This window comes from Tachyglossus aculeatus, chromosome 19, assembly GCF_015852505.1.
Source record: "Tachyglossus aculeatus isolate mTacAcu1 chromosome 19, mTacAcu1.pri, whole genome shotgun sequence".
Lineage (NCBI taxonomy): Eukaryota > Metazoa > Chordata > Mammalia > Monotremata > Tachyglossidae > Tachyglossus > Tachyglossus aculeatus.
Genome location: NC_052084.1, coordinates 9,682,666 through 9,826,844, shown reverse-complemented (window position 1 = coordinate 9,826,844; position 144,179 = coordinate 9,682,666). Strand labels below are relative to the sequence as shown.

At 43.1% G+C, this 144,179-nt stretch overlaps 2 protein-coding genes across 3 annotated transcripts; both read left to right on the top strand.

Moving 5' to 3' along the window:
• The first annotated feature begins 4,633 nt into the window (after positions 1 to 4,633).
• On the top strand, positions 4,634 to 25,357 carry RRP15 (ribosomal RNA processing 15 homolog). Its single transcript, XM_038761358.1, has 5 exons — positions 4,634 to 4,736; positions 6,881 to 7,140; positions 7,736 to 7,833; positions 8,675 to 8,876; positions 24,878 to 25,357. Exons 2-5 carry the CDS (start codon positions 7,021 to 7,023, stop codon positions 25,013 to 25,015), a joined length of 558 nt encoding a protein of 185 aa, XP_038617286.1. The 5' UTR covers positions 4,634 to 4,736; positions 6,881 to 7,020; the 3' UTR covers positions 25,016 to 25,357.
• A 22,264-nt stretch (positions 25,358 to 47,621) lies between these two features.
• TGFB2 (transforming growth factor beta 2) lies at positions 47,622 to 118,607 on the top strand. Of its 2 annotated transcripts, XM_038761056.1 has the most exons (8): positions 47,622 to 49,202; positions 61,982 to 62,095; positions 94,221 to 94,384; positions 109,490 to 109,622; positions 109,740 to 109,850; positions 112,039 to 112,216; positions 113,656 to 113,809; positions 115,827 to 118,607. In XM_038761056.1, the coding sequence occupies exons 1-8, from the start codon at positions 48,857 to 48,859 to the stop codon at positions 115,983 to 115,985; spliced, it is 1,359 nt and encodes a 452-aa protein (XP_038616984.1). In that variant the 5' UTR covers positions 47,622 to 48,856; the 3' UTR covers positions 115,986 to 118,607. The 2 variants fall into 2 exon arrangements, with proteins under 2 accessions (XP_038616984.1, XP_038616983.1); XM_038761055.1 differs by lacking the exon at positions 61,982 to 62,095.
• The last annotated feature ends 25,572 nt before the right edge of the window (positions 118,608 to 144,179 follow it).

Below are 144,179 nucleotides of genomic sequence, written 5' to 3'. Positions count from 1 at the left end.
GTAAGCGCTCAATAAATACAATTGATGATGATGATGATGATGGGCTGATGGGGCAGTTGCTTGCACCCTTCAAGGGCTGAGGTGCTGCCAGCGGAATAACACAGGTGGTTGGCTCCGAGTTGGGGGACCTTGCAGCTCTTTCCGCATGCGCTCTCTCTCTCTAACAATAATAATGGCATTTTTTTAAGCGCTTACTATGTGCAGAGCACTGTTCTAAGCGCTGGGGGGGGGGAATACAAGGTGATCAAGTTGTCCCACGTGGGGCTCACAGTCTTAGTCCTCATTTTACAGATGAGGTAACTGAGGCTCCTGGAGGAGGTGAGCTCTCAGTAGGGCCTTGAAGGGAGGAAGAGAGACCTTCCTCAGATGACCTGGGTTCTAATCCTGGCTCTACCACTTGCCTTCTGTGTGACCTTGGGCAAGTCACTTCTCCGTGTTGCAGTTCTCTCTTCTGCAGAAGTTAAGTGACTTGCCCAAGGTCACGCAGCAGACATGTGGCGGAGCCGGGATTCGAACCCATGACCTCTGACTCCAAAGCCCATGCTGTTTCCACGCTGCTCTCTCTCTCTCTCTCTCTCTCTCTCTCTCTCTCCCCCTCCCTCCCCTCCACCTTCCACCCACAGCCCTGGTTTCCATCCAATCATCAATCGCCAGGGTCGCAGACGGTGATGAACAGACAGCAAATTTTATCATATCAATCAATCAATCGTATTTATTGAGCGCTTACTGTACGCAGAGCACTGTACTAAGCGCTCGGGAAGTACAAGTTGGCAACATATAGAGGCAGTCCCTACCCAACAGTGTGCTCACAGTCTAGAAGACTGGGCCACGCCTCGTCTGCAGCCTCCATGGCCAGGGGGAGATGCCCGAGGGAGGGCAGGGGTGGGGTGACGGGACCACCCCCTTCCTTTCTGCTCAAGTGGGCAGTGCCTGCTGCAGCAGCTGCTTCTTGGCGGGGGTGAGGCGACTGGGGAACTGGATGTCAAAGAAAATGTACGGGTCTCCTCTCTTGGCGGGGTCCATCGCCAGGGGCATCCCCTCCCCTGGGACCAGCTTGACATACTTGGGGTGCACGATATAATTGATAGGAATGGTGAGCAATCGGTCATCCAAGGTTTTCACCTCCACCGTGCAGCCAACCAGAGCCTTCCCCAAATCATTATTTAATTAATCAATCAATCAATCGTATTTATTGAGCGCTTACTGTGTGCAGAGCACTGGACTAAGCGCTTGGGAAGTACAAGTTGGCAACATATAGAGACGGTCCCTACCCAACAGTGGGCTCACAGTCTTAAAAGGGGGAGACAGAGGACAAAACCAAACATACTAAGAAAATAAATAGAATAGATATGTACAAGTAAAATAAATAAATAGAGTAATAAATATGTACAAATATATATACATGTATACAGGTGCTGTGGGGAAGGGAAGGAGGTAAGATGGGGGGAATGGAGAGGGGGACGAGGGGGAGAGGAAGGAAGGGGCTCAGTCTGGGAAGGCCTCCTGGAGGAGGTGAGCTCTCGGTAGGGCCTTGAAGGGAGGAAGAGAGACCTTCCTCAGATGACCTGGGTTCTAATCCTGGCTCTACCACTTGCCTTCTGTGTGACCTTGGGCAAGTCACTTCTCTGTGTTGCAGTTCTCTCTTCGGCAAAATGAGGGTTCCCTATTTGCTCTCCCTTGTTTATCGAGAGCTTACTGTATGCAAAGCCCTGTAGGAAGAGCTTGGGAGAGTACAGCACAACAGAGTTGGTATATACGTTACTTGCCCATGACAAGCTTATAGTGTAGAAGGGGAGACAGATTTCAAGATAAATAAATAAGTTTCCTCCCTTTCCTCCCTTCTTCCCTTCGAGGCCCTACTGAGAGCTCACCTCCTCCAGGAGGCCTTCCCAGACTGAGCCCCCTCCTTCTTCTCCCCATCCCCCCCGCCTTACCTCCTTCCCCTCCCCACAGCACCTGTATATATGTATATATGTTTGTACATATTTATTACACTATTTTATTTGTACATGTTTATTCTGTTTATTTTATTTTGTTGTTATGTTTTGTTCTCTGTCTCCCCCTTCTAGACTGTGAGCCCACTGTTGTGTAGGGACCGTCTCTATATGTCGCCAACTTGTACTTCCCAAGCGCTTAGTACAGCGCTCTGCACACAGTAGGCGCTCACTAAATACGACGGACTGAATGAACGAATAATCAGTGCTATCATTATTATTATATGTCGCCAACTTGGACTTCCCAAGCGCTTAGTATAGTGCTCTGCATTAATGCCCTCCCTCTGCCCATCCGCCAAGCTAGCTCTCTTCCTCCCTTCAAGGCCCTGCTGAGAGCTCACCTCCTCCAGGAGGCCTTCCCACACTGAGCCCCTTCCTTCCTCTCCCCCTCGTCCCCCTCTCCACCCCCCCATCTTACCTCCTTCCCTTCCCCACACCACCTGTATATATGTATATATGTTTGTACATATTTATTACTCTATTTATTTATTTTACTTGTACATAGCTATTCTATTTATTTTGTTAGTATGTTTGGTTTTGTCCTCTGTCTCCCCCTTTTAGACTGTGAGCCCACTGTTGGGTAGGGACTGTCTCTAGATGTTGCCAACTTGTACTTCCCAAGCGCTTAGTACAGTGCTCTGCACACAGTAAGCGCTCAATAAATACAATTGATGATGATGATGATGATTCATTCGTATTTACTGAGCGCTCACTGTGTGCAGAGCACTGAACTAAGCGCTTGGGAACAGGAAGCGCTCCATCAATACGACTGAATGAATGAATGAACGAATCAGGATGGACGATTGAATGAATGAACGAATCAGGACGGACGATTGAATGAATGAACGAATCAGGATGGACGATTGAATGAATGAACGAATCAGGATGGACGATTGAATGAATGAATGAATCAGAACGGACGATTGAATGAATGAACGAATCAGGAGGGACGATTGAATGAATGAACGAATCGGGACAGACGATTGAATGAATGAACGAATCGGGACGGACGATTGAATGAATGAACGAATCGGGACGGACGATTGAATGAATGAACGAATCGGGACGGACGATTAAATGAATGAACGAATCAGGACAGACAATGGAATGAATGAATGAATCGGGACGGACGATTGAATGAATGAATGAATCAGAACGAACGATTGAATGAATGAACGAATCGGGACGGACGATTGAATGAATGAACGAATCAGGACGGACGATTGAATGAATGAACGAATCGGGATGGACGATTGAATGAATGAACGAATCAGGACAGACGATAGAATGAATGAATGAATCAGGACGGACGATTGAATGAATGAATGAATCAGAACGAACAATTGAATGAATGAACGAATCAGAACGAACGATTGAATGAATGAACGAATCAGGACGGACGATTGAATGAATGAACGAATCAGGACGGACGATTGAATGAATGAATGAATCAGGACGGACGATTGAATGAATGAACGAATCGGGACGGACGATTGAATGAATGAATGAATGAATCAGAACGAACGATGAACGAACCAGGACGAATGATTGAATGAATGAATGAATGAATGAATGAATGAATGAATGAATCAGAACGAACGATTGAATGAATGAATGAATCAGGACGAACGATTGAATGAATGAACGAATCAGGACGGACGATTGAATGAATGAATGAATCAGAACGAACGATTGAATGAATGAACGAATCGGGATGGACGATTGAATGAATGAACGAATCAGGACGGACGATTGAATGAATGAACGAATCGGGACGGACGATTGAATGAATGAACGAATCGGGACGGACGATTGAATGAATGAACGAATCGGGACGGACGATTGAATGAATGAACGAATCGGGACGGACGATTGAATGAATGAACGAATCGGGACGGACGATTGAATGAATGAACGAATCGGGACGGACGATTAAATGAATGAACGAATCAGGACAGACAATGGAATGAATGAACGAATCGGGACGGACGATTGAATGAATGAACGAATCAGGACGGACGATTGAATGAATGAACGAATCAGGACGGACGATGGAATGAATGAATGAATCAGGACGGACGATTGAATGAATGAATGAATCAGAACGAACGATTGAATGAATGAACGAATCAGAACGAACGATTGAATGAATGAACGAATCAGGACGGACGATTGAATGAATGAACGAATCGGGACGGACGATTGAATGAATGAATGAATCAGAACGAACGATGAACGAATCAGGACGAACGATTGAATGAATGAATGAATGAATGAATGAATGAATCAGAACGAACGATTGAATGAATGAATGAATCAGGACGCACGATTGAATGAATGAACGAATCAGGACGAACGATTGAATGAATGAATGAATCAGGACGAACGATTGAATGAATGAATGAATGAATGAATCAGAACGAACGATGAACGAATCAGGACGAACGATTGAATGAATGAATGAATGAATCAGAACGAACGAACGCACGTACGTACGCACGTACGTACGCACGTCCCGCCCTCGGCTCCTCTCCCTGCGCGCGCGCGCGCGCCCGCCCTCCCGCCCACCGGATCCGGAAGTGGCGCGCGCCGGGCACTTCCGGTGCAAGATGGCGGCGGCCGGGGAGGCCTCACGTGGGCGTCGGGGGAAGAAGCTGAGGCGTGAGGCGAGGAAAGGAGCGAGAAGGAAGGCGGAGGAGGAGGAGGAGGAGGAGGAAGAAGAGGAAGAAGAGAAGGGCTGCGGTGACGTCTGGGGGCTCGAGCGGCGGGAGGGACGAGAAACGGCGGGGAATAATAATAATAATAATGATGGCATTTATTCAGCGCTTACTCTGTGCAAAGCCCTGTTCTAAGCGCTGGGGAGGTTACAAGACGATCAGGTTGTCCCCCGGGGGGCTCACAGTCTTCATCCCCATTTGACAGATGAGGGAACTGAGGCCCGGAGAAGTGACTTGCCCAAAGTCACCCAGCTGACAAGTGGCGGAGCCGGGATTTGAACCCACGACCTCTGACCCCAAAGCCCGGGCTCTTCCCACTGAGCCACGCTGCTTCCCCGGTGCAAGGGGAAGCCCGTACGGAGGCGGAGCCGCCTCGAAAATAACAATGATAACGATGATAATAGTAATCACTGTCTCTATTAGGCGCTTACTACGTGCAAAGCCCTGTTCTAAGCGTTGGGGAGGTTACAAGGCGATCAGGCTGCCCCACGTGGGGCTCACAGTCTTCATCCCCGTTTTACAGATGAGGTCACTGAGGCCCGGAGAATAATATCAATCAATCAATTAATGGTATTTATTGAGCGCTTACTATGTGCAGAGCACTGTACTGGGCGCTTGGGAAGTACAAGTTGGCAACATCTAGAGACGGTCCCTACCCAACAGCGGGCTCACAGTCTAGAAGGGGGAGACAGACAACAAAACCAAACATACTAACAAAATAAAATAAATAGAATAGATAGGTACAAGTAAAGTAAATAAATAAATAGAGTAATAAATATGTACAAACATATATACATATATAATAATAATGATGGTATTAGGCACTTACTGTGTGCAAAGCACTGTTCTAAGCGCTGGGGAGGTTACAAGGTGATCAGGTTGCCCCCCGTGGGGCTCACAGTCTTCATCCCCGTTTTACAGATGAGGTCACTGAGGCCCAGAGAATTTTAATAATAATGATGATGGTATTTGTTAAGCGCTTACCATGTGCAAAACACTGTTCTAAGCGCTGGGGAGGTTACAAGGTGATCAGGTTGTCCCACGTGGGGCACACAGTCTTAATCCCCATTTTACAGATGAGGGAACTGAGGCACAGAGAAGTTAAGCGACTTGCCCAAAGTCACACAGCTGACAATTGGCGGAGCCAGGGTTTGAACCCATGACCTCTGACTCCAAAGCCCGGGCTCTTTCCACTAAGACACGCTGCTTCTCTTAGTAATAGTAATCATGGTATTTGTTAAGCGCTTACTCTGTGCCAAGCACTGTTCTAAATGCTGGGGGAGATGCAAGGTCATCAGGTTGTCCCCCGTGGGGCTCACAGGCTTCAGCGTGGCTCAGTGGAAAGAGCCCGGGTTTAGGAGTCCGGGGTCATGGGTTCAAATCCCGGCTCTGCCAGTTATCAGCTGTGTGACTTTGGGGATGTCACTTCACTTTTCTAGGCCTCAGTTACCTCGTCTGTAAAATGGGGATGAAGACTTTGAGCTCCCCGTGGGACAACCTGATCACCTTGTTTCCGGGTGGGGCCCAGTACCTCCAAACAGTCATTCTACCCCTGGGTAGGTCTCGAAGGCTGAATCCCAGCAACTGGTGCAGTAGTTGTCTTCCCTTCTAGACTGTAAGGTCATTGTGGGCAGGGTACTTGACTGCTGCAATGTGCTCTCCCAAGTGCTTTACACATAGTAAGTGCTCAACAAATATCATTGACTGATGGATAGTTAAGTCAGAGTGACGAGCACGTGGACCAGAGCGGTGACCGTTCGGATGGAGTGGAAGGGATGGATCCTGGAAATGTGGCGGGAGAAAACATCAGGAGACGGCGATAAACCGAATTCGAGAATTAAACATCAGGATACGGCGATAAACCGAATTCAAGAATTAAAAGTGAGGGAGGATTCCAGGATAGGGCCAAGTTTGCAGGCTTAAGAGACAGGGGAGAATAGTGGTGTTGTCAAATGGGATGGGAAAGGTAGGTGACAGAGAGATTTGGGAGGGAAGGCGAGGCGTTTGGTATCGGACACACTGAGCCGGAGGTGTTGGTGGGACATCTAGGTAGCGTCTCAGCCGGGAAACTCTGTTTCCCGAGATATCCTCTCTTTATATCCCATCCCTGACTCTTTACATAGGGAATTGCTTGACTTTTGACACCGTTTTTCTTTTATGGCTCTGCAGGAAGTTTGGCCCTTGGAGATGATCGCTGTTCCTCGGAAGGTGTGGAAGATGGCAGCACAAATGACCCCCCAGGCTGTGAGGAGGAAAACGGTGACGCGACTGAGTCTGGTGCCGGAACCGGTACAGGCTGGGCAGAAGCCATGGCGAAAATCCTCGGCAAAAGAACGCCGCAAAGTAGACCCACCATTCTGGTCAAGAGTAAAGAGCTGGAGAAGGAAAAAAAGAAGGAAAAACAAGAGAGGCTGGAGAAAAGAAAGCAGGTGGCTCATCTAATACTGTTGTATGAGATTAGCGGCCCATTTTCTATCGGTACCAAGTTCTTCCTTGTCGGGCTTTTCGGGGTTGAAGGTGTCATTATTGAGGAGCCAGCTCCATATTCAAGCGTGTCTTTTAGTTTGGGAACACATAAACACCTAGGTAGATTTAATTCTTGTGATATCTTTATACGGTCAAATTTGGAAGACTCGACAATTCTCATGAAGGAAGGAGAGCGGTCCGGAGTCATCCTGTTGACCGGGGGGTGGGTCGTCAGCAGTCGCTGTTAGTCCTGAACCTTGATCAGACAGATGGTTGATGCAGTGATATATGGTCCCCCTCTCCCTTCCCACGGCTGGACACATTACCTTGGCAACACCCCAAGCCCCCGCTGGCCCAGAAAGCCGAAAACTGACAGTAACTCACTTGTGTCGCTCTCTTGACACACCAGAGAGGCACTGTGAACCGAACCCAGAAAACCTCTGCAACAGACCGAGCCAGGGTGATTTATTGCCCCTGTCCTTTTATAGACTATCGTATCAAAGTATGCCACGCTTTCAAAATTTCTGATGTTCTTTCGCATAACAATATTTATAACAGCTTGATAAGAAGCGGGAGTGGGAAATGATGTGCAGAGTGAAGCCAGATGTTGTCCAGGACAAAGAAAAAGAAAGAAATCTGCAGAGAATCGCGACGAGGTAAGAAAGTGCTTTTGCATGTTTAAAAATAGGCGTAAAAGTTTGGGAAGGTATTCTGTGCCCAATCAGATTCAACTCTTAAAGAAGTGACTACTAGCAACCAAGTGATTTACGCATAAATCTGGATGTTTGCCTTGGGTTGAACCAAGATGTTCAGAAATCTTGGAAAAGCTGAAGAGCTTAGACAAGACTGGCATTCAAAGTGTATGCTTAGCATGACCTGTGCTTCAGCTCACCCTCTTGTTTATACTTTAAAAAAATGGTCATAGGTTGCTCACGTAAATTGGCTTTCCAAAGAATTGCTGGTCATCTTACTATTTTGTGTTGTACACGGATCACCATTACTTCTCCCATGACTGACCCATGGCGCTTCTTAATTTTGGTTTTCCCCCTCTAGACTTTAAGCTCCTTGTGGGTAGGGGACATGCCTCCCAAATCGGTTATATTGTACTCTCCTAAGCACTTAGTACAGTGCTCTGCACACAGTAAGTGCTCAATAATTATGTTTGATTGATTGTCTCCTATTTGATTTACTTCACACTTTATTCTGATTCAGGCATCGTTTCTGGTGTTTGTGGGTGAGCTGTGGGTAGCCTGAGATAAAAATGATGCTTCTCCCAAATCTGGTCCCTAAGCATCATTCCATAAGGCAAAGCGTAACCAATGTCCTGCGTTTGTTGCTCAGAGCTTAAGCCCTACACACTGAGAATCAGTGATTTATACTAAGACTTACCTCAAATGGCCGGTTCTCTTGCAGTTTTCACATACTCCTTCATTTTCTGGTTATTTTTCCATTTTCTTGTTTAAGGAAATGCAAACGTATTTGTCTTTTCTACCCTAGGGGCGTGGTTCAGTTATTTAACGCAGTTCGGAAGCACCAAAAGAACGTGGACGACAAAATGAAAGAAGCTGGAGGGTCCATGCGGAAGCGGGCAAAGTTGATGTCATCTGTTTCAAAAAAAGATTTTATTAGTGTCCTCAGGGGGATAGAAGGCAGTAAAAATGAAGACAGTGCTTCTGGGAAGACCTCACAAGCCAAACAGGTAAGATTTGGGTCGCCTAGCAAATGCATTCTGCTTACTTGTCTGGCATTCTTTCAAGAGAGACAGTAAATACACGGTAGGTCTTTAGATTTCCGATGCTCGTAGCTACCAGGTGTATCTTGAATGCTTCGCTCACATTAGGACTGATGTCTGAAAGGCAGCATAGCGCAAACACGGGGAAAAAGTCATTAGACCCCCTGCTATTGGTAAGCTAAATGACAGCGGTGTATTCGTCGTCATTGAGTAGACAGTATCTGCCGGTAATCCCCAACACTACCTCTCACCAAGTAAGAGGATCTAACATCGATCATCGATCATGTCATCGTGCGACAGAGGGACCTTTCCAGTTTCTTGCGTCTGTTTTGCGCTTATTATGTGTTAAGGACGTGTACATTTACTGCAGTTTATTAATAGAGCTGAATGCTAGACTGGCCACCATTTAATACACTCCAGTGGTTATCAGAAATGCACCTACCTCAGTAGATTCTAAACCGCTGAGATGGGCCAGTGCTAAAGTCCTAAAGATCTGCAAGGAGTTCTTTAATCATCTGGTTTTAGGAGTTTTCCATTGTGTATCCAGTATATCTCCTGCTTCTTCATGAGAGGCTGCTATTTGCGTTTTTTAATGGTTTGCCTGGAAAAAACAATGGATACCCTCATGGTCTCTGAAGGTAGACCAAGAGGGAGGTCGAATTTTGTCCCGATCAACTCCAGGAGTCCCCCTTTAAGAACATAAAGATCAAGTGGTTCCTACGCATGCTGCAATCTCAGAAGGTGCCCTCTACAAAATGCACATTTGTATGTGTATTTAAACTTTGACGTGCTCGGTTTTGGGTGGATCAATTCTCTTGGCACTAATCCCGTGTAGTTAGCTAAGTGCACACCAGTGCCAACGTGAAATGCTTTAATCAGGAAACAACAGTTTCTGTCATATGTTTTTTGTTTGTGTTTTGGGGAAGCGTGCTGCAACACTTTGTGGCACGACGAGCATTTAGGGATTTCATGTAAATGTAGTGTAGAAGTATCCTTAAAAAAATCTTTGGTTAAATTAGCGTTCTCCTTAATGCTGACATGCATTTCTTAAGGTCTTGTGTGTCCATCCTTCAAAATTCAAAGGACAAAAATTGTATGTTTATCTAATAGTGGTGCCTACTGGTGCTGTTATTTTCAAGTGTCTGTCTGCGGTAATTGTAAACATGGTTTGGGGTTTTATAATTTTCATGTAAAAAGTCACAAAAGGGAGATTTGCCACTGAGCGCTTACTCCAGGATTTTTTTTTTTTTTTTAGTAATCACTTGACAATGGAAGAGACTAGAAAAATGCATTTTCACATATATTTTTGAATTATTTTAGTGTCAAAATAACTTTTAAAATAACTCCTTGCTTAGGATGTGTGCCTTCTATAACGTGTGCTTTGCTACTTTTTGACCTGGATCCATTTTTTATTTAATCATGTCATTGATTCTTGCTATATTCCTTTCATTGAGGAAAATAATATAGAATTTGCCACCAGAGTATTGCGATTCAAGCCAGTGTCACTTCTTTAAAGATCATCTGTTTCCAGTTTTGACCTTATGATCTTTTTTTCCTTACAAATGTTTTGATTTCACTGGGTAGTAACAGTGAACTTCTTAAATACTGTATTTACATAGAACTGGTGTTAGTTTTCCCAGGAAGCGATCCAACTCTTCCCCTGCCTCCCAGCAATTTTTCCTAAGATAATCAATCAGTCAGTATCATTTTATTGAGCCCTTACCATGAGCACCATTTGAGCACTTGCATGAGTATAGTAAAGTTGGTAGACATGGTCCTGGTTTTCATTATTTTTATTTGAAGACCTATCAAAATGCTACAGTATCGCACCATTTTATGAGTTGGTCAGAATGTCATGTGGGAAAGGGAGTGGTTTGTGAATGGTAATGAGAGGGCATGATGCCCTTCCCCCTTTTCTGATGTTGGTACTAATGCATTCATTCAATCGTATTTATTGAGCACTTGGAAAGTACAATTCAGCAACAAAGAGAGACCATCCCTGCCCACATATTACTATATCAGGTGCTATCACCTCCCTTATCACCCACCGACTAGAAACCATCATTCACTTGAGCTTCCTTTGAATTTTTCTGGCAGTGCTGCATTATGCCACCTGCCTTGGGAAGACCCCTCCTTAGTGTGAAATCCTTTGCCACCACGGATAATATCCTATTTTAGTTAAAACCTCCTACTGCACGGTGTTCTGCATACAGTAGGTGGTATCCGTTAAATATATTTAACTGACTGGTTTAAATGTTTGGGCCCTTCTCTCCCCCTCCCTAGTAGCCAGCCCCAACAACTATGTAATCCTCTTTTCTTACATTCATTTAGTGTCATGGGGAAAGTGAGGATGCCCGAAGATAGCACTCATTTTCAGGTCCACTTTGTCTTCAGTTATCTGATTCCGGACCTTTATGTGTGTGTGTGTGTGTGGGGGGGGGGTCCTAGATATAAGCATTCAATCACTGATATTTATTGAACACTTACTGGGTGTAAAACATTGTAATAAATGTTGGGGAAAATACTGTACAGTAGAGTAGCTAGACATGATCCTTTTCCTCAAGGAGCCTACAGACTGTAGGTGGAGACAGGCATTAAAATAAGTTCCACATAGGGAAAATGAGTAAAAGGATATATATGTAAGTTTCAGGGGGCTGGAACGAGAATCAGAGTGCTTAAATGTTAAGCATGTCTTGGTCTAAAGGACTTCTAACTGGGCCTCATTCCTAGGAACAAATTCCGTGGCCACCTGGAACTGAAGAAGCCAAATGTTACCCCAGTAGAGGCTCTTGGCCCAAACCATAAACCGTAAATTGTATTGTACCTCATTTCTTGGACAATGCAGGGTTGTCACGTAATTGTTTTGTGAGTCACGGTTAGCTGCTTGCAACCTCTCTGACTCCCAGATAGCTCCCAGCCAGCAATTGATGGGACAGCTTGAGTAGAAGGAGTAAACTCTCTCAGAAATATTTTGTAATATTTGTAATGTTTTGTAAAGGCCTTCAAAGGAAAAGGTATCCACACGCACGGAGTGGGCACCTGCCCCTAGATGCCAGGAAACTTGATTCTTTTGCTTATCCTGCTTCTCTGTAATAATAATAATAATGGCATTTATTAAGCGCTTACTCTGTGCAAAGCACTGTTCTAAGCGCTGGGGAGGTTACAAGGTGATCAGGTTGTCCCACAGGGGGCTCACAGTCTTAATCGCCATTTTACAGATGAGGGAACTGAGGCACAGAGAAGTTAAGTGATTTGCCCAAAGTCACACAGCTGACAATTGGTGGAGTTGGGATTTGAACCCATGACCTCTGACTCCAAAGCCCGGGCTCTTTCCACTGAGCCACGCTGCTTCTCTGTAGAAACGAAGCGGCTTTGACCCTGCGTGCCTCCTCCTTGTTTTTCTTGCTTCTCTATTCGTGTCTCGGCAAGTAAGTGGCATGGATTGTTAGATGCCTTTTATTTATTTGCAAGCTGATTTACTGTGTTTTTTTGTAGGGACCCAGATCAGTTTAGCTGTTTACTTCATTCTTATTCTGTTGCCAAAGGAGTCTTTCTATTCTTTCACATCTATTTTGTGTCTAAGCTTTGGGATATATGTTTGCACATCATGCATCTGCTTCTGGTTTATTCCGGTTTACTTTTTTTAATCCCGTAACTGCAAAATAAGGAGCTGCTGTTAAATGTTTGCTTGTTCCATCTGAAACTGTAGCCCTTTTGCAAGCGTCCTGAGCCCAGATGGGAATAATTACTTTCCTGCACGGGTGCCAGAAGCTTTGCCTTTCATATAGCTTGCTGTTTATCCAGGTATTTCTTAGTCCTTCCTTGCCCGTTGATGTGAAGACCATTAGTGTCCTCGGTGTTTTGCTTTTCTCTTTTTTATTTTTCTGGATCCTGAACGCTCACTACCAGACAGTCTTTCTTAGAGACGGAAGAATGCAGTTCCATAAAAATGTACCGACTTGTTTGGGTCGATGACTATTAAGAGACGGCATGCTATCAGTAGCAAGAAAGGTGGGGCATGAAAGTGTTTTAGCACTTCCAAATTAAAAGACATCTGTTGGAGCCTCAGCTTCCACATTGTGCCCGGCTTTATGATCATTCACTTAAGCAACTCTGCTTCAGTTTCTCCATCTTTAATTTAGACTGAGATGATGGGGGGCACACAGTAAGCGCTCAATAAATACGATTGAATGAATGGGGGTGATTATTGTTTTGTTTTTGGTTTTTTAGGTAGTCAGTTCTTCCATGACGTAAGTTGTGGCCTCAAAGAACTTTGTCATATAGTACAGTAGAGGTCTTGTTTACTGTCCCGGGTGTTTCTTTGGGCCACCTTGTAGTTTGCACTGTAGCCAGAGAGGCATTGTGAAAAATACATCCCCCAAATCATTAGTACTGTTTTATCCAAATCAGCTGATGAAAACACACATAATTAGAGAACCAACTAAGCTGGGTTGTCAGTGCAAAGAAACAAAACATGGTTGACGCAGTTCAGAAAAGTTCCACGTCGGCTTTTGGAGTATCTGGGGCTTTTTTCAGTTCCACCTCCCAATCTTTCAAAACCTTTCCCTCATGGTAATCTGAATCCCGTTAACTCCCTATAATAGCTGTGGGTCTGTTTCACTGCGTCTTTAAAAGCTTGTATTTGTCGTTCCCACTGCAGTCCACCATTCAGTGGCTGTCCTGGGTGCTGTTTTGTTTGGTTTGGGCCGGGGGACGAGTGTTCTGTCATTCCCATCTGCCCTCAGCTTCTTCAATAGTATTGTAGTGCTTCCAGTTCAGTTGACATTCCTCAGCTTGATTGCAATCAGGAGACTCCTTAGTCTTCTCCATCCAGCAGAGCCATTTTAGTGATGGAAGGGGTAATACATTCCATCCTGCCTCATCAACAAAATTGACAGCATCGTCTTGAATCATTGATTAATTTATGATTCATAAAGAGAGGTGAGGAAGATGTAAATTAAGCGTGGCAGCAGTTTTTCAGGAGTAGCAATTAGAAAGTTGTGGTTGACACCTAGCAAGGAAATTTGAATTGCATTTTGCAAACAGGTTAAAATAAGATGCTGTGATTTTCAGCCTTTCAGGGCAAAAAAATACACTTTCAGACTGATCCTAAGCTAGGCCAGGATCCCAAAGAGAAGTCGTCTGAGCAAGGTTCCCTCAGATCTCTCACTTTATATTTGTAAATATTTTTATTAAAAGTTTGTCTAAGTATGCATCATTTAGTACAGATCCCTTTGTGAGCAGTTTGATTTTGCTGACCGAGGTGGTTTTACATTTTTTATTTCAGACACATCATTCCTTTTGGAATTATTAATTATTTAGCTCCAGATGGATAATCTAATGTTGTTTAATCACCAGTCCAAGAGGCACTCTGGTTTCCATGCAGAGGGAAAGCGAAAATTGCTACATTGCCCAGTGCACAGGCTGATTTTAAGGATCTGTATTATGAAAAGAGGGTTGAAGACTAGTGCGTGCCCAAGTCATTTTTCGTATTTGAAGAGGGCACCCGTGATGGTGAAGTTTACTTACGTTTGGTTGTGTGACTGAAAAATCAATCGATGCTATTTATCGAACGCTTATTGTGTGCAGAGCACTGTACTGAGCAGATAGGAGAGTTCAGTACAGCAGAATTAGTAGACACTTCTCTTCCCACTAGGAGCTTACAAGCTAAAGCTGTGTACCTGAGTGCTGAGGGTGGAGTGAATATCAAATGGCTGAGGAGTTCAGATCCATCTGCAAAGGTGATGCAGAAAGGAGAGGGAGTAAGGGAAATGAGGGCTTAATTAGGGAACACCTCTTGAAGGAGATGTGGTTTTAATAAGGCTTTGAAGATGTGGAGAACAGTGGTCTGTCAGATAAGAAGTTGTGAGGGAGTTCCAAGCCATCTGGTCTGACTTTTTTTTTGGTAATGAAATTTAAATGCTCATTTGGTGCCAGATCCCATACTAAGTGCTGGAGTAGATACAAGCTAATAAGATTGGACACAGTCCCTGACCCACATGGGGCTCACAGTCTTAATCTCCATTTTACAGACGGGGTAACTGAAGCGCAGAGGAGTTTAGTGATTTGACCATGGTCACATAGCAAACAAGTGGTGAAGCCAGGATTAGAGAACAGTTCCTTCAGTGTCCCAGGCCTGTGCTCTATCCACTAGGTCATGCTGCTATTTACTAGGCTACACCACATCTACAATGTGTCGACTGTAGTTGTCAGTCGGTGACATCATTCAATCAGTCAGTGGTATGTATTGTTTATTTATTTATCGCTGCCCACCAGGAGCCTCCTGTCTAGAGGTGTGGGGTTTTCAACTGGGATCCCATACTCCCTCATGTTTTGCTTGTTGTATCCTGAAACATCCCCTTGGTTCCCTTAGTTTTTAGTGAGCTCTTTACAGCCCTACCATACAGTAGCTCTTGGAGAATTTTGCCGTGACCATCTGTCTTCACGAGTAGTGCAGTGAAGTTGTGCTTGGGTGGTCATAGCTTAGATGCTAGTACATTCTCTTTATTTCAGGACTTTCATTATTTGTCACCCTGCATTCTCACTTGATGTTGAGTGTAAACAGAAAGTGATGCTGATGGAACTGCTCAAGATTCTCACAGATGTAATAAATATTGGCCAGGACAATGGACCTTATGTAGTCCTTCAGTATAGTCTGAAGCCAGATGTCACATTACCTCTAGACTTCTACAGGAGAAACATTCCATTTTTCCTTGCCTATGGAACTGAATTCTGTGATAGCATTTAGTTGCTAAAGAAGGTTTTTGGTTATGTGGTAGACCTTAAGACTTATGCTTGCCTAACACTGACTGATTGTGCAGCAGTTTGTAATCATCTGTGCATTGTTTTGGCAGTCTTCCTTGCATAGCAACACTTGAATAACTGTCTCTAGGAATTTCAATGATGCACTTAGCTTTTTGCATTGGAAGAGTTTCCTGGGGAAGTGGAAACATGTCCTTACACCCAGAGCTTAGAACAATGGTTAACACACGGTAAGCATCTAACACCATAATTTTTTTTGGTATTAAACGCTTACCATGTGTCAAACACTGTTCTAAGCCCTGGGGTAGGTACAAACCAATTAGATGGAGCACAGTCCCTGTCTCACGTGAGGTTCACGGACTGAAGTAGGAGGGAGAATAGGTAATAGGTAAATCCAAGTAAACTTGTTCCAAAGCCCATCATTGCATCCTCTGACGTGGATATGTAGAATAACTTGAATGGGACTGCGACTTCTACGCAAGCCTTGCTTTCCCCTGTTGGTGATGGAGAACGTATGAGACGGGACACCAGAGCCCTGACCCAGCTATGCTGTTGTGGAGCAATCCCAGAAGCTTGCTGAACTTCTCAGAGAAATCAAACTTACTAGGCATCTCTACTCGTGTTTGTCCTCAAGTGCCTGGTACAGTTCTTGGTCCGTAGTAGGTGCTTGATAGCTGCTGCTATCGAAACACTGAAACTGAACCCAATCGGGTGGATTGAGAATGTGAATTTAGTTCTAGGCCAGAAAACGAAAAAAGACTTTCCCCTCCAAATCACATAAAACGCCCAAGAAAGAAGACAACAGTGAAGCAGTGGCTGGATAACTAAAATGGGATTGAGGTGGGCCAAATAGCAGTTTTCAACTTCACCACGTGCAGTGAAAAGCACAAGAAAGGTGTGAGATTTAACTAGTGTCTGTCCATACAAAGAGCTTGTCCAGGCGTTATGCATCTGCTATTCAAACATATTTTGCGCAGGTGAAAAAAACAAAGCAAAATTATCTTCATATTTCATGAATTCTGTCTGGAGCTTCAGCTGCCACCTCATCTTTGTAGCTGTGGCTGGCAGAGCTCATTGTCTCCAAAGTAATGGCTAAGGAGACCACTGAGAGGCATGCATTTGAACAATTTGCGGTCTCCAGCGTTTGATCTTTTTGCAAAAATAAAGTCATCCAAAATGTCTAATCCTATTAAAGTTTCTTTATTGGACTTGAGGTCTGTGGTCTCCAAAGCTATTTTAATTGGAAATTTAATTTAAGACTTTAAAAATAGGTGTTTTGGTGTTGGCTGAGGTTTTCATTGCCCAAGGTGTCATGTAGGTCTTAGTTGAAGCTTGCCCAGTTAATTTGACTCTTTGTGTCTTTAAAGGTCTCTTTGTGTGGTTAGTAGAGGGTGGTGTAGCAGCTTTGTTCTTTCACTGTTTGAAGATCTCTTAGAGCCTAAGTAATTCCAAAGTGCCTTTTTTATTGCCATTGCCATTCTTCTGTTACTTTAAAAATCCTGCTTTTACATTCCTTAAATTCTAAGCCTTTGTTATAGGTCTCAGTCCATCAAGCACATTTCTTTTGTACACAGAACCAGCTTCCAAACTGTGATCCTGCACTAGTAATTGATATTTACTTTTTCCTGTCAACTGTAAGACCTGGTTAATTTGTATCAGATCATCAAGTTGGTAGAGTAAGGAAATATGGAGAGGAGATAGTTACATATTACCTTAAGCCTTTCAGTAGACTGTCAATTTATAGATTGAGATTCATTTATTCCATGTATCTTGTTGGTAATCTATGTTCAGAGAAGATTTGGGGCTGAAAATGTGACTGAAAAGCATGGTAGGTAACCAGCAGTTCATTCCTCTAGCTAGGGAGGGCAGTTTCTCTTGGAGAGCCACGCTGACCCAATTTGATAAACCCATTGAGAGTTCAAGCACATGAACAACTCCTGCCTGCCTCGTGGGATAGGACAGGTGGTTTGGGAGAGGGGGTGGTTGAAGAAACAAAAGCAATTGTTCTTCTGTTCATTCATTCATTCAATTGTATTTATTGAGCGCTTATTGTGTGCAGAGCACTGTACTAAGCCCTTGGGAAGTACAAGTTGACAACATACAGAGACGGTCCCTACCCAACAACGGGCTCACAGTCTGCCAAAGATGCACTCGTAACCCCAGTGTGTGCCTCAGCGGCCCACGAGATTGGTGAGTACATCTGCAGCAGTCATGGAGGTAGTCTTGGATTGCCGTTGGTAAACGGGTAGCCACTTCCCCCAGCCAACTGGCACTGCAGATTGCCCCTCCACCCCCAGGGAATTGAGGAAGGTCCACTATTCAAAAATCATAAAGAGACAATTGACCCGCAAGACATCCTTATTTAAGTGGCACTCGGTGAGATGCCGTATTAAGTAAATCAAAGAAATATAGTTCCTTGGCATCCACGGAAATGCTTTGTAGCCATTTCAAAGCATCAGTTGTAGCGAAAAATGAAAATGCAGCACAGTTTTTCAGAAAGATTCCCGTTGCCATTGGAACTCGTTTTTGGCAGTGACACAAAGTTTTCTTGTACTGGGCAGAAATCTCAGAAAGCTGCCAAATATGATTTCCCATTTTTCAGCAGAACAAAAACTTTTCAAGGAGAGTCATCCAGGGAAGGCATGAGAAGGAACTGGGCACCGCAGTACACCCACTCCATTCAAGTTTCTTTAACCTGACGTGTGAACACTTTAAAATCCCGAGATTTGATATAGGGATAAAAAACCAAGTACTCCCTCTGTTTTTCATGAATGTCTTAAAAGGCTTCCCTTCTTATAATCGAGGATTTCAGTCATGTTCTTCTTCAAATGCCGTCGAGTTGTTTCCGATCCGTAGTCATGTTAGGAAGGTTTAAAATTGTTTATAATGTCTTTTAAGCCTTGTGATTGCCTTCTAAGTGTTTTGGACACTACTGAGTTTTTGTTGAGTTGGGTGTATTTAAAAATCTTCAAATTCCTTAGTTACTCATCCACTATTTCTTACATCAAAGTAGCCAGTGGAGGAACGGGGATTCCTTGCAGAGGTCATTGGGTGACCGACTGCCCTGCTTAGGTCTTATTTACTGACCGGGAAGCATCGCTGTCCCTAAATTGCCCCTTCACGTGGCAGTTCATCTCTTTACTCTCACTTGAGAGTCCTAACAAGAATGCCTGGAATTTTAACTCTGTAAACAATTCAGCGTAATGTTTGTTTGCTAGAATGCCTAAGTAGATTCCGGCAGGGACAAAGAACGACTCCCTTATTAGAAAGGAGAATGAATGTGACTGCAAACAGAGCCTCTGGTGGGAACAGGACAGGGACCACCTCAACAAAGGAAAAGTATCGTCTCAGTGTAACAAAATTTAGCCCCCTGCCAGCCTGCCAACGTTCGAGTGATGGATGTAACGTGACTTTCTGGTGTGGAGGTTTGAGAGGTGCAGAATATTCACTTTCAAGGCAAGAGAGACGTGGGAAGATCAGTGAGACCTTTTCTGAAACAGCCCTAAAAACTGTTTACTGTTGGCTTCTAGAAAACAGTGGCAACAGAAAGCCCAAACTGGCAATTGGAAGTGGTAGTTCTTTTTTAGCATGGGACACAAAGCAGAGGTAGAAGTGTGAAGTGAAGACAAAAGAATGACAAAGTATTGGAAATACGGTTTCAAGTAATGCTGGTTTTATGCTAATCAGTTTTAAGTCGCGCTTGCGGCGTATAAGGGTGCACAAACTGTTAGTTACACCTCATCTTCTGGAATAAAGGTAATGACAGAAAAAGAAAGTTATGGAAGAAGAATTGAAAATAGTAAATTTTTAGATTGCTTCCCAAGAGTATTAACCTTAAAACCGTAAGCAGATCCACTTCTGCTTCTCCATTGGTGCTTACAGTATCCTGCACTTCAATTAGAGGTTTGCATCACTGCATTTGTAATATAAAATAGTTTCTTTGGTTGAGTTTCTTTACAAGGAATCCACCCTTTTAGCTCTCTTACTAATAATCCAACTGGATATACAATTATGGGAAACTGTATGAAAAATATAAGTAGAAAAAACCGGTCTGGGGCCACTGCTCAGCTAATGAGGTGGAGGGGAAAGATCAAAGTGAACCTCCTCCTCTCCTGCCTGATTAGGAATCGGTAGATGGGACTAACAGAGGCCAGAAATATTTAGAGGGGCATCATTCAGAAAAAGAAAACTGACCAAACTGTCTTCAGGAGAGCCCCAGAAAATGTTCGTTGGCCCTCCTGAAGGGTGAATTCTTCCTAACACATTACTCTTTCTTTGAAATCCCCCAAGTATGTTGCCACCTTGAAAACCAGTCATATGAGTGTCGCCATCATTCTGAAGGTGGAAAACTTTGTTTTATTTCCCTGATGCAGTTTTAAAAACAGAATGTAAGGGAGTTGTCACACATATCCCTCCCTGGGAGTTGGGGGATTTATAGAACGGTCTTCTGTTCTCATGTCAAACTTCGGCAGAAGAGAAACCGCTTAATAAAAAAATCTCAGAGCAGCAGGACTATTAACGTGAATTTACTTAACAAGTGCTGAGATGCAGGTTATTTCATTTAAATGAAACCAGATTATAGCCTAAAAATGGAAAGCATGAGCATTCTTGCGTACAAAAATTGTAATGAAATAAAGTCCACTGAATCACTAGTTCTGGAAATTGATTTAATGTTTGGTTTTTATTTTTGCTAAACAGAAAGTAGGTTAGGCGTTGATATTTGTTTAATCTAAGGCATAAAAAATTAACTCTAAATCCCTATTTTGGAAGTTCTGCCTTTTTTGTAAACCTTTTCTCTAGGAAGTGGAAGGAAAATTGTTTTTGGGTGTAGAATTGATAACATTATTTCTTGAAGGGCTTTCTCCATTCTTCAAATTGACATATACTGCCTCTGTGTGATCATGATCAAATATTTGTATAAATGCAAAACAGATTTTTGGGGGGGGTTGGAAAGAAGAGATCTTTTGCTGTGTTACAGCATCTGGTTTTCTTCGAGATTCTGCATTTACCCAGTTTTCAGTTGCTGTAGGCACAAATTGTCATGTGAGTTGCCTGAGGTTGTTGAATCAGTGCATCTGGCAGGTAGGCTCACAAAATTAAAAAATAAAAGCAGGCCACCAAATTTTCCTCTGTCCTACTCAGAATTGCTGGTAGAGCAGCCTTGCATTTTATGCCCATGAGATTGAGAAGCTGAAGTGCAGTATGAGTAGACCATATTGTTGATTACAAGCACTGCTTAGTAATGCATAAGATATTAGGAAGCAACCTGGACTACTCTGGGAAAAGCCAACTGCCAGACAAATTAAATCTCTCACTATAATAGACCTAGTAGACGAGAGTAAACAAGGCAAAAGCAGCAGATAGGGTTTTCCTAAATATTACTAAGACTTCTGATTTAGCCCAAGTGACCTCTCCATTGTTGGGCAGCTTAACTACGGTCTTGGTTAGATGGCTGTCTAGCAGGTGTGTCGTCGACTTGGGTCACACCAAAACCTCTCAAGGCAGGAAGCGTGGGACATGAGTAATGAATCATGTTCCGTAGGAATCCTGGGACTGGCCCTGTCTGATATCTTTACTGCTTCTGCAGATACAGCATGAATCAGTGCTTACTTACCAAGACGTCTGCAGATTCTAAACTGTCTGGAGTCGCTAACGTGTCAGAATAGAGTTCAAAGCAACAAAGATACTGGCAAATCGGTACTGTAAAATCAGGTTGAAGAAACTCCTTTTGTCTGAAAAAATAAGCCAAATATAAATTGGGGGAAGACTCTGTATTTGTATGCCCAGTCCTCCTATTATGCAAAGATAACATGCTCACTAGCCTGTGTAAGGGAAAACTCCTGCCTTTACCCCTTCCAATTTCTCCCGATACCATTTGTATCCAAACTCTGCATCGAGCTAACTGCATCAGATAACTCTCCCATCTCCATCTTACCCTCTACAGACCTGGCCTGACAATCCCAAGACAGCAATCATCATCAATCGTATTTATTGAGCGCTTACTGTGTGCAGAGCACTGTACTAAGCGCTTGGGAAGTACAAGTTGGCAACATATAGAGACAGTCCCTACCCAACAGTGGGCTCACAGTCTAAAAGTGTAGTTTTAGTTCCCGGAATACTGGAACGCATCTTTAATAGATGAACATCTCTCCAGTGCTTAGGCTCAGTTCTGGGGGTATCCCAACTTAGATTGATATTTTTCCAGATTCCAAACAAAATGGTCAGAATATCCATACAAGGCCAGCTAACAGATGCCAAGTTCCCAGGCACGACGATGGATAATTCAAACACAGTCAAAGGAGATGTAGTATTGTGATTGAACACCTAGTTAATGAATGCTGAATGATTAAGCAAGGGATTTTTAAGAGATGTAGACATCAGATGAGCTACAAAGATCACCCACTGTCAATTGATGAAGTTCTCTTCCATTGCTTAGTAGAATGCTCATCACAAAGTGGGTACTCAGTTGAGACTGACTGGATCATGGTGGGGTGTATTTTGGGTTTTTGTTTCGTTTTGTTTTTGGCCCAGAGAAAAATGTTTATTGCTCTCTGAATCACTTTACAACCCTCAGTCTCTTCCATGTAAATGTGTAATTCCTCATGGAATATGACTTAATTTTTAGTAAGCCATATGAGGACTGACCTCTACCAACTTGATGTAGCCGAGGGTTGAAACACTCTAATTCCTGCCCTCTGCCTTCTCTTTTGGGTTCGTTCATTTCTAGAATGCAGTCTTCTGAGCTGTATGCTCCCTCTCTTAGACTGTAAGCTCCCTGTGGGCATGGAACTTGTCTACCAACCCCATTATATTATACTCTCCCAAGTGCTTGGTATAATGCTTTGCACGCAGTAAATGCTCAGTAAATAAGATTGATTGATTACTTCCGGCCCTGGGTGTACTTCTCTGTTGGAGGCCTTCCAGAAAGTAGGGGACCATCTCAGGGTTTGCAGTCGATGTGCTAAGCCATGCAGTTAAATTAAAGCTGTTTTTTGGCCCCAGCACATTTCTATCTGACAAACGGGGTCCAACAAGACTAAGGACAACTGCCTCCTAGGTTAGACTGGAGCATTTTGGTTGGCAGGTCAGTCACCTTTATTCTTTGTACATAAAACCACACCATGCCATTTTTTATCTGAAATCGACTTCAGACTGGTTAGATTCAGCCCCCCTCCCTGGTGGCTTTTAGTTGTGTTTTGGAAGGTTTCGGGAGAAGCAGTGTAGTGGGTAGAGAATGAATCTGGGAATCAACAGGACCTGGGTTCTCAGCCCGGCTCCACCACCTGTCTGCTGTGTGACCTTGGGCAAGTCACTTTACCTTTTCTGTGCCTCAGTTACCTCAGCCGTAAAATGGGGATTAAGAGGGTATTGTGATGTACTTTCCCAAGTGCTTAATACAGTGCTGTGGACACAGTAAGCGCTCAGTAAATACAGTTGAATGAATGAATGAGTCCCTTGTGGTTCAGTAATAATAATAAGGGCATTTGTTAAGTGCTTACTATGTGCAAAGCACTGTTCAAGGAACTGTGTCCGACCTGACTAACTTGTTTCTACCCCGGTGCTTAGAGCAGTGCTCGGCACATAGTAAGCATTTAACCAGTACCGCAGTGAGGACTTCCCAAGCGCTTAGTACAGTGCTCTGCACACAGTAAGCGCTCCATAAATACGATTGATTGATCCCCATCCCCCCCGCCTCGCCTCCTTCCCCTCCCCGCAGCACCTGTATAGATGTATGTATGTTTGTACAGATTTATTACTCTATTTTACTTGTACATATCTATTCTATTTTATTTTGTTGGTATGTTTGGTTTTGTTCTCCGTCTCCCCCTTTTAGACCGTGAGCCCACTGTTGGGTAGGGACTGTCTCTATATGTTGCCAACTTGTACTTCCCCAGCGCTTAGTACAGCGCTCTGCACACAGTAAGCGCTCAATAAATACGATTGATGATGATGATGATGATGATCATTACACTTAGGACAATCTCAATTGTCATCTAACCTAACTGGCTTTTTGTTTTGGTGATCTCAGTTTTCAGTAGCGATGGCTTCGCTGCGATTTAGACCGTTTGTATTGCTTGACGTGAACCACAAGGTGGTAGCAGGGGACCATGGGAAGAAGACATCCACAGCCTGGTGGTCCCGTAACTGTACTAGCCATCCAATGCCGCAAACTAACCAAAATTTGTTCTCACTCCTCCTTATGTTATTGAGTAGCCTGATATAAATGACGTCCACCTTTGTCTGTTGTCAAATAAGGTTCACTATGATCCTGGCACTGACTTGAATTATGTTAGTATTTGTTTTTGTCCCACATTCATTCAGTCGTATTTATTGAGCGCTTACTGTGTGCAGGGCACTGTACTAAGCGCTCGGGAAGTACAAGTTGGCAACATATAGAGGCGGTCCCTACCCAGCAGCGGGCTCAGTCTGGAAAGGGGCCAACAGCGGGCTCACAGTCTAGAAAGGGGAGACAGACAACAGAACAAAACATATCAACAAAATAAATAGAATAAGTATGTACAAGCAAAATAAATAAATAAATACATAAACATGCCTTAGGACTAGCTCAAGTAGTAAAGAAATCACTTCCCAGAAGGCAGTTTCATTTTCAGATGCAAAGTATGCAAAATTTTAAATTGGGCGGTGCTTTTAGCAAGGCCATTTTTGTTTTCAAATAACGTGGCACAATTTTTTCTACTGAGGTAGGGCCCAAGATTTAAAAAATGATACGATGAGTTTACTCATCGTATCATGAGTTTACATGAGTTTACTCATTATACGATGAGTGTCAATCAATGTCGTATTTATTGAGCGCTTACTGTGTGCAGAGCACTGCACTAAGCGCTTGGGAAGTACAAGTTGGCAACGTATAGAGACAGTCCCTACCCAACAGTGGGCTCACAGTCTAAAAGGATTTTAATGTCCAGGATTAAGTTTTGTAATCAATGCAAAATAATTATTTGGGTTTATATTATTTTTTAAATGATTTGTCTTTTTAGTATAGAGTTTATTCTTTGGGGTGTGTCTAGTCACGGGGAGAGTAGAAAATTGACTTACAGTTTGTCTGGGTTTCATTTCTATTGTTAAATTGAGTTAGTGGAACTTGTTTTTGAGCTTTGTTTTTGGATTTTTTTGTGTTTCTTAAAAAAAAGAAAAGCTTTATTAAGTTAGATTCTGACCTCAAGTTCTTTGTGGGTGTTTTTCAGGCCAAAGGGAAATCAGAAGAAGGCCCAGGTTGGAACATACTGCGTGATGACTTCATGATGGGAGCATCTATGAAAGACTGGGATAAAGAAAGTGATAAAGAGGACAATGCAGAACCTGGCTCTCAACGTACAAGATAATGAAAGTGACTCTGACAGCTGAAAATGCAAAGAAAAAAGAATTTGATTTAATTTATCTAATTTGTTTGCAAAAACTCTTGAACACATTGCATTCTGGGGATTACAGAAGTACTTAGCCCTCCCACCCCTTTTTTTTTTTTACTTTTTGGAGAAAGCGAAAGAATCTTCCTTCACTTACCCAATTCTGAATTTTCCTTTTAACGTATTAAATAACAACATTCTGAAATATTTTCCAAAACATGTAATTTTCTACATATTCCCAAACTATTTTGTACAGTTTAAACAGAGGTGTTTGTCCCACTGAACGTTCATTTGCCGTGATCATTAAAAGATTTCATTTTAGCCACGGATATCGATGTGCAGGCTTCCCTTGCCAAATGCTGGGGATAGGATCTGGAAATTTGCTCCGCTTGAGGAGATTAAAGGTCTGTGGGACAAATGGGGTTAGTGACTCTGGCTACAGTCACACCGATAAGATTCAAGAATGTCTAACACAGTCCGAAATAAGCCTTGGAAGACAGCACGCAACGTAAGTATGAGTAATAGTGTGGAAACCTCATTTTTATGTTAATTCTGGTGGTTATCAAGGACAGCTCTAGACAAATTTTAATATATCCCCAGTTCTATCAGAATGTGTGTTTTCGTTACACAGTACAGCTGGAGCGATGTTAGGAAATTAGAGAGTTCGTCTGAGAGCCCGAGCCCGTGTACAGAATGCGAGGTCGAAAGAATGTTTATATGTGTGCACAGGGTGTCAGTCACAGTGAGTGCCATATGGTGGGTTTCCCTGAAGGGCAGGGTTTGGTGAGACTGCACCTCTGGGTTTTAAGAGAACTGCAAATTGTTTTCCTCAGTGATGCCATTGATGGTGAAGTTTACCAAAGGGTGGCCAAAAGGCCAGCGGGGTATCAGTAGTCCCTTTGTAATTAACACAGTGTCTGTTTTTGTTTTTGCTTCATTAACCCATCCTCTCAAAGCTTCTGCCACAACAGCTACGCCTTTCTTATTGGCAGTTTGTGTGCCCAGCAGGTCTGTCTGCCGGGTTGTTTCTCAGCTTGGACACCACGCTATCCTGCACCCAAAAGTGTTCTTTCCGTCCACAAGCTTGGGTCACCCCATTTCAGTTCATCATCCAGCAGCCTTTTAGGTATTCATTCCATTTTCATCTATTCTGTAAGCATAGCTTGAGTTCCAAGTAGATTGACTGCAGTGCAAGACTTATGTTTTTTCTCATGTGGTATTGTCACTTGATATTGAGTATGGCCCCTAAATGACCATGGTGGAACTTCTCAAGGAATAAAATGAGGTGTTTATGGGGAGACCGCATCTCCCAACCATTTGGCAGATTGGCTAGCACTTCAACCCAGTTAGACCTTCATTTGGTCTGACATCATGTTGTTGCCACTCAGTTTCCTGAAGGGTATGCCGGCCTTTTTCAATCTTCATTTTTAAGCCTGTTAACTTTCCTTGTTCCTCTTCATAAATTGCTCACTAACTCTTCATCTTAAGAAGGCCACGCTTTAAAGCCAAACTGTGAAAAGTCATGAAAGCTGGAGAAAAATAAACAGCATGATGATGTTATCCTACTGATAAGAAGCTCCATCAGGGGTGTGTAAAATGCCATCCATCTATCTGAGCCTTAAGGTGGGATTGCCAGAGGGATATGTCAAAGTGGATGCAGCTTGTAATGTCAGATGACTGATGCACTACCTTGAAAATCTATGGTTTTCAGAACTCTGTACCCTTAGGAGTCAAAATGGTTTAGTAAATAGCAGGCATCCTCAAAACCATGGGTGGTAAAGGAAAGCAGGATTTCTAGATCCAAGTTGCTCTTTGATATGATATTAGCAATTATTGATGGAGAAGACTGTCAAGGAGAGATGGATTTTCAATGTTTATTTTGAATGAGAATCCTCTGAAATGTCTAGTGTTTTACATCTTCGATAGTCTAATAAAAATGTACACGTAGGAAACTAGTATTCTACCTTTGGGTGAGAAGTGAGTTTATTGGAGGTAATCATGAAAACCGAGTTTAGGAAAAAGATGAGTTTGTTCATACCTTTTCAGGTTTTTACGGACTCAGAATTACCCTAAATGAAGCTGATAGAGAATTAAAAAAAAGGATTCTGTTCTAGGTTGTGTGGTGGGTGTATTCAGTTAACAATAAATAGTATTTTATTGAGCACTTACTAAATGGGCACAGCACTGTACCGAGCACTTGGGAGAATACAGTACAATGGAGTTGGTAGACACATTCCCTGCCTACAAGAAACTTACAGTATAATACTTTGGTTAGCATTTGCTATTTCTAAGTCATCTTTTTTGAGCACGTTAAAATTCGGAGTGGACTGGAGGGCAGAAATTCTTTTATTCCCATCTACTGTGCTTTTCTCCAGATTGTCCCTGAGCAACAAGGAGCTGGCTGCCTGGATTTTCCCCTTATTCCAGGGAACTAGTCCTGTCTTGCCTAAGTAGAATTATAATATGGCATCATAGTCCAACATGGCACCTAGTTTGAATAAAATTACTTAGAGAAGCTTAAAAAAAATTCATCTCATGACTCAATAGTTTTGAAACAGCGATTCTTAAACAAAACATTTTCTAGTACCTACCAAATGCAAACTGAAGAACTGTATTTTTGGAAACGGCCACATTTCAAGTTTCAACAGCAACTCTAGGTCTGTAAAGTTACGGAATTTTGAATTTAATCTTACCCTTAGAAGTCACCTTGAGTTTTGCATCATGGGAATAGGATTGAGACCCAATATGACAAAAAAAAATGGCATGTGAAATATCTGATTTGGGAAGAAACATCAAAAATTGTCAGACAAGTGGTCATGCATTAAATTTACAATTTACCTACAAGACTCTGAAATGATAGGGGTATTAAGAGAAGAATCAGTTGAGTCAAAGATTGTCTGGGGTTTGTGTTTTAATGAATGTGGTGAAAGAATTAACTTGTCATTTGGTAATAAAGCAAAAGTAATTTTATACTTCAAGAAATTTAGTTTTGATAGAAAATAATACACAGTGTCTTATGAGGTCCTCGTAGGCTACATGAAGTGGCTACTTTAAGAACTAACCACTCTTGACATTTGAATTCAGCATGTAGAAGAAAGGAGATCAAGCAAAGAAACTATGAAAGTGGTAGGGTTTAGGTATGGGCAGTATTTTATAAAATATACATTAGACATTCTCACCAACCCAAGAATTCTGAGTATATGGTACTCAATTTCTAACATTAATCACATGACAAGAATTATTTATCTTAGCCTCGCCTTTCCTGTAATAAATGGTTCAATCAGTTTTGATATGCTAACTGCATTACAAGCAATGCATTTTCCCTTATTCTTTGCTAGGAACTAGACAAATTGTGAATATTGCGGTGGAACTAGATTATTTTCATATTTGATAGTGATGAGGTCTTGATCTCAAAATAGTAATTGTGATCTTCATGGTAGTTTTTTTAAATCGGTTTGCTTGATGATGAATTATTCTCAACGTGAATATGAAGATGGGCTTTACTGCAAGGAGGGAAAGGGTCTTTTTAAAATGCCCACATTTCTTGGGACAACCTGACACAAGAAGTTAAGATGCTAAATATTTTCTTTCAATTAAAATTAAATTATATTACTGGGAAAGCTGGCGAGTAAGGGGGATGGTTGCCTGATAGCAGGAGTGAAGAGCAGAGGTCCAGATGGAATCAAAGGGGGCAATCAGAGGAAACAAGACTAATGAGGTTGCTCACAAATTGGTAAAAGTTGGTGACTCAAATCCCAGGTGACATACCCAATTAATGGCATATCCAGTTAACTCATTTAGTGATGATTGTGTGTGTAGTTATTGACTGGAAAATTTTTTTCTAATAGATTGGCTGTAGTCTCTTAAACTCGTTTTCATGATAGTTTTAGGATTAGTTAACTGTTCAGTAATTTATATCCATGAGAGGGTAAGCAGTGTGATACGTTAAAAGTTTGGGAGTTTGGAAATAGGTTAAGCATTCCCCTTTAGTTCCCACCCGTCTGTCTGTCTCTCCCTCTCCTCTCTCCCTTTCACTCTTCCTCCCCCACTCTTTTTCCATAAAATAAAAGGTGAGAAAATTATTTGTCCTTCAACTTGAGGGGTGTGTTACTTGTTCAGGGTAAGCTAAAAGGGTGAAAACATTCCTTAATTGTATCATTGTCTATGGAAAATTAAATTCAGTGTTGTGGTTGAAGCTGCATTTTTCAGGACTGCATCTCCAAATTATAGAGAGTACATCACTAATTATCTGCCAAAGTTCATAATATGAGGAAATGTTATCTTTAGGATATTGCAGCGTGGCTCAGTGGAAAGAGCACGGGCTTAGGAATCAGAGGTCATGGATTCAAATCCCGGCTCTGCCGCTTCTCAGCTGTGTGTCTTTGGGCAAGTCACAACTTCTCTGTGCCTCAGTTACCTCATCTGTAAAATGGGGATTAAGATTGTGAGCCTCACATGGGACAACCTGATCACCTTGTTTCCTCCCCAGCACTTAGAATGGTGCTTTGCACATAGTAAGCGCTTAACAAATACCAAAGTTATTATTATTACAGGAGTCCTGCATGCTCTGTTGCCTTTCCAAAATGCTGATACGTTGTTTTGCATTCTCTGCTACTGTTTGTTCTTTATTTGTGGTTTTTATTTTCCTTCCGTAATTGAAATATGTCCATATGTTTTAAAATGCAATTTTGTACTTTTAATAAGTAACAGAATGGCCTAGTGGAAAGAGCATGGGCTGGGACCTGGGTTCTAATCCCAGCTCTGCCACATATCTGCTGTGTAAAAAGCCACTTCTCTGTTTCTCAGTTACATCATCTGTAAAATGGTGATTAAGTCTGTCCCCCTTGTCGGACCTGAACTATGCCCAATCTGATTAGCTTGGAACCATCCCAGGGCTTAGTACATACAGTGTCTGCCACTCTTAATACCATAAAAAACAAACAAAAAAAGAATGGACTTCAGAATAATGTATTGATAAATGGATTATTTACTTTATCTTATTATGAATTAATATATTTACTACTATAATGTTGAACATCTGCTCATAGATTGTAACTTGAACAATTGTCTTTTCATAGATGATGCTACTGAAGTTGATGTTTGTGGTTGTGGCTGCAAAGACCAGTGTACCTCAGTGATCTCTTGCACATTTAACCTCTTAAAAATAGTTCCTTGCTGCACTGATGTATTTCTATTTGTAGGTCCTGTTGTTTTCAAGACTCCCCCTTGCTTGGTACCTCTTATGTTCCTGAATCCTCTGTTCAGGGAGAACTCCTCTGGTTGCTGTCCACCAAGCAGGTCAGTCTTTCTGCTTCGGGAAGCCCCCCAAAGTCCACTGTTCTCAAATTGTTTGAGATTCCCTCTGAGTTGTCCATTCAGCAGCAGCTCGGGAGTCCTGCTGCCATCCCATTTCTTTAAATGTTAGAGTAGCTCAAAGGTGTGGGTGATACCGTTCAAGAAGCTGCCTGGATCTTGACGAGGTCCAGATCTTACTGCTGTAGAGGAAATTGCATACCTGACAGCAGGATAGAAGTTCCGTTTGATATTAAGGAGTGTTCCATTGTTGCCAAATTCTTGTCAGCTTCCTAAATTGAGTTGTGATTATGTTGTCTACTTCCTTGTCTGTCTGTGCATCATTAGGGAGTGTACATCCCTGGTACCTGAATTTGGTGACAGCGTTAAATTTTGTAGGTTATAGTAATTATAATCAGTCTGATTATTAGTAGAGTCTTATTACTGTAATCAATCTGATTATTATTAGATGCCCAAAATGGCTTATTGGAAAAACCATCGGCTTGGGAGTCAGAGGACCTGAGTTCTTGTCCTAGCTCTGCCATCTGTCTGCCCTGTGGCCTTGGGCAAGTCACTTAACTTCTCTGTGCCTCAGCTACCTCCTGTGTAAAACGAGGATTAAGACTTTGAGCCCCATGTGGGACCGGGGCTACATCCAATCTGGTTATCTTGCATCTACCCCACCACTTAATACAGTCCCTAACACATAGTAAGTGCGTAATAAACGCTATAATTGCGTGATACCAGCCTTGCTTCTCCCCAGAAGCAGAGGGCGAGTGAAGCCGTTGTAAAATGGAACATCTATTAAGAGTGCGGTAGGGAATGTGTCTGTTTATTGTTATAGCGTACTCTCCCGAGTGCTTAATACAGTGCTTTGCACACTGTGAGTGCTCAATAAATATGATTGAATGAATAAATGCCTTCTTGGTCTCCAAAGTTCATTTTAAAACAATGTGACAATCAGAAGATGTTTCCTATTAGTCACGTACAATTTATTTCTAATGCAACATAGCAAATTCATTTTGCAATAAGTTGATATTTAATGTTTTTTGCAATGCATGAAATTTGTAGTCAGTATTTATGGGAAAGCACTGTCTCCCCCACGTAAGTAAATTGCAAGCCTTGTTTTTTGGGCTCGTAATGAAGAATAATATTTGGGTAATTGCCTAATCAGGAAATCCTGAGTTATTTTTCGGACCCTACTTTGGACTTTAAGAAGCCCACCTCATGGTTAGAAACTTTGAGAGTTACACACTTGCTGATTTTTCAAGCGGGCCTAGCATTTACATCAATGTGGTTTTTCTGGATAATCTAAATACTTGAGGTCTTCTCACAATCTGTATTAGAACATGAATGCATTATGGTTATACAGATTATATTTCAGGAACTGAGCTGAGTTAAGGATTCAAGATATCAATCGATAATATTAATTGAGAGTTTATTATGTACGGAGCACTGTACTAAGTGCTTGGGAGAGTTCAGTACAGCAGAATTAGCAGATATGCTTCCTACCCATAACGACCTTACGTCTAGAGGGAAGTTTACAGTTTCATGTCTCCATGTTATAATTGCTATTTAATAACGGCTCTTGTTTTCAACAACCCCTTCGACATCTCTACTGAGTGCTACATTAGGAGCTGCAATTCCATTAATCCTCCCCAATGCGGTAGTTAAATAGCACAAAATGCGGACCATACTAAGAGGCACTAATGTAAAAGATATTCAAACCCAGGATTCCAAGCCTACCTCCTAAACCACGACATTCCCGTGAATTGGACTAGCTCCAGACAGTATCATTGTTAAGGAGGACTTCCAAGCAGCTGGCTTGGTTGCAAGACTCTGGATTCGGCCCAGCGATGCCGCCCTGTTGCGATACACACTCCTATCTTTCCGGATCACAAAGGCAGGTTTCAGCATGGGGCAAGAAAACACAAAATGAAGAGCACAATGAACATTATTAGCATACCCAACTTAAAGTGATGAGGTGCTAACCACTTCTGTCTAAATAACATTCTAACCCCTGAATCATTGCCCTGCATTTCTTATGGAACTGGTTCAGAAACATCAAAGCAAGATCCCCAACTTTGTATAGGGTTAGGATAAACCCAGGATCTGAATGGAGAGCCAGTTGATTGCTATATCTTTGAGTGTGGGTGGTCTTTGCAGATGTTAATCCATCCTTGAGCAACTGCCCTTTTTGCTTCTGCACAAGCAGACTTCAGCCTTCAGTAAATCCATCACCTAGCAGAATGAAAATAAGTGAAGCATCGACATCAACTCTCAAAGCCGTAGTGGGGCAGCCAGGCACTCCACAGTCTGAAACTCTGGAGTATTTAAAAGCAGGACAGTGAGAACCTTCCTAAATGAGAAAAACCCAACATTTACCCTGAGTTACATGAATAGCAGTTATAAAGTCTCATACCGTCTTAGCGTTCAGTGATCTTCCCCCTAAGCCATGATCTGCCATCAAAATGAATAGTTGCTACAACATGATTTGGGGGCAGCGCGAGGGTTTTCAAGAAGGCAGCGAATGCTGGGAGGCAGCATGGCCTGGTGGAATAATGGTGATATGGAATAACCGTGCCTGCTGTGGAAAGAGCATGGGCCTGGGAGGGGACCTGGGTTCTAATCCTGACTCTGCCACTTGCTTGCCTGAGGGACCATCCTACTTTAGAAAAACACAGCTCTTATTCTGAATTTAGGATGGGCGAGTGCAAAATAATAATAATTATAATAATGATGGCATTTATTAAGCGCTTACTATGTGCAAAGCACTGTTCTAAGCGCTGGAGAGGTTACAAGGTGACCTATTCACGGAAAAATCTATTCACGGCATTTTTAGAGATGGGTAAATTGAGATGGAGATGGAGCCAGACCAAGTGATCATCTCTAAATCGTGGTAAATTTGTGGGAGAAGCAAAAGCAGACCTTGAGTCTCAATATCTCTTCTAGGTATATCCCGACACGTACTATTTCCAATTATAAGCCTGTCCTTCCTCCTCCTCCCACTATCTTAAAGTAATTTAAGTATCCATCTAGCCCATAGGATTGTCCCGAGGGCAGTGACTGTGTGTCTTGCTTCTGTTTTACCCTCCCAAGTGCTTCATCCAATAGATGTTCAATAAATATCATGGATTGTTTGAGAGATGATCTCAAGCTGAGTTTCCAGATGCACCCCAGACTCTGAGAAAAAGTAGTCTCAGAATTAGAATTAATTTTAAAAAATGAAAAAATTAAAACGTGTTCAGTCTCTTATATTTGGAGAAACATTAACTCTTGTTCTTTGATACAACTTGCAAACTAGGTACTTGTGAGCAAAACAATTTGAAAATTCCTGGTAAAGCTTTGCCAATCCATGTTTTTAACTGGTTTGTGCATGGTATACCATATTTACTTGTATAATTACCCCAATGTGAATTTTAAGGAGAAAGTATAAGGTTAGTTTTTGTATCACATAATTGTAATAATGATAGCTACATGCACAGGTGGAGAAGTAGAAGAGGAAAGGTGAGAACTCACAACTGTTCAAAGATACAGTGGGGAGGTAATTATATGAATGCCCCCTTATCTTCCCCTTCCTTCTCTCTTCTTTTCCTTCTCCTATTTTTTCTTCTCCTTTTTTCTCCTCCTCTCCTTATTGCTAGACTTAACTCTTAGAATGACCCATGTGATAGTCCCACCCCTATTTCAATGTTAGAAAAAGTACGCAAAACGTGTGTTGTGGGGGGAGAAGGGTATGTGAGTAAAGGTGGTAGTAATCCATTGTAAGCAAATTGGGAATTTAGGCATAAAAAAGTTTTCTCTTCATGGAGAACTTCTACTTTTGAGCCCAACCGCCTTTATACCACAGTACTCTTAGTAGAAAAAAGTGATGGTGTGGGATTAACCTGTTCTTTTAAAGATGAAAAAAAACCAGAAAGAAAGCAGCCTGTGTGTATTCCTTGAGGGCAGTGTTCACTATGTGCCAAGCCTTTAGATTGATACAGAAAGATCAGTTCCTGTCCCACATGAGGCTCACAGTCTAATAAGGAGGTGAACGGGCGCTTTATTCCCATTTTACGGATCAGGAAACTAAGGCACAGAGCTGGATAAATTGAGATTTAGCAAAAGCAAGTGATCATTTCTAAATCATTGTAAATTAGCAGTGGACCTTTCACTTTATCTGCTGATCTATTGTATCATCCTAGTATGGTGCTCTGCACTCAATAAGCTCTCAGTAAGTACCATTGATAGATGGCACACAATAGGTACTCACTAAACTAGATTGACAGTAATCAATCAATCAGTGGTATTTATTGAGCGCTTACTGTGTGCAGAGCACTGTACTAAGCGCTTGGGAAGTACAAGTTGGCAACATATAGAGACAGTCCCTACCCAACAGTGGGCTCACAGTCAAGAAGGACTCAAACCAGTCTAAAACAGCATAGGCAGAGATTTTAGGATGGATACAGTGTAAAATACAAATTCTTGGAAACTCTGAATCCTTCCTTGTGAACAACCCTAGAATATAACTTGGAAATGTTAGCCTCTAGCGCCATTCTTGTTTTAGCTGAAGTGTGCTTCCTGGAGAAGCAAGTAGGTCATTGTCTTCGCCAATTATAAAGGCGTCTTTTTTCCTGTGCAGCTGTAACATGGGGCTTAAAGTATTATGTTACTTTAAGCCCATGTTGGAGGCTGCTGTCACTTAGTTTTTTTCACAAACAGCCCTCTTCTTGAAAATCCACCACAAATCCTGTCTGAACCTGTGATACAATTAAAGCAGTTCAGTTTAATTTCCTAAACGTTTCCAAATAGTGGGGTTGCTGAAACCACTGCCGTGTTGTCCATTTGTCCACTTACTGATGCATGACCAGTTTTTATTTCACTTCTGTTCATACTAAAATAAAACAAATGCCAGTAATCTTACTGTAGTACGTTAAAACCTCCAAAGTTGGGTTCCAATGAAATGAGGGGCTAAATTTCTCACCATTGAAGAAGAGTTTGTGTAATGTGACCATATTTCTTCCTTGTATCTTAACCGAATGACACATGCTGATAAATGTTAATTTGCCTCCTCTATAACCCAAGGATAATACTGCTACTAATAATAGCATTTATTAAATGTTCACTATGTTCCAAGCCTTTGGATTGATGCTGAATGATCAGGTCCTGTCCCACATGAGGCTCACAGTCTAATAGGGAGGTGAATGGGCGCTTTATTCCCATTTTATAGATGAGAAAACTGAGGCACAGAGCTGGCTAAATTGAGATATACCAAAACCAAGTCATCATTTCTAAATCATTGTAAATTAGCAGTAGACCTTTCACTTTGTCTTCTGTGACTCTCCCTCTATGTTTCCCTCTCTACTTTGTCTCTGCAGATGGTTTATGAATTGCAAATTCCACAAATGTTTCCTTGAATTTCTTTTGCGAAAAGGTAGCTTCTACTTTTCCACTGTGTAGTAAAGTTGGGAGTTTAGAATGCCCATAGCAGAACAGTAGCCAACAGTATAACGGGGAAAAGTCTGGCAATATTGTAGAAGTTCAGTGAACTTTTCAAAATGAATCTGAGTGAAGGACAGCTATAAAAAAAAGTCCATTGATATCCAGGTTAGATTTTTTTTAAAAAAATCATGCCTTATGGGTTGATACCTTCAGGAAATAAGCATCTGAAAATGGCTGCATCTTTTTATAAAGGCTCTATACTTTGGGGAGTGAAACCATGATATATATTACATCCTACCAGTCAGAGTGACCGGACATCCTTCATTAGTTGGGAAAGTCATACATTCTTGAGTTCTGTCCCACCACTGGAAAGGTGTCTGACTCTTAGCAACCTATTTTCAGCCAGGGTGCAGCTGCTCAGCTTCCTCCTCCTCCTCTTCTTCTTTGGCAAAAGTAGCAATAGTCATGGAACCCCCAGATTCTCCAGTTAATATATAGTATATGTTTGTCTCCCCCGCTAGAGTGTAAACTCCTTGTGTGCAGGGGATGTGCCACTTTGTTAATCCCTACTTTCCAAGTGCAAACAACAGTGCACCACACCCTCAATAAATGCTGAATTTACTACTACTATTAGTGCCCTCTCTCCCTCTGTCTCCATTTCTTTCCTTTTTATCTTTGTCCCTAGCTCTGTTCCTCTCCCTGCCCCGACCTGCCTAGGATGACCAGAAACCTGGTTATTTTACATTCAACAGAAAATTGCAAAAAATTATAGGATTATAAATTGCTCAGTGATTAAGGCTTTTCGTTTGATTTAAAGATATTGTGCTTCTAAAAGGTTAAGCCTAAATAGCTAGTTTTATTTGTTTTATTTATTACTACATCAATATTTCTCAATATCAAGTCAGGCCTGGTTTACACAGATAATCATCTATGTAATCCAGTCCATAAAAACATTTTCCTCTTGAAATATCTGGTGAAAAATCACCTCCCCATTAAAGGTGTAGCATTCAAATCCAAAAATTTGGGGTCTTTGAATGTCTTAGTTAAGAGTTGGGATTTTAAGCTTCTTGAGAGGACTGTCTCTGTTCAGTGTAATGTCAGATACAAGGCTGTGCATTTGTGAGGCTTCAGTAGTTGTTAATTGTTGGTACAACAATTTGCATACCCTATCTTGGAAATCACAGTAAAAGTCACGGTCAAAAAGCGTGAAGTGTCCTTTTTTTCAACCATTTCTTTATTTTACATAGCTAGTCACTCTAATGGCTCGATCAGCAGTTTCTAGGAAGATTGCTGCTCTTGTATTTAGCAAAAGTTTTAAACAATCTAAAGTAAAAAACCCTCAAATTGTAGAAATCCCAACCACATCATTTTTGCGTTACCAGGAAACGCGAGCCCTTCCAATTTAGCCACATAACTTCCCAGGTGCCCTGGTTTTGTGAAACAGTTACTGTTTATTAAAAAGGAAAGATCAACATTTGAAAAGACAGCATTATGGGAAGCTGAGAGCCCAAAATGACAAACAGAAACGTTCTGTTCTTTTTCCATCCCGACAGTGAAAGCGGAAGGTGAAACGCTCACTTTTGCTTTTCAGATTCTTGGTCTATTGCTCATTTTCTAAAACTTAAAGCTACCCTGTCCTGAGTGATCATGGAAAAGTCAACAAGCTCAGGGCTGCTATCTAGAGCCCTTCATTTTGTTCCCAGCATTATCCACACTTTGCAGTGAGCCTGGATTAAGTCACTTAAGGGCCCAATCCCTCTGCCTTCTCCCTCTTCCTTTAATCCACCTTTTGCTCTCCACCCCTCTCTGTGTATGAAGTCCACATTCATTGAATTTCTTGGCCTAGTAATCTGCTGAGAGGATGCTGTTAGACCTTTCATCTCTCTGTCAGTGTAAATTTGCATCCATGTTAAACGCCAAAAAATTGCAATTTAAAATGGGGCCGCCATTACTTAAGCACGGCAAAGACTAGCTAAACACAGAGGCACCCTGTGTCTGAGTTGGCCTTTTTTCAAACGGTTTAAAGTTTCTTGAGATCTCCAGATGAGACATTACCTGCAGATCTCCACTGTTATTTGTGTATATGTGAACATCATAAAGAAGTTAATGTTTTCAGGGCCTAAAATGATAATCCATTTCTATCTCTCTTGTACTCGGCCTAAGGTATTTATTGGGATGAGAGAGTGGTCTCATTCATTACTGCAGATCATCATCATGTGACTGCTGTAATCCTAAAAGCAGCCTTTTTTTTTCTAACCTAAATTAAGTAATGAGGATTGGGAGGTTTTTTTAGTTGGAATCAACATGCCCAGTTTTTTTATTATCCTGTACATTTGGGGGCAGACAAAAAGCATTACAAAAATGATATAGTTCCCAGTTGAAATATAAGGTGGTTACTGCATTAATGGAACATATATGAAATATAGGGCAGTTGAGATAAATTAAACATTATTCCTGAAAATAAGAGGTATAACAAAAAGATAGTTACATAGGATATAAATCTTGTATTCACTTCTGAAAATATAATTCCCTTTTTCTACTTCTTTGGCCTCTCACCTCTGTCTTTCTTAGTTCCTTGTTTTTCTCTACTCCAGTATTTCCTTTATCCTTTTCCCCCGCTTCAAGATCTACTTTCACTAAGCATATCGATTCATTTTAAGGGAAGAAATTAAGGATCAAGTACCAGTGAAGTATAAATCACCACTGCGATGAATAAATTCAACTCTTCCTTTTCCTCAAATATCCTGGGTTGCGGCTGGCTGTGGAAATTTCACAGTGCAGCAACAACAATAAAGGAAAACCAAGTAGACATGTAGTATACATTTTATTTACTAAGCTGGCTTTGACATAAATAAATCAATCAGTAGTATTTATTGAGTGCTTACCGTTTGCAGGGCCCTGTGCTAAGCACTTGGGAAAGTACAGTGTAACAGAATTGGTAGATAGGTTCCCTGCCCACAGTGAGTTTACATAGACCATTTACGGAATTAATATCTTATTGAAACATAGCTCATCTCGCATCTCTCAAAGCCATGCAATGACTTCCCATTTTCCTCCTGTCCCTGACCCTCTCTAATGCTGTTCCACCAGTTTGAAATGCCTTCCCTGATAAATTCAAGAGACTACAGCAATCCCCAGCTTCAAAATCCTCATAAAATCCCTCTTCTTCCAACAAGCCTTCCCCAATTAACTCACATTAACCCCTCAATCACCTCTGGGACTTGCCTAGTTATTTATTCCCTTCCTCAGCACTCGAGTATACCTGATCAATTGTGCAATGAATATTTTTCTGATTACCCTATTCCTGAAAAGGAAGTTGGGCTCTTATCTACAAAAGTACATACTCAGTGGACTTTTGGTTTTAAAAAAATAAATTTCCCAGAGGAATGTTTTGAGTATCATGTAGATCCTAAATATTTGAATTATTCAGAAAACCTTATTAACAGGAATACCCTTAAGACTTTGAACCTATTTTGATTGTGCTGTGTTTTACTGTTTCAACGTTGCTTATGTATCTGTCTCCAGTCCCTTCTCCCCACTTAAACTTCTGGTTGTGAGCCCCGCAAGGGGCAGGGACTGTATCTAATAGCGACCTGTGTATTCTCACCCAGTATTTAGAGCAGTATTCTACACACAGAAATGCTTGAGAAATGCTATTACCCTTTCTACTAGGATGGCATTGTTTTCCACAGTAAAAAGTGATGGACTCCATTGAACTGAAATCATTCTTATGCATTCATTGAGCCACCAATGGGATACCAGTCTACCAGCCATTTGTTGAGAAGTTTAATCAGTAGAGCAAATCAATCCAATCTTCCCTTATTCTTGAAAACACAGTGGAATACTGAGATCTCTCTAGATGAAGTTGTTCTTTCAACTGAATTAGGAAGGGCCTCAGCTCATCAAGCTCTTTCTTCTGAGGGCAATAAGGGTAAAGCTTGAGGATGGCAATGAGCAGTTGTTGTTTTGACATTAAACATTTGTTTAGCCTCTTGTAGGAATTCCCAAAGCTTTAAGTGAATGGTGCCATTTACTGAGAAGAAAAGGGTCAGCTGATTGAAACAGCTGCACTATCCAATTCTCCCAGCCTGAAAGACTTACTTTAATATCACAAGAGACCTCTGAGCTCTAATGATGAAACAGAGGGGACCCACTGACCCATTTTAGTGAACTACTGAAGAAATGGGGGAGATCTAAAGGGAGTTTTTTTACTCTAAATCATTGTCACAAAGTCACAAGTGATCTCCGTCTTGCCAAATCTAACGGCCTCCACTCCATCCTGATCCTCCTCGACTTCTCAGCTGCCTTCAACACTGTCGACCACCCCCTTCTCCTGAAAACATTATTCTGGCCTCGGCTTCACTGCCACTCCCCTCTCCTGGTTATCCTATCTCTCCGGCCACTTAGTCTCTTTCGTGGTCGTCTCCTCTGCCTCCCACCCTCTCACTGTAGGTGTCCCTCAAGGTTCAGTTCTAGTCTCCACCTATTCCCCCTCCCTTTGCTCACATGGCTTCAACTACCATGCTCCACGGATGACTCCCAAATCTACAACTCCAGCCCTGATCTCTCTCCCTCTCTGAAGTGTCGCATTTCTTCCTGCCTTCAAGACATCTCTAATTGGATGCTTTGCCATCACCTCAAATTTAACATGTCCAAAACAGAACTCCTAATCTTCCCACCCAAACCCTGTCCTTCCCGAGACTTTCCCATCACTGTAGAGAGCACCACCACCCTTCCTGTCTCACAAGCCCGTAACTTAGGCATTATCCTTGACTCTTTCAATCAAACCACCTAATTCAATGTCACTAAATCCTGTCAGTTCGACTTTCACAACATGGCTAAAATCTGCCCTTTCCTCTCCACCCAAACTGCTACTGCATTAATTCAGGCACTTATTCTATCCCGCCTTGATTACTGTATCTGCCTCCTCGCTGACCTCCCTGCTTCCTGGCTTTCCCCACTCCGGTCCGAACTTCACTCTGGCTTTCCCCACTCCAGTCTAAACTTCACTCTGGTGCCTGGATTGTTTTTCTACAAAAGCATTCAGTCCATGTTTCTCTACTCCTCAAGAAGTTCCAGGGGCTGCCCATCCACATCCTCATCAAACAGAAGCTCCGTACCAGTGACTTTAAAGCACTCAATCGCCTTGCCCCCTCCTAACTCACCTTGCTGCTTTCCCACTACAAACCAGCCTGCACACTTCACTCCTCTAATGCCAATCTATTTTGCTGCCGACCTCTCACCCATGTCCTGCCTCTGGCCTGGAACACCTTCCCTCTTCCTATCAATGGACAATTACTCATTCCCCACCTTCAAAGCCTTATTGATGGTACATCTCCATTTCCTTTTCTCCTCCTCCCTTCTGATTTGTTCCCCTTATTGGTCTCTCTGACCTGCAGCCCCACAGCATTCAAGTACATATCCATAAGCGCTTACTAAGTGCCAAGCACTGTTCTAAGCACTGGGGTAGCTACAGGTTAATCAGATTGGACACAGTCCCTGCTCCACATAGGGCTAGCACTTTACAGATTTTTTCAGAGGAGGTAACTGAGGCACGGAGAAGTGAAGTGACTTATCCAAGGTCACACAGCAGCTACCAAGTGCTTAGTACAGTGAGCTGCACACAGTAAGTGCTCAATAAATATGACTGATTGCTGGGCACACAGTAAATGCTCAATAAATAAGATTGATTGTCATTGCCTTGTCATGGCCCTGTGCTAAACAGTACCAGTCTAATTGTTGATATGTATTGAGCGCATACTGTGGTCAATACAGCAGCGTGGCTCAATGGAAAGAGCACGGGCTTTGGAGTCAGAGGTCATGGGTTCAAATCCTGGCTCCGCCAACTGTCAGCTGTGTGACTTTAGGCAAGTCACTTAACTTCCCTGGGCCTCAGTTACTTCATCTGTAAAATGGGGATTAAAACTGTGAGCCCCCCGTGGGACAACCTGATCACCTTGTAACCTCCCCAGCGCTTAGAACAGTGCTTTGCACATAGTAAGCGCTTAACAAATACCATCATTATTATTATAGTGTGAGCAGAGCACTGTACAAAGTGTTTGAGAAAGTACAATATATTTGAACTGGTGTACCAGGCAAGTGAAAAACATATAATGAGAACTTAAAACCTTAGACAATGATGTAACTAGACATCAGTGACATACAGATGATATATGGGTGCTAAACAATGACCTAAAACTATAAATGTCATATTTACATACCACTTAAACAATAGAGCAAGTGCGTTTGAGTGGGGGAGAGGGAATAATCATGGTAATGTTTTAGGAGCACGTTCTGAGTGGGAGCTGGGGCTATTTCCTTTGACATTCCTCCCCATCCCGCTCCAGTCCCCAACTCCCCACATCCAAAGTTGAACTTCCACTCTTTGAGAATATCTTGGCTCTTTTCTCCAGCTCCAGTGACAACAGGAATTCAAGTTCCCATACAACCGGAGGTTTGCTGGGTCAAGCAGTGTGTAAAGAAGGGCTAGGCACTTTTATCAACTCCCTCTGTTCCACATTTACAGAGTTACAGTTGATCTCAGCAAACTCTTCTTCTGGTATATCCATCCTTTTAATTCTGCAGGAATTGGCCTCAAAAAACAGTGAATGGACAGTGGATCTGAAACTAAGCTCGTGGGCAGGAAATGTGTCCGTGAATTCTGTTATATTGTACTCTCCCAAGTGCTAGGTAAAGTGCTCTGTTCACAGTAAGGACTCAAATAATACGAATGATTAAGGTATTATTTTCTGGTCACAAACCTGTAGTATTCTTAGAGTTCTGGTATTTACTAAAGCCTTACTGAATGCAATGTTCTGAACTAAGTGCTTGGGAAAGTACAATAAAAATAATAATGTTGGTATTTGTTAAGCGCTTACTATGTGCCAAGCACTGTTCTAGTGCTGGGGTAGATATCAATCAATCAATCAATCGTATTTATTGAGCGCTTACTATGTGCAGAGCACTGTACTAAGCGCTTGGGAAGTACAAATTGGCAACACATAGAGACAGTCCCTACCCAACAGTGGGCTCACAGTCTAGATACAAGGTAACCAGGTTGTCCCATGTGGGGCTCACAGTCTTCATCCCCATTTTACAGATGAGGTAACTGAGGCACAGGGAAGTGAAGTGACTTGCCCAAGGTCACACAGCAGACAAGTGGCAGAGCCGGGATTAAAACCCACGACCTCTGATTCCCAAGCCCGGGCTCTTTCCACTAAGCCATGCTGCTTCTCTAGTGACCTGCCCTCTGATCCACAGGGGGGTTATATTCTAACAGAAGCTTATACACTAATTGCTCTACTCGATATCACTCTTCTAGCTGTAGAAGACTGAGTAGATTGTTCTTGATAATAATACTAATAATAGTCACGGTTTTTGTGAAGCGCTTACTATGTGCCATGCACTGTGGTAAGCGCTGGGTGAATGCAAGCAAACTGGGTTAGACCCAGTTCCTGCCCCACGTGGGACTCACGGTCTTAATCCCCATTTTACAGATGGGGTAACTGAGGCACAGAGAAGTGAGGTGATTTGCCCGAAGTTACACAGCAGATAAGTGGCAGAGCTGAGATTGGAACCCAGGTCCTTCTGATTCCCAGGCCCGTGCGCTATCCACTGTGGTTTTGTGAAAACTGAAAGGGCTTTTCAAATTGAATGTGGATGGGGAGGGAACAACTCCAAACAAACATGAGATACATGGCTCAATAAATAGGACATTTTACTTTAAAAAAAATACTCAGCCAGAAAGGCTTATTTTCTCGGTCTGTAGCACCTCTGAGGCAGACTGTGGGGCTCTCAGATGATTTTCTGATGAGTAATGTAGTGCAGGGGACTGTCCCTCATATAAAACATCATTAAGCAACCAAAAACAGGCCTTTTTTTCCCTTCCCTCTTGCAAAGAAGCTTTCTTGCCTAAAGTGTCTGAATGCTAAAGGAATTTGTACCTTCTATGAATCACCAGGAATTTTACAAAATGGGCCCAGAAGGATGACTTGAACCTATGGCAGTGTTGGCATCGTGACATTAACTCCTGCTGACTTTTCACCACTCTGCTCTTAAGGCAGTGGGATTTTGATCCCTCTAGGACTCCATGCCACACAGCATCTCTTTCCCTGACTGTGGGACACCCTTAATAACCACTGTGACATTTGTTAAGCGCTTACTCTGTGCCAAGCACTATGCTAAGAACTGGGTAGAAAAAGACAATCCAATCGAACATCACCCCTTTCCCTTATGGGGCTCAAAGTGGGATGGAGAAGGGGCATTTTAGCCCCATTTTACAGATGAAGAAACTAAGGCACAAAGAAGTCGTGACTTCCCCGAGGCCACACAGCAGGAAAGTGGCCGGGTTCAGAACCCAAGCCTCCTGACTCCCAGTCCTGGGTTCTTTCCACCATGTCACCCTGCTGCTCCTGTATTGTCTGCTTCAGGGGGAACGATCTGATGATATTGAGGAATTTTTTTTATAAAGGGCTAGGCCTCGTCCTCCGTTTCGACGGCATGGTGCAACCTTTTACTCCTTCCCCCCTCCCAGGCCCTTCCCTTCCCTTCTGCTACTCCACTTTCTCAGTCCTCCCTGCCCCTTTTGATTTTGCCAGCAGCTGTAACGGGGTCAGAAGGAGGACCAGGGGGTGGGGAACCCTGGTAGGAGCAGTAACTGGTGCCCTCTGTCAGGTTCAAAAGACCCCTTTCCCTGAGCAGACAGCAGCAGAATTCCATTCTTCAAAACCTTTAACCCATGGCTGTTGTCATATTGCCAAATCCTGAGCCTTAATAATAATGATGATAATAATTATTATTCTAACGCTATTTGTTAAGCGCTTACTATGTGTCAAGCACTCTTCTAAGTACTGGGGTAGATATCGGATCAGAAGGTTGGACACAGTCTCTGTCTCACGTGGGGCTCACAGGCTTAAACTCCATTTTACAGATTGCGGCACAGAAAAGTAAAGCGACTTGCCCAAGGTCACACAGTAGACAAGTGGCAGAGGCACGATTAGAACCCAGGTCCTTCTGACTCCTAGGCCCGTGGTCTACCCATTAGGCCATGCTACTTTTCGACTGTGGGGCTCTCAGATGATTTGCTGATGAGTAATGTAGTGCAGGGGGCTGTCCCTCATAAAAATATCATTAAGCAACCCAAAAAAGGCTTTTTCCCCCGCTTTGTTCTTGCCTAATATTATCATATATTCAGGTATCATGAATGCCACAGTATTGTCACAAGTATGCTCCCTTCGCATGCCTGAGCATATTTGAGACTCATTCTCTCCTGAGATTCCAAAAGAACCACATCATAGGCTGAAGAGCAACTGCACTTTCTTAGGAGTGATTTAGAAATATTTAGCTTGGGAAACAAACTCAGTTAAAGAGAACACATCCTGCCCAGATGATAGTGTGTTCTAATTAGTCTGATAAATTATGGTCACCACAGGTTTCCCTAAAAGGCACTTGAAAAACTAGGATTAAATGAAAAGGATAATATGGCCAACTGCAGAGTTTCGTGTTCTTTTTCTCTCCACCGTAGAAGGGTTTGAAATAGAAAATAAGATGAAGGTGGGTGCAGTAGATGACAGAACCAGGAGAAGCATCAGGAGTGAAGCGAGTGACTCCACTCCTTTGTGAGAATCGAGAGAAAACCCAGGGAGCTGGATGAATTCTTCTGAAAGAATAGACTTGCAGAGGAAGTGAGTAGGGAATTTCCAGATAATCATGCCCAAAGGAAAAGAGAACTGTGCCAGCAAACAGATTTGAGAAGCAGTGAGGGTTGAGTCAGTTGGCATCTCAGATATAATATGCACAGCAATACTAGCATGAATTTATATAGTACCTTTCCTCTCTAAGAACTCAAAGCTCTTTCATAGGTATATCATCTCATCATGTTCCCACAACGGAACTAATGTGCTAGGGCCGATATTAATATCCCAGCTTTACAGATGACTTGTCCAAAGTCATAGGTTGGCCAGTTCTGCACACAGGGCAACCTGTGTTATTTGAAAGGAATTTTCTATTGGAAAATTCCTCTTTAGACCTGAATCGGCAAGGGGCAAACTTTTGCCTTTCAATGCCAAGCTAATGGGAGTGTAGACTGTGCCTCGCAGAGAAGGCTACTATTTTAGGAGTCAGGACCACTAATTCCTCCTCTAGCCCTCCCCCCCTCCCAAGGATCCTGGGAGTCAGAGCACCCGCTGGACTGGTAGGAAGAGCATTTTGGACTTTTCCAGTCACAGTCCTGTCTTTCTGTCCCTCTCTCCTGCTCCCTCCTCCTGCCCCCACCACTCCCACCCAGGGATTCTCAGGGCCATCTGAAGAGTCCAGGAAGGATGAAACAAAATGTCCAAAATGCATAAGCACCCTGCACCTTGGGCTATGTTGGAGTCATCATGACGATGTGGTCTGATGGAAAATATCTTTCTGTCCAACCTCAGTTTCTGGATTGAATCACATAAGCAAATCCCCCACCCAGTTTTTGACTATGGAGGCTGCGCTTAGGACCCTTCAAAAACAAAACGCACAATGCTGCAATTAATTTGCAACTGGCAATAATTTGCCCCACCCAGATTCGGCTAGTGAGTTCGTGGCAGGGCCAGGGGTAAATCCCAAATCTCGATTGTTTGATTGTCCATCCCTAGGCCTGTGCTTTTCCGACTAAACCACTGTACCTGATCTGCAGGGGGTTGGGTGCCCTAAAAAAAAATAATAATGATGGTATTTGTTAAGCACTTACTATGTGCAAAGCACTGTTCCAAGCACTGGGGGGATACAAGGTGATCAGGTTGTCCCACGTGGGGCTCACAGTGTTAATCCCCATTTTAGTCTGAGGCACAGAGAAATTAAGTGTCTTGCCCTAAGTCACACAGCTCATTGGCAGAGCTGGAATCTGAACACATGACCTCTGACTACAAAGCCCGTGCTCTTTCCACCGAGCCACACTGCTTCTCTAAAGAATAAAATCCCAATTCTATTCTAGCCCCATGGATGAGGAGGGCAAGTGACATGCTGTTGTTGGGTAGCGACTGTCTCTATACGTTGCCGACTTGTACTTCCCAAGGGCTTGGTACAGTGCTCTGCACACGGTAAGCGCTCCATTCATTCAATTGTATTTATTGAGCGCTTACCGTGTGCAGAGCACTGTACTAAGCGATTGGGAAGTACAATCATGCCCGTATGTTGGACCGTGGGGAAAAGGCTGTCTGTTTCTCCTTGTGGGAGGGAACTTTGGGATAAATACGATGGAATGACTAAACGGTACTAAAAGAGGCGACTCCAGTGATCCCCCCGGGGCATTAAACAGGCGACTGAAAGAAGTTGTAGTCATCATCATCATCATCAATCGTATTTATTGAGCACTTACTATGTGCAGAGCACTGTACTACGCGCTTGGGAAGTACAAATTGGCAACATAGAGAGACAGTCCCTACCCAACAGTGGGCTCACAGTCTAAAAGGGGGGAGACAGAGAACAAAACCAAACATGCTAACAAAATAAAATAAATAGAATAGATACGTACAAGTAAAATAAATAAATAAATAGGGTAATAAATATGTACAAACATATATACGTAGTCGCGATTTGCTACACACCTACCCATCCACCTCCCACGCCCCCCTCTCTCTTTTTCCCTCCATCCATCCCCCTCTCCCCTCCCTCCGTCCCCAAACCCTCTGCTCACAGAAAATAAATAGTCGGAGCAAAGGGAAAGCGGGACTCCTCTGACTGCAATCGCAGCACGTCATTTTGTTGGAGGCAAACACGTGGTGCGGGGGGAACTTATAAATCTCTCCGGCAAGATCGTGATGTTATCTGCTGGCAAAGTTTCGCTCGGCGTTGAGCTCGAATAGAGAGAGGGAGAGAAAGAAGAGGAGGGATGGAGGAAAGGTTATAACGGTCTGCTGCTTTTCAGGGAGGGAAATTTCCCCGGGCCTGTCAGAGGGGAAAGGGCTGAAATTCCCAGAGGGGGATCCGGGGAGAGGGTCAGAGGGTTTGGGGGTGGTTGGAGAGGCTCTGAAACCTCTTTAGAAATAAAGGCCCTTAGTTCATCTGAGCTTTGGCCTGGGCCAGCCGGAGGAGGTGAGAGCGGCCCAGTAAGAGGCGGACGCTGCTGAGGGTTGTTGTTTGGAGCTGGGGTGGTGTTTGGAGGAGGAGAAAGAGGAGGAGGAAAAAAGAAGGAGGAAAAGGAGGAGGAGGCAGAGGCGGCAGCAAGTAGTAACCCGGGCGGGGTCGCTTCGTGGTTGCAGCCCGGGGTGCATGCAACAGGCTGCGGGGCCCCAGCAGCGCAACACGCACACACAGCACACACACACACACACACACTCACTCACACTCCCACGTGCGCTCCGCCTCGCCCCCGGCCCGGGCTGGTCCTTCTGCTGTGTGTGTCGTGTGTGTGTCCGTCCTGCAGAACATCTGCGCCGCACTGGAAGTGGGGCGCCTCCGCTCGCCTCGATTTTTTTGTGTTTTTTTTTTTCTTTTTGGTTGGGTTTTTGTTTTTGGTTGTTTTTTTTTTTCCCTCCCCCCCCCCCCCCTTCCCTCCTCCTGCCTCCTCGCTGGCCACCCGCCTCGGAAACTCGCATCTCTCCAACTGGGAGCCGGGGGAGCCGAGTGCGGATTCTCCCCCTTCCGAGGCTGGGGCCTGACCCCCTTTGAAGCCCCCTTTTTCCTGATTTCAAACGCTCCTGCCTTAATATCGACGCTCATTTTTTTTTCCTTTTGGCCTTGAAATCCCCCTTTTTCTGATTTCAAGCGATCCTGCCTTAATATCGACGCTCACTTTTATTTTTCTTCTGGCCCCTCCGAGCCAACTTTTTTCTGAAAGGCCAGGGTCTCCCCCCTCCCCTTTTTAATATTTCCACGCTGGGAGCGCTTGGCATTTTTTTAAGCAATTCTAGCAAATCGCGTTTCATCGGGGCATCGCCTCGACTCATCGCACCCGATTGACAAATACCATCATTAGTATTATTATCCGCACTTGATCTCCCCCCCTTTTTTTTTCCTCCCTCCCTTCTGGTGCGGATTTTAAGGGAGGAAAGCAGGACAGTGTCCTCCCTCCTTTTTTTTTTTTCCTTCTCCTCTTCCCTCTCCCCCGCCCCCACCGTGTGGTCGAGAGCGATGCACGGCTATGTACTGAGCGTTTTCCTGACCCTGGATCTGGTGACGGCGGCGCTGAGCCTCTCTACCTGCAGCACCCTCGACATGGATCAGTTCATGCGCAAGAGGATCGAGGCGATCCGGGGGCAGATCCTCAGCAAACTCAAGCTCACCAGCCCCCCCGAAGACTACCCCGAGCCGGAGGAGGTCTCCCCGGAGGTGGTGTCCATCTACAACAGCACCCGGGACTTGCTGCAGGAGAAGGCCAACCAGAGGGCGGCCGCTTGCGAGAGGGAGCGGAGCGACGAGGAATATTACGCCAAAGAGGTCTACAAAATAGACATGCTGCCCTATTTCCCCTCGGAAAGTAAGTAGCCGGGGTCGTAGACGCCCCCCGTCCCTCCCACTCCCTCCCCTGGGCCTGGGAGAGCCTTGTCTCCCCCTCCCTCCGTCCTGGTCCCCACCATAAATGATCAATAACAATAATAATAATAATGACATTTGCTAAGCAATTACTATGTGCCAAGCACTGCTCTCGGGGGGATGCAAGGTCATCATCATCATCATCATCAGGCGTATTTATTGAGCGCTGACTGTGTGCAGAGCACTGTACTAAGCGCTTGGGAAGTACAAGTTGGCAACATGGTCATCGGGTTGTCCCACGTGGGGCCCACAGTCTTCATCCCCCTTTTCCAGATGAGGGGACTGAGGCCCAGAGAAGTGACTTGCCCAAAGTCACACAGCTGACAAGTGGCGGAGGCGGGATTAGAACCCACGACCTCTCGATGGTAGTTGTTATAGAACCGTGCTTGGCACATAGTAAGCGCTTAACAAATGCCATAATAACAATAATGGTATTTGTTAAGCGCTTAACAAATACCATAATAATGATAATAATGGCGTTATTTATTAAGCGCTTACTATGTGCCAGGCACTGTTCTAAGCGCTGGGGTAGATACAACGTCATAAATTTGTCCCACGTGGGGCTCACAAGCTTCATCCCCATTTCGCAGATGAGGGAACTGAGGCCCAGAGAAGTGAAGTGGCTTGCCCAAGGTCACAGAGCTGACAAGGGGCGGAGGCGGGATTAGAACCCACATCCTTTGACTCCCAAGCCCGGGCTCTTTCCGCTGATCCACGATGCTTCTCCTGCCTCCCCATCATTATTAAGAGTCCAGCACGGTTTCTAAGCGCTGGGGTAGTTATGGGGTGAGCCCGTTGTGGGCAGGGATTGTCTCTCTTTATTGCTGTATTGTACTTTCCAAACGTTTAGGACAGTGCTCTGCACACAGTAGGCGCTCAGTAAATACGACTGAAGGAATCAGGTTGTCCCACGTGGGGCCCAGTCTTAATCCCCCTTTTAGAGATGAGGGAACCGAGGCACAGAGAAGTTGAGGAGGTTGCCCAGGGTCACACAGCAGACAAGTGGCGGATCTGACTCCCAAGCCCGGGCTCTGGCCACCGAGCCCGCCCCTCCCTCCCGGGAGTCAGAAGGTCATGGGTTCTAATCCCGCCTCCGCCACTTGTCTGCCGTGTGACCTTGGGCAAGTCGCTTTACTTCTCGGGGCCTCGGTGACCTCACCTGTCAAATGGGGATGGAGACTGGGAGCCCCACGTGAGACCGGGACTGCGTCCCGCTCGATTTGCTCGGATCCACCCCAGCGTTTAGTACAGTGCCTGGCACCTAGGAAGCGCTTAACAAATACCATCATTATTCTTATCCATTGGCGCCCGAAGGGGAAGTTTTCCATCTCGACCGTGAGCCCGTCTGGGGCAGGGACTGTCTCTACCTGTTGCCGAATTGTACTTTCCGAGCGCTGAGTACAGCGCTCTGCCCCCAGTTAAGCGCTCAATAAATACAATCCCCCATCCCGAGCCCGTTTTAGTTGGGATCAGACCCAAAGGTCTCCCCTCCCGGAGCCTGAAAAGTCCGCTACTTTTCATCCTTTCCCAAACTAAGGCCTATTTTAAGGCATGTCACTGGAAGGTGCACCCACCCCAGGGGCATTTGTCGACTAGAAAACGCCTGGCCCGGGTGACTCCATTTCCCTTCGCGTTCCCTATCCGCCTTGATCTCTGCCTTGCCTTTATATTTTCCTTCCGATGCCTGCCTAATCCGGAGACCGAGGAAACGTGCCCCACGCGTGGCCCGGGCCTCAAATCCCTCCCTTAGATTTAAGCGTTGGAAAGATCTGGGGTGGGGGGGCGGGCAGGGAGGAGAGCCATTAATTCTTTGGAAGAGGAGCTCCTCTTAAAAATGCCTCGCGTGGACGCGACGGGGTTAAATGCTGTACCAGGAAGGGGGGAAAAAAAAATAACTTCACCATTAGTGTATTCCCAACCAGTCCTTAATCTTTTCATTGGCTGCCCCTTCGCTCCCCCTCCCCCTTCCATGCCCTATATACTCGTTGGCTGCTTTTGCAAACTCGGTGTGTCTTGCCTAAATAGATAATACAGCCATCTTGATCATTTTATCCAAGAGGTTTTTTTAAAAAAAAATATTTTTCGTTTAGCAAGTTGTAGCTTTGCGACTTGCTGCAGTCTTGTATGGTGATAGGCCCAGAATGACAGCCAAGGTGTCTGACCTCTTCCTCACTCCAGCTGCTTTTCTTCCGCTGCTGCTGCTTCCCCTATTATTGTTAGGGGGACGGCACCAGGTATAAAGCACGCTGGCTGGAAGCACGGTTTATTATTGTTTATTGGCCCTATCCCTAACAGCTTTGATAAATACATTCCACCCTGGTTATCCTCTGGGGAAGTGAGCTGTTTTACCTGGGCTGGAGCCAAAGGTGGGGGCGGGCGAGGGGTAAACGAAAGAGACCGTAGTGTAATTTGTAGCATCACCACTGAGACAGAGAAGAAAAACTGGGCCGGTTTCTGATGGTTTTGAAGGAGGGGAGGGGGTTGTTTGTTTTCTTTTTTAGTGGTATCTGTTAAGCGCTTCCTATGGGCCTGTACTGAGCCCCAGGGCAGATGCCAGCTAATCAGGTTGGACTCAGTCCGTGTGCCACGTGGGCTCACAGGGTTAATTCCCACTTTACAGATGAGGTAACTGAGGCACAGAGAAGTTAAGTGACTTGTCCAAGGTCACGCGGCAGACAAGTGCCGGAGGCGGGATTAGAACCTGGGGCCTCTGGCTCCCAAGCCCGTGCTTTAACCACCAGGCTAAGCTGCTTCTCTTGGGATATAGAGCAGCAGCCCATGAGCTGGCCAGGCCCCAGGCAGTGACAAGCCACAAGTAAGGGACGCAAATAATGAGCTGCAACAGCCCTTGACATGGAGATCCGAAGCCTGAAGCTCAGAAAGAGCAAGTTATGTAAGACTTATGTAAGACAAGTGCATCCGTCTTGTCTCCTCCCTGGCAAAAGTTCCAGCTACACAGTGTAATGACCAAAAAGCTAAAAATCACCCGAGTCCGGCCTCACGCTGGACTCCACTGTGCCCCGTGGGGCACCGAATCAGGAAGGCGAAATAATACCAGAACGGTTTGGAACAAATAACGTACATTGCAGGCGTCTACCAACAGAGTGCATCACAAGTTTAGAATGAGAAGGCCGTATAGTAGCCGAGTTGAAACTACTGTGTAGAGGCTGCGGGTAACTTTATAGAAAGTAGGTTAACTGATTTTCCAGTGCTTTGTAGTTATACTGGATTATATGAACCTTTCCAAAAAAAGAAAGCAAGGAAGAAACCGCTCCACCATATTTTTAAAGAGCAAATTGAAAACGCAGCGTTGGCTAACCTGCGGGCTTTTCCTCTTAGAGGGAATCATTTTTAACTCTGCTGTTTCTGAAATGAAATGGTTGTGAAGGAGGAGCCTGGTTTTTCTTGCAGTGGATATGCTGAAGGTCAAAAGCTTCTGAAATGAAGGCATGGGAAAGATCATTGGTTGAACTTCTACCACGGAGTTATTGGCGTGCAGTGACTGACTTTAGCTCAAGCATTACAAATATGCTCTAATTATACTCATAGCCAGCTACGTATCACTGCAGATTACTGATAGTCCTTTTTCAAGACATTTTATAAAGTTCAGAATAAATATTTTTAGCAATGTGGAGATTGAAAAACAGAAAAATATAAGAGATATTGTATATGCCCTAAGGCATATTTTGTCTTGAATATTATCCTTGGCCAACTGAACTATATAAATACAGTAAATATGAATAGAACTGGCCAAGTGCCAATCTCCTGGGATGAATTTTAGTCAAGAAGGTATTTATGGGATATAAATAATACTGTGTCAACATATGAAGAAGGGATCTGATTAGTTTCAAATTTATTAATATTAATCTCTTCACATGATGTTGGTTTAGGGGTCAAAGTAAAATTTTGCTAAGGTTTACTGATAGTTTGCACTGAGGGGAAAAAAGAAGACATCTGTTCTCCTGACAGTCCATTTGAAATTCAAGATTCATCTGTTCAGAAGTTATTGCAAAAAGGCTTAAGGATGACTAAGTTACGATGATTACTTCAAATGCAATAGGCTTCCAAATTACTGAAAATAAAAACATTACCTAGAGCATGGAAAGTCAAAAAGAGGAGAGTCTTTTTCTCCTCCCTTTTTTAAAAAAATATAGCCACCCTTGTATTGTCATAGTGCTGTAGCATCGTTTAGACATCGGTTTAATTTTGCCTTCACATCCAATCCCGGAAGCTGAATTCTTTTATGGATTCAGTGCGTGGCTAGAGGAAGAAACAGCTAAACTATATGATGCATTTATGATGTGAGAAGGGAGGAAAAACTAGAACTAAAGCATGATTGCAACGTAATAGGCAGAAGCAGTTATCATTCTCTTGTAAACTGTAGTTATGCTCCTTTACAGAGTTTTGTTTCTGTTTTAATCCTGATCTGACTGTGATTTCTTCTTAGGCTAAGGGCATGGAGGTATATCATATATGCAATGATAAGTTGTGTTAATAATCACTGGTTGCTTTAGTCTATGGCAATGCAATGTTAGATTAAAAAAAAGAAAAAAACGAGGAAATATATTAGAATTCAGATGGAAAGAAAACGAGCAGTTTATCGAAACTCCGGATTAAGAATTAGGAAAATAAATAATAGCTTTGCTTTATTCTGACTTGTTGGATTAAAAGAACTAAAATATTCAGCCTAAAAAGCCACAATGCAATTTTCTTTTGCGATAACTTCATATGAACATTAAAACAAATTAAATAGCAAACGACCCTTTCCCCCATTTCTCCCAGAGGAGTAAATGTTTAATATAGACTGTAAACCACTATTATCCTTTTTGGAGTTGTGACATAATCTACTCATGAGCTTCCTTTATGGAATATCACTCTGTTAATGAAAAAAATTACAAAATGATGGGACGCTGTATTGATCCTGCCATATCTACAAAGATTTGACTTGCCAGTTAGGCATGTGAGCTCCTCATCTTTCAGAATAACTGAGTTACTAGTACAGAACTGGCTAAACTTTCTGATCTCCTCTGCACGCACTGCGTCGTTACGCGATGTTATCCAGGATAGCCAGGCTGCTTCTGTGGGTGTGCTGCGTTGAAGTTCAGGTCAGAATTTTCTCTTCTAGGATTCCTTTTTTTTTTTTTAGACCCTTAAAGGAACACTCCAAATGAAGATAGTATTTAGAGTGAACTAACCGGGCAGGCCAGGTGGTTAAGAGGTATGACTGAGAAATTCTCAGTCCTCTTTTGTTTCCTGAGCGTGGAAGTCCCAACCCAAATGGCTCAAGTGCATAACAGCATCCTGTACAGCCTATTTAAAGAACTTTTAGATTCCGGCTGGGGGGGTCTCCTGTCTGCCATTTTAAGCGCCGTTATGTCCCCTTTAACTGACAGTGCCAAAGGCCTTAACCTTAACCTTTCCAGAGAAAAAAACTTGAAATGCCCAGAATGAAGGTGAGGGTCAGATTAGTGAAGCCTGGAGCCCAGGCTGTGCTGACCAGAACGCAGATGGTAAAGGGTTAAAGATTACGGAAAGTAAAATAAGGGGATCAAATCTAAGAGGGCCTTCAAGACTTGGTGGTGAAAAACCACTGATAATTAAGGGATATGCTGGCCAATCAGCGAAGTGCTGATGGGCTATAAAATGCCCCACTAAATGTTAGTCAGTGGGAAGATAAACAGAAAGCAGAGAGCTTGAAGAGCTTTAAAAACACCAGAATACCTCATTGTAGTATTTCTGCTATTCATGCGATCCTGGAGAGATGATTTTACTTGGCTCCATGAGCTTTCTTTGCTTCTGCCTAGGAGTTTTCTCTGCTGCAGATGGTGGGTTAACTTTCTAAACAGCCTGACAAACCAAGCCTTTGGTAGAGATAAACAAATATTTCCATTGTCATTGTGAAACCATATGCTGCCCTGTTTCTTTTAACAAAGGCAGCTTTTACCCTGGGAATTATATGTTTCCCAGGTATTTTTTTTAATTTAATACCATGTTATGGATGCCTCAGCACGTTTGTTTAGACTGAAAAGTTTGCTTCAGTCATTTGTTTAGAGTAAGTTTGCATCCTGCCTACAACCACAAGCTATTTTTTGTTTCTTTTTAAATCCAAGATGTCCAGAGTAGGTGTTTAACTGAAGCATTACTACCAACTCGCTTCCTGAATTAGCCCAGCTGGCCCAATGCTCCATTAAAACGGCCTCTTCTTCACCCCTGGTCATAATCCCCCAAATTGCCATTCCCCTCTTTGCTATTATGAACTAATTGCATGCAGAGTGATATCACTCACACACACACACACACACACACACACACGCCACGTTGCATGCTGGAGAGAAGCATAAATAGAACAGTAATCCAGAGGACCCCATTTGGAATGGCATAGGACCTTTAGGATAAGCCACTTCCTATAGCAGATTTATTTGGTGGGGAAACTCCTCTCTTTCCTGAGAGGCTTACAGGGGTAAAGGAGTCCTTTGCCCACTGTCAGGTGGAAGAGAAGCCAGGAAGAAACTCAGTTCTGGGTCCAGGCCGTCTCCAGTATTGATATCAAGGACATTGGTGAAGGTCCTCGCTGACTCAGAGTCTGGGCACCATAACATAAATCAGACCTTCCCCTTCTCTTTCCTTCCATCTGTCTATGGCAGGGGAAGAAGGGACAGGTGTGTGGTAGAGCTCAAAAATGAATAGGTACTTCATGATATTGTGAGACTGGCATTTTCCTTAGCTTTCAATCAATCAAGCAATCACTGGTATTTATTGAGGCTTTACTGTGTGCGGTGCACTGTGCTAAGCACTGGGGAGAATACGTGTTGGAAGTTCCAACTTCCAACTTCAATTTGGAAGTCATGATCCCTACCTTCAAGGAGCTTACAGCCTATCCCAAAAGATGCGTTAGACCCTGGGTCCCTTTTTCTAAAGCAACAGGTTGCTTCTTACATTCAAAGATTGCATGTTTTAAGAATATCGTTGTTATCATTCATCATGTCAAGTTAAAGCAAAGGTTTCTTTGGACTGGGGCTCACAATACGGAACCTGTTGATGGAGGCTTTTATTGGTCTTTGCTGTTAATTGATAATTTGGGAAGCCATATAAAATTTAATGCAAACCATATAGCATGTTCACTCTTAGCAGAAATTGGAACCAAATACCTTAATTTAATTCCTGGCCCTGGGAAAAAACATTTTTTTTCTTATGGGCCTGTCTGCCTGATCCTGTCTACCTCCTTTTTTCCATCCTCAAATATTGCCAATTCCCCAAAATACAACTAGCTCTCAGAAGAATAACATTGGTCATTGAAATCCCCCCATTTTAGCCTTAACACTTTCCACATCTCCAAATCCACCGCTAGTAGCTGAAATGACTAATTTTAGTTTCACCTCTTCTTGCCCCTGTATGCTTTCTGATGGAGAGTGGTCATGGAGAAAGAAATGGCCAGAGGCCAGGAAAGAGGAGGAGAAGCAAGGAGCGCAAGTAATCCTCAAACAGAATAATCAGATCCAAATAATATAGAATTGACTGTAAAGGAAAGGTGGGAGGTTCTTGATAGAGTAGTTTGAGGGCAGGTCAGACACCCGAAGCAGTAGAGTTGAGAGCCATTATTTGAAGAACTCAAGCCAGAAACGTATTCTTGATTGACAGAGATTGACTGGATAGTTACCAAGTCTCAGCTTCTCTCTGGTTGCCTAGAGCTTGCTTGAAAACACTGGATCAGCACTGCTTTAGAAGAGAAAGTGCCTCGATAGACAGGTCACTTGACCAGAAGCCAGAAAGTTCACGTTTTGCTGCTGGCTTTGCAGATTTTCCTGTAGTGGGACCTCGGGTCATTTTTTTTTCACTGCTTTTGGTGTCCCACCTGAACTAATCCTTATCACTCCCTAACCTCTGGGAGTGGCATGAAAATTAATGAAATCATTAGTCATCACCTTCTGGGATGATTTTGGGGAAGACATAGCAGCAAACTCGTTTTTGACGGGGAATGTCTGTTATATTGTTACACTCCCAGGCGCTTAATATAGTACCCTGCACACAGTAAGTGCTCAATAAATACGATTGACTGACTTCAGGGCAAGGAAGAGTTTACCTTGAGCACACAAAAGGCTAGCGGTTTCTTAATCTGTGACTTCCACAACAAATGATACCTTCCTTGAGACCTTTATTCTTCGAATTCCACCAGTTAAAGCATAGCTTTATGAGCTGTTGTCCTCTGATTGGTTCCCCGAGGCAGGATCTGCTCGGTCAGCATATCTGCCTTTTGAGAGCTCCTTTCTGATCATCTGAGGGGAATCGGGCTAATGCCTGGATGCCTGCACATCTTCGTGCAGTTGCTGGTTTTAAGGGTTGGTAAGAGGCATAAACAGCTAAGAAGCACTATGATGGAATTCCCTCAAAAGCATAATCTTAGCTCTCCCCATCCCAGTCTGCCCCTCAGGAGTCTGGGTAGGTTATTTTCTTCTGACACTACATAAATCTACTTGGGATTATGCCATTAGAGTTTATAATAGCCGGCTCTCCAGTCTCTGCTTCTTGGGAGGAGTAAGAACAGTCAAGTTGGAATGAATGTGGCCCAGAGATCCTTGGAGAAAACTTTTAAGACAAAGCCCATAAAATGCTGCTCTAATAACAAAATATAAATTGTGATATTCCACTCCAGATAGAGTTATCCTGAAGCAAAAATAGCTCTGAGCATGTGCAAGAAAACCTGTTCTTCCTCCTCCTATCCCTGATTATCTTTTTCCTATCTCTGTCCCTCCTTTGCTCTTGAGTTCGAGTTCGAGTTCGAGTTCGAATTTGAGTTTGAGAGAGAGAGAGAGAGAGAGAGAGAATGAGAGAGATTGCTCGTTTTAAAATCCCTCTACACTGTTAGCTCGTTGTGGGTAGAGAATGTGTCTACCAACTCTGTTACACTGAACCCTCCCAAGCACTAAGTACAGTGCTCTAGAGGCTCACAGTAAGCGTTCAGTAAATATGATCGGCCGAATGAGTCCTGTTGAGGTTTCAAGCAAGGCTTCTGGGCCTGGAATTCCTGCTTGGAAGAAGATGGAGATTGATCAGGATCCACTTCAGGATACTGGGGCTTGAACCTGAGCTAGGTTTCTGGCCAGTGTTTGCTCGCACTCCTCCATGTGCTTTAGGGATCTCCCAAGCCAAAGTCAGAAGAGAGTCTATCCGCAGAACTGCTGTTCTCTGATGTGGCTCTCTGAAATCAGAAGAGCTGTGATTCCTCACAGTCTGGATTTCCTTAGCTTCCCAGCAGGCAACACTGGCTCCTGGCAGAGCAGCCTTGTTGGGGTGTGTGTGTGTGGGGGGGTTCCAGCTTCCCTGCCAGAATCTTGGAATATTGGTACTGGGGCTAACTCTAATCAGTCAGGCATATTTATTGAGCACTTACTCTGTGCAGAGCACTTGGGGGAGTAGCAATATAACAGACACATTCTCTGCCCACAACCAGCTTATGGTCTAGAGGGGGAGACTGACATTAATAGAAATCATAAATAAATAAATATATAAAAATAAATAAATTAGCCTCCAAGAATTCCATCAATCAGTGGTATTTACTGAGTATTTACCACGTGGAGAGACCTTTACTAAGTTCTCGAGAGAGTACGATAAAACAGAGTTGGCAGACACGTTCCCTGCCCACAACGACCTTACAGTCTAGAGGGGGAGAGCAGCAAAACAGGGCCCAAATGGTACAGCTCCCCTTCACTGGGTTTCCTGAAGCGATCAAATAGCCCACATACCACTGCTATAAGTGGAAGGGAGTAGGTGGAGGAAGCGGTCCAAAGTAGGCAAGCCATGAGGATGATGAAGAGGTCATCTGATGGGGGAGTGATGAAGGAACACAGAGAAAAGGATGGCTGGGGAGATGCAGACAGAGTGATAGGATGAGGCAGAAAGTCAAAGAGAAGGAATGGAGGCAAATCTTTTCGTTCTAAAATTGCTGAAAGTGCTGACTCTTTCCACTTTTATTTAGCATCTCATCACAGTACTTTGGGGTCCAGTGCATTAAACGTAGCAAGATGTTTCCTTTCAAGTTTGGAAACGATGACATTCAGACTGAACCCTGAACGCTTTGGTAGCTGGTGGCCATTTAAATGTGGGGAAACATAACTTCCTGATGTTGAGGAAAAATCAGATCGTCGTGGCTTTGGGCCATTCAGTTAGTCTCACAAATGAACACTTGAGTAAATTATGTGTTAACAAATCATAAATATGCAATTTCCCTTCAACTGCAGAGATCTGGTGTTAGGGAAAGTGAAAAATGCTTTTTAAAGTTTTTGAAGTTTCAAACCATCTGAAAATAGTTGAAAACATTTACTGACCCTCAAATGCAGATGTTTGCTCTCACCCAGAGCAAGGTGGATCTGTCCATATTCAAGATGAGTGAGTTTCACTATTTTTTTTTCAGTTTTTTTCTTTTGCTTGCTTTTTAAAAATTTGAAGTAGTTTCAAATGTTTTATGCCTCAGGAAAAGATACTGCTTTTCAGAAAAAAAAGGCACATATACAAAGCAGGCTGCATAAAAATAAATGACTAGTGTTTTTGCTTCAGAAATACTGTAATATCATTCTAATCTGACAAAAAGGAAATGTTGTGACTCAGACTTTTCGCTCCATTTGTTTGGCTCTTTCCATATCTAACCCTTGCTACTCTGACAAATACTGCATCTGTCTTGACAAGCTAATTCACAAATAACCATTCATTCATAACTTTAGACTGTTGTAAGAATCTAAATTTGCTACTCTATCTTGGGATGTTGAATGCAAACTACTGCTTTGAGAGAGAACACTATAAAATGCTCCACATTCATCTGAGAGCAACAACCAAGAGGGAGTTCTCTTGGGTGTAAGAGGATACTATGTTTTTTAAAAAATAATAAATATATTTAAGAGGATACTAGGTTTTTTTAAAACAATAATAAATATATTTAAGAACATTAAAACATCCGTTGTTGCCAGAGCACAAATTGGAAAGTTCTGGGAAAGATAATTTAATTTTTAAGTGTGAGATTCATTTCAGTGATGGTCATTTCATCACTTCCTGGAGAAAGTCAACCCAGGATTGTTCTATCAACGTCAAATGTGGCAGTGAATCTGCCATTATTTCCATTTCCGTTTTTTACTTTGGTATGATCATTTATTCTTTTTTGACTGGGGTTGATACCTTGTTTTTCCCACTGCTTTCATCTCCCTCTAACTTGGCCTTGACTTTTCAAAGGCAAACTCAGGACTGTGAAAGTTTTCTTTCTTCCATTTCTTACAGTTAAAGGAGTTAGAGATTTTACTGATTGAAGGGGGTGGATGTCTTAAGTTGGCTCTAGGTCTGTGAAGCATTAAGAAATCACAGTTTGAGGTTTTCTTGGCAGAAGGTGGGTGGTTTGGTGAGAAGGCTAAGAGAAGTCATTTGAGGCCTGTCCTGGGAAGGCCTTTTGTTTACACACCTCTGACCAAGTTCCCACCTGCTCAATCTAACAGAAAAATTAAAATACAGGAGTCAAAACCTCTAGCAATCCAACAATTCAAGAATTGGAAAGCCAAGCCCCACCAAAGCGGATCTTTGAAAAAGTAGGTTAGGGTTTTGGTTAGGGTTAGGATTACCTTGAGGGTGAGGGCTTGGGCTAGGGAAAAAGTTAGGGGTAGGCTTATAGGATGGTACTTTTTGCGTTTGCCATCTTACAGCCCTCGCCATCAACAACAGTCAAGTCTTCAAATGCTCCCACTTAGAAATTCAGCATGACATCAAGGAACACCTCGCTTGGGCTCTGCATTCGAGTTGCTTTAGCTCCGAATCATTCCTGGAACAGGCTTTTTCAGTTGGACCAATTTGAGGGCCACTTTTGTGATGCATGGGTTTATCCATGGCCAATTAGGTAGGGTCAGTGACTGGGAACGGATCCAGTGTTGTCACCGATTCCCCCTGTGAAATGGATCAAAATTACTCACCCTGGGGGTTTCCTTTCCTTCCGAGAGATAATGACATGAGCAAATGTCAACCTCACATCCAAAACAAGTAAATGTAACAAGTAGAGGGTGAGGTCCCATGTTTACAGTCATAGGGATTTTAGGAAGCTTGTGGCTCAAGCATCTGTAACATAGACACACCGACCTAGTGTCTTGTTATTGTCATTGTCAGTGTGGCGTCCAGACTCTGACCTTGGACATGCCTTCCATTCAAAGGTTTTTAAAGGATTTTGGACATACTTTGGCTGTAGGAAAACCCCATTTTCCCCCAGAGGACTCCCTTCCAGGCCCGCTGCTTTGGCAGTTCCTTAGGCAGGGGCCGCAAGCCGAGGAAGGGTAAGGTGGTGGCCCAGCCCTGGAGGACTGTGGGACTGAGGGGCTTGGGTTCAGGGCCATGGGTAGAGGTGGGCATGGGAACGGGGAACATGCGGGTGAGGGAAAGCATCTGGTTGGGAAGCCATGGGGAATAAGAGAAAAATGCTTTTAAGGGGCCGAGGGAAGTGGGGAGGGAGGGGGCAAGAAAGTTTTAAAGAGGTGGGGAGGCTTTGGGAAGGGAGGTACTTATCTGCTCCCCCACGTGAAGGTGCCAGTGTGGAATGGCGTACCAGATTTATTAACGAAATGAAAGTAGCCACATTGTCACAGCTCCGATTTTAGTGCCCGGCAGGACACTACTGGTGGTGCCCGTATGTATTGATGCAGATGAAGAAAAAATGCACCCAGTCCTGCCATAACGCGTGTTTTCACTTTGCGTTTTGGCTAGAACACGGCGGCAGAATTAGGGAACGTTCTTCCGACAGTGTGCGTCTGTCTGGATACAGCGCAATGCGATGTTGGAAGAAACGGTTGTGCGCATGTTTGCAGTGTCAGAAGCGGGGTGAGTACTACAGCGTGAGTGTTCCGTAATACGGGGTTCTGCAAAGACCCAGCCCCTCTATTCTAGGAGAACTAGATGTATCTACTAACCAACCAAAATTTTTAGCAATTTTTGGCCCTCCCTTCTCCTCAGGCTACATAGGATGAAAATAAACAAAGTAGCAAATTATGTTTTTGGCTTTCTGTAAGCTGCCAGTTTCTTCTGTGATTAATCCTGCATTGCCCTGGGTGATGTTGGCCCTGTTCTGCAGCCAGTAATGTCTTGAAGAAGATGCTGTTTCCCAGAAAAAAAAAAGTGAATTTATCCAAGTAGAGAAAAGAATCATGGTTAGGAAAAAGTGGCCCTAGCCAAGCCACATATTTTGTCAATCCACCTTTCTCCCCTGACTCTCCAGAGCTGTGTTCATCTGGATTGTTTGCAAAAATGGCAAGCAGGTGCATATCTAGCCATCTCCTACCTCCTTGGAGTGTGAGGCGTTGACTCCTCATCCTTACCCATCCAGGAGAGTTTGGCTCCAGTAGCTGCACCTTCAAACAGCAGGTAGAGCAATTTATAATGACAGAAAGAGCTCTGGAGATGTGCTCGCCTTCCTCTAATTTTCTCAGTGCTGGGGAAGGGGGTGAGGTAAAAGTGCTCCCAGAGTCATTTTTCCATTGGCGTAGGAGCTGGATGATGGAATTGGGTGGGATCCAGGGGCTGCCAGAAGTGACTGGTGGTGGTTCTGGAGTTAAACCCAGAAATATTTGGATTTTCATATGTCTAAGTTTTTCCCAGGGTAAAGCAACACGGTTATACAAGGTTGTGTTGAACTTTATTTAAGAACAATAATTGTGGCATTCATTAAATCCTTACTGTGTATAGCCCAGCACTCCACCTGGTGCTGAGGTAGATACACATTAATCAATCAGTGGTATTTACTGAACACTTACTGCATGCAGAGCACTGTACTAAGCACTTGGAGAGTTCAACGGAGGTGGTAGACACATTCCCTGCTCACAACGAGTACACAGTTTAGAAGGGTATAATCAGGTTGGACACAGTCCTGTCTCACATGGTGCTCAGAGTCTCAGAGGAAAGGAGAACAGGTATTTCATCCTCATTTTACAGATGAGGAAATGGAGTCCCAGAGCAGTTCAAGGACCTGCCCAAAGTCACACAGCAGGCACATTGTAAAGGTGAGATTAAAACCCAGGTCTCCTGTCTCCCAGGCCTAGGCCATGCTGCTTCCTATTCACTAAGCCCTATTCTCTCTGTTAGGAGGGCACAAAGGGGAGAAAAGCCACTTACTGTGATCCTTCCAACACCCAATTTTCTAACTAGCAGCCTCTCTTCTATACAGCTGTGAGCATGACACTTTGTCAGGTAGAGTCTGTGTTACAGCAACATGGTGCAATCTTCTGAGATGGCAGTGTATAAATCCCTGGTTCTAATTCCAGTGTGGTCTTTACAGGTCTCCACTTCTCCCCACTTTTCTCCACCCCTAAATGGGGCTAGAAGGCTAGTGTCCAATCTTTTAGGGGAAGCATTTTTCTCACCCTATAAACATGAGCCTCCAGCCCCTGCCATTGCCAGTGGAAAGAGGAAAACCAGATGAATGGTGTTTCTTCTGGCCAATTTTTTGGAAACTTTTCTTTAAGATGGTTTGCATGTCAGCCTTGAAGTGATTAGAAAAGGGTGGGTAATTTCTGCTATTAACCTTTCAGTGCAGTTTCCTCTTTTTGCTAACCCGTTATTTGAGGTTCTTCTCTGTTCAGCTGTGCACTAATCATTAAAAATACACAGAATGGTCATTTATTGGTAGCAGCATATGAGAATTGATGTCAGTTGGTAGTAGCATGTGGCAGCAAGATGGTGCCCATATATGATTACAGAGCAGCAAATGATATGGCTTAGTTCATGTATCATAACTCTCAGGTAACCCACACTCCTACCTCTGAAGTAAATGGCAGATTGACCATAAAATCTTCTGAATCAGCATGTCACAATTTACAGTATCGCTGGGATCTTGTTCATGACCTTGTTGCCTCTGTATTTGTAAAATCAGTCTGGATATCTAAAATTCTTCCCTTCAAAATAGCAAAAGGAGTCAAATCTGGTAGTTTCCCAAACAGTAGATTAGAAGAGAAGTCCAGGGTTAAGCATTTAGTACAGCACTCTGCACACAGTAAGTTCTGAATAAATATGATTGAATGAACAAGATCTTATGTTATTAGCCAAGATCTTCCAAGTTAATTTTAAACTGAATGACGACCACAGTGCTGCTGTCAAAAGAAATGGCTTTATTGGACTGAACTGGACTGGATCCTGGTTTTCCACATAGGAAAATTTGGTAATAAGAGCTAAGCCAATGGGAGAGAGTTGCTTTCGATTTCTTAGCACACTTTACCAAGTAAGATTAAATGGATCTTTTCAGGTCTTTGTTTATTAAAGCAAGTAGGATAGAGTAGGTATGATGGCCCTCTCAGTGTAGAGTTGGTATATATCTGCAAAGTCAATTGAGGCCTTCATTTTTAGAGATTCTGTTGTATAGACAGGACTAGCGCTCTTGGAGATGCATAGGGCTTTTTCATACTTCTGGTCCACTCTGAGAACTCTGGTGTGAACATTTCTGCCTGATCACAGAAAATGTGTGTACTTCCATATAACTATATATCCAGATTCGTGAATCTGTAAGTACATCTACAGTTGACCTGGGTGGTTGAAAAGATCAGTGTGGGACCCACAGTTCTACCCGCACCATACAGGCACCCAACGTTGTCCTTTGTTGTGCTGTCATGTTGGTGGTCTGCAGTGCATGACGCTGTTTTACTTTGGTCTCCTTGTCTCATGTGCTAGATTTTTAATTTGTTTTTAATGGTATTAGTTAAAGCACTTAATATGTGCCAGGCACTGTACTAAGCTCTAATCAGATTGGACACAGTTCATGTCTCATAGGGGGCTCACCATCTTAATCCCCATTTTACCGAAGTTAAGTGACTTGCCCAAGGTCACACAGCAGGCAAATGGCGGACTCGGATTGGAACCCATGTCCTTCTGACTTCCAGGCCTGTGCTCTTTCCACTAAGCCATCATGCTTCTCGCGGCTTACAAAACTTTTTTTATGGCATTTATTAAGCACTTACTATGTGCAGAGCACTGTTCTAAGTGCTGGGGAGGTTACAAGGTGATCAGGTTGTCCCACGGGTGGCTCACAGTCTTAATCCCCATTTTACAGAGGAGGTAACTGAGGCACAGTGAAGTGAAGTGACTTGCCCAAAGTCACACAGCTGACAATTGGCAGAGCCGGGATTTGAACCCCGACTTCTGACTCCAAAGCCTGTGCTCTTTCCACTGAGCCACGCTGCTTCTCTAACTTCTGCTCGAAGGGAAGGATAGGAGTTGGTGGAGGGGAAGTGGAGATCGCAGGAGTATACAACCCATCTGATAAGTTTGGACAAGAAGTAGAGCAGATAATTTGGGCAATAAGTGAAGGGTGCCATGTAGTCCAGAGAGAGTTTTTTTTTTCCCAGTAGAGGAGAGATATTAGTGTATTTAAGGCAGAGGGAAAGAGCCACCAGAGCAGTTGAAGATAACAGTCTGGGGGAAGAAGAGTCAGCCAAGTGTTTTTAGAAAGAGAGAGGATGATTTCAGAGGCACATATACAAGCCCTCTCTTCTGACCAGAATTCCCTTCCCCTTCACATCGGGCAGGCCACAGCTCTCCCCATCTTCAAGCACCTTCTGAAATCACATCTCCTTCAGGAGGCCTTCCGTAGTTAATCTCTCCTTTTCCTACCCTATTTCCCACCTACTTTCACATCACGTAAGCACATCATCCCCTACCCCTCCTCCTGGTAACCCTCTATACTCTATTGGTTCCTCCTCTAATAATAATAGTAACAATTGTGGTATTTGTTAAGCGCTTATGTGTTAAGCACTGGGGTAGAAATGAGATAGGCCAGACGTAGTCCTTGTCCCACAAGGGACTCACAGTCTAAGTAATATCTTATCTGTTCAGTCCTGTCTATCATTCATTTTACTGTCCATCATCCCTACTAGATTGTAAGCTTCTTGAGGGCAAGAATCATGTCTACTAATTTTGCCATCTTCTCCCAAGAACACTTACTATGCTCTATACAAAGGTGCTCATTAAACGCTATCGACCAGTTGATTAATCGGGACTCAGAAACCTGGCAGATTGGTTGGTGAGGTACAGAGGATGTGTTGAGTCTCTAGCATTGCCTGAGAGCAACTTCCAATTAAGGAAACTCCAGGACTGTCTGGCAGCAGTGTGGCCTATAGGAAAGAGCATGGGTTTGGGAGCCAGAAGACCTGGGTTCTAATCCTGCCTCTTCCACTTGTCTGCTCCGTGACCTTAGGCAAGTCACTTAAATTCTCTGTGCCTCAGTTACTGCATCTGTAAAATGGGGATTAAATCCTCCTCCCATCAGTTTAGACTGGGGGCTCCAGGTGGGACAGGGACTATGTCCAATATGATTATCTTGTATGTATCTCAACGTTTAGTTCAGTGCCCAGCACATAGTAAGAACTTAAGTACCATTTAAAAATACCCTGTCTATACAGCCCTTGTTGCTTACTGGCTAATAAGTAAGTTGCCGTCTGACAGAGGTAGATTCCAGGACTTTATTTCAGCTTGTTCTTAGATTTGCCTATCTTTTTTTTCTTCTTTTTTCCACCTTTCCTTTCTTCCCTTCCTTCCTTAGTATTTATTGAGTGCCAACTCAGCATGGAGCACTATACTAGAATTTGGAAGCAAACATTTAAAACAAATCACGGTCCCTGTCGTCAAAGCACTTGCAAAAATCAAAGACTATTGTGTTATTCTTGAGCTGCACATTTTCTTTTTGGGTGTGTATAGCTTGGCCTAGGTTTATATTGGTCCTTCAGGTGAGGTCAGTTTCGATCCCTGAGTGAGCCACTGGACCAGACCTATAGTTTGTCAAGTCCGGTGGCTTTCCTCTCCCCTCCCCTGGCAAACCCTTCGACCCGCAATGCCACAGAGGGAATCCTCTGAGAAGCACTTTGGGTTTCATCCTCCGGTAACCAAAAACAAAAAAACCCTTGAATCCCTAAGTGCCTCTGCTCGGGGCTGTTTGGAGACTCCCATCTGTGAGGTTATGTAGCTCCTAGGACCAGAAGAGGAATAAAAATGAAAAAGGAAGACAGAATCAAGCAACTATTTAAGAGCCCTCTTGAAAGGACTGGCAGGAGCTGGGCTCTTCAAATCCATCAGTGATATTTACTGAATGCTCACTGGGTGCAAAGCTGTACAGGAGGGTGCAGTAGAAGAAGCAGCATGGTTCAGTGGAAGGAGCCCGGGCTTGGGAGTCAGAGGTCATGGGTTCTAATTCCGGCCCCGCCGCTTGTCAGCTGTGAGACTTTGGGCAAGTCCACTTAACTTCTCTGTGCCTCAGTTACCTCATCTGTAAAATGGGGAATAAGACTGTGAGCCCCACGTGGGACAACCTGATCACCTTGTATTCTCCCCCCACAGTGCTTAGAACAGTGTTTTGTACATAGCAAGTGCTTAACAAATGCCATTATTATTATTATTATTACAGTACAACAGAGGTGGTAGACACATTTCCTGCTCACAGATGAGGGATGGTTCAGGATGGAGGAGAGCCCTTTGTCTAATTTCAGCTGGGGGGCTGTCTCTTTATCTCACTCCGCATCTTCAGAGGGTAAATCTCCCCTCCTGGGAATTGGATGTTTCAGTAGCTGAGGATGGGAAGCTTCAGAGGAGAGACCACTGTTCACCAGCCAGTATGTTGCTTTAGGTAACAACCAGCTTCATATTTTTTTTTATCAGCCCTGAAGTGCATAATAGAAAAAAGTCCAGGGGTTTATTGCCATTAGAAAAAAATGAGGGGGATTAATTTCCATTGTTTTGGCTCTTTTCTGAGCCAGATGAAGCTATGATGTCTGCACCTAAAAATTTCCAAACTTCTAGTTCATTTCAGTCCACAAATCAAAGAGCCAAATGTCTGGCTTGCTGAGCAGCTTGCACAGTATGGGCCAGGGATTGGCCCAAAATGCCTCCCCTCCTTTCGTGCTACCTTGTCTTTTGCAATAATAAGCGTTGGGGTAGATATAAAATAATTGGTTGGAAACAGTCCCTGTCCCATATGGATCTCACAGTCTTCATCCTATTTTACAGATGAGGGAACTGAGGCTCAGAGAAGTTAAGTGACTTGCCCAAAGGTCACGCAGCAGACAAGTAACAGAGCGGGATTCGAACCCAGGTCCTTCTGACTCCCAGGCCTGTGTACTATCCACTAGCCCATTCCCATTCCCACTTCACTTCGATTTCCTCTTCATCCTTTTGTCTTGGTTAAATGGATGAAGCAATTATCCTTGCCCTCTGAGGCATCATGTGCATTTTCTTTCTCTGCATAGATTTCATTTGGAAATTCTATTGCAAGATTCTTGCTTTCTTCTGCAAAACAGCAGGAACATCATTTGCTCCTTAGCTGGTCAGGGAAAAGCCGGACCTCTTTCCTGACGTTTAGGGGGAAGAGGTTCGAGGGAACAGAACCTGTATTTCACCGAGCTGGGATTTCCTGTCCTCTCTTCTGGTCAGGGTCTGCTGGCAGAGGGGGAGAATCTCTGACCACTTGGAAATAATATTTCGTGCAGGAGAGCTGAGCAATGGAGCTTTGCAGGGTGGTTTTAGAAATTTATTTTTTTATTTCAAGTCTGTGTTCTTAGAAATAGTAATAGAGCAAAAATGTAAGTGAGTTTGTGCCAGGGGGACGACATCCAAGGCCAGAGTGAATTTCTCCATGCCGAGTGTGATTTTTGAACACTTGTTAAGGGAAAATGGCCTGTGCCAAACATCTAGAGGGCCATCTCTGTCACCTTGCATGAACCAGTGCTTTCCAATAAGACATTTGGAATCCTTCAAGGGCGACTAGGCTTGAAGGGGCTGCTTACTCTCCACCCCACTTGATCTGTGTTTAGCGGTTTGCAGTGTACACTGCTGTGGCTAATTTTGACAGGAAGCAGTCAAAATCCAGGTCCTTTAACAGTCCCGGGAATTTCAAGCACTCAGTAGTGTTTAACTCTTGCCTCATTGTTCACATCTTTAAAGGACCTTTTTGTGTAGTGCTGAAATGTCTTAGTATTCTTTCATTTCTCCCAACGTTGTTTGGAGACAGGATGGGTTGTCCAGACACCTCTCTCACTGGGGCAAGGAAGAATGAAGAGGGAGGGTGATGGGGGAGGATCTGGACCCCAAGGCGCAAGTGACGTCACATGTAATTGCACCAGTGCTTAGCGTAATGTGATGACATCACACTTTTTTCATTGATATTGGTTAAGTGCTAACCATGTGCCTGGCACTGTACTTAGAATTGGGGTAGGTACAAGGTAATCAGGGTGTACACAGTCCCTGTCCCACACAGGGCTCACGGTCTTAATCCTCTTATTGCAGATGAGGCAGCTGAGGTACAGAGAAGTTAAGTGACTTGCCTGAGGTCACACAGCAGACAGGTGGTGGAGCTGGGATTAGAATCCAAGTCCTCAGACTCCCGCGCCCATGTTCTCTCCACCAGGCCACCCTGCTTCAACACGTTTTGTGAGATTTTGCTCAACTCAGCCCGAGTGTAGAGCATATCCCAGGAAGGATTCAGTTAGGTTCTGTTATCCTCGTTTTCAATTCAGTTTGTTGGCTTGAAGACGATTCTCGTTGTTGGGTGTAAACTAGATTGGATTGAAAGAGGGAGAGGCAGGGAATCGAGACTTCAAGGGTAGCTTGTTCCGTGGGCTAGGATTGTGGCTGTGGGAATGGAGAAAGGGCAGATTCCCGAAATACGATTGAAGATCAGTTGGCAGGACGAAGTGAGGGACTAGGTGCTGGGAGCCAAGGAGAGAGAAGTTGACAAAAACATGGAATTGGGCGACAACTTAAGAAGCTAAACTGAAATTCCCCAAAGTTGAATTTTTGTCTCGGCTCTGAGACTGCCAACATTATTTATGGCCAGATTATGTGGCATTATGGGGGTGAGAGTCTGGCCAGAAAAGGAATCTAAATTCCAAGGTTCCAGCCAGAATTCAAGGTCAGGTAATTGCATTTTAATCTTCCTAAATGACCTGATTCTCATCTAGAGGAATTAGATCAGGTGAAAATCCAAGCCACTTATTTTGCCATTTTTCTTTTTATTTATTCTTTTTTGCCAAATTAAATATGAAGGGTGAGTCACGAAATGCCTGACCTTTGTAGTAAACCCACAGTGGGTAAGCCTATTTAGCTGGGTTCACCAGGCTGAGGACAGTTCTCCTGGATGTCCCGGAGGAATTAATGTGTTTTCTCCGGGCAGGGGTGGAGAGTTTACACTAGTAGCGTCAGAGAGAACCTCCTCACCACGTGCTCCCAGACTGCCGTGAACAACCTAATTCTAATAATAACAATCAGGATGGTATTTGTTCAGCACTTGGTTGGTGCAAAGCACTGTACTAAGCGCTGGGGTAGATGCAAGGTAATCAGGTCCGACAGAGTCCCTATCGCGTATGGGGCATACACTCTAAGTAGGAGGGAGAACAGGCGTTGAATCCCCATTGCACAGGTGAGGAAACTGTGGCACCGAGAGGTTACATAACTTGCCCAAGGTCAACCAGCAAGCAATTGGTAAGGCTGGGATTAGAACCTAGGTCCTCTGACTCCCACTTCACTAGGCCCCACTGCTTCCGCACTCATTCTCCTGCTAGTGTGGTAGTTCTTCACCAGATTGCTTGGGAGTCGGAAGATGTGGGTTCTAATCCCAGCTCTGGCACTTGTCTGCTGTGTGACCTTGAGCAAGTCACTTAACTTCTCTATGCTCAGTTATCTCATCTGTAAAATGGGGATTAAGACTGTGAGCCCCACACGGGACAACCTGATTACTCCAGCGCTTAGAACAGTACTTGGCCCATAGTAAGCACTTAACAAATACCATAAAAAAAACTGCTGGACAAGAGACAGCCTTCTTTCTCATGAGCCCCAAAGAGCTTTCCAAGCTTGTCGTTCCATTCTGATCTTTATAGGAGGACCGATTTCATGCCAGGTTGCTTAAATAAAATCATTCTTTCAACACGAAGGGTGATGTCTGCTATCACCATGCGATATTGGAAAAAATGGTTGCACGTGTTTTTGTGTTGGTCGAGGGGTATCGTGATGCAGATTTTCCATAAATGAGGTTTGTCGAGGAAGTAAACTCCCATGTTATAGGAGACCTGACCGTACTTTTGTTTACAACTGAGGCTACTGTTTGCAGTACTTGATTCTGTCACTTTCCAGATTGGATTGACCTGTGATCACACTGTGTGGTGATCCATTCAAGGAAATATCTCTCTTCTGAGTAAACCTATAAGGCGTTGCCTTCTACAGGTTGAGAAGGCTCCATTTTCCAGAGCCCAGCCTTACTGCGTATTTCCATTTTTTTTTTTTACCTTTCCTCCTGGGAGCCCATCCCATTCCCATTCACAACATTACTATTGTTTATGACATTTGCTAAGCACTTGCAGGCTGCAGGTTTGAGGAGCAATGAAATACCTCTGGAGTTTCCTGCCCAGTAAGATTATGGATTGCAGCTGCATTTCACTGTATGTCAGTCCATTTCATATGTAAATTCCATGTATATAAATCATCAGGAAACTTAACTATCTACTCTCTAATCTCAGGTTCCAATCCATAGTCTCATTCTACTAAAAAACAGGAAAGTTCCTTATTGTTGGTGAGTCCCGTGTCAGTTGAAATACCAGTTACTTAATAGCCTTCAGAATCCTGTATAATCCAGGTTTGAATCCTAGGACGAAAATAAATCAAACAGATCGCTTGTGGTCATACTCTTTTTGCTAACTGCAGTCAGTTTAGCAAGCTGAATTACCAAGCGGGGGAACTGCAACTGACAGAACACATCACCAATGTGACTAAAACACGAAGCGAGCAATTTGCTCCTGTCAGGTTCTGTGCTGTCAAGCTGTGTAGGACTTATGAGTTCATAAATAATAATCTCCACAGCCTATTCTTAGTAGCAACAGATGCTGCACTCTTCCATTCTGCTGTTCAGAAAAAAAGGAAGGCATTGTTTCGCACAGGGTCGGACATCTGTATTTTCTGAATTGCCCTGTTCTACATATGATGCAACTTCTGGAGCTGTTTTACCGAATCTGAACTTTGTCCGCAGTCTGGAGATTAAATTGGCTTTGGATCCCTTCAGATTCTAAATGGTCAGGACATCTTTTTCTAATATTCAGTTGGATTCGCTTTTACATTGGAAGTGACGGTGCACTTGTATGGCCGATGTATATTGCTTCCATTGTGTGGCTGCATTGCTTGCTTTTCTACGGCTGCTGAGCCCCTTCCTCAGCCCTTTAGCTGTGTACAGTGGTGCAGGAAGGTGGCTCCCTGAAGAACTGAAGCCAGTGTTGCTTCAAGGATCATTTGTTTCACTGTTATTGTCTGGAAGGGAACAGCTTGGTTTTCAAGAACAGAAACTGGTGCAGCATCAGGAACAGCTACCTATGAAACAGCAATGGAAACACCAGCCCAACAGTGTCACTGGGAAGCAGTGTGGCTTGGTGGTTAGAGCAGTGGTCCAGGAGTCAGAAGGACCTGGGTTCTAATCCAGACTCCGCCACTTGTCTACTGTGTGACCTCGGGAAAGTCACCTCACTTCCTTGGGCCTCTGTAAAATGGGGATTAATAGGGTGAGCCCCATGTGAGACAGAGACAGTGCCCGTCCTGATTGACTTGAATCTACCCCAGAACTTAAACTAGTGGTTGGCACATAGTAAGCACTTCACAAGTACCTTAATAGTAATAATTAGATCTGGAAGCGCTAAGGTCATTTGTTTCAATCTTAATCTGTTAGATTCATTCAATCCTATTTATCGAGCCCTTACTGTGTGCAGCATTGTACTAAGTTCTTGGAAAGTACAATTCAGCAATAAAGAGAGACAATCCCTGCCCACACCTGGTTTACATTCTAGAAGATGTCAAGTTAAGAAGCTCAGGGAATCTGCATATCTGCAATATATTCCACCTGCCCCCACCCCCATTTACAGATATACCTTTAAACTTGGCTGATTCCCCCTACCTTTAATTTATTTTGGTTTCTACCTCCCTCTTAGACTGTAAACCCCTTGAGGGCTGGGAAAGTGTCTGCTAACTCTGTTGAACTCTCCTAAGTGCTTAGTACAGTGCTCTGCCCACACTAAACACTCAACATATACCATTGATTGTTTGACTGACTGCTAGTAGCCCCTGTGATTGTTCAGTCAAAAGTACTGCTACCAATGAAGCGCGGAATCGGCGTAAGGCAGACAGCCTAAGCCACTGGGATCATGCAGTGGCTGGAGTTAGAACAGCATTCTGTTCCCATTTTACTCACTTAGTTGCACTTATGCTTCCCCCCGCACTGAAAAATAGCCCTAATTATTTCTGCCCACCTCAAAAGAAATTTGGGAAAGATTAAAGCCACATGCAAATAATCACCTGTCCAAGGACAAGTAGTAAGGAGGACTGATCTGAATCATTTACTAGTGAGAAGACTGGGAAAATCTTTTCCAAGCTGGTAAAAAATTGTAATTATTTGAAAGGCCGTAATGAAAGGACTGATGCCTGGAAAGAGAGAACAAAGCCAGCATCACCAGCAGACAGGGTTCTAGAATTTTGGTAGCCATTGGATGAAATCGATGAAGGTCCATTTGTTTTCATTCAATGAATGGTATCCTGCATAATTCACAGGCACAGTTCTCGTCTGTGTTCTGAGAAGCGAAGAAACATCTCTACTTAGAGAATCAGTATGACCTACCGGAAAGAGTGTGGGATTGGAAGTCAGAGGATCCGGCTCCACTATTTGTCTGCTGTGTGACCGTGGACAAGTCACTTCCCTTCTCTGTGCCTCAGTGATCTCAACTGTAAAATTGGGATTAAGACTGTGAGCCCTGTGTGGGACAGGGACTGTGTCTGATCTGATTATCTTGTATCTACCCCAGCGCTTAGTACAATGCCAGGAACGTAGTAAGCACTTAACAAATACCACAATTATTATTATTACTTCTCTTCTACTAGATTCTTCCTTTTGCCCAAGCAAAGAAGGACATAGCTAACTCTCTGAGGACTGAATTCCCTGTTGTACTTGGCACGTAGTTGAAGGGTCATCTCCATATACACACTGTGTTTCAGTACGTCTTCACAAGGAGTCAAAGAACATCCAAGAGTTCCACCCTCTTGCATAATCTCCTTCGGTCCATAATCACCAGAGGCTCTATAAGTGGAGTGAGAGGGACAGAATTAAGCTAAATAAATACCTGTAATTTTACAGCATTTTCAAGGCTTAAGTACCACAAATGCACATTAAGGGTACCATGTACCACCATCCAACTGAGACTTATAATTGGCTCTCAAGAGGAGAGTTCTAAAGCAGTTGACTGCTTCACTTTTTCCATTGTTTGGTGGTTAGAATATCTTCGATTAGTCACTACCACTGTAAAATCCAGGCAGATTCTCCACAGCCTTACGGCCTAGCTGAAGAGAAAGTCTAGGAATTTTGTTTGCTTTGTTAAGTGGTTTTTTTTTTTTCATAAAACCGTATTTCAGGTTAGGAAAGGGTCAGTGTCACTGGGGCACCATTGAGTCAAGGGTAGTTACTTGTCAGCTGATGTGAAAGATGAGAAGTCCTAACTTCTGTGCATTTCAGCCACTGATATTCCTGTAGGGACACCTAGCTTAGACTGTGCTCCCTGGGTGAGTTCAAACTACTGTCACTGCAGTTAAAAAGAGAAACTTAGGTCCGTTCTCTTGGGTCTGTAGCCAGACATCACAAGTATTTTTAGGGTCCTTCTTGTCTCTACCAGTGATCCCTGCCTGAAACTTTAACACATCCAGGCTTCACAGAAACAACTTTTAAGCTATTCTCAGGGCAGTGTAGGAGGAGGTGGATTAGTACTATACTCTTTAAACAGTTTTCTTCATTACTAAATATCCAGTGGGCCGAGTAGAGGAAATTCAAGTCTTAACCCTAGGGGAACCCAGTTTAGTCATCCGTCTAGACAGACCAGTTCGTGTAATAGACTTCTCTTTGTTTCCCTTTCTCTGTTCTAATAGTAGGTGGTCTCTTCCTCTCAGTTTAATAAAGATGTCTTCCTTCAGCTTCTGGTTCCAAGTCTACTGGTGATAAGCACAGGAAGTGACCAGAACACTCTGGGTGTATTTTGTTTAAGCCAACATTGATTCTTAAGTGTGAAGAACTCATATTTCTAATCTTGTAGTTTCTGGGGAGGCCTTGACTTAACCTCCCATTTTCCAAATGGTGGCTGGAACCTTAGGGCCCGAGTATGTGCTTACTGCAGGATGCGGGGAATTATATCATTGACCGGTGGCCCACTTTCAAGAGAAGTCAGATACCGAATAGATGGAGAAAAAAGAATGGGGTGGTGGTCTTAGGATGTGAACAGGAAACCAGCGGTGATCCTGAAACTGATCATCCTATGAGTCTTCCGTCATTACTCAGAGTTAGGATTAAAGAGACTTTGAGAGAACCTGTAACCTTGCCAGAGCAGTGCAGAGCACTGGAGCCGAGCACTGGAGCAGTGCCGAACAGTGAAGTAGAGCCATCCGCACGTGACAAAGGACTGTTGCTTCTATAAGCTCCCTGAGAGCAGGGACCACGTCTGCCAACTCTGCTGCATTATACTCTCCCAAGGGTGTAGTACAGTGCTCTGCATCCGGCAAGCGCTTAATTAAATACAGTTGATGATTGCTCTGCCCACAGTTAATGCTCAATAAATACCACTGATTGATTGATTCTAGGCTTAGCCAAGGGGCAGGGGAGAGAACATTTAGAGATCAGAAGCCAGTGGGTAAGCCAGCAGGGGCATACATTATTGCTGCCAGATATGAAGCAATACCAGGCATTGATGATTCTGGTGATGGCTCTCACTCTCTCCCTGGTGCTTACACTGAGAAAAGGGAACTGTGCAAGTTAGGATCAGGGATGCCAAGTCCTCTTCTGATTTCCTAGTCCTCTGTCCTTCCCACTAGGCCACGTTGCTTCCCACTACCTCGATGAAAGGCAGATGACCCCTTACGTAAGGAATCATGGCCAAAATGGATCTCCCAGTTAAATCCTTTTACGCTTGTGAGCCTCTTTAAATAGACCTTTTTTGTACCAGATCATGTGGTAAACTCACTGTGGGCAGGGAGTGTGTCTGTTTATTGTTATATCGTACTCTCCCAAGCGCTCAGTACAGTGCTCTGCACACAGTGAGTACTCAATAAATATGATTGAATGAATGTGGCCATACTTCAAAATATCCACCTATCATTCAAGTTCCATTTTTGGGCAAAATCATCTTGCTGCTCATAAAGAATGGATTTCTGTGGGCAGATGGGAGAGGATAGAAGGGAATGAACTGAATGAATTCCCCTGATCTTTCATTGTGCCACGATTAAGATGATTGTCCTGAAATATGTAAACAGTTGAGCCAGCTGCAGGGCTATAAAAAGTCTACCAGAGACTCCAAGTTTTAGGGTTTGAAACTAATAGGGCAAAAGGCAGTACCAGTAGATCAACTCTACTTAGGAAGATGTTCCTATAAACTGGCCCTTTTGACTAGTAAACAGGGCAAATGTTTACGTGGTCTGGGGCAGGGGGGGGGGGGTAGAAGCTTTGTTTGCATTGAAGAATGCTGGCTGAATGCATCTGAATCTGGGGCGAGGCAACAAAATATAGCCTCCCAGGTGCCAAGAAGCAACTGTACTGTGGTTTGGATGCTTAACATTCCAAACCTGTTACCTTGCAAGTGTAATATTTACCAGATTTTGCTTCAGCTGGAGACAAAGAGCAACACAAATCAGGCTGAGACCTGATGGGGGATTTCAGTGGTAAGACACACATTTTGAATGAGCTTCTGCAGCTGGGTGAAGAAAGTGATGGACTATATAAAAATAAAGAGGAGAATGATGAAGGAAGTGTGAAAGAGACTTGCAGACCTTTAGTGAAAGGACTTTTAAGATTAGCTGCATGAGGTTAAATTTCAAAATAGGCTAGCAGGTATCGACTTTTTCAACAATTTAAAATAAACCCCTCAATCTGTAGGACCTGGGTTTACAGAATGTCAAGGGGGGTGCTTTGGGCTCTGACCCATCCTACGTTTAGTTAGTTAATCCACCGCTGTTTTCAGAGCATTGGCTAGTTGCTGGACAAGTTCTCTCTGGCTTCTCCCAGTTAGAAGGGATTTGGGGACCAAGTCCCAGCCTGTGCAGAAATCCACGAGTTTATCGACGGAACCAGTAAACGAGATGAGGGAAATTGGTTTAGAAGGGAGAGGGCAGGAGAAGACAGAATTCTGTACTAGGATTTCCAGTGAATCAATTCGAAAACCCAGCATTTACTAATGTTCTTTTCCTAAGTAATCTCATCTGACAAGTAAATGCAGAAAGATTTGAAATTCAGTTCAGCAATTTGAAATTCCAAAAGGTGGATCTAGTTCACTCTTGACTTTATCTGCTTGAAGTGGTCTTTCCGCTCTTGGACTTCCAAATAAGATGATTTTCAATTATGTAAAGACCCTAAGCCCATTTTCCATGTGCTTAAAGTGACTATGATTATTAAAACCACAGGATTGGAAACAGCTTTCATAGGCAACACCGTTTTTTAGAAACTGGCTCTGTGCAAAACTACTCCAAAAGACAATGGAAAAAATGGAAAAAAAATCATTTTTACCGTAGAACCTGATATTATAGGTTTTATGCAGCCACTGTCCATTTTTGTTATGGTATTTGTTAAGTGCTTACTCTGTGCCAAGCACTGTTCTAGGCACTGAGATAGGTACAAGATAATCAGGTTATCCATTTGTCTCAGAGAGTACATTTTTGGGTTAAATTTCACCACCCAAAGCTATGTTTTTGAATCAGGAATGGAAAATTGAATCAGTGAAGATCTTTGTCAGCTCTATGTTATCAGGAGAATAGTCAACATTTTTGCTTATTAGTCCGTTCACAGTTTACTTCCAAAAATTAAAATATCTTTTGTTAACCAGTGGGTTGTGCTTTATAATTAATGTAGGTCATCATAATTTTTCTTTGGAAAAAAGGAAGGCTGTTTTGGGTTTTCACAACATCTCCTTGTCCTTATTAACTTTTTGGACAGAGGAACCTCATCCGGAGTTGGATTTTCAGCGTTCTAATTTCAGGCACATAGAGGGAAAGCAACCTCTCTTTAGCTCAACAATAAGTCAATGGAGAGGGAGCCAGAATCCAAGAACAAAATGCTCTTAATTGCCCATCTTTGGCCTTCACTGCCAGCCGGCACATACCAACCCCCTCATTCTCTGGAGCCTTTTCCACAAGGGATAAAATGAGAGGGAAGCAATGAGGCTGAGAGGAATTGTGCAGGGATCTGAGGAAAGTCCTTGCATAAGCTTTACTTCTCTTTGACTTAGCCAACATTTTAGGTTGGACTTATTCTATCAAGTACTTTCACACTGCCACGTCAGAGAGTTCTACAGGACTCCGTGATTTATCGCCCACATTTGTTTCCAATGGGTTGAAAGTTGCAACAAGTTAACCTTGGGGACATGCAAGTTCTTGGCTTTCAAAACAACGTTAAGAAACAAAAGAGAAGAGTTGCATTTGGATGGCCCAGCCCAAAGGTAGGGACACATAAACACCACAGCCAGAAGAGCTGAAATATAATTGCGAAATGATCCGAGAATGCATTTTCCTTGCCATTTCCTTGATTTCAACATCCCTGAACTTGTCATGTGTGACGGTTTTGTGGTTCTGGTGTCAGTCCTGGAGAAAATTGGATTTAGGCGAAGTTTATATGGGGTTTCTTTAGGTCCTGGAGAGTGTTTCCAGGTGTTTTGTTTCTTTTCCTCTTCTAGCGGGTCAGTTCACACAGACTTTCTTGTAATAAGTTGCTATGGCAGTATTGAACTTTGAGGAATTTCCTTAAGGATTCAAACCCTGGTCTTGGAGTATTTTTTAGCGCAAGTACTCTATAAAAACAGAGCTTCCGAGAGAGAGGTAGAACAATTAGAGTGCTAAGCCCTATGCCAAGTGCTGGAGCAGATGCAAGTTGATCAGGTCAGACACAGTCCTTGTCCCATATGAGACTCACAGTCTGAATAGCGGGGTGAGCAGATATTGAATCTCCATTTTACGGATCGGGAAACTGAGTCTTAGAGAAGTCAAGTGACTTGTCCAAGGTGATAAAGCCAGCAAATAGCGGAGCAGGGATTAGAACCCAGGTTCTTTGATTCTCAGCCCCGTGCTTTTTCCACTAAGCAACACTGTTTCTCCTGGGCTTCAAACTGGGCTGCTCTAATGTTCTTCTTTTTTTCTGACACATATTTATAGTTTGGGGTTTTAAGAACATGCCTGGTGACAAATCATTTTAGCACTTGGCTTTGTGTAGTGAGAACTGTAGTCTTTTTGCCTCAGTCCTGATCCAGGCAGCTGTATTGGCTTCAGAGCCTAGTATCTGAGTGTGCAGGTGCATCCTTTTCTGTCTGCAGCAGGTTCCCCTTTGTGCTGTTAGGAGCCTGTGACTCTCTGGAGTCTTTTAGCTCCATGTCTCAGATCCAGTACCTGGAAAAACTGAAGGGCCTCTGTGAATCAAGAGGCTCAATTGTGAATTGCCCTCCAAAAGTGCTAGGTGTAGAAGATGTCTCCATTTGGAAATATAGTAGCACTTTCATTAATCTGATGGGTTCCAATAAAATTGGTTCTGTGCCTAGAAATCTTTTTCTTTAATAATAATAATAATAATAATAATGATGGCATTTGTTAAGTGCTTACTATGTGCAAAGCACTGTTCTTAGGACTGGGGGGATACAAGGTGATCAGGTTGTCCCATGGGGGGCTCACAGTCTTAACCCCCATTTGACAGATGAGGGGACTGAGGCTCAGAGAAGTTAAGTGACTTGCCCAAGGTCACACAGCAGACATGTGGGGGAGCCGGGATTGGAACCACTCTGTGTGTGTGTGCATGTATGTTTGTGTACATGTTTGAAATAAAACTCTTAGTAAATTGGCCCTCGGATAACCTCCCAGAGTAAATCTGAGTCTGCCAACCAGGCTATCCATACAGATGTTTTTACAAGTCAAGTGTGAAGAAGGGGAGACATTAAAACGCAAACACATTCATACGCAGAGCCCACAGCCCAGACCAAATCGGCTGTTATTGTTCATGCAAATAATGCATGATTTTATTTTCCTCCTTTTTTCCCCACTCAGAGAGAGAGAGAGAGAGAGAGAGAGAGAGAGAGAGAGAGAGTGTGTGTGTGTGTGTGTGTGTGTGTAAAACATTGCTTTCCCCCTCATTAATTTATACTCATCAGAACATGTGCACAAAGCCAAACACAGGTGTGAGAAGAATATGTGGCTCTATAAAGTTATCAGACCTCCTTTCAGGGAGGAGATTCCTCTAATGGGGAAGTGAGAGGAGAGGAGAGGGAGACACTGGTCTCCTTCTGAAGAGTGGTCACCAGGTTCTGTGAGCCCAGCTAAATAAACTCTGACAGTGACAGAGGGTTGCTGCTGGCCTTGGTGCATCCCTTGGGGAAAAAGCAGCACATAATTCAGGTGGGATAGCTTGGCGGCCACAGCTCATGAACAAAGACGAATGATGTGCACATGTTTTAAGCAGCTTGGGAGAGGGAAAGGATCTTGGCTTGAATTATTCGCATAATCTAGTATCTCCTCTCCTCCCCTCCCTTTTGCCTCTCTTCCCCAACTCCTTTGCTGAGTTAAAGGAAGCATCCATGACAGACAGAGCAACCTGGTGTAGAACAAAGGAGGAAGAGGCTTTGCTTGAGCAAATGTAACTTTTTCTAAAAGTGGTATTTGTTGAGTGCTTACTACGTGCCAGGCACTCTTCTCAGCACTGGGGTAGATAAAAGCTAATCGGGGTGGACACAGTCCTTGTCCCACATGACAAGAGGACAAGTCTTAATCTCCATTTTACAGATGAGGTAACTGAGGCAGAGAGAAGTTAAGTGACTTTCCCAAGGTTTCATGCAGTCAGCAAGTGGCAGAGCAGGGATTAGAACAGTTCCTCTGATTCCCTGGCCTGGGCTCTTTCCACTTGGCCATGCCTCTTCCCATGAGTCTTGTGCCTGGGTTCCTGTAACTCTGTTTGGGTGAGTCTATGGGAGTGATGAGTTTGAGAACCTTTCCTGGATGCTGATGAGGGTGGTTTTTCAAGTAAAAGCTTTCTACTTGTCAGTGATCCGACTCCCCAGCAATTCTTGTTCCATATCCCACCTAGCTCCATATCGATAAAAACAAGGATGGGGAGTAAAGAATGTTTGGGAGTCCCAGTGTCGAATTTGCCTTAGGAGATTTCACCGTGCCATCCAGGTTGTCTGTCTTATGGTGACCTCAGAAGTTGTAGATAACAACCCCTTCTAGTATTTTCTCTCTCTTGGGGAGAATTGAAATAGGAAAGCGCTTTTTCAATCCCTTGGAGATGTCGAATGGTGCATTTCCCCATGAGTGAACATTCGGTGTGTTGAGTAGAGAGCCAATGCCAAAGGCTATTGCACTGGTTATGGTGGTCGACTATCTGTTGAGTGCCTGTAGGTTGGTAGAGCGTCATAGTTATCATCAGTGGTATTTATCGAGTGCTTTCTATGTCCAGAGCACTATACTAAGTGCTTGGGAGAGTACAATACAACAGAGTTAGTAGATACGATCACTGATGAGCTTTGTGTGTGGATGCTGTACATAACATGCATCCCACCCAGGTCCTGCCTTCTAAAACTACCATTCTAGGACTTCTTACACATATGATTCACACACCCCTCTCACAAATATCACCGACACATGTACTGATCACTTTTTAAGATTTGTTTTAGGTTCTTGAATTGAGCTTTCAGTTTTTTGGGCGATAGACTTAGGGGAAAGACTGTTCTGGTGGTTGGAGAAGTGGAGGGAGCAGGGGAAGAGCTACATAGTTTTGACTTGCCTGCACACATTACATTCATAAAATGCTTTTGGAGTTCTGGAATCTTCCATTGAGATGGCTTAAAAGGAAGTGCAGCTTGCAGATTATGGCATAAGATGAATGCTTGTTTCCTTATACATATTTCCACTCCACCCTACATGGAAATGGACAGCTCTGAAATCTGGAAGACAGGCAGGGACACACAGACATTTCTGAATGTGTCTTCTGTAACCTGAAGGTGAGAGGACTGGATGTACCCAGAGAGGAATTAACTTCTGATTGAACCTAGTCTATAATTATACCATAGACATATTTGACTTTTGGATCCAGGTGGTTCTCCTTTATGTTATGAAAAGGGTAATACTCCAAGAGCATAGTTTGAGTAAGGAATAAAAATTGTTCAGGGTTTAAAATATTAATGCACCTGTGTCTCAAATGATGAGATTGTGGGTTTGCAGAACCCTAAATTCAAGAAAACTGTCCCGCAATGGGAGAGTACATTTAGGATTTCAGTGTCTTGTCCCACTCTCTGGAAATGGCTAATGAGTCAGATTTCATAGTCCTTGCAGTTTTTCCTCAGGCTAACAAGTTCCTTTAGGGATTTTATCCTTCCAGCTCATTCTCTTTCTCCCTGCCATACTTCTTTGACACTCTCCAGGGCAGCCGATCAATCCATAAATCGTATTTATCGAGTACTTCCTACTGTACCGAGAGCCGCTTGAAAGAGTACGATGTAATAGACTTGGTAGGCATGGTCCCTGCCCACAGTGAGCTTACAGTCTAGAGGGAGAGACCAACGTTAAAATAAATTACAAATAAGTACAGAAATGCTGTGGGGTGAGGCAGGGGTGAACCAAGGGTGCACATCAAAGTGCAAGGGCAATGCAGAAGAGAGAGATTAGGGGAAAGGCTCGTTATGGGCAGGGAACATGTCTACCAAGTCTGTTATATTGTTCTCGCCCAAGAGCTTAGTACAGTGCTCTGCACACAGTAAGCACTCAATAAATGCCATTGATTGATTGGAAAGCCTCTTGGAGGCAATGTGCTTTTAATAAGGCTTTGAAGATGGGGAGAGCGATGGTCTGTAGGATATGAATGGGGAGGGAGTTGCAGGCCCGAAGCAGGATGCGAGCGATTGCTCGGCGGTAAGATAGAAGAGATTGAGGCACGGTGTGTAGGTTAGCATTAGAGGACCCAAGTGTGGGGGCTGGGTCATAGTCATAGTAGGAAGTCAGTGAGATAAGATTCGAGGGGGTAAGATGACTGCGGGCTGAAACACTAATGATAAGGAGTGGATAGACAACCACTGGAGGTCCTTGCGGAGTGGGGAAACATGGAATACAGCCCTCCATGTGTATGTGCGAAGCCCTTTAGTGATCTGGTGACCAGCACTTTAGACTAATCAGTCCCTTGCCTTTCCCTAGCATGCAGGATGATAAGACTGTTTCTATCTATAAATCTCAGTAAATGTTTACATTGGTTTATCTTTTAGGCTATTGTTTCCTCAATCTGTTTGATCCCATATTTCTTCAGTTTTGTATCTGGGTCTGTCCTGTCTTCCCATTGCATTGCATGTTTCTTGCATGCAAAAACTATATCTTGCATCTCTTATGAAATTCCAGAGCTGCACAGAGAGGTTTAATAATAATAATAGTGGCATTTATTAAGCGCCTCCTATGTGCAAAGCACTGTTCTAAGCGCTGGGGAGGTTACAAGGTGATCAGGTTGTCCCACAGGGGGCTCACAGTCTTAATCCCCATTTCACAGATGAGTTAATTGAGGCACAGAGAAGTTAAGTGACTTGCCCAAAGTCACACAGCTGAAAATTGGTGGAGCTGGGATTTGAACCCATGACCTCTGACTCCAAAACCTGGGGTCTTTCCACTGAGCCATGCTGCTTCTCTAGGTTTATATAGATAGTGTGGTAGACTGCCTTTCTTAAGACTGTAACAGCATCGCTTCAAAAAACCTTCAACTTGGAATGCAGCCACTTGGCTGCAGTAAATGAGAATTCATCCCTTCTTCTTTGTGCTGGGCATCATGGGAGTGACCCTTAGCCATCCTGGGCCATGCACACTTGCAGCCTGGCTCCATATATTATCATCGGCACCCCAACTCAGTGGCAGAGAGAAAATTCAAGCCGATTTACCCCACACACCATATTACCTGCTATTTCTCACTCTTCCTCAAAACACAGAAATCTTTCAAGAATCAGCTCCAGCCTTTGAAAAATTATACTGGTCCATGCAGTAATCATTTGGACCTGAAGCTGTTAAAGCAGTCTGTCCTCAGTGGCCTGTTTTGGCCGTGCAGAAATATCCAAAATAATTCCTAGCCTTAAAAATCATTGTCATTTTGGTTAAAAAAAAGATGATATCTCCCCTCTCTACCATGCTTTCCTTATTCCATTTAATTCATTCATCTCTTCATCATTCTTCTCCTGGTATAGTCCCTGTACTCCCATAGAGTTAGGAAACAATTCACAATGAAACTTCATGCCTATTTCTAGAATAGCCAAACTTAAGGAATTTCTCCAAATTTCAACCCAGTCTTGCATCATCACCACTGACTTGATGAGTCGGTTTTTCATCCATAAATGGAAGCCAACCATTGAGAACAGGGAGCAGAGTAACTTCCAAATTAACAGGATCTCCTAAAACAAGCAAAACACTTTGGAAAGCCTCCAGAATCTTTTCATCCCACAGTTCATCTGGATTCCTGTAATTCCTGTATGTTCCCATATCTTAATTGCCCACATCTCTGTTGCCAGCACAAACAGGATGGGGGAAGAGTGAACACCCTTAATGAATACTTCTACCAACTGGGCAAACCACCTTCCGCTGAAACTTCCTTTTAGTCTTGTCCTCCGTTTTCTTCATTCCGGAGTTACCTGTCCTTGTTGGCCATAAAGAAAAGAGCTTGACTCAAGTCTGGCTGGTGTGATTCTTTGCCGGTCCTTGCAAGCCTTTATTGAGAATCAGCATGGCATAGTGGCTAGAGCACAGGCCTGGGAATCAGAAGGTCATGGGTTCTAATGTCGGCTCCACCACTTGTCTGCCGTGTGACCTTGGGTAAGTCACTTCACTTCTCTGTGCCTCAGCTACCCCATCCGTAAAATGGGGATTGAGAGTATGAGCCCCATGCGTGACAGGGACTGTGTCCGACCGGATTAACTTGTATCTACCCCAGCGCTTAGAATAGCGCTTGGCATATTGTAAGCTCTTGACAAGCACCATAATTATGATTATTATTCAGATGCTTAGCTGTCTAATAATAATAATAATAATAATGGCATTTATTAAGCGCTTACTGTGTGCAAAGCACTGTTCTAAACTCTGAGGACGTTACAAGGTGATCAGGTTGTCCCACGTGGGGCTCACAATCATAATCCCCATTTTACAGATGAGATAACTGAGGCCCAGAGAAGTTAAGTGACTTGCCCAAAGTCACACAACTGACAAGTGGCGGAGCCAGGAGTCATGACCTCTGACTCCAAAGCCCGTGCTCTTTCCACTGAGCCACACTGCTTCTCTTGTGCAGGTGCCCCAGGGCTCTGACACTGGTAAAGCACAGACAGGCTGATGGAAATTCTCCAGGCTGCTGCTTTAAACACCTTTAGAGACATTTTGTCAAACTTGGCTCGGAAGTCCGAAAGATGAAACCCTGGCTCTGTGTCATCTAGGTCTGTGGGACCCTGTAGTCATTCCATGATTCGGTTTCCCCCTCTCTGCAAAATGGAGACAGGAAGAAGCAAAGATAATAACTGTGGCGTAAAGCTCTTACCATGTGCCAAGCACTATACTATGGGGTAGATAAAAAGGGTCTGCCTGTCAGGTACCATGGCCCAGTGGAAAGATCACGGGCCTGGAAGTTAGAAGGCCTGGGTTCTGATTCTGGCCTCCGCCACTGGTCTGCTCTGTGATCTTGAACAGGTCACTTCACTTCTCTGTGTTTCGGTTCCCTCATCTGCAAAATGAAGGTTAAGACTCTGAGACCTAGATGAGACAGGGACTGTGTCTAACTCAATTATCCTGTATTTATTCCGGTGCTTAGTACAATACCTGCTACATAGTAAGCACTTAACAAGTGTCACTGTTTACTTGTTTTGATGTCTGTCGCCCCCCCTTCTAAACCGTGAGCCAATTCCTTTGTGGGCAGGGTTCGTCTCTCTTTGTTGCTGAATTGTACTTTCCAAGTGCTTAGCACAGTGCTTTGCACACAGTAAGCGCTCAAGTAATATGATCAAATGAATGCATGAAAAAGTATCACAATTATAGTTATTATTATCAGGTCAGACACAGTCCCCATCCCACATGGGGATATAGTCTAAGGGGAAGTAAGAACAGGTTTTTTATCCCCCTTTTACAGCTGAGCAAACCGAGGCACAAAGAAAGTAAATGACTGGGGCCAGGCTACACATTAGGCCAGTGACAGAACGGGGACTGGAACTTAGGCCTGCGCTCTTTCTAATAAACTATGCTGCTTCTCCAGTCTGTTATTATTATTGGAGTCACTGAGTACTATTCTCCCTCCCAAGTCTCCTGGCAGCACGGCATATCCCTAATTAGCCCTTTGAGACAGGTGTGGGCTTATTTCAATGAGAAGATCTCTTTGGGGGTGGCCAGTGTTTGCCCACCACTCTTCCAATATGCCATTCCGGGGTGTATTAAGGAGATGCTGGAAAATGTAAGGAGCAGCAGTCGCTAGGTTAATGGCAGATTCATCTGGTATCTCCCACCTGATGCCATCCATTAATCAAGAAAATCTGTTGAGCCACTACTGGGTTCAGAGCACTGTCCTAAGCCCTCGGGTGAGGACAAGAAAGTAGCCACGATCGTTGCCCTCAAGTGACGTACAGTCTAGTGGAGGAGTTTACAATCCACCTGAGATCCACCTGAGTTTAAATTTAGTTGAAATGTTTCTACCAAGTCGTTGCGTGACATAGTGGATAGAGCACAGGGCTAGGAGGCAGAAGGACATGGGTTCTAATCCCAGCTCCACCGCTTGTCTGCTGTGTGACCGTGGGCAGGTCACTTCTCTTTGCTTCAGTTACCTCATCTGGAAAATGGATTGAGACTGAGCCCCACCTGGGACAGGGAATGGCACCCACCCAATTTGTCCATCCCACCGCTTAGTATAGTGTCTGGCACAAAGTAAGCACTTAACAAATATGATAACTATTATTATCTTATACTCTCCCTAGTGCCCTGCACCCAGTAAGGACTCAATAAATACGATTGATGGATCAATGGAAATCCCGTGTCCACACAGGACCATCTGTGTCTTTCGGAGCGCCCAGTGTCATCCACAGCCCTCACCTTCGTAAGAGCCAAATCCCGTCAGATCGGTGTCACTGGGATTAGGCAACATTGGTGTTGGGCCAGCCATTTCCTAAGCACTCAGGGAATATAGAGATTAACAGAGTCCCTGCAAGGAGGTGCGCTTCTGAGCGGTGGGGACTGGACTTTTGTGCTGCTGTAACAAGTTTGGTGGGAGGCCCTGCCCCAGCGAAAAACACAAACCACTGTAGGTACACTGTTTATTTCTCAATCATTTTCTGTTAAAGCACTGTGACGTGAATGTCAGCACAGCTTGGGATGTGGTAGTGAAATCAAATCCAGGCCTAATTTGCCAAGACAAATTTCAGAAAACCCAAACTGAAATTGTATTCTTTTCATACCGGCTGGGCTGATGCAAGCACAAACAGAGGCGAGGTCGTTGCCCCTCAGCAGACGCGCAGGCTGCCGGCAGCCTCCTCAGCACCCGAAAGGACTTCTTGACCAGCTCCTCGGCAGTTGTGGAAGTCGAGAATGCTAAGTCATCACTCCAGCTAGGAAATGTCGAAAGCCCGTACGAACCCCCAGAGAGCAATAGGAAAAGTTCAGCAGTTTGCGGCCAGATTGATATCACGGTTCGCTTGGGTGGATTCAGAGAAAACCAGCCCAGAGTCACGAAAGGCCACCCTGAAGCCTGGAGCTCGAATACACTTGTGAGGTCTCCAAGGACCACTTTGGTAGGCTGGAGACCTCAAGAGCTCTTGGGAAAGCGCTGGCATTAACAGAACACCACGGCCCAAGTGACCGCTCTCCCCTGTTTTTGAACCCAGGGCCCGGGGTATGTTATGTGAGGTCTCCGGCTCCAGCTGATTATTTCCAGCTTTCCAAACAATGGGCGTTTCTTCCTGGGGCCTTCGTGGTAAGATGTGTTGAGGTCCTCCTGCGTGAGAGAGGTTCATTCATGGAAGGAACTTAGCCAAGGTCTCAGCGAGATCTATTTGGTGGCCGCATTTTTTTGTTTTACTTTGTTTTCTTTCCTCAAGAAGCAGCAGGAGGAAGGTTTCACCCATATTTTCTCTCTTTCCTCAAGCTTCCAGCTGTAGTATTAATGGTACCTTAATAATATCGTCAGCCTACAAGCCTATCCGTTAGGTTTTCCAAGGTATTTTTCTTTTCATCCAGCCTTGCTCTTAAACCTAGGAGGAAGGGCTCTGTTTTGGGAATCAGGAAACCTGGGTTTTTGCCCTAGCTCTGTCTGTAGCTAGAGGAGTGGCCCGGTTTAGTGGGTGGAGCTTGGGCCTGGGAGTTCTAATCCCAGCTCCACCACTTATCTTCTGGGTGGCCTTGGGTGGGCCACTTCACTTCTCTGTGCCTCAGTTACCTCATCTGTAAAATGGGGATGAAGACTGTGAGCCCCGTGTGGGACAAGGACCGTGTCTAACCCAATTTGCTTGAATCCACCTCAGCACTTAGTACAGTGCCTGGCACATAGTAAGCTCTTAACAAATATAATAATAATAACTGTTATTATTATTGTTATTAACGTGAACAAAAATTGTATAGGTACTTTTCAGCGCATCGTGCCCCGTTACTGCACTCTGCCTTAGCGGGAACATGGACTGGCGGGAAGAGCGAGCATGAGTGGTGCTAAGCAAGTCACCAGCACTGTAATGAATTCCTCTGCACAGGTCCTCCATCCTGAAGTTGGAGGATTGAGGCTTTCTTCCTTCACTCCTGATGGGAGATTCCACCTTATTTTTTTCCTCCAGTTTTTACCTCCATTATCTCATTTGTTCATACACTGACTCTGCGGGGAAGGGGAAGGACAGTTTGCCAGTTACCTGGATGAAGAAATTAAAGCTCAGAGAGGTTAGGTGGGTTGTCGAAGGCTGCACAGCAGGTCAGTAGCGGACGCAGGATGAGGACATCCTTTGCAAGCCCTGAGCTTTATCCACCATGCTCCCTGGCAGTCTTGTGTCCTGTTTAGGAACGACTGAGTACACGCAATGTTCTGCGCAGAATATGTGACTCCAGTCCTTGTCTTCTCTAAGGTCCCTATTCTAAGATATGTCACGGGCAGGAGGAGCTTTTTCGGAGGGCTTACTAGGTGCAGAACCCTGTAGTAGGTACTTGGGAGCATATGATGGAAGTGAAAGACAAGGCCCCTGCCCTCCAAAGCTTTCAATTTTCCCTGATGGTCCAGGTAATAGTTCTCAGTGTGACGGTGAACCTAAGTGAGAAGAGCGTGGTCCTGAGAGTCAAGACATCTGGGTTCTAATCTGGGCTTGGCCACTTGCCTCTTGTGACCAAGGGCAAATCATTTAACTCCTCTGTGCCTCAGTTTCCTCATCGTGAAATGGGGATTCAATACTTGTCACCCCTCTTACTTTGTATGGGATGGAGATTGTATTGGACCAAATTATCTTGTATCTAACCCGATGCTTGGGGCATAGTAAGCACTTACCAAATACCATAATTATGGTTATTGTGGAAATGGGGAGACTGAGTAATTCCCGATCCTATGTCTACCAAGGCCACAGAGACCAATGATTGGATCCCGGGATTAACAATTCTCTGATTTGGAAGAGGATAGCCAGATGGGCTGGAGTGAGATAAGCAGGTTGTTGGAAGAACTAGGTTTTGGGTCTCCCTGGAAATTCTAGCATCCGCTAGGAACAAGCTGCCCCGAAAACTAAGTACCATCATAGCCTGCTCCTGTGTTCCCATACTTATTGTGTGAATGACTCATATATACTCATGACTTCTTATCAATCAGTCATATCTTTTGAGCACTTACTGTGTGCAGAGCACTGTTCTAAGTGCTCGGAGAATACAGTAGAACAGAGTTGGTTGACATGTTCCCTTCTCCTTACAATTTTCTTTAGCTGATGTCCATTTTCACTGGTCTCACTTTGCAGTCTTGAGGTGGGTCCAGTGTGGGGTGGGGTGGTTGTCTGGCACGGATGTTTGGGGGAGGTGGAATTCTCACTCCACCCACTTAGAGGAAAAAAACTTCCTGCAGGGCATGGAATGCAAGGGATTGTATGTGGGGAAGGCTTAAGAGCACGGAGAGACTGTTCCCGAAATATGGAACAGCGAAGAAGAAAGGGTCTGGAGGGACCAAAGATTAAGAAAAGGCAAGCTGAGCTATAGCTCTGAGAGAGGGCAAAAACCACAGAATTCTTGAAGAAGGGTTGGGTAAAAATTAAATCCTTCCAAGGCTGCTCTGGGATTGGGGTTGCACAGAGGTCAGTATTAGGTATCATAATGAACAGCATGGTCTAGTGGAAAAAACCTGGGCTTGGGAGTCAGGGGACCTGGTTTCTAATCCTGGCTTCACCATTTGCCTGCTGTGTAACCTTTTTGAGCAAGTCCTTAGCTACTCTGGAGCTCAGTTTCCTCATCTGTAAAATGGAAACAGGATACCCATTCTCTCTCCCTTCGACTGAGCCGCAGGTGGGACGGGGGCTGTGTCTGATCTGCTCAGTATAGTGCTGGTCATATAGTAAATGCTTATGAAATGCCACGATTATTACCCTCCTAAACAGAGGCTATGATTTTTAAGTTCCTGCGGCATTGTCCCGAGGCTGGTTTGGACCTTTTACCTTGTCCATGTTGGACCCTTTTTCAAGAGAGTGAGCTTAGTATCCTGAGAATGGGTATGAGAAAATAGCAATTAGCTTTCCCACTCCAGTTGCATTGGACAATCTGTTCAAGTTCCTGAGTCAGGCATGAGGCCCTTGACCTGTGGCAAATGGTAGCCAGTGGCAACCAGAGACAGCAATAACTAAAGAGAGGGCAATTTCTGTCTTCTGAACATGAGCATTCCATCACTGCTCAAGGCACAGAACTTCACCATGTGGAAGGCAAAGGTCTTGAGCCAAACGGAGTGGTGGGATCGCCCAAGAATAATCTCACCTACGCGTGAAGTTGCTTCTCCTCATTGAAAGTACCTGGGGCTGGTGTCATCAGGGAGCTGAAATGGTTTCAATGGTTAAAATAGCCACGAGAGGAGTGGGATCCCTGCCAAGGTATAGAAAACATAACAACAGTTATCAATAACAATCAAGCTATTCCTATAAATATTTGCATGTGTTGCTTCAGTGTGGCCATGTGGGTGATTTGCTTAGAAAGAAGAAAAAAAGTGATTGCTCTGTTCCGAGTCAATGCGAAGAGAGAGGGGCAGGGGTAGCAGGGGAACGTGCTGGTAGGCCAGAGACCAGCTAGGAAAAGAAAAACCCTGCAAAGTTTAATAAACATAAAAGAGAATAAAAATAAATCTCTAGGGTCTTTATTTACAAATCCTGATGGAAGGATAAGATTGAGGCTTATGGGGTGTGTGGGGGTATGTTTGTGTATGTGAACCCTGCCTGGATGAGGGGAAAAAAAAGAAAGGAAAGGAATAGTTGTTTACTTTTCCTAACAACAGGAAACACATTGAATTAGTTCCACTCATTTAAGATGCGCTTTCAAAGAACGTTTAAAGCTTCTGCTGTCTAATAATGAGACCGCACTGCGGAATAAATGCAGCCGCTCGGCTGCTGGAGGATTCCGGATGAAATACTGGGTGAAATAGCGTGCCACATGGGAGCCTCCTCGGTGCCACTGCATGTGGCTTCCAACCCCGGTCCCTGGTGGTGCTCCTGGCCCGGTCATGTGGCCAGGATATAGACTGAGAAGCGGAGAGAAAGGGATAAGGCAATTTGCACTTTTGGGAGAAAAAGAGTCTTTCAGATGTAACCAACTTCTCATTAGCGTCATTAACCATTCAATCAATTTTGCTAGTTGTAAATATCTGTATGTTTGTTTCCCCTGTTAGAGGGTAAGGTCCTTGTGGACGGGGGAGGGGTCACTTTTATTCTGCATTCTTTAGTCAGGAGACAGTGAAGCCTAACAGAAAGAGCTTGAACCTCGGAGTCAGGAGACCTGAATTCTCATCCCACCCCTGCCACTTGCCCATTGAGTGACCTTGGACAAGTCACTTAACTTCTCTGGGTCTCTGTTTCCTCATCTAGAAAATGGGGATAAAATACTTCTCCCTCTGTCTTCATGTATGTGCCCTGAGGGTGGTAAGGACTTCTGTTAACCTAATTACTTCACACCTATCCCAGTGCTCACCACGATGCTTGGAACATAGTAAAGGCTTAAAAAAATACCAGCATTGTTATTATTATTGCTATTATTACTGTCCTCCCACAAGGACCCCATGCAGTGCACCGCACGAAGTAGAAGCAGGGTGGCCTAGTGGATAGATCATAGGCCTGGGATTCAAAAGTATGTGAGTTCCAATTCCCGCTCTGCCATTTATCTGCTGTGTGACCTTGGGCAAGCCACTTAACTTCTCTGTGCCTCATCTTCAAAATGGTGATTAAGACCTTGCCCAACCTGATTAGCTTGTATCCACCCCAGTGCTTAGTTCAGTGCCTGGCACATAGTAAGCGCCTAACAAATACCATTAAAAATGGACACTCAATAAATGTTACTTTGTGGGAGAAACTGATCATATTGTAAATTGATAAATGTGTATGTGAGGGAAGGAGGAGGAGAGAGAGAGAAAGATCTGTTGTCTGTTTTTGAAGATGATGCTACTGATTGCGAGTGTGGCTGAAAAGACCAATGTGTAATGAGTCTGATGACTGGGACATCAGTAGGATGGAGAAGTAGAATGAGAATGGTGATTGCTGGAGGATCATTTTCAAACTCTTATTGGAATGACTTATTTGTCCAGTACACTATAAGCTCATTGTGGACAGGGAATGTGTCAGTTTATTGTTGTATGGTACTCTCCCAAGCGCTTAGTACAGTGCTCTGCACACAGTAATCTCTCAATAAATACAATTGAATGAATGAATGGCTTAGGACTCTGGGCCAGTGGACCTAGGCTTTAGTAATTTACTAGATATTGAAAGATTATGGAATTAGAATTTATCCCTCCCTAGTGATGTACTGTTCTGCAAAAGCAGAGTAAACCAATGATCCGTTACATTGGGATCATTGGAGATTGAATTTCTTTGGACTGGTGAGGTAGAGACCCTTTTTTAGAATCAAATCTACCTGGCTCCAAATCACAACTCTGGGGCCAGAAGCAATGTATGGATAATCAGGAAGAATGCTTTTATCTACTGTCTTTTTGGTTTAGGCAGAGGGCAGCATGGCTGAACAAAGAACTGGAGCAGGTATATTTTATTTTATCTCTCCATGACTGTCCTAAACAAGACACAGAAGTGACAGGATCCCTTGCTGTTGCTGTTGACAGGGAATTCAGCCCAACTCAGCCAAAAAGTCCATTCCCTTTGAGTAGGGATTTAGAGCGAAGCCCACAGTGAGCTTCAACTCTGGTTACTGTCCCTCTGGAGGAGTTCCTGTGTGCCTGTGGTGGTAGCGTTCATTCAAACCCCTTCTCTTCTGCCCCACCTTTCTTAATCCTCTTTGTGCTTAATGAAAATCAAAATATTTAAACCAGAAAAAAAAATCAATATGTGAGCCTGGATGAGGCTAGACATTTTTACGCCAGACTTTCAAGGAAAAAAAAATACACAGGGCAAACTGCTTGCCATTATGAGCTATTTTCTTGGCACATCCGATTAGGGTGTATGCAAGCCTGAAAGTCTGCTGTGAATTCATTCTGATTCAAAATCACCTAGGTTTTTCACCCCAAATTCATCTTTCAAAGGCGGGGGTTAACTGCATGCTCTCGACAGAGTTGGAAACAGTTTGTTAATCTCCATTAATCTGCTATTCTGGTAATGAAACACACATGTTTATTTTTCTGGTTAAATTGTTAACGATATTAAATTAGCCATTGGAAACTGAATCATATCGTAGCTATTTCCCTGACAGTTTCGTGAGACTATCTTGTTTGGCGAGAACAGTGAAATTTCTCCTCTTAAAAGATTACTGTAACTTCTTACAGATTCCATCCCAGCCACCTTTTACAGACCGTACTTCCGGATTGTCAGATTCGACGTCTCGGCAATGGAGAAGAACGCCTCCAACCTGGTAAAGGCCGAGTTCAGGGTTTTCCGTTTGCAGAATCCCAAGGCCCGGGTGTCTGAACAACGAATAGAACTCTATCAGGTAAAGCGACTGACTTCTCCCGTCTGGCTTGAACTGTGGCTTCACAGGTCCATTATAGTCTTTCCGTTGTCGTAATAACAATGATGGGGTTTGATAAGCGCTTCCAACCTTCCAGGCACTGTTCTAAGCACCTCTTCTCCAAGTGAGGTAAGGGTCCACATTGTAGGATCTATTCTAGAATACCTAAGAATGAGCCACTTTTGAATTTTCGTCTGGTGGTAGGTAATACAGCCGTGCAGATCAATTCCCGGATTTACTTGCCTGGGGTTAATGTTCTTGACACTCCTCCAGCGCCCGGGTCGGCTGCTGTTTCTCCGCCAGCACTACACCCGTGGCTCTATTCCTTGCTCTCTCCCTAGCAAAGCACTTTAAGCCATCTCACTTTCAGGAAGCCATTGAGATGGGGGCACTGACGGCTGTTCCTCCCAGGGATTCCCTCCAGAAAGAAGGAGGCATTTACACTGACTATTTGCTTCATCTACCCCCCCAGAATTAATGCTTGAGGGTTTGCGTGGTTCTCACCAAAAGCTAGGTTGGTGGGGGGGTTCACTGCAATTCTGAGAGGGAGGTTAAATTGGTCCTGGATCCAGAAGATTCAGACTATTTCTCCGATTGATGGTGAATCTCAGAGACCAACCGGCCTTCTCAGGTTGAAGATCTCAAGAAGGGGGTCACTTCTGTGGCTTCCTCCCACCCTGTGACCCCTAGAGACTCGGGTAGCCCTTCTGAAAGCCAGAGCTGGCTTGGGCAAACCAGATCTGTGGGAAAACGAGAAGGGAGGCCCCAGAGGAACAGAGAAGATGGATGCCAAGATAGTCAGATGGAGAGGATGGAAGGTAATTTCAGTTCAGGCTTTTTGTGGTATCTGTTAAGCACTTACTACATGCCAGGCACCATGCTGAGTGCCGAGTTAGATACAAGCTAATCAGACTGGACACAGTCCATGTCTCACTGGGACTCCCAGTCTTAATCCACATTTTACAGATGAAGTAACTGAGGCACGAAGAAGTTAAGTGACTTGCCCAGGGTCACACAGCCGACATGTGGCAGAGCCAGGAGTAGGACCCAGGTCCTTCTAAATCCCAGGTCCATGCTCTTTTCACTAGGTCAAGCTGTTTCTGTTAATATCTATTCAAATATTGTGTTCCTGCTTCTAGTTATCTGAAGTAGAAACTTGCCAAAAGGAGCTATAGAAATATTAGTAATTCTTGGTTTTTAATCTTGTCTCTGGGAGAAAAAAAAAGCATTGAAACTTTTCACATGGAAGGGCTCAGCTGTATCCAGTTGAATCGACTGATTTAGTTAGATAAACAATGAATCTGGGAAGGCCTCCTGGAGAAGGTGGACTCACAGCCTTAAGATGGGGAGAGCTGTGGTTTGGCAAGTTAGAAGGGGGTGGGGGCAAGGGGTGAGAGTCAAGTCTTTTAAGTGATCTGTACCCCCGAGAGAGTTTACTGACCGAAATCCCCAAATAAACTCAGGCAGTTTGGACTCAAGAGGTATTCTCTGTAGTGTGAAAACAACAGAGTAAATTGTTGTCCTCTCTAGTTTTATGGTGATCTCGGACTTAGGAGTGTTTTTATTTCTAGCAGGGCAGTATTGGTTGCTAGAGCTGTTGAGGTGTATGTGTGTGGAGGGCTGTGGCAAGTTAGAACAGATGAGCACATGGTTGGCTCGGGTACTGCTTTTAATCATGTGCAGCATCTATCCGTGGAGCTTCTTGTTAGGGTGCCAACTCTTCGTTGTGATTTCAAGAGGAGAACATGGGGAGGAGCTTAGAGGGGATGCGGTGTTTCCGGGACAGGATTTATTGAGCACTTAGTGATATTTATTTGACTTATTGGTATTTATTGAGCACCTGCAGAGTGGCAGAGCACTGTTTTAAGCACTTGGGAAAATACAATGCAAGGAGTTGGTAGACACATTGCCTGGGCCCACAACACACTTACAGTCTAGAAGGAACATAATGTGTAGTCTCCAGCGGGGACTCAAAAGGTCTTCCCCAACCTCTACTGCTCCCAGAACCTGCTGGAAGACAGGACAATGCCCAGCTTTATTCTGGAGCCTGGTAGGGCGTGAAACAGTTCTGGTGTAGAGGGTCTCCATGTTGGCTGTGAAGCACCATTTCACCCCCCAGTGCCCACCCTCAGGTGACGGGGACCCCTGGTTTGGCTTCGGATTCCTCCAGGACCCTCGTGGGGAGGGGGCAGAGGGGCAGGCCAAAGGGAGAAAAGGCTCCAGACTCATCTTTCTGGACTACAAAAGAAATGCTGCCTCTTCATCTCTCCCTATGAGTGAAATCCAGGGAACTCCATCTGGCTTCTGGAGGAATCTCAACCTTTAACTCTCTCCAAAGTCTGCCAACATTTTGGAGAGGGAATAGAATTCAGTTTGATTAGACTAGCCTCCCTCAGCCCCTTGCTAGCATAATAGCCACCTAAAACTACTAGTTGGTATGATCCCTGTTTGATTTCAGAAAAACACCAAGATTTGAGATAGTACTTGAGGGATAAAATGCTTTTAGAGAGAGAGAAAAAATAAGATTTAATAAGCAAGCTTGCCCGCTGCCAGTGCCCCTTGCTGTGTTTTTAAAGATTTATGTCAAATGCAACTTTTATGGGAATTTTATCAGATAAAGCTCTGATGTTTTGGGAATTTCTTTGAACCTTTGATATTCATCACGCTCTCAGCCACTTTAAGAACTCAAAAACATCTTTCTTTGATTAAAATGCTCCTGTATTTATGATGAAATCTCTCCCAAAGTAGAGGCAGAGAGGGAGCATTCTGGGAACAACCAGGGCACCATCTTCCTCCTGAGTGATTAGCAGGACGGGGGTCCTCTCCCCTCCTGCCATAGTGGAAAGTAGCCACCCTGTTGTTTTCCAGGTGACTTATTAGTGCCAGACCACTGAGCAGTCACATGTTTGGATAACTCTGTAGGGAAGCAGGGAGATGTTTTGGTCATACATCATGAAGCATCATGAGAGAGGCAGCCAGATTTCCACCTTTCATCACGGTGCTGGCGTGAGGCTGCATATATCTGTACCTGATGGACTGAAGGAATAAAAGCTGCCAAGTTTTCCCCATTAATCATTAGAGGAGGATTGCGTTGAGTTAACGTGAGCTTTCTCCAGAAGTCAGAGCCTAACTGGATCGCTAGACAACTCGGGAGGCAGCCTGAGAAGAGGAGGAGAGTTGGAATATATTTCAAGGAAATGTAAACTGAGGCTTGGACTTTAAGGACTCTCTTGATGGAAGAGTGGTTTAATGCATCATGGACATCGGTGCTTTACTGGGGGTTGGATTGGTGGTGATATGACTGTCATTTGTTAGTTTACAAGGTTTGCTCTTGTCTGCGTGACAACCCCAGGGGATTTTACTGACCCTGCAGGGAGGTGCAGTTCGTAAAAACTTAAAAGCGTTTAGGACAACCTTAGAACTAGTTTCAAAAATGTACTCGCCCCCCAAATTCTTTCCTCACCCACAACTTTCACTAATTATCCCTGGACAGTGTGGTTCCCCACCCACCTCCCTGTCCTCAGCACATATTCAATGAACTGCATCAGGGGATTGCTTATATTTCACTTTATATAAACCTGGGCAAAAAATTACAGGAACCCATCCACCCCCTCACCCAGTATCCCACAAAAAAAATGCAGCAGCAAGCACTTCTCCCTGTCGGACAGTAAAGACCACCCTCTGGGAGCAGAGCATTTTACCGGGGTATCTGGGGAGTTACTGAGGCAGAAATAGAGAAGGGAAAGGACAAGCACAATTACACAAACATAAATACCAATGACTGGGAATTAAACGTAATAAATATATAAGAATCCAGTTGGAAACATGTATCTTGGAAGGTACCTGGAAGTGATAGGCTGTAAACTCCTTGGGGACAATAATAATAATAATAATAACGATAGCATTTAGTAAGTGCTTACTATGTGCAAAGCACTGTTTTAAGCGCTGGGGAAGTTACAAGGTGATCAGGTTGTCCTGCGGGGGGCTCACAGTCTTAATCCCCATTGTACAGATGAGGGAACTGAGGCCCAGAGAAGTTAAGTGACTTGCCCAAAGTCACACAGCTGACAATTGGTGGAGCCAGGATTTGAACACATGACCACTGATTCCCAAGCCCATTCTGTTTCCACTGAGCCACGCTGCTTCTCTGTAGACAAGGAGCATGTCTACAGACTCTGTTGTATTATACTCCTCCAAGCACTGAGTACAGTGCTCTGCACATGATAAATGGTCAATAAATACTACAGATTGATTGACTGATTGATTAAGGAAAGTTTTGAGCTCCATTGTATTTTGCAGTGGGGAAGTGTTGGTAGGGGGAAGGAATCTTTACATGGCCTAGTGGACAAGCATGGGCCTTGGAGTGAGAGGACCTGGGTTCTAATCCCAGCTCCACCACTTACCTGTTGTGTGACCTTGGGCAAGTCACTTCACTTCCCTGGGCTTCAGTTACCTCATCTGTAAAATGGGGATTAAGACTGTGAGCCCTATGTGGGACAACGACTGTGTTCAACCCAATTGTATCTCTGCCAGTGCTTAATACAGTGCTTGGAACATAGTAAGTACAATTATTTAGCATGAGGAGATAAAGATTCAAATTTGGAGTTGTTAAGGTGTAGCTAAAGTCCCTAGCCTGAGCTTTAAGGATTCTCTCATATGAGAATGAATCTCCTGCATCACAGAAAAAAAAATGAAGCGTGAGAGCATGTGGTGGACACACTTTCATGAATATTGTTGGTGTGCAGTCCATATAACAGAATTTTAAACTCTACATCTCTCCCAAAATGATACCTCATGGCAAAACTTATGGAAACAAACAGAGGGTTTAGTTCTAGGTAAGAGAGCTGGGATTACATTTCTTAACGGACTTTGTGGCCACAAAAGTGAGTTGATTCTGTGGATGATGTAATCTGGTTGTGGTACTGATAGAGTTAATCAAAGCTTTCCTTCTTATCCCACCTCTCCAATACAGGCACTCTTTCTCTCTCTCTCTCTCTCTCTTTCTCTCTTTCTCTCTCTCTCTCTCTCTCTCTCTCTCTCTCTCTCTCTCTCTCTCATGCACACGCATGCAGACCCACACAGAGTTTAGCTTTCATTTCTCATTTTGCCCAGGGGTTTACAAAATAAAAAAAAGGTCAGCCACAGAAACTGAGTGGCTGTTAAATTAGGCTTAGAAAAAGTGCTACTGAAAAGGGTTATACTGAGCTCCTGTTGTCTTACGTTTTACTGCATACAATCCCCTTAACTCTAAACCTCTCTCAGGCGCCACAGAGCAGACATACGCAGCCCAGTGCCTCTCTTCAAATGAAAGGTACCAGGCTTATACAAAACGATTAGTATCTAAATATTTTTTTAAGCACAGAGTCCAACCCTCACCTATAGAGAAAAGCATACTCATCACCATCATTTGGTAAAACGTGATTATCCAGAATCCCTAAATCCCAAACTGGCCCAATCTCTGGGTAATCTGAGTAACTGAGTTTTTCTATCGTCATGGAAATACAGTTGCATTTATGGTATTATGGGCAAATAAAATGATCAACAAAACTAAAAGACTGGAAGGTATTATGGACTAGATTTATTTTTTGGTTATACATAGTGTCTTTGGGGGTAAGAGGGGTAGTGTATATGGTAGTGTGCGTTTCATGTCTTCACTGAACTCTGCAGGAGAGCAATGCTTTTGAATAGCTTTGACAGCAGCGGTCTTTTTAGGTACATGATGATGAAGAGATTGTTTGGTATGCTTCAGCTTTATCAACCAGTTACTCACACTTATAAAATCCCACCTTCTACACCAGGACCTTTAAACTCTGAAGGTTTCTAGACTGTGAGCCCGCTGTTGGGTAGGGACCGTCTTTATATGTTGCAAACTTGTACTTCCCAAGCGCTTAGTACAGTGCTCCGCACACAGTAAGCACTCAATAAATACGATTGATTGAATGAATGAATGAAAGCATATTGTGGATCTACTGTCTGCCTGTCAGTCTCTTTATCTGTTTGTCTTTTTCTCTCCCTTCGCAGATGTGAATATGCACACACACACACATACACAAAGTTTAGATCTACCACATAATCATAATGTTTCAGAAAAGACAGGAAAATAGTACGGTGCTTTGCACACTAACTGCTTAATATATACTATTATAATAATTATTAACAACAATAATAATAATAACTGTAGTAGTAAGTGCTTTCTAATTGCTAAGCACTGAACTAAATGCTGGAGTAGATACAAGGTAATCAGGTTGGACACAGTTCCTGTCCCACAGTCTAAGCTCACAGTCTAAGAAGGAGGAAAAACAAGTTTTTAATTCCCATTTTACAGGTAAGGAAACTGACTCACTATTACTATATCAGAGCTTCCTGGATATATGGAGTTCAGATGTATTTTTTGTGAATTACTTCAGCTGTAGCATTCTGCAACCTACATTTTTAGAACAACTAATGCTTCCATTGCTAAAGAAAGGAGCTTTAGAAGGACCAAAATATAGACTTATGGAGTCTATCTGTTTAGCTGACCTATTTTTTTCCTACTTTTCCACCTAGTCTGAGTAAAAGATTGTACTCTGTTGTATCACTGCACCTCTGTCATCAGCAGAAAGTCCCGTGTATACTAAGTGAAGTGATTGAACATACTTCAAGTGGACTTAAAAACAGACTTACAAGGTGACAAACACTTAGTGCAGTGTTCTGGAGAGAACTGTTGGGCAGTAGCAGGAGAAGTTTGGCTAAAGACTTCATACAGACTAGTACCGTCTTCTGTGTGTATGTGTGTTTGAATGACCTGCATTTACAAAAGAGGAAGTAGCTTAAAAAAAGATCTAGTCAATAGTAATTATGACATGAATTAAGTGTGTACTATGTGTTAAGTGCAAGGTAGGTACAATTGATACTATTCTTTATAATGGTAGGCAGCATGACCTAGTGGAAAGAGCAGGAGACCCGGGTTCTAATTCCATATACTGGCCTGCTCTGTGACTTTGGTAAATCAATCAATCAATAGTATTTATCGAGCGCTTACTATGTGCAGAACACTGTACTAAGTGCTTGGAGGTCAATTTAACCTTCCTGTGCCTCTATTCTCAGCTGTAAAGTGGGAATAAACTACCGGCTTTCTCTACCTCCTGGGTTGGGAGCCATGTTTTGAACAGGGACTCTGTCTGAATTGATTATTTTCTATCTATCCCAGCATTTAACACATTCCTTCACACCTAGTAGCACTTATTAAATGCTCTAATTATTATTTTTAACCCTACAATTACTCATGTGCATCTATGACAGGTACACCTATTTGCATGAACATCTGGTTATAAAGAACATATTTCATGCAGTGACGTGGATCTCTGGTGCAGTTTTCCCTTAAAGAGCTCCTTCATGAACACACTCTTTGCCTGGGCCCAGGCTGTGAGACCAGTGAAGCTGCGGAGGATATATCTATTGTTTAAAGCCTCTATGAAAGGGGTCTTACAAAAGAGAAAAAAAAAGAAAGAGTCAGGATAAGTGCTGGGTCTTTTGAACCATTTCTGAGGAATCTGTGTGTTGAGTTTCACAGGCTCCCCTGAAGAAACCCCATCTCCAACCAAGAGAGTTTAGTGCAGAGGCAATTACAGTTTGGCTTTTAGGCCTTGGAGGAATTTTTGTGGCAGTGGAAGCCATTTTTTTCCAGGTCTCTGGACCTCATAAAGACTGGGACCTTTCTGATGGCTGGAAATTCTTTCTCCGTGTCAGGCTTTATTGGAAATGTGATACGAAGAGTCGGTACCAACCCAAAATGAATTGTTTTGTCTTGCGAGTCTCCCCTCTCCTCCTACTCGGTCCCAAAGACAATCCCAGCAGGATATGCCTGCTGTCGCTCAGTTGGCCTTTGAGTAAGTGAGGTTGATGTGAGTAGAACTTCAGGATTTCAACTAAGGATATATACTTTTGCTGCTTTTTCCATGAAAAAGCATGTTTTTTAGGTTTGAGTGAGTTGTTATTGGTTTTTCTAAGAAGGGCTAGAACAGAAGTAGAGAACAGATTTGGAAGTGGTACCTGGTTTCTACCTCTGTATTTCTGGTGGTTTTTTAAATGTAGGTTCTGCTATCTCTTGGCACTCTTTCCCCCTCTTTTCCTGCCTCCCCAACAATGCCATTCAGTTCTCCTCCCCACCACCCTTCTTTTCCCTCTTTTCCCCCCTGTGGTACTGGGGAAGTAGGAGGATGAGAAAGAAATGTCAGGACTAATGTGCAGTGGATAGTTATACCCCTGCTGCCCTCCCCAATCTCCCTTCCCTCTAGGGTATTATTGTTATTATTACTGTTACTGTTTGTCAGGCACTTACTCTGTGTCAAGCACTGTGCTAGGGCTGGAGTAGATACAAGTTAATCAGTTTGGACACAGTCCCTGTCCCACACGGTGGTCACAGTCTAATTTGGAGGGGGATCAGGCATGGAATCCCCGTTTTGCAATTAGGAAAACTGAGGCACAGAGAAGTTAAGTGACTTGGCCAAGTGAGTGGCTTGGTCACACAGCAAGCAAGTGGCAGACCAGGAATTCAAACCCAAGTCCTCAGACCCCCAGGCTCAGGCTTTTTCCACTAGGCCTTATTGGGTTTTAGTTTTGTTTTTTAATCACCCTCTGAATTGTGGGATTTTTTTCAGCCCGAAAATCCATGTTTGAAGCAGAAGTGGAAGCGGACAGTTAAAGATGAACTAAATTTCAAATGTCTTTTAATATAACTATTTTTTGATTCATGCTGGCATTCCAGCTCTACAGTAGCAAGCACCAGGGCATCAGGGTGTACTATAGGAAATTGCCTGTTCTATTTCCTAAATAATATCCGGGTGTTCTGAATGCAGCTAATGCAGCTTCCTGAAGTGTTGCCGTGCCACTCTGGAATGGTTTCGACATAGGAGAAAACTGTCTGTGGTCGAAGTCCAGCATTTTACATGGGCGTAGACACTCAATTGTAACACACACTTTTCTACTTATATGTTTCAGTAGATGCATAACCTTGCTAGAACAGTCAGCATTTCATTTTATCGTCCGGTATACATATCTGGCATGCAAACCTCCTATTACCCTGGCTTCCTGAATGAGAAACGGAGCTTCCAGAGTGCTTGGGAGTAGTTTTTGCACTTGGGGATCCTGGTTCATGGAGAAGCCCATTGGAACATAACCTGAAAGCAAAAATAAAGCCCCTACGAAGGGCCTGCCTTCTACATCCAACCCAAATGGCTTCAGTCTGTGAATCCACAGTTAGAAGTCAGATAGAATTTGCACTCTGGGTTCGGCCTAATTTGATCGCAGCGCCTGTGTGGCCACCGGCATTTCTTAGAGATCTGGTGTTAGGTTTTCCCAGGATTCTAAAAGGCGCCAGTCTTCGTGTCTAGGCTAACTCCCAAGGAGAATTCCCATATTTCGCCTAGAGTTCTTCAGGTCCCTTTTGGCCGTAATTTTTTACCCAGAATTCGCTTCTTTTAGCCCCAACTGTAGGGTAACGTTACCCTGTGACTCTCTGCCTCCTTCCACTCCAGAGCTGGCTGAAAGTGAGTAATAGAAGAAATGAAAGGATCCTTTTGTATCGAGAATTGCGTAATTCAATGAAGGGCCCCAAGACTTGCCAAAGGCTATGGCTCTAGATATGTGTATATATGGATACATCAATAATGTAATAAAGGTGAAATCTGAACGTCGCTCTGGGTGGTAGCTAGTTTAGAGGCAGCCAATTTTGATTTCCAAGTATCATTACAAAATCTTTTACAATTTAATTTACACAAATGGATTAAGAAGGCTGTCCAATGGAGGAAAAGGCAGGGGCCTAATTTGTCTAGTATTCACCATAAAAAGATTGGGGCTTTTCAATCAGATGGGAAAGTTTGTGTTCTTTTCACTCTGCTCTGCTAGGAGCAATTTATAATTACCCTCTTTAAGAGATAATATCATTAGGTCAATCCCCCCCCCGCACTTTCCCTCCCCTCCCCAACATGACCTGTAGGAGTTAATCAAGGAAAACAGATACATGCTTGTCATCAAGGAAGAGAGAGCTCCGTTTAAGTTAAGATTTGTGGCCTTCGAGGCTTGTAGTTTGAAAACTCAGTATCAGGGAAATCATGAATCTGCAGAAAAATAGATTATGTATTATTTGTAGAGAAAAAGCATGGCTTACTGGCTATGGAGTCCGGAGGACCTGGATCCTGATCCTGACTCTGCTGCTTTTCTGCTGTGTGACCTTGGGCAGGTCCCTTAACTTCTCTGTGCCTCAGTTACATCATCTGTAAAATGAGTTTTAAGACTGTGAACCCCACGTGGGACGTAGACTGTGTCCAATCTGATAAGCTTGTGTGTACCCTAGTGCTTAGTACAGTGCCTGGCACATAGTAAATGCTTAACAAATGCCATAAAATAAATACTGTGGCTTAATCTCACTTTACACATAGTACCAAAAATATGCGTGGCTCAGTGGAAGGAGCACAGGCTTTGGAGTCAGAGGTCATGGGTTCAAATCCCGACTGTCAATTGTCAGTTGTGTGACTTTGGGCAAGTCACTTAACTCTCTGTGCCTCAGTTACCTCATCTGTCAAATGGGGATTAAGACTGTGAGCCCCCTGTGGGACGACCTGGGCACCTTGTAACCTCCCCGGTGCTTAGAACAGTGCTTTGCACATAGTAAGTGCTTAATAAATGCCATTATTATTATTATTGGAGAGTAGGCTGTATTTGGCAAGGCCTCAGTTCAGTGTCCATACGAAGTACTATATGAATACTTGTGATTGATTGATTTTAAGTTCCTTTTGACAGGGACCGACTGCATGCACTTTCCCAAATGCTTAGTACAGTGCTCAGCACACAGGTAGCACGCAACAGATTGAATGAAAGAGTGAATAAATACCATTGATTGGTTTAACTTAAAATATATGCTGCTGAGAGGATCTTCATTCAATTATAGATATGGAACACTTACTGTGTGCAGAGCACTGTACTAAGTGCTGGGGAAAGTACAATACAACAATAAACAGACACATTCCCTGTCCAGAACGAGTTTACAGTCTCTGGGGGTCGGTGGGGGGTGGGGGGGGGGAGGAGGGTGGTAGAGACAGGCATCGATATAAATAACGAAGATTACAGATATGTATGTGAAGCAGGGGGAGAGTAATTGTCTGTCGGATTTGAGGAGGAGGGCCTTCCAGGTCAGAGGCAGGACAAGGGCTAGGAGTCGGTGACAAGATAGGTGATATCGAGGCACGGAGAGAAGGTTAGCACTAGAGGAGCAAAGGCAAAAATCACGGTAAATCTGCTCTTCTTTTCTATGAAAATGACTGAGGGAATTTAAGATGGAAGGATTTTATGTTAGATACGCGGAAGGACTTCCTGACCAAAAGAATTGTACACCCAGGGCAATAATACCAAGGAAGGTGAAGAAATATTAAGACGAGGGGAGGCAGTTATGTTTTCTAGGGCAGGATAAGTGTAAATCTCTCAAGAGGCAGTGGCCACTCAAATCCCATCAGGTCCTGTGATTCCACAAAGCAGCCCAAGGAAGAATAGTAGCTTTTCCCCCTGGTTGTATTTGCACGAGTGATGAATGGGCATCAATATCTTATCATGTCTAGGGTCTTTGTCGATTCCAAGGAGAATCTATTTTGTAGAGGTAGCCAGTGCTTCATTTCTTTTCGTATTATCACTTGGAATGGATCGCCATCTCTTTCAAGCCAACTGATTGGGTAGGAATGAAATGCCTGAAGACTTCATTTTTTTCCTAATTTTTTCCCCGAAGAAAAGCACAGCATTACACATCAGGTTCACAAGTTATGTGTATTTTGTGTCAGCCCCAAAATTTATGTAACGGCTCTTCGAAGCCTCAATAGTCTTGAATTGGATCTGGCAGTGTTAGCGAGGCAGTGTTGGTTTCTCTGAGATTGAATTGCTCCTAAACATTTATCTTCAGTGTCAGAAGCCTCCTCCAAAGTTTCTTTAGCAGTGCATGTGTTTTTCCACTTATCCTTTCTCTTTTTTGACTGTGGGAGTAAAAACCCTGACCCTCCCCCATCCTGCATGTTTGCCTCTCCCACACACTATCTTGGTAGTGATGTAGCGTACAATCTTGTTTTGGGCTTTTGCTATTTCAGCCAGATTGTCCCTTAAGGGCCATCTTTTCTGTGAGGAGCACTAGTATTCAATCAGGATTTTATTTGTTCAGCAGAGATGTTGGGTCTCACATGGTAGACCAATTTCACAATGCTCTGTGGCTGTTGAGCTTGATATTTGACTTTGAGGATTATCCACAATTCATGTCTGGGTAAGCCCAAACTCCAAGATGGTAATTGCCCTTCTCCCTTCTGAGATGATGAAAGTTTATTTAGTCCAGTGCCAGGATCTGTCTGCCTCTTCTCAATCCAAATGACCACCGTGCCAGTCTAGGTGCACGTCATATCCCAGCTTGACTACTGTGCCAGTATTTTCACTGCCTCTACTCTCTCCCCTCCGTGGTCCTGTACTCATGCGAAGGATCCATGTTCTAGAATGCTATTCCGTGCACATCTCCCCACACCTCAACAACTTCAAATGTTTACCCATTCCTCTCCACATCATGCAGAAGCTCCTGACTGTTGACTTTAGAGTATTCAGTCAGCTCTCTTCTTCTGGCATATCCACTCTCTTCTCTCACATCACTCCAGCTCGCACCTTCATTCCTCTCAAGCTAACCTACTTATTGTGCATTGTTCTCCTCTCTCCTGCCACCAATGTCTTGCTCAAACCCTCCTACTTGCCTAGCACTTCCTCCCATCTTAAATATGACAGACCACAGATTTCCCTATCTTCAAAGCTCTTCTAAAAGTGCATTTCCCCCTGGAGACCTTCTCTGATGAATTTCTAATCCCTGTGCTTATATTCCCCTTCTGCCTTTTCAATACTTGAATGCCACTTTAGCACTTATACCCACTTGTACCTTATTTACCTTATTAATCATGACTTCATGCACATATCCCCTTTCCTTCTTCTTCCTATCTGAAGTTTATTTTAGTGTCTGTTTCCCCTACTAAATTGTAAACTACTGGAGGGCAGTGGTTGTTTTTACTAATTCTTCTATACTCTTCCAAGTGTTTAGTGGCTCAGTGGAAAGAGCACGGGCTTTGGAGTGGGAGGTCATGCGTTCGAATCCTGGCTTTACCAATTTTCAGCTGTGTGACTTTGGGCAAGTCACTTCATCAATCGTATTTATTGAGTGCTTACTGTGTGCAGAGCACTGTACTAAGGGCTTAAGTCACTTAACTTCTCTGGGCCTCAGTTCCCTCATCTGTAAAATGGGAATTAAGACTGTAAGCCCCTGTGGGACAACCTGATCACCTTGTAACCTCCCCAGCGCTTAGAATAATGCTTTGCACATAGTAAGTGTTTAATAAATGCCATTATTATTATTACAGTGCTTTACACATAGTAGGTGCTCAGCCAATCAATCCGTGGCACACTCTACAAAGCGCTTGGGAGAGTACAATACAACAGAGCTGGTAGACACATTCCCTGCCTCAACGAGTTTACAGTCTAGAGGGAGAGAGAGAGAGACATTCATATAAATAAATAAATTACAGATATGTACATTAGTGCTGTGGGGCGAATACCAAGTGTCCAACGAGTACGAATACAAGAGCATAGAGGACTCAGAAGGGAGAGGGAGTCAGGGCGAGAGGGTTAATCAGGGAAGGCCTCTTGGGGGAGATGTGACTTTAATGAATTCTATTCACTGATTGACTGATCTATTACCTCCACTGCTCTTCCAATCATTTCAAGAAGTTTTTGCTGTGCAAAATCTGTTCCTGAGAGTTTGTATAGAAAACGGGGAGGGGGGAGAATGGACTTTGAAACTTATTAGGAAGTGGTCTGGTAGTGCTAATGGTGGTAGTGGATGGCCATTACTTTTCAAGTAAGAAATAGTTGGGCTTTGAGACTGTCCTGCAGGACTGTCATCCAAAAGCAAAGAAAAGAAAAGCTGTCCACACAGTTAACTTGTTTATAAAATGGAAGACTGCTGCTTTTCATTCTGTGTGAAAGAAGTAGCTTTGACTGATTTCGTAGCTAAAAGGGAAAGTTTGTTTGAGAACATTCATTCACATTGTTTGCCAGATTATCCTTCACTGCCCAACTCAGTTGACTCTCTGTGGGGTATGAAGTGTCTTTATGAATTGTAACAGGTCACATTCAGAGTCAAAAGTCCAGCTGCAGCCTTACCTAGAACACTCTTCCTTGCCAAGGAATTTAGGGTCGGCGGAGTTAAGAGCCAGGGTTACAACACTCTCTCCTTTATCGGGAGTAGATTTATAATAAGGGCCTTCAGAGTAAGAGAGTGCACTCACTGTGTTATACCCCCCCAAAATTAAATAAATACCAGCCCTGAAGGATCAGGGACAACAAAACTATTAACTTAATAGCTTCTAATTTATGCCTGCAACCTTGTAAAACTTGTGTCAGAAAGGATAAAATAATTAATGTCATTTTAACTTACACTTTTGGCCATATGATTCACGTCCCCTTTTTCATAACATGCCTCTGATTTAGTACCTATTTTCCATAGCAAAAGATTTGCTGGTGCTGGATGAACGTACAAATATAGATCGTCAGAAATGAGGAAACACAAAGCTAGAGAGCCAGTGAGACCTCATGGAAAGATCACACCTGAGTTCCAATCCCAGCTCCCGCCACCTGCCTGCTGTGTGACCTTGGAAAAGTCACTTAGCTTCTTTGGCCTAAGTTTCCTCATCTGTGAAATGGTCATTGGAACCTATTCTGCTTCCCCTCTTCTTATGTGAGTCTTACGTAGGGCAGAATAATATATTTCACTATAAGAAGAACTTCCAGCCTCTTTCTTCATTCAGTTGTATTTATTAAGAGTTTACTGTGTGTAGAGCACTGTACTAACTGCTTGAGAGAGTACAATATAACAATAAACAGACACATTCCCTGCCCACAACAAGCTTACAGTCTAGAGAAGAACTTGTAGTCTTAGACCATGAGTCCCATGTGGGACAGGGACCGCGTTCAACCCGACGAACTTGTATCGTGGAAGGCCTGTACTAAAAACCAGTTGTTTGTAGATTTTCTGTTTCTTTGCAGATTCTTAAGTCCAAGGATTTAACTTCACCAACCCAGCGCTACATTGATAGCAAGGTTGTTAAAACCCGTGCCGAAGGGGAATGGCTCTCTTTCGACGTCACCGATGCTGTGCATGAATGGCTACACCATAAAGGTAACTTCCTCTTCTTGTGTTTTTCTCTATCGACGTCGGCTCATTCTGAATCTTTAGAGATTTGGTGTAAGTTTCAGGGGGAAAACAAATGATCTCCCTGACTTCCATATTTTCCAGACAGGAACCTGGGATTTAAGATCAGTTTACATTGTCCATGCTGCACCTTTGTACCATCGAACAATTATATCATCCCAAATAAAAGTGAAGAACTAGAAGCAAGATTTGCAGGTAACTAAGGCTTTGTCTGATGGAGTGGGGGTGGGAAGTAAGCAGAGACTCCTAACTTAGTTTTTGGGAGGTGTGGGGGTATGAGTGAAATGAGATCAGTTTACATGTGTAACATTAAATTCTCAGAATTTCTGTTGACAAGGGCAACCTGGGAGAATTTTTTTTCTTTTGGATTGGCGGGGTAACTAACGAAGATAGAGTCAGGCTGGGGAGGCGGTGAGCACTTCTTGATAAGGCCAGAGATTATTTTGCCCTGTTTTCCCTCATCTCATTAAGTGAACTCCATTCCAAGGCAGGCCAGACAACTCTACGGTAGGATGAGAAGGGGAGCAAGGAGAAATGAAAATCCACAAACCTCATTTCAGAAGTCCATGCCATTTAACCTCTTCGGCCACCGAATCATGATAAGAGCTACTAATGAGCTCCTGCCTATCCTCTGGAGGAAGTGCTGAAGAAAGCAAGGATACAACCAAAAAGCCGAGAGCAGAAGGGAGAAACAAAAGTTTTAAGAGGCCTGGATAATCCACAAAGTGGATAACCAGCTCCTGAATAATAGTAGTAATAATAATAGTAATAATTGTGGTATTTGTTAAGCCCTTACTATGTGCCAGGCGTTGTACTAAGCACTGAGGTGGATACAAGAAAGTCAGGTTGAACACAGTCTCTGTCCCACATGGGGCTTATTGAGGCACGGAGAATTTAAGTGACTTGCCTAAGGTCACACAGCAGTTACAAGGCGGGGCTGGGATTAGAACCCAGGTCCTTCTGATTCCCAGGCCTGTGCTCTATTCATTATTCTCCCAGCCTTGGCGTAACACGATCATAATGCTCTCCTGGTCACTAGAGAAGCAGCGTGGCTCAGTGGAAAGAGCCCGGGCTTGGGAGTCAGAGGTCATGGGTTCTAATCCCGGCTCTGCCACTTGCCTGCTGTGTGACTTTGGGCAAGTCAGTTAACTTCTCTGGGCCTCAGTTACCTCATTGGTAAAATGGGGACTAAGACTGTGAGCCCCATGTGGGACAACCTGATGACCTTGTATCCCCCCAGCGCTTAGAACAGTGCTTTGCACATAGTAAGTGCTTAATAATAACAATAATAATAATGATGATGATGATGGCATTTATTAAGCACTTACTATGTGTGAAGCACTGTTCTAAGCGCTGGGGAGGTTACAGGGTGATCAGGTTGTCCCACTGGGGGCTCACAGTCTTAACCCCCATTTTACAGATGAGGCCCAGAGAAGTGAAGTGACTTGCCCAAGTCACACAGCTGACAAGTGGCAGAGCCGGGATTTGAACCCATGACCTCTGACTCCAAAGCCCAGGCTCTTTCCACTGAGCCACGCTGCTTCTTAATGTGGCTTAAAAATACCAACATTATTATTATTATTATTACTATTATTACTATGTGACACTCAGGAAATGATCACAGCCCCATACAACGATGTGTAATTGCATGACGTTTCTTTGCCCTTTCCAAATAACTGCACTAGACCAGTGTTGGATCTGTGAGGGGCCTGTGACAAAGACTTGGAAGATCGAGAGATTTGCCTCAGTATTCAACACGTCCAGTATTTTGAGAAGCAGCAAGCCAGCCATGAGCCTGGAATTCTTCTGAGAAAACTTGGGGAATTTAAGTTTCTCTTCTTAGATAGAACCAAGAATGCGACGTGAATGCTATAAGTTCATGAAATATCCCTTTCCCCTCTAGCACTGGGAACTTTTTGCGAATGAAAAACTGAACACAACCAAATACTAAATATTAATTGCACCATTCATTCGTTCATTCATTCATTCATTCATTCACCCATTCTTTCTTTCATTCATTCAGTAGTATTTAGTGAATGACCCAAACTCTGTAGACCCAATCCTGGATTGATTTAGAGATATGGATTTAATATTTTTAATAAGTAAAAATCTCTACTTCTAGTACCTGTGATAATGACTTTTGAGGAGAGACTATTAATTAAAAACATAATGACCTGCTAGTTGTCATCTATGTGCAGTCCACTGAGGGTCCACGTTGAATCATCTGTCTCTCCAGGCACTGAGCATGGGCAACTGATGCTGTTGCTGACATTTTTGCTGCTAAGTGTGATAATGGTCAAAAAAGGAAAAAAAAAAGATGGTTGATTATAATTGATGAAGATAAAGAGACACAATGTTTATTACCAAAATGCATTTTTTTAAGGTATTGATGGCTCCTTCACATATTCCAGTGGTGATCTGAAAACTTTAAAGTCCGCTAGGAAAAAAAACAGTGGGAAGAGCCCACATCTCCTGCTAATGTTGTTACCCTCCTACAGACTTGAGTCGCAACAATCCAGCCGGCGGAAGAAACGGGCTCTAGATGCTGCCTATTGTTTTAGGTAAAAAAAAATATATATATTTTATATATATGATTTTTTTTAACCTTTGGTACTACTGGCCCTCCCCACCTTTGTCTGCTTGTAGAATAATAATGATGGTATTTGTTAAGCGCTTATTATGTGCCAAGCACTGTTCTAAGCACTGGTTGAAATTGAATTCTTGATTCTTAACATAGGATGATCATAGTGATGTCAAATAATGCTTTTTCTCCAAATGTATTAATGAGCCTTCAAAAGAAATCCATCAGTAGTATTTATCGAGTGCTTACTCTGAACAAAGACACTCGGACCATAAAATTAACGTAGAAAAATTAAGTCTCTGCCCTTGTGGAGCCACTAGTGAAAGGGGGAGTCCAGAAGACCCAGATATTAAGCAAATGAAGGGAAAAAAAGGAAATGCTTGGGTAAAACTGGTGACAAAAATAAGCAAAAACCAAATGTGTTTATACACATACATATATACGCTTTAAGGCTGCCTGTAGGGATGGCTTGACTAAGTTGGTTGATGGGAACTGATGGGGGATGCTTTCTGGAAGAGGTATTAAAATGGTGCATGGCATCTAACTTTCATTTCCAGGCCCATCCCATAGCAAGAGACAACATAGGATATTTCAACTTTTCATTGACTAGTGAGGATACTGCTTTCATCAGAGAGGGCCACGATTTATCACAACCACTGCCGTTATCCTTGCTCTTTATTGTTGTTGAATATTTCCCGGGTCTGAGACTGTTTATTCAGAGGTTTCCCCGGGTTCTGACTTCCCTTTCAGAGCAGGTGATGGAATCTAACTTGAAGAGAATCTAGGAAATCTACCTAGAGAATCTAGAATCTATTTAGAAGAGAAGCTGTTGGCTATAAATTTGTCTGTCCTCCATGGGACAGTCACCTCGCTGTTTGGAATTGGTAATTGAGGTTTGACCCATCGGATCAGGATTAATCTCACCAGGTAGATGGATATTATTATTAGTAGTAATAATAGACATTATATTATTACTGCTACTAATAATCCTCATCATCACGGAATTGGCTAAGTGCTTACTGTCTTCCAACCACTGGGCTAAGTGCTGGGGTAGATATAATACAATTAAATTGGTTGAAGTCCCTGTCCCATAGGGCTTGCAGTCTAAATTGAAGGAAGAACTGGCATTTAGTCCCCCTTTTTACAGATGAGGAAATTGAGGCACAGAGAAGTTAGGTGACTTGCCCAAGGTCACACAGCAGGTAAGTGGCAGAGCTGGGATTAGAACCAGGTCACCTAATTCCCAATCCTGCTCAGAACTGAAGCCAGCGAGGGAGGATCATAGAGGAAATCTCCGGGATGACCCAGGTTGCCAATCTCTCTTAAATAGGTGTTAGTCATAAAAGTAGTAGATTTATTTTAACCCGTTTATGAAGCCAGCTTTGTAATACCTGTGTGTTCCTTTTTTATTTCCAACAGAAATGTTCAGGATAATTGCTGCCTGCGTCCACTTTACATAGATTTCAAGAGGGATCTTGGTTGGAAATGGATACATGAACCTAAGGGCTATAATGCCAATTTCTGTGCAGGCGCCTGCCCTTATCTATGGAGTTCTGATACTCAGCACAGCAGAGTAAGTACTTTTCATTGCTCACTTTGGGTACACTGCTTTGTGCTACTGCTGGTTAAATGCTCACATATATGACATTTCTTAATGAGTTCTAACTGGTGTAATGCCTAGCTCAGCTCCAGACATAAGAAGGCATTTGGAATCAATCTCTGGTATTTAGTGATCGCTTACTGTATGTAGGGCACTGTACTGTTTGGGAAAATACAATACCAGCATCAGTTATTTAGGTAATTTAGATAATTTTCTCCCTGCATTTTTAGCAGGTCAAAAGTCCCGACTCCTTTTGATCACCTGTCTAGAAGCAGCATTGCCTGGTGGGGAGAGCACAGGCCTAAGAGTCAGAAGGACCTGGGTTCTAATTGCGGCTCTGCCAATTGCTAGCTGTGTGATCTTGGGCAAGTCCCTCAACTTCTCTGCACCTCAGTTTCCTCAACTGTAAAATGGGGGTTCAGTACCTGTTCTCCCTCTTACTTAGACTGCAAACCTCATGTGGGACAGGAACTGTGTCCAACCTAATTACCTTGTACCTACCTCCCAGTGCCAAGAACAGTGTTTGACACAAAGTGAGAGCTTAACAAATACCTTTTTTTAAAAAAAGGCCTCCCCAGTCGATTGGCATTAGTAGATTTTGGGTCAGGGTCGTAGCCTCTATGACTCTATTCTAGCATTTCCTTGGTCTGCTACTTGTGGGTGGCCCCTTTACCTCAACCTCGTAGTGTGGGCAATGCGCTTTTGCCAAGGAGGAGAGTCGCTTGCTTTCCAAACACGCAGGCACAGTATATGAAGACCGGAGTTATGCTTTTCTTCCAAGGAGAGAGGAAGAATAACTGTCAAGGACACAAATATGTGGCTTGGATGGTAATCTAAGAAGCCAGAGGTAGCTAATAATGTAGTTAGTGTTGTTGGTTGAACAGATCTTCTGTCTCATGAGGAAAATGCTCCAACCTAATCTCTAGGAAAAGGTCATTTAGTGTTTAACCAACACATTAATGGCATCCTTGGAAGTAGCTATCTGTCATATGTGGGTAACCTACAGACTTCAGCTGGTGAAACTCATGACTCGTAAATAATGTGTGGAATTAAAGCTGCAGTTTTGAGCGTAGAAACTCTGATCCAGGCCAAGCAGTCTCCTCAAGTCCCACTTATTACATAAGAGCCCAAACTGAAGTTGTTTTAAAGCAAATAGAAAAAAGAAAACTATACTGAGTCTGTACTCTCCTTGGTGTACCCACCTAATCTGATGGCATCTGGTAAACTATGAAGGTGAATTGAAGGGCTTGGATCAAAAAAGGTAATTTGTGATTCCAAAATAAATTCTGGAATATGTGTTGCGTTCAAGAAAGACTTTAGTCTCCACTTAGATTGTGGAATGAATAGAAGCGGGCACCTGTTTTCCGGAACCTAATACCAGTTAAAGATTGCCAAAGTGTCCCAGGGTCAAGGCCGGAGGGATCACCACAGCCACCTCAGATCCCCTCAGGAAGAGTCAGGTGGCCAAATGGTTAGAACGGTTACCATCGTTGCTCTGCTTTTACTTTCGAGACTTCCTCTCTAACCCAGGTCTGGGGATCCCCATGCAGCAGTGCAGCTCTGTGGCTGGAGAGAGTAACCATTTGCCCCAGAAGCCCTTGAGTAATAATAATAATGATGATGGTATTGTTAAGTGCTTACTTTGTGCCAAGCGAACTGATCTCTCTGCTGCCACTGAATCCCCCAAATCAGTTGAGATTTTACGGTGACTGAAATTGTGCTCCACTGCTTCCTTAAAGCGATTTTTCAGATCTCCCTTATACTCACCTCAACACAACTATGCTGAGGAGCCAGTGGCAGCTGAAATGGGGACATGGGACAGCTAATGCAAAGACAGTTTAAATCCTTCAGGTGCAGAATTCTTTCTAGATTTTTTCTGGCCGGTAGTAACAAGAGAGGGATAAAGACTGGATATTAGTGAATGAATGAATAAAGCAACATACTACTCTGATGGCGAATGACTTTTAAAAAAAAATCTCCATTCATCCAGGTACTCAGTTTATATAATACCATTAACCCGGAAGCATCCGCATCTCCTTGCTGTGTCTCCCAGGATTTGGAACCCCTCACTATCCTATATTACATCGGCAAAACACCTAAAATTGAACAGCTGTCCAATATGATCGTAAAGTCTTGCAAATGCAGCTAAAAATCCCAGAAGTGGCACCGTAACGATGATAACGTGCATACCAAGAAAAGAGAGAGCCAAGTTTCATCAGTGTTAAAACAAATTTTTTTTTGAAAAAGCGGTACTAGTGTGAACTGTTTGGAAGTTTGTTTTTTTGTCAAAACTGGCATCTGAAGCAAAATGTTGAAGGCCTGATCTTACATTTCATCTGCTCTGTTAGGTAGACAAGAAGCAAAACCTTTTTTTAAAAAAAAATAAACACTGGAAGAATTTGTTAGTGTTAATTATGTGAAAGGAAAAAAACAGGAAAATCCCATTAAGTGGAGTTGCTGTATGTACCTGACCCATTGCCTCACTTGATTTCTCTGTATTGCTATGCAATAGTCTCCCTACCCATACCTTTTAGTTGTAGAGTAACAGTGCATTATTTATTTGTGTGTAACTATACAATGAATATTTCATTGCCTTTGGGAAAACAAAAATAAAGGTGGACAAAGTGGAGACCAAATCAACTGCCAGAAACGCGTAGATGACTTAGGGAACTTGAACTCTAAAAGCATCATGCTAGTGAGATGAAATTAGAAGTCAGCTATTACATGACTAAAACAGTCTGCCTTGAGAAAACAACTTACTTTTTAATGCCAGCTATCTGAGGAGGCTTCTTGTAAGGTTTGGAATCCTGAAAAGCTTACTAATAAAGGAATTGTTTCAGTCTGAAAGACAAGTCTTTAAGATTTTTTTTTTTTACTGTAAATGGTTAAAATGTCAGTTTAGTAAAACAGTGAAATATTTTGACATGTACTGGTCTAATCTTCAGACCTTAATGTGTTGCTGTATAGCTATGCTATGGGGATTTCTTTTTTTTTTTTGTGGGTTGGGGGGGCGTTATATAAAACGTACCTATAGTATTACAATAGGTGGGTAGAAAAGCCAGCTTAATTGGAAACATATCTGTAGATCTCTATTGTAAAGTATTAAAAAAACTGAAGTACTTTGTGTGTAATGTGTAAATTTTCACCATATTTTTGTATTCTGTCATACTGTCTACTTGGATAAATTTGAATTAGAATTTGGGGCTCTTTGTTTTCAATCACACAGAAAGAACAATGTGTTTCCCCATAGCTGGCCAGTAGAAGTAGAGTCCCTGTAATGTACTTTGACTTGCACTACAAATACATGTTTTATATTATTTGCGATACATGTGCTTTGTGTGTTGTTCATCATTATGACATAAGCTACCTGACTCCACTTTTCTTTGTTTTTCTTTTACAAAAATGAGAGATTTAGATTCCCTAGTTTTCCTGCTTCTTCCCCGATAAAGCTGGAAATTGCTAAGCAATTTGTAGTTCCAGTCCGTTTTCTGGGGCAGAAGGAGTGCTATGGACCAATAGCTGGTCAAGACAACATTTTTTTGTTTGTTCGTTTGCTTTAGAAGAGGACTTTCAGATCTGACTACAGCTAAGAACATTTGTGGCTGGATTTAGCAGGTTTCTTTAACTTAGTTTAACTTTGATTAAGTTGGTTTAATCAGCATTTCCACAAATTAAACATTTTTTTTTTCTTTGTCCCTTTTCTAAGGAGCAAAAGACTCCTAGAAAGCATCTTTGGCTTTAATCAGATTTTGAGTATTCAGGGGAAAATTCCATTTGCATTGTCTGTTAAAAAACAACGACAACAACAAAAACTCAAACCCCAAACCTAGACCATGGCAGGGGTGACCAGTTCAGTTTATTTCTCTGCAATGACTTATTCGATTTACTCTTCAAATTCTACAAGGGGAAAAGACCCAGCTCTTTGCAACCAATAAGTGAGCTGCATTTCATCCTCTCAGTCCCTTGCACAACTGCAAGGTTTGAGCCTACAATTTTATTTGCAAGAAAGGATGACTGAGCTCCCATTTGTGCTGAGGTGTTTCGGACTCATTTGCATTTGGGTGAGGTCAGTGGCCACAGATCGTTGAGGCCATTTATTCCCTACCAATGGCCAAAGCAAAAAGTTTGATAAGCAGAAGGGAGAGAGACAAGGTAGGATGAGGTGGGAAGCGCTCCTTTGTGTCTTTCACTTTTCAGAGCTTGACCTTGTCCAGACGTTAAATGCAAAAACAGGTTCTGAAGCCCGAAAGTTGGAGATGCAAGGACATAGGATGCCTGTGGCAGAACTATACTTGACGTGTGCTGGTGGCAGCACTGGGTCTGGGTTTGTGGTTATTTTGTGTATTTTGTTTTTCATTTTTCTCTGAAATCTGTGTATAGTGCTTCTATTTCCATAGGGACTTTCCCACCATAGGATGAAGTTTTTGTTTGTTCTGTTTTGTTTTTTCCTCATGAATGCACTGATAATATTTTAAATGCTCTATTTTAAATCTCATGAATCTTTTCAGTTGGGGATCCCATTAGATGTTTATTTTCCTGTAGCGAATATGACAGGGGGAAGGGGGTGGTGGGGGAAAAATATTAACACTTGGGTGGATTAGGACAGCATTTTGCGGTGTTAAGCAGCAATACTATGATATGGACAGCATGGTTTAAAAATGGAACATAAGAACAGCTGTTTTGTATTTTAGTGACCGATTACTCTGTATTTTAACACGATGTATGTCTGTTTTTGTGGTGCTCTAGTGGTAAATAAATTATTTCAATTATACACTGATGTGGCTTTCATATTAGAGTATGACCTTGCAGTCTGGAAACACCTACTGTGTGAGAAGTTTTATTCGGATCCTGGAATGGTCCTCAGAATTTCCTGGCTTTGAAAAAAATATGTAATTGTGCTCTTGAATGTCCATTCTGAACAGCCAGGGAGCCAAGGAAATCGTCCTACCCCGTGGGCAGGCATTCTACGTTTTCCTTCTCTTCTGTCCTCCTGGGTTTTGTGTTAGAGTGGGGCAGGTTTGAGGATTCAGTTCAGTGAGATGAGTCTTCAAGGGAGGTGGTGTAAGGACCACCTGTCTGCTCTGGGTTACCTTCTATACCAGGGAACAGTGACCCACACACCTATCCTAGAGGGGGACAGTCCATACCACCTTCATCCATAGTTTTCCAGCCACTACCCACACCAACTTCTGGGCCTTCCCGCTGCTGTGTTTCCACGTAGGAGTGGAGGCACCTAGGAAGATTCAGGGTGCAGAACTGCAGAAATGATGTTTGCCATTCATCCTACAGCTGATAAGGCACAGGTTGAGGCTGCTGAGCCTGGTGTCTGGCTGCCATTGGAAGCCCCACTCCGTTTCCAACCCCTTACCTTCCACCTTTCCCTCCCTCCCTCCCTCCCTCCCATCCCCAAATCCAGATGAGCACAGCAACTTAAGAGAGTTGCCAATGGCACGGAACACAATGAGAAAAAATCAACTGCTTGGCAACCCCTTTGTGCAATGAAATAATTGCTACTACTCAACCTAATCCCACAACTTGAATAGGTGGGTAGGAAGGCGCTGCCCCAGGGAAATAGCTACAATCTCTCCCTCACCTCTCAACAGAACCTGTTCCTCACCTTTGATTAGCCCAATAAGTTTCCTTCGAAATTGATGTGTTGCTCAAGAAACCATTTTCTTGGCAGCTTGTAGACAGCCTATAAATGCAAGTGGCTGGATGAAGTCAAAAAAGGTTTAACTTTTCAACACACTGAAATGGATATTTCATCTCCAGAGCTCTGATGAGTGAACGAATGCCCAGATTCTCCGGTTTTATAATGAAGCAAGTTCTATCCGAGAATTCTAAAGCTGGAAGGGATCTCAAGAGGTCATCTGGTCCAACCCCTGCCTCCTGGCAGATCAATGACTAAGCCACTGTGGACAAAGTGAGAGTCTCCTCTTTCCCAAGCTAAGCAACTTATTTTTCAGAGGATCTATTTCCATTCCATCCCTTAAAATAATTTTTGTCATTCTTCTCTGGACAACCTCCATTTTTTTTCATATCTTTAAAAAAATTGTGGTAACCCAAACTGGGCATAATACCCTGAAAATAGTTTGTCCACTACAGAATACAATAAAGGACTACTTGTGTGTTGAAACATGTCTTACTCTTGGTAATGCATCTCAGTTCCTTGCTAGCTAAGGCAGTGGTCTACTGACTAGCTTTTGGTCCACTCTGACCCCTATACATCCAGGATCTTTTTCTGCTGAATTTGAGTCTAGCAGGTCTTTCCTTCTCCTGCATTAGCAATTGGGAAGGGTTGAGTTTGCCCCAGGGTATACCCATTTGCATCTGTCCCTGTTGAATTTCACTATGCTTGTATGCACACATTATTCTCATTTCTCAAAGCCACTTTAATTTTATTCCTGCATTCCAAGGAATTAGTAACCTTTCCCCATTTAGTATCATCTGTAAATAGGATGATCTCCTTCTCAGTTCCTCTGATATTCCTAGTCATCACTTAATTTTGGTGTGGAGGAAACTACACTGGTCTATTAAGAGGAAATAATGTTGACACGCTTTTAAAAGGACAAATAAAACAGTCTTCCAGTTTCCTTCAATCAGTGGTATTTATTGAGCATTTACTTGGTGCAAAAATATCTCCATCTGATTTTTTTCCAGAATACAATGACTTTGTGCTTTCCTTGTTCTAAAAGTTACAATTATGTGAGTTTTTTTTTTGAATGAGGAAAAACTGGTTCACAAGTGGCAAAGACAGAAGTACAGTGGAAGGAGTATAGCGTTCTGAGACGGTATTCAGGTGTCAAATGAAGAAAAGCCTTTATTTCAAAGAGAAGAATTTTGGTCTTACAGGTGCATAACTATGGTAAAAGAGGCCAAAGGAAATTTTCAGTGCACATGCTGATAGAATGCTGAAAATAGCATTCTGTTCCTCAAACTAATCTTCAGGCCAAGAAATGCAGCATGCAGAACATATTCTAGAAGTCAGGAATCTTGGGAGGACACAACTTAGAGGTAATGTAATTTTATGAGGTTATTATAAATGTGAAATCACGCAGCTAGCTGGCCAGTGGGTAGGGGAGTATCACTAAGTCATCTGAAAACAATTATATCAAATGGAAAGGAAAGCATATAAGAATTTCTAGTTTAATGAAGGAATCTGTTGGAGTCAAATTGTGGCATCACTGTTATACAGGCTCCCCTTCAATTTATTGTGATGGTACAAATACAGAAGTAACATGGCCTGGTGGATTGACCATGGTACTGGGAGTCATACGACCTGGGTTCTACTCCCAGCCTGCCACTTGTCTGTTATGTGACCCTGGGCAAGTCACTTTATTTCTCTGTGCTTCAGTGACCTCATCTGTAAAATACTGTGAGACATGTGGACATGTGGAACATGGACTGTGCCCAACCTGATTACCTTGTATCTACCCCATAATGCCTGGCACATAGTAAGCACTTAATAAATACCATACAAAAAAAATAGGTCCTAGTGTCCAGTTCAGGCCAAAATGGCAACGAGTCACACCAGAAAGGTGAGTTCCTTTTTTTTTGCTCTTGGGGAGGGGAAGAGTTTTCCATGGCTTTGAGCAAGGTTGGCCATTGTTTGGACTTTGCTCCATTTAGCAAGAAAGGTGTCTGTAGCCACAAGCACAAAATGTTTGGAGTTCAAAGTTCCTATCCATAGAGTTGCTATGACATTTATTGGGTGAAGATCTGTGTGTGTTATTTCAACACCCATTTCCAACATTTATACATGTGCTACTGCACTTGTCATTGGTGTTCTCCTGGGAATGATTCCTCTTTTAGCAACTGGGATCTGAACAACGCTCATCCGATCGGCTGGAGAGACGCACTTCTCTGTTTTCATGAATGAAGTGTTCATATGTACCCCAGTTGGATTCTCCATTCACTGATGCAGGATCATCACCAGAAAAATCATCTTCCAATTGACGAACAACTATAATAATAATAATGATAGTATTTGTTGAACACTTACTGTGTTGCGGCACTGTACTAAGTGCTGGGATAGGCAAGAGACAACCAGATTCGACAAAGGTCCTGTCCCTCATCGAAGTCACAATCTAAGTAGGTGGGAGAGCAAGTATTTTAATACCTATTTTACAGAAGAGGACACTGAGACACAGGGAAGTTAAGTGGCTGGGCCAAGGTCACACAGCAAAGCAGAAGAAAGTAGAAGAACCCAGGTCCTCTGACTCCCCAGTCTGGACTCTTTCCATTCAAGCCATGCAAATTATGTAGTGTAGAAGCCCTAGAGATTCAGAAAATTGCACTTGCTCTGGCCTCTAACCCAAAAGCCAGTGCTTCACTTCATTCATCTTTGAAATGAGGTTCATTAGGCTTATTCACAAAGACTCCTAAAATGCTGTTGTGTTTTAATGAGAATTTTGGTTCATGTCTGTGAAATTATCTAACTTTATTTTTAATGAAAGGATATTCTGGACCCTTACAAGAATTAATAGAGTGTTGCAGTATGAAGTGACTATCCTCTGGAAGTGCTAATGCCTATAAAAATAATATCATCGGTACTATGTGGCAGTGGAATGTCCTTTATTTTGCAAAACCCTGTGCAGTTTAGAAGTGGTGATAATTTCATGAAATGCATCATTTAAAATATTTAGCATCTAGGACAGAGTGGGTGAAATACAACCTGAGAATGAGGAAATTGAGGTACAATGATTTAAAGTAGATGCCTTGTCCAAGGTCACACAATAGATTAATGATAGAGGAAAGACAAGAAGCTATACAATTTCCCAAATTTATCACCGAATCTCTAAGTGTTGGGAAAGTGGTGGTGGATGGTGTGAGTGTGTGTTTTGTGGGGATGGAGGGTACTAGGAAGATTTCTTGCCGGGTGGTAAGAGTGTTTTGAAGGAGGGAAAGAACGTGGCTTGTTGAATCAAAGGAGGGAGGGGTTTCCAGGCTTGGGGGATGGTGTGAGTGATGGCTTAGAGTGGGAGATCAGGCCTCTGCTTTATGAACCATTTTACGCACGCAATAAAGCAGCCCCAGATCGAGGCGGGAGAGAGACTGGTGCCAGGGAAGGAGCTCTGAAAGCCTCCAGCCTTGAGTCTCCTCCACTTAGAGAGGAAATAGTTTTGCCCAGTACTTATCTAATAAGGGGGCTCTGGCCAGCTGAGTTGGAGCCCAGAGCCTGGGGGCAGGTTGGAAGGACAGGGCGGCTCAACCTGAGTCCAGCGGTTCAGATCTCTGAGCGCAGTGCTGGCTCTGATCGTAGGCCAGCGATTCCCCCGTGGGGGAGAAACTTGGTTGCCAAGACCAGGCGCAGCTGGAATTAGTCTAGGGCTCTGAATGCAGTAAAGGCTCAGAAAATAGTACTGATTGATTGACTGATTGACCAGTCAAAAACTTCTTGCCCTTGCCCTTTGACACTCTCATATTACCACCACCCTACTTTCCTCACCGGATATACCACACCTCTTCCATTCTATTATATTAACTGTCTATCTCTTTCCCTGCTTACATCATCGGCCTCTGACAGGGAAGCAGCCTGGCCTAGTGGATAGAGCAGGGTCCCAGAAGACAGAGGGACCTATATCCTAATCCTGGCTCTGCCACTTGTCTGCTGTGTGACCTTGGGCAAGTCAATTAACTTCCCTGTGCCTCAGTTACCTCATCTGTAAAATGGGAATAAGACCGGGAGTCCCATGTATCTACCCCAGTGCTTAGCACAGTGCTTGGCAGAAAGTAAGCACTTCAATATCATTATTATTATTATTATCATTAAGCATGCCCTCTTCCAGGCTTTGGTGAGATCCCACTGTCGGTACAAGGAAAATGCCAAAGTTGGATGAGGAGCTAGGAGAGGTCATATTCTTGGCATCCTGGATTGTGTGGTTTTGGGATCCTTTGCCTTGGTGAGAGAGCCACAGAAGTCTGACTTCCCAATTTATATCTACTCCAGCACAATCATTCAGCTCCCTCTAGACTGTAAGCTTCTTGTGGACAAGGAACTTGTCTACAAACTCTGTTAATTTGTACTCGCCCACGCACTTAGTATAGTGCTCTGCACAAAGTAAACATTCAATAAATACAATTTGTTGATTATTATTATTGTTATTATTATTACAACTCCTCCCCCAACCCACTTTATAGTGTCCCTTTTGACAATCCCATTCAATGCCACTGGCCCTGGGTTTTCTAACAATTCTCATATATAGTCCTGAGGTGAGGGAAAGTGCCAGAAGTCATTTTCTTCTGCTTTTCTTTCACTGTGTACAGTCCATTTCCGTGATTCAGCATCGGTTACCTAGGGAATGGCAGCAGCAGGAATTGGATTGGCTGTCAACTTTGGTTGGGAGAGAGGGATGGAGAGCAGTTGTGAGGGTTCTATGTGATGCAAAAGAAGTGAGTGGATAACTGCATATCTCTTATATTATTTCAAGGAACAAATGCAATCTATTTCACTCTTGTAAAGAGTCTTTCCCCAGGAAAGGGGTTGGTTTTGCTGAAGCACGAAAATAATTGTAAATCTTTCCTAAATCCTTTGTTTTTCACTACCAAATGATTCATGGCCAATGATGACCAGAAATTTTAAAGATGCTTTAAACGCTAAGGATTTCTACATTACAGTTTTTCTTCTCATGTGAGATAACCTTTAGGCAAGAGGAAACAAAACTCTACTTTTGTTATATATATCCACAGGCTTGCACTAACAATTTTGGAAGTGGAAAGTGAAAATATAATATGTTCCTCTTGATTAGCTTGGATGAAATAAAACATAAAATCAAAATTCTTCATTTAGCCTGACAGGTTTTATCCGCCATGTCAACTTTCTCCATTCTCTTCAGTGGGTAACCTGTACCACTTTTCAGATGAAGTAACAGTAATAGCAGGAAGAATACCCTTCAAAGCTTTTATCCTTGTTTCACTTCAAATGATCAAGATGGATTTCGAGGAGCATCCACAATTCTAAACCTCCTAGAAAACCCGTAAGAGCCCAGATATTTTTAGTACAGAGTCCGCCACAAAGTTGGTCTTTCTAATTCAGGAGGCCTTTCAATGTTTCTACCTCATTCGTAGACACTTTGAGTTCAAGTTTTGCTACTGGATGAAGAATAGATGAGGAAAAGGTAGGGTTGGAGACCAAATAAATGAGAGGACAATGGTAATGGGGCAAAGATCTTAGAGATGGACAAAATTCAGAGAGACCATTGTCAAAATAAAACTAGGTTTGGAGCATTTGTCACTGATCTGGTCCCCTGATTTTCCCAACTTAAAAATGCTCTGACATATATAAGGACTGTTCACCAGAGGTTAATAATCCTCAGTGCTGAAGGGAGTGGTGTTTAAATTCCTCATATGTCAATCTAAGAATAGATCTTGGAGCTATTCAAGTATATGTCATTTTGTGAGGGTTTTTTTCCCCCTTTCTTTTCTGGATGAAGGGGAAGGATAAAATAAGAACTGGACTTAACATTTTTTTTCTATAGCTTAAAAAATCCTCTGGGTAGAAAGGAAAGGAAGGTCAAACAATTCGTTAATTTATTTTCCACCTCTTTGCAGGATGACTCTGTCCGAGAGTGGAAAATGAGAAACCAAGCCATTTCCCGGTGGCATTTCCAGCCGGAAAGTTCTAGAAATCAATGGAAAGCAAGATCTTTCAACAGCTGCTCTCCTGTCTATTTTTTTTGTCCTTAGAGATTCCAATCATTTCCCTCACCAACAGAACAAACCGATTCAACCCTTTTCCAGCCTCGCCCTCCACAGAGCTCGTACCCCCTCCCCCCATCTCCGTCTCCATCTTTTCCCTCCACCTGGGAAGACTAAATCCATTTTCCCTTAACATCAAATCAGGTAGGGAAAAGCGAGAGACATGGTTTCATTGTCTCTTGAAATATCTCGTAGGTCACGAGGTCTGTCTCTGTAGAGGAGCTCGGGTATAAGCCAAGGAAAGGAAATGGAATTCGTAGCCAGAGTGAAGCTGTTTCTTGAACCGGGGTGGCTCATCTCTCTCACAATGGGCTCCTGTCTCTGTTGCCCAATGATTGCCTTTGACAGGTTGCCAATAATCGTTTCTCACAGTACCTGTTGTATGGCAAGTTGAAAAACAGCTTATGTCTAAACAAATAGGAAAGGTCAGCCAGGTTTTTTTTTTCAGTTGCATTCCTGTATGATTCACTGGGCCCTCTCTACTTCCTGCTGGAACGATGACTGAATAAGTCTGGGAGAGAATGAATACAGAACTAGGAAAACCCAAACAGGCTGTCAGCAGTACTATGGAGTCTTCACTGTATGTAGAGCTTACTGGTTCTTTCAGTCCCATGATTCTCCCCTTCTAATTGGGCCACTGACCTGCTGAGTGACCTTGGACAAGTCATTTAAACTCTTTGTGACCAGTTTCCTCATCTGAAAACTAGGGATAAAAATACATCATGCCATGTAAGACATCATGTTACGCTCAATCTGAGTATCTTGCATCTAACTCAGTGCTTAGCACAATACTTTGGTATGTAATAAGTGCTTAATAAATTCATAATTATCTTTATCCCCAAGGGCTTTTGAGACTCTTCCCAGGACTGGGAAGTAACAGACTCTAATCCTGGTTCTGCCACTTGCCTGCTGTGTGACACTTGGGTAAGTCACTTAACCTCTGTACCTCCATTTCTTCATATGTAAAAATGAGGATTAGATTCCTATTCCCTGTGAGCCCCATGTGGGACAGGGACTGTGTCTGATTTCGCTGTGTGGTGTCTACTCCGGTGCTTTTCCTAGAGCTTGACACCTAGTAAGTGCTCAACAAATACCGCAGTTATTATTGTGGGACTAGTTATCCTTTGCATTTTGAAGGTGATGCCCGACTCTTGATCATATTGGTTTTTTTGTTTGCCTGTTCATCTCCCCACCTGTTTGATTCTAAGTTTGTTGAGGTCAGAAAAACTCTTCAAAGTATCTTCAAAGGCCATGTCCCCTTTGAGTGCTGAATACATTCTTTCTGGTGATTAGATTGATGTTATTTGAATACTCAAATATAGTCTCAGAAGGTCCTAACTATTACAAAATAAATGTGGGCTTTCATTCATTACCCCTGTGAAAAATGTTCTTACTGGCAAAAAAAAAAAAAAGACATCTGAAGCGTTCTTGGAATAAGAGAAACTAAAGGTTAAATTGTTAAAGGTTTTATAGGCTCAGCAATTCTTGAGAATTTCAAAAGCTGAATGATAGGTGACAAGCAAATAGGACAATTTTGGGAGGATTTCTTAGGGGCCACAACCAAAATAGAAATCTGATAGCAAAGGGGAGGGTCTTCAAGTCAGGGGACTTGTTAGGATTTTCAAAACAGCAGTTAGAGTTCATTTAAGGGGACCTGTAGCTCTTATTTCTTCTATCTACTCAATTGTCAATGAACTATTGCTAGAACAAAAGACCGATTTAGATTGGACTCACCACTGTGCCTTGTTTATGTGTAGTCTCCCTCTGATATAATCCATTTGGGATTAGTGTCCTTAGCTAACAGAGGAAGTTGAGTTCAAACAATCTGCGTACACCACCTAATTGTAATCACAGCCATGAGTGCTAGAAAACATGTAACTTCTTAATAAAAAGAAAACAGTCTAGAACAATATTTTGTAGTTTATAAATGCCATCGAACCACTGTACAAATAAACAGTGCTACCGAATCACACAACAAATCATCTTCCAATTAGGCCACCCAAGACCATCTGGTTTACAAAGCAGTCCTTGAGCCAAAAGGAAAACTTTGAAGATAAATACTGCCATATGTGAAAGGGGAAAAAAATCCCAAACAAACCTTAGTTGCATGAAGCATCATTTTCAAATGCTGTTCACCATGGGAATAGAGGATTTCATACTTGGACTCATGCATATTGAAAACAACCTCATAATGAATGGATTAGAGTTACAAATATGATTGGAGACTGGATTGAGATAACTGCTGCAGATGTTCAATTTGATCCTTTCTTCCTCTTCGGTGGATACAGTTGAGTGGTGGCCTGTTGGAATCAGGACAGGCCTAGCAGTGAGGAGACATGGGTTCTAATCCCAATTCTTCTACCTGTCTGCTTTGTGACCTGGGGTAAGTCACTTAACTTCTCTGTGCTTCAGTTTCCTCACTCTCATCTATTTCCTTATCAGGAAAAGATGTCTGTTTTCCCTCTCCTTTAGACTGTGAGCCCCTTGTGGGGCAGGGACTGTGTTCTACTTTTATCTTATCAACCCCATTGCTTAGTACAGGGCTTGGCACTTGACAAATGCTTAACAGTGACTACAATTATTATTTTTATTATTAAATAAATGTATGAATGTGCATTCTGATGCATTTCATTTCCATTCCCCAAAAATGTATGTTGTTTCAGTTCTCCCATTTTTTCTCTTTCAGGCTAACACCACTTGGAACCATCCATGGCAGTTCAGTGTTTCCATATTCAATATACGCCTCTGAATTGCTCTTTTTCACTTTCAGTGCACCCGGAAACTCCCACATTTTAAACGTTTCATCTTTTGGACTGAGAAGCAGTACAACCCAGTGGTAGTCCCGGCAACAGAATCCCATTCCTGTGGTTTTCCGTATTCCAGTTCTACGACATGCTTGCCCGGTGACCTTGATCAAAACTCTTCCTTGAACAACAACAACGTCAAGTTCACAACATTTATTGGATTCCTAAGGAGGAATGGTAAACCACTTCCGGATTTTTACCAAGAAAACTCTTTGGATACACTACCAGAATGATCTCAGATGGAGGTGAGGCATTCCGGGAGAGAAATATCTATGGCATCGCTATGGGCCAAACATGACTCTACGGCATTAGACAAGACAAGATGAGCCTGGTGTAGAGCACTGCACTAGCAGTCGTAATAGTAGCAGCAATAGGTAATAGTAAGTCATTCAATTGTATTTATTAAGCACTGACTGTGTGCAGAGCACTGTACTAAGCATTTGGGAAAGTACGATGCAACAGTAAACAGACAAGCAGTATTTATTAAATGCTTACTGTATGCAAAGTACTATCCTAAGTGTGGATAAATAAATAAATAAAAATACATGGTGAGGATTAGATACGATCCCTAGCCCCAAAGGGGCTCACAATTTAGGACTAGGGAGGTAAGGAAAGGTTGTTCATGTTCACCTAGGAAAAGATCAAATAAGAAGTGAAAATAATATAAAACATCAGGAGAACAATAAATACAGCAACAATAAGGCTCAGTGGCTAGAGAAGCAGTTTCAGTCTTTTTGTTCCTCAGAGTCCAACATGCCTCACAGCCAAAGCTGAAGCCACAGCCACAACAGCATATGACAAAAGTAAAAAGATATGACCCTTGCCCCAATCAGTTTATAATCTAATGAATGAGAAAGAACAAATAAGAAAAAGTTTGTGAAAACTTGTTTGTGAAAAAGTTTTGCGAGTATAAAGTTCTAAAAAAACCGGCATGGCAATATGAAGATGTATTTACTGCATTTGCTTTTTTTGAACCTGGCCTGAATTGTCTAATTTGATAGTTTGGAGACTTACGATTAGACTGCAAATCCTGGACATATGTTAGAGGTTGTTCATGAGAGCTGAAATGTTTTCTTCCATTGCTTTTTGTTGCTTTTAATAGTAACAGACACCAAGATTATCGCTGCTGAGACTTTGAGCCTATTTTGTCTCTTTGTCTTGGGTCTTAATGTTTCATCGCTTTCGCTGTTTCTGTCTCCAATCCCTTCCTCCCGATTCAACTTTCAGATTGTGAACCCCATGAAGAACAGGAACCATGTTCTTCATGGTTTATTTTCTCCCAGAATTTAGTACAGTGTTTGCATACAGTAAGTGCTCAATAAATGCTATAGCTACCTCTATTATTACTCCCCGAAACATCTGTGAAAGGAAAATGCTACATATCAGTCAATTTATCAAGAGTTTTTATTGAATGCCTATTGTGTCCAAGGCACTTTACTAAGACATCGGGGGAGTACAGCAAAAGTAATAGACATAGTCCCGCTGATCAAGGAGCTTAATTACATCCAGCGCTTAGAACAGTGCTTTGCACATAGTAAGCGCTTAACAAATGCCATCATTATATATTTTCCAATGGAGAAAGTTAGTTGTCCTGCTTTCACAAGTAGTGAAGGCTTATTCTTTAAAAATAGCCTTTGAATGGAGGGGGGAATGGAGTGGGAGGGTGGGAAGAGAGAGAGAGACCTTCTGTGTGCAAATTTGTTAAAAACTTGGATAAATAAGGACTCATAATCAAGTTAGCTGAGGTTTAATTTGTATTGAGCCACAACATGAAGGTAGGAATAATGTCTAATTATGTGCCACCCCCTCCCTTCTCCACTCATGCCCTCCTTTGCCTTCAGCCCTCAATCTAGCCTATGTAAGTGCTGTGAGAAAGGAAAAAATTTCACTGCCTTCCATGGTTCCAGCCACCCTGGGGTGAGTAGTACATATCCTTATGTTTATGTCCTTTTATTTCACTGCTTCCCCTGCCTGTAACATTTTAGCGTCTATTTTCCCCACTAGATTGTAAGCTCCTTGAGGGCAGGGATCATGTCTAATAATAATAATAATAACAATAGTACTAATAATTGTGGTATTTGTTAAGTGCTTACTATGTGCCAGGCACTGTACTAAGCTCTGGGGTAGACGCAAGATAATCAGGTTGGACACAGTCCCTGTCCCACATGGGGCTCACGGTCTTAATCCCCATTTTACAGATGAAGAAACCGAAGTACAGAGAAGTTAAGTGACTTGGCCAAGGTCACGCAGCAGGCGCGTTGAGGAGTCGGCATTAGAATCCAGGTCCTCCGTCTCCCAGGCCTGTGCTCTCTCCACTAGGCCACGGTATTTCTCTGTTGTATTGTACTCTTCCAAGTGCTTAGTACAGTGCTCTGCAGACATTAAGCACTCAATAAATATCATTGATTGACTGAGTAGAGTGACCCCCTAGCACCTGTAACTGATGTTGCCAACTTGTACTTCCCAAGCGCTTAGTACAGTGCTCTGCACACAGTAAGTGCTCAATAAATACGATTGATTGATTGATTGATTGATTGATGACAAATCACTGCAGCTGTGTTGCCGCTTGCCCTGTCCTGCTATTACCAAGGGTGATTCCATAGGTGAAGTGTTCTAGGCCCAAAGTGCGAAAGGAAAGAGTGTTGCTCTTCATCCAATATAGTTCCATGAAAAACCCTAGTAACCACCAAAAGAGGGTGCAACAAATAACCCTTTTTTGTCTTAGGCATGTTGGGAGCATAGAGCTGTTAACTTCCAAGAGTTTAAATTCTGCAGCAGCCCAACACCTTTATCATTAATCCCCATTTAATGACCATCTGCAGAGTGCAAGGTATGGTCACACCCTCAAGGAGTTTATAATCGAGATTAGACAAAGCCAAGAACTCGAAACCGAGACCAAAGTGTCCGTTCATTCACCAGACACAAAATAAACCTCTGTTATCCTTGCAAATGCCACTTATATTCCTAAATGTTCCAACCCTCCAAAATCCCCAAGTCAAACTCAACATCAGAGGCAAAGTCTTCATAATAATGATGGCATTTGTTAAGCGCTTACTATGTGCAAAGCACTATTCTAAGAACTGGGGGTGGATACAAGGTGATCAGGTTGTCCCATGTGGGGCTCACAGTCTTAATCCCCATTTTACAGATGAAGGAACTGAGGCACAGAGAAGTTAAGTGCTTTGCCCAGTCACACAGCTGACAAGCGGTGGAGCCGGGATTAGAACTCATGACCTCTGGCTCCCAAGCTCATGCTCTCTCCGCTGAGCCAAGCTGCTTCATATGGCATGATATCAAGCTATTCATGATATAATCAGGATACTACCTTCTTGATTCCGTTTCTTTGCACTTGATTTTTATAGAATGAATTTTTGTGGCTGATACAGATCACAGAAAAATAGGCTAAGGTTCTCCTGCTTTGCTAACCTTTGAAGGGGCTTTGAATTATCGCAGAAAGGGACTTGATCAGCAATACAGTGAATAATTGTCCCTCCAGGTGCTCGATTGGGCTATTTCTTTTGCCACATTCTTTCTGTTTTCCAATATTTCAACTCTACAGGTAGTTTCTAGTGAAAATCGTGTTTCTTGAAGTAATTTTCATTTAGCTGTGATGAAATGGTGGTGGGGTGGGAGGAAGAGGAGGATGACCTCATAGAAGGATCTGGGCCAATCCTAAAACTCCATAACATTACAGTGAATGACTGACCTCATTGTACCATTCCCGCTCATACATTCAGAGATGAAAATCAATAATAATCGTAATAATGCTTTTGGTATTTGTTAAGTGCTTACTCTGGGCCAACCCCTGTGCTAAGCACTAGGTTAGAATAAAGATAGATCACAATAGTCCCTGTCCCTCTTAGACCTTGCACAGTCTTTCATGGACATTTCATTCCCATTTTGCAAATGAGGAAACTGAGACCCAGGGAACTTAAGTGACGTGCCCAAGGTCATGCAGTGGGGTTATGACTGAGCTGGGATCCAAAGAATGCAAACCCATGAAACAACAGTTTCCTTTGAATTTCAGGAAACCCCTACACAGTTCGGTATAGCTGTCTGTTGTGGCATTCATGGATGTCGACTGAGAGTACTCAGTCTCTTGTGGCTTCAGAGACCTGTAGGCTCCTTCGATGTTTGTCGGTTATCACCCTTAGTTGGTTTGATGTTTATGGGACTTCACAATGGGCCATATGTATTTGTATTAATGTCTGTCTCCCCCCCACTACCTGTAAACTCCGTATGGGCAGGGAATGTATCTGTTACATTGTTATATTGTACTCTCCGAAGGGCACAGTGCTCTGCACACAGAAAGCGCTCAATAAATACGATTGATTGATGGTTGACTGGGCTGCTTGTATTGTATTAGTACTTCCTAGACCTCCTGGAGTGGGGATGGCAATGGGAAAATTGTTGAGGACTTTTTCATGCTTATAGCCAAGTGAGGCCAGATTTAAAGTGGGCATTTTAAGCCCAAGCTCTTGAAAAGCGTGTTAAGGAAGGTTGGTTTGTGCTCAGGACCCGCAGGGTATACTCCAAGTAGAAGTGAAACAGCATGATCTAGTGGAAAGAGCACGGGCCTGTAAGTCAAAGAATATGGGTTCTAATCCCGGCTCTGCCACGTCTGCTGCATGACCTTGGGCAGGTGACTTCTCTGTGGCTCAGTTATCTCATCTGTAAAATGGGGATTCAGACTGTGAGTCCCATATGGGACAGGGACTGTGTCCAACCTGATTACCCCGTATCTACCCCAGCTCTTAGAACTGTGGTTGACACATAGTAAATGCTCGACAAATACTATTATTATTATTATTATTATTATGTGCACGAAGTCCCAGAAAGCAGGAGAGTTTTCAGCCTATCAGAGTTCTGAACCTCAGCTTTGCCCTCCAAGATGACTCACTTCAAGAGAGTGGGAGGTGGATGGGGCAGAATTCAGTTTACTGTACAGAGGAGGCCCTCAATAAACTTTAACTAATGATACCAAGTAATGAGACTAATCACGGGGAAAGTAGTTGCTTTATAGGACGGGAAAGTTGCCCTTTCTCCTCCAAATGAACCGTGTGTCCAATCGAAGTTATTTAACTCTAATAAACACCTTTAGAAACATTACCTTGCGAAATAAAAATTGGTTTTGCCTGAAATGACTTTATAGGCGGGGGTCTACGTTGGGAGCAAAGAACATAATGTAGTCTCATGGTGTGTAACATAAAAAATAGAGCCAGGGAAAGAATGAAAGCCTTTTACCTATTTTGAAACATATACTAATATCTGGCCCTCAAAATGCTCCCGGAATGAGTCTGTCCAGGTATTCATTACATAGATTGGATTTTTCAAATAAGGTAGAAATGAAAATGGTAACCTTGATATGTTTTTCTTCTTAGGTGAAGGGGAGGAGAAGATTTACCTCATAATTTCCTTTATTCCCCCCTCGCTGCATAAACCTCATTATTCTTTCTGTAAAGGTACTTGGGGAAACTTGCTAAAATTTTCCCTCATGCTTGAAATTGACTTGCCCTGGGTAACAGGAAATGTGGAGTCTTGTGATGTAGATTGTTATACCAGATGGTAATCTCAGCACACGCTATTTATGTAGATCAGTGGTGTGAGTGAGTCATCCGATTGTAGCTGACCTCAGTCTCTGTGAAAATGGGTCCTTTTATTACTACGTAGGAATCATAGTTTTAAAAAATGATAACAACAGCGACAATAACGCTGCATTATTTCAGGCCACACAGACTTAGACTATCTCAAAAAGGTGGCCATGGCTTTCTCTCCTGGATCTAAACAGCTATTGATTGCAGCCTCCATTGGTAGACAACTATTCCATCTACATGACATATGCCAAACCCACTTTCCAAACTTCCTGTAGCTCATTTTTCTTATTCATTGAGAGGCCTTGCTACCTGACTTCTAATCTCCAGCCAGTCCCCAGTCCCTTCTAAATTATTGCAAACGGTTCTATATGTTTTAATTCCCTTTACTAAATTATCGCCCTTTTGACTGTAAGCTCATCATGGGCAGCGAAAGTGTCTACCAACTCCCTTGTACTCTCCCAAATGCTTACTACAGAGCTCTGCGCACAATTAGTACTCAATAAGTATGATTGCTTGAATGACTGATTGACCATACCATGCGAACTCAAAATGGAATAGCAATTGGAAGTTCTGGGATGTAAGGCCAATTGTCCACTTATTAACTGAGAGAGTATAACAGTTCCTGCCCTCAAGGAGCTTACAATCTACAAATAGTAGAGAAGGAACAGGCTTTAACTGATCATTTTCTATCCAGGATAATAATAATAACTGTGGAATTTGTTAAGCACTCACTGTGTGCCAGGCACTCTGCTAAATGCTGGGGTAGAGACAATACAATCGGTTTGGACACGGTCCCTGTCCCACATAGGGCTCCCAATCTCAATCCCCATTTCCCAGTTGAGGTAACTGAGGCACAGAGAAGTGAAATGACTTGCCCAAGGTCACCCAGCAGACAAGTGACAGAGCTGGAATTAGAAGATAGGTCCTTCTGACTCTCAGGCCAGTTCTCGATCCATTAGGCCGCACTTAGATGGAACAGCGCTCTACTCATAGTAAGCACTTAACAAATGCCATCATTACTACTATTATTAAACAAGGGAATGTAACCACCCCCTTAAAATGCTCTTTTCTCAGCCCTCTTTTCCCAAAGCACTACTGAATTTTAATACCAGTGTTACTTTGGCCTCTCTCACTTTCAGATAATGCAAAAGTTTTCCTTGGCTTAAGCTCTTCGCTTTCCCTCCCTTTGAAGTATTTTAATTGAGTTGAATAGAGTAATTAAAGTCTCTCTCAGTTTAGCAATAGATTTTATCAACAACTCTATTTAGCGTAGATAATGGAGGAGTGGAGAAGCTTGTGCCAAATGACATTTTCAAAAGATGATCTGGGCTGGAGTGTGTAGATTAGACTGAAGAGGGAAGAACCTTGGGGCGAGGAGTACAAGGAGAAGGCCGGAACATTAATTGAATTGTGAAATGATGCAAGCCGGAATCAGGAAGATTGGATGGAGAAGAAGGGGCAGATATTGGAGATTAGCCAGTATTCTTAAAATATAAAATCTTGCCCCTAATTTGATTAGATTACAATGCTCTGGTCAACAGAGTTTAATAATTTCCACTTCCTGGAAAGCACATGGAAGATGAATGGAGAAACACATAGCAATATACCACACTACTGGGTTACATCCATCATCATCATCATCACCTTCAACGGTTATCATCAATGGTATTTATTCTGCACTTCCTATATGCAGAGCACTCTTGAGAGAGTATGATATAACAGAGTTGGCAGAAATGTTCCATGCCCTCAGTGAGCTTACAGTCTAGAGGGGGGAGACAGGCATTAATATAAATAAACAATTGATAATATATAACTTAAAGATATGTACGTAAGTTCTGTGGGGCTGAGGGTTGGGTGAATATCAAATTCATTCACTCAATTGTATTTATTGAGCGCTTACCGTGTGCAGAGCACTGTACTAAGCGCTTGGGAAGTACAAGTCGGCAACCCAAGTACACAAGCGACACAGAAGGGAGAGGGAGGTTGGGAAAAGAGGGCTTAACTGGGAAGGGTCTTAGAGATGGGACCTTGAGGAGACATGACTTGTGTCCAGATGTGGATAAAAACCAGGAAGTTTTGAGAATTGGTTAAGGTTGAGCAGAAAGAAGTATGTTTAGGAAAGAAGGATCTGACCATAATTTTATTTTCCCTGGCCACTTGTGCTCACTCTATGCTTCTGGAATGGAGTATTTCCACTGATAAGCTGCTTGTTGCATTTATTCTGCCTTCTTCAGGATATGACTATAGTCTCAAGTGGAATCAATCAGTCAATCAGTGGTATCTACTGAGCATGAACTGTGTGTAGAGCTTTTGGGAGAGTACAGCAGCATGGCTTAGTGGAAAGAGCACGAGCTTGGAAGTCAGAGGTCGTGGGTTCTAATCCCGGCTCCACCACTTATCAGCTGTGTGACTTGGGACAAGTCACTTAACTTCTCTGTGCCTCAGTTACCGCCTCTGTAAAATGGGGATTAAGGCTGTGAGCCCCAAGTGGGACAACTCCTCACCCTCGGCTTCAAGGCCCTCACCCCCTCCTACCTCACCTCTCTTCTTTCCTTCTACAGCCCAGCCCGCACCCTCCGCTCCTCTGCTGCTAATCTCTTCACTGAGCCTCGTTCTCACCTGTCCCGCCGTCGACCCCCGGCCCACATCATCCCCCTGGCCTGGAATGCCCTCCCTCCCCACATCTGCCAAGCTAGCTCTCTTCCTCCCTTCAAAGCCCTACTGAGAGCTCACCTCCTCCAGGAGGCCTTCCCAGACTGAGCCCCCTCCTTCCTCTCCCCCCCATCCTCCCTGCCTTACCTCCTTCCCCCCCCACAGCACCTGTATATATGTATATATGTTTGTATGTATTTATTACTCTATTTTATTTGTCAATATTTATTCTATTTATTTTATTTTGTTAATATGTTTTGTTTTGTTGTCTGTCTCCCCCTTCTAGACTGTGAGCCCTCTGTTAGGTAGGGGCTGTCTCTATATGTTGCCAACTTGTACTTCCCAAGCGCTTAGTACAGTGCTCTGCACACAGTAAGTGCTCAATAAATACGATTGAATGAATGAACAACCTGATTACCTTGTATCTACCCCAGTTCTTAGAACAGTGATTGGCACATAGTAAGCGCTTAGCAAATACCATTATTATTATTATTAGGTGGACAAAACCCCTGTCCACAGACACTTCCATACCACTTGGGGAGATAGACATTAAAATAAATCACCTATGGGTTTGTACATAAGTACTATGGGGCTAGGGGATGGCTAAATATCAAAGTATTCAAGGGATACAGGCCCAAGTACATAGGTGACATAGAAGGGAAGGCTTAGGGAGGATACATGATTTTACTAGGTCGATTGAAATTGTTTTGTGCAATCCCTCACTTGCTTATACAATCTGTGCCAGGTAACCACTGAATTAACAAACCGCCACGTTGACTCATTTGGTTTGGCTTTTTGCTTCTGAATCACAGAAAAGCAGATCTTCAGATGTCAGGTCCAACACCACAAGAGATTACACTAATACTTTAAAATGCCTGTTAGCACATACTCACACAAATGCATACACACACACACTCACACACAAACATATACTTAAAGTCCCAGCCAACTCCCTTTTCATTCAATCGTATTTATTGAGTGCTTACTGTATGCAGAGCAATGTACTAAGCGCTTGGGAAGTACAAGTTGGCAACGTATAGAGACGGTCCCTACCCAACAGCGGGCTCACAGTCTAGAAGGGGGAGACAGACAACAAAACAAAACAAAACATCAACAAAATAAAATAAATAGAATAGTAAATATGTACAAGTAAAGTATGTACAAGTGAAGTGCACCACCTCCAACCCTCCATTATGTCTCTTCAAGATGTCCCAAAGTTGTTTAATCTAAGTGCATCTAGATTTTGCTCTGAGGTAGGTCAGATAATGTGACTCTACACTACAATTCCTCCACAGAATATGATTGAATGGCTATCAATCAATCAATCGTATTCACTGAGTGCTTACTATGTGCCAAGCACTGTACTAAGCACTTCGGAAAGTGCAAAGCAAGAGAATTAGCAGACACATTCCCTACCCTTAACGAGCTGACAATCTAGGAGGGGATATTGCCTTTGATCTCAGCTAGCCACTAATTAAAAATCTAGCAGAAGAGAAAGCTGCCTGACCATGTAAACCCTGTAAATATTTAGTAATGATAGAAATATTCCAAGCTTCAGTGATTAATGAGCAGATGTTAAGAGGCAATACAGCTTATGGGAAACCATTTCTAATAGTGATGTCAGCAAGGAACAATTCACAGACATAATTACTAAAAAATTATCAGAGACTTCCTTGTCAAGTATTTTGTATGTTTATAAAGCTGTTGGTGACTCATTTTAGGAGTCTGGGAGACTTATTTGATTTGGAATCAGGATTTTATTATAGCTTAGCTGTTATGTAATAGTTTACTCAGACTAATGGTCAGATACCCTTCCATGTCAACATAGTTCTTATGTGTGCAGTGACATTTCCTTGTAATTCTTTCAGCAATTCATATCTGAATGCTTTTCCATATTTTCCTGTTTGGAATACAACCACGGTTAGAAAATGGAGAATAGGAATGACTTTTTGTTTAATTATCTATTAGATTACCACCCACTCTCAAGGACTAGCTTTGGGGAACTAAAATCTTTGGACGGAGACACTGCTTATGTCATGTAACAAGTGTTTCTGACATGCAAACAGCTTTGTACCATGGGTCCATGTATTCATTCTAGAGATAACTTTTCTCCTATGCAAGTAATGGTACTGTTTTGCCCAGTAATTACCAGCTTATCATTGCCTGAAACAAAAACTAAAGCAGAGTAAATGCCTAAATACCTAAATTTCCTATTGATCCCCATGGAAGTGACACCTATTGCCCCAGCTTTTCAAATATTGGAAAGGATGTAACAGCTTATACCTGCAGACTGTTTGGTTGGAGTACGGACTGACCCCTCCCCAAATGGAAGAACCGATTTATTTATTACGGTTGATGTTTATAATAATAATGATGGTATTTGTTAAGCACTTACTATGTGCCAGGCACTGTTCTAAGTGCTGGGGTAGATACAAGGTAATGAAATTGTCCCACATGGGGCGCACAGTCTTAATCCCCATTTTACAGATGAGGGAACTGAGGCACAGAAAAGTTAGGTGACTCGCTCAAGGTGACACAGCAGATAAGCGGCCGAGCTGGGATTAGAACCCACGACCTCTGACTCCCAAGCCCGGGCTCTTTTCACTGAGCCACACTGCTTGTTTTCATTGCGGGTACATGATTTCTAGACGTGAGCCCGTTGTTGGGTAGGGACCATCTCTATATGTTGCCGATTTGTACTTCCCAAGTGTTAGTACAGTGTTCTGCATACAGTAAGTGCTCAATATATATGATTGAATGAATGAATATTCTTCCATTACATATGTTACCTTGCCTGTTTGGACCATGAAGCCCATGTGGGTCAAGACCAAGCTGGAATTTGGTCTTGTATTTTTCTAGGTAGTAATAGTAGTAGCAGCCATAGTAGAGGTAATAGAAGGATGAAGGGGAGCAGCAGTATGCTTATGTTTCTTATGTTTCTTAGCCCCATGCCTTGCACACAGTCAACACTTCATAAACAGTAACAATAGTAAGAATAATAATACTTTTCAACCCTCAGGGAAGTGGGGAGGCTTTCTATGGATATACAAAGATGCAAAGGGGGGTAAACTAGAATAATATAGTAGTAGCCTTTCTCTTTCAGCCTCTCCCTTCAGAATATTTCCAAAGATGCCGGTGCGCCGGTGTTCGCGTTGATAGTGGAAGTGAAAAAGCCTCTGTAACAATGGGTCAAAAAATCTGGAGTTGGCCTAATAGCCAAAATGAGGAATGATGTTGCTCAACTGACAATGGCTAGGAAATCCCTGGGGATCCGCATCATAAATATGTCTTTGTTTTCAAATACTGGAGAGTAATCGTGAGCCAGGAAAGCTACAGCGGAAGGCCATCCTCCGTTTCCCTGGCCAGTTCTCAGATGATAATAAACAAATCCTCCATTTTAAATCCCCAACTGTGAATCATGACCCAGAAGGATCACCAGAAAAGGGAAGCTTGCTTCCTTTTGGCCATTTCCCAAAGTTTCATAAAATGATGACACAGCACACTCATTTTACAGCCAACTACCCATGCATCTGGGGCATGATCCAGGTTGTGGATTATTCAGGACCCCGGTTTCTGTCTGTTTTCTTTCCCCTGCCCTCTCTTTTAACTATTTCCCTGCCGGTCGGTGCCTCAGGCCGTGGAAGATAATTGACGTGGAACTCAAATCATTCACTAGGGGCTTCTTGCACAGCTCGACTGTACTGCAGGGTGTAGGATGAGGCTAAATCTCAGTTAAAATGGGATTTTGGATTTCGCATGACTCTCATTTATCTGGGTTTTCCTTGGGTGCTTGTGTGTGTGAGTGTGTGTTTGGATGATTTGTTACTCTATTTATTTATTTATTTTACTTGTACATATCTATTCTATTTATTTTATTTTGTTAGTATGTTTGGTTTTGTTCTCCGTCTCCACCTTTCTGACTGTGAGCCCACTGTTGGGTAGGGACTGTCTCTATATGTTGCCAACTTGTACTTCCCAAGTGCTTAGTACAGTGCTCTGCACACAGTAAGCGCTCAATAAATACGATTGATGATGATGATGATGATGACGACGACGATGATGAGACAGTTTATGGGGAGTTGCAGGTTCTGAGCTATTTGGGTCCTTTTTAAACAAAGGAAACCCCAGGTATCATTTCTAGTGCAAAGTGGAGAAGACACTATCAAATCCCAAGTTCTTTAGAGTGTTCTTTATCCCCTTACTTTACTTTTGTATCTTAATGCAGCCTCATAAAGAACTTCCTGGGGTGAGTTACAGTTTGTTCAGGTGAGTCATAAAGACATAAAAAGGAGAGCGGACTGGTAAGTATTTAGTCTTCTTTGTTTAATTTAGTCATTTAGTTCATCATAAACCCATTTGACTGATTCCTTTGTCCACCTCTATGATCTGTGCAGTGTCCAGTCTCTTTTCCTTCCACACACAATGAAGAGTGAAAATAGAATTTCGAAGCTGGGTTACTTTCCATATCATATATGGACATTGTTATTTCTGTTCTGGGCTCAAATGGTGAAAAAAAAATTCTGGATCCTTATCTTCCCTTGTGTAGTTCACAATTCCATCTCTTTGCCTAACCAACACATATATTATTAAGCACTTAGTACAGTGCTCTGCACACAGTAAGCGCTCAATAAATACAATTGAATGAATTATCATTTACATTATTATTTATTAATGATACGCTGTGAAATAATTGTTTCATCTATGCCTTCTCCCATCTCTTCCCCTTTCACTTTCATTCAATGTTTTTTTACTGAGCACTTTCTGTGTGCAGAACACTGTACTAAGTGCTTGGAAAAGAACAATATAATAGACTTGATAGATGTGATACCTGCCCACAAGGAGGATACAGTCTACAGGGATTCTAATTAACCTCCTGCCCAACTGGCCCGGCTATGGGAGAGCTGGGAATCTATGATCCAGAAGATGCTCTCTAAAGAGTATTTTCTAACACCCCATGCTCTTTGTTTTTCTGAATCTATTGATTTTGTTGGACATTTATCTCAAATCTTGTTAAGGTTGCATCGAACAAATTTCCCTGCAATGGGACAACTTAGGTCCAAAGCACTAAATTCATTAATTTAGAATTGAACTACTCAATAAATACTATTACTACTGCTACAGTGTAAGACAAATCTATATTCAAAACCTAGAGAAGATCCAGTCCTAGCCCTCAAAGAGGTTATATTCAGCTAATTAAAATTAATATTAAGGATTTTATGAAATGGTCAGTCTTCAGGCAATGTACTTGGTTTAGACCGAAGGTAGAAAGAGGGGCTAGCTCAGACAATTTATCTAGGAAGAAATTAGTGTATGGCCTGAATTCAGGGTGATTTAAATATTCCTCTTTATTCATCCCCTTTGGTTTAAAAATATCATACTTCAAACTTGCTGGATGATGAAGACAGTGCAAGAAACCACCAATTCAGTCAGCTTGTTTGGGAGATGATTATTTACCATGCACTAAAGAGCTATACTGAATTTTCTCAGAAGTATCTTTCTCTATGTATTGTTTAGGATGAAATCTGCCTTCCTTTTGAATTTAGCTCTTGGGCTGAGAATTTTTGATTTTTCCCCACACAAGATACCTTTTTTTAAATTTTTCTAGATCCCCCAGAAAGGCAGAAGGTGATAGCTGCTCTTCAGGCCAGACTGAGGGTCATAAATCCTGCATGAATATTAGTTGAGGTTGAGCTTAGACTATCTGATCAGGGCTTGCAATCTGTCCTTATTTGGACAGAAAGTTTATTTGCTTTGTACATACTCTAACTGGTCCCAGGATTTGTTAAGCAAACACCCAAACATTCTGGGGAAAATGTTCTATGTTTTCATACTAATTACTTTTGAGCAGCCAAAGGCCTACCAATGACTACTGAAAATCCTTAAACGGTACACATGTTGTCCCTTGTAGCGAAAGGAGACACTATTGACGGGTGGGTGTGTAGTTGTGAATGAAACGGTCAATGTGTAATCAGTTATGTGTGCCCAGGGGAAACACATTTATTGATCAACAGTAGAATAACAAGGGCTTACAGCAAGGTGATTCTAAAATATAACAAACATGGGAAAGTTTTAAAGTCAGAAGATATTCCAACTGTCCTAAAGTGGCCTAAATGCCCGAATCTGTCTCCAGGCTCTCTTCTCATCAGTCCAACTTCACCCTGTTGCCAGGATCATTTTTCTAAAATGTCTTTTTGCCCATGTCTCCCCACTCCTCGAGAATTCCAGTAGTTGTCAATTCCTCTCTGTGTCAAGCAGAAACGCCTGACCACTGACTTTAAGGCACTCGATCAATTCTCCTTCCTAGCTCTGCACCTTCCTCTCCCTTTACATTCTCAACCCTTTGCCTCTATCTTGTTTCTCATCTCCTCCTTCCTCCTGGAGATTCCCTACGCCTTCACATCCAATAGACCATAGCTCTCCCCATATTAAAGACTCTTCTGAAATCACATCCTTTGAGGTCACAGATTAATTTCTAATCTCCCCAACTGAAAATCTACCAAACACCACTTCAGCACTTCCGTGCCACCTATGCACTTAAGTCCTCAAGTTCCCTATGGCACTTATGTACCTGTCTTATGTACTCGCTTCCTCCTATCTGTAACTTATTTAAGTATCTTTCTCTCTGCTGAATTGTAAATTCCTTAAAGGCAGGGATTGGGTATATAGTTTGTTTACTGACTCTTTGTACCCTCCCAGGAATTTAGAACAACAGTGGGCAAACAGAAGGGCATTCAATAAATAATGCTGATTGACAGGACTCTAGTCAAAACCAATGAACATTTTCCTATGCTTTTTAAAGAAGAGGCTTTATCTTGGATGGGTAGAAGGCTAGGAGATTTAATGCCCATTTGGGGGTGGAAAGGAGAATTGTAAATGATGTAATTGATGAAGACTGTGAGCCCCATGTGGGACAAGCTGATTACCTTGTACCCCCCACCCACCCCAACCCCGGCCCAGCACTTAGAACAGTGCTTTGCATGTGGTAAGCGCTTAACAAATACCATCATTATTATTAGAGAAGCAGCGTCGCTCAGTGGAAAGAGCACAGGCTTTGGAGTCAGAGGTCATGGGTTCAAATCCTGGCTCTGCCAACTGTCAGCTGTGTGACTTTGGGCAAGTCACTTCACTTCTCAGTGCCTCAGTCCCCTCATCTGTAAAATGGGGATTAAGACTGTGAGCCCCCTGTGGGACAACCTGATCACCTTGTAACCTCCCCAGCTCTTAGAACAGTGCTTTGCACATAGTAAGTGCTTAATAAATGCCATTATTATTATTATTATTATTATTATTAAATGCAAGGCTTAAATACCTAGGTGAGGCAATGAGAGGAGGACATGGAAGATTTGGATTTATACAGCACTTTCAAATCTGGGATGAGGCCAGTATCTTAATCAGTAAACAACCAGAATAATCATCTCTGGGACAAAGTTCATTCATGGGAGAGCTCACTTCATCTCACAACCAGTTTGTTTTTGGATGGACACAGGAAGAAGGGTCTGAGGAAGAATGATTCATTGTGGGAAGAATGGACGTGCTTTTGACTCCAGAAAGAACATGTAAATGACCTCTGATATTTCTTCCATTCTCCTCCATCCT

Excerpts from the sequence above, each read along its gene's own strand:
- RRP15 (XM_038761358.1), top strand. The coding sequence starts at position 7,021 with ATGGCGAAAATCCTCGGCAAAAGAACGCCGCAAAGTAGACCCACCATT. Across the intron at positions 7,141-7,735 it reads GGCTGGAGAAAAGAAAGCAG|CTTGATAAGAAGCGGGAGTG; the intron begins GTGGCTCATCTA and ends TATTTATAACAG. Across the intron at positions 7,834-8,674 it reads CTGCAGAGAATCGCGACGAG|GGGCGTGGTTCAGTTATTTA; the intron begins GTAAGAAAGTGC and ends TTTCTACCCTAG.
- TGFB2 (XM_038761056.1), top strand. The coding sequence starts at position 48,857 with ATGCACGGCTATGTACTGAGCGTTTTCCTGACCCTGGATCTGGTGACG. Across the intron at positions 49,203-61,981 it reads GCCCTATTTCCCCTCGGAAA|AACACGGCGGCAGAATTAGG; the intron begins GTAAGTAGCCGG and ends CGTTTTGGCTAG. Across the intron at positions 62,096-94,220 it reads TTTGCAGTGTCAGAAGCGGG|ATTCCATCCCAGCCACCTTT; the intron begins GTGAGTACTACA and ends AACTTCTTACAG.